Below are 144,179 nucleotides of genomic sequence, written 5' to 3' on the forward strand. Positions count from 1 at the left end.
CAGTCCACTTGATGCAACAGCTCTCCAGGTGTCATCACTCCTTTTTAGATGCAGACTAATGAGCAGATGTGATTTGATGCAGTGTTAGTTTTGGGGATGAAAATTTACAGGGTGATTCCATAATTTATTCCTCAGAATTGAGTGATTCCATATTTTTTTCCTCTGCTTGGTCTAAAAAAGTAACAGTTACTGACTGCCACAATCTTTTTTCTTGATTTCTTATAGTGTTTCTTAAAGCCAGATAGTTGCCATTTGAAATGACTTTAGTTTTGTGTCATGTCTGTGATCTTCTTTTTCTACAAAATGAAAACAACTGAATGAACATCCTCGGTGATTCCCTAATTTTGCCAGGGGTTGTAGAACTTACTAATTCATTATTTATATGGGAAAGGAACGTTTCTTAGGATTTCGGTGAAAACATACGTAGTAGTCTGCCATGCCCGAAAATTATGATTGTGCTATGTTGTAAACCACCACCAACTTCCTTTAATACAAGTTGTTGTTTCATCTTTAGACATAGTGCTGGAAGTTTGTCATCTCTCATCATCACCTGTAAAGATTGTAGAAAGCAGCTAAGCTCATGAATCAGACCCAGTCAAAAAGTTTGTCAGAAATCTTTACATTTTCTGTCATACTTTTGCTTTTGAGTAAATTTACTTTGCCAAATATACCAAATGCCAAGGTGACAGAACTATATACAAATATCTTTGTGAGGAGTAAAAACAGGTATTGGCTACTTGACAGTTAATTTGTGAGGTATTTGGAAGTCATTTGGGTGTAGGGGAGTTGTTCACTGAGAAAATGCTGTGATGTCCAACACAAATAATAGCAGTAGATTAACAAGTAATACAAACATTCAGTAATCCTTTATTAGCAAAAAGAAATTAAACTGTACAAATATGTGAATGGTGGATGCCTTTAATCAATGAGTGAGAAAATTTATGAAATAAAAACAGACCCATGAAATAAACTGAAATTTTGTCCAGTGGTGGGTTTCACATTATTCATTCAGGCATTTAGAAGTATTATGCTCCCAGCTGTTGTGATTTTATGAATTATTATAAGAACAGGCAAGGGCAGTACCGATGTGTACAAATATCCCAGGATTTACCTTAATCTGCACAGGGTCGTTACATTATGTCCTGCTCATTTTTGGACACGTGGACCAGGGACAGGGCTGTGACATTGTCCAAACTTTAATCTAAAGTTCTAGACATACATTTAGTTATTCCAGGTTAAACCAGAGGTCACACCTCTTTGAATATTATGTGTCCCCAACATACTTATCTGCTGTGGAAAGGCTTTAATGATTTCACTGTATACTGTTTTTTTTTAAATCCTCTTCCAGTTCTCTGAGTTAATGTACATGAGCAGGACTGCAACCTCACAGCTGTCATGTTTGTTTTGAGTTCACAAGAACAGCACAGAGAGGCTCAAAACTTGTAAACAGGCTTGTTTTGTTTCTAGTATTTCAGTGTCATACAAAGAAAAAGAAATTATTCTATGAAAAAAGTAATTAATGCAAATTGTAATGGCAGTGTGATGCTCTTAATAGCTCTTGAAAAATCATGATACTTCATGGGAACTGAAGTTCAAGGATTGTACTATAACTTGACAAATGTTTGTTCCCCTACTCCTCCCATGTCCTTTATCAGTTCTACCAAACTTGGTATTGTGAATGAAGGATGACTCAGAATTGCCCTTAAAGGGTTTGTTTTTATTTGGCAAATGTCAAGGTCATTGGGTTAAAACTTTAGATTATCTTTTTATTATTATTTAATTAATTTATGTTTTACTTTGATGCCTGCCAAATTTCCTGGAAATGCCAAGAGAGAGCAAATTTCCCAGAGGTCTAGATCATTGGGATAAAGGTCAAAATTTTTAGTTTTTCACTCTGATTTCATCCAAGCTTGGCCATACCTGGTTTGGCATACTTGGTTTTATAATTGCCCTGGTGAGAGCATATTTACCAAGGGCCCATTGGTGGTGAAAGGTCAAAATTTTAGCTTTTAAGACTGATAAGCACCAAACCTGGCATACATAAGGAGGTGGGTTTGGAATTCCCCAGCAAGTGTGGAAAAGGTCAGTCATTAGACTAGGTTCATAGCTGCCTGCCTGCTTGTTTGTTAGCCTTCTCATAGGTTATTTTGGTCATTTGTATCAGATTGGTATGTCAATGAAGATTGACCCCCACAATTGCCCTTAAAGAATTCAAAAGTTAAGGAATTTGATTTTCAACCAGCTTTTGACCAAATATAGTGCACACCTACATGGATTCCACAGTTTCCCTGACAAACCCAGCCACAGGTTAGTCATTTAGGTGAAAGTCATTGGTGTCAAATGTGAGATTGCCATAGATAGCCCTTACTGTTTTAATGCCCATATTTTAGGTAGTATTTTCAATTTATTAGATGGTGAAACTGCATTCAAGGATTTTTCAAATAGACCCTTCTGCAATCAAATTTCCAACTAAAGGCACCAGTACGCATTATGTTGTAGCTTAATAGCCTACCATGACCTTTGAATGAGTAATATTTCCTCAGTTTGAGTACCTAAAGCAGGGGTGGCCAAGTTCGGTCCTCGAGATCCACCTTCCTGACACTCTTAGTTGTCTCCCTGCTCCAACACACCTGAATCCAATGAAAGACTCGTTAGCAGACTTTTAACGAACTTTTCATTGGATTCAGAGTGTTGGAGCAGGGAGACAACTAAGAGTGTCAGGAAGGTGGCTCTCGAGGACTGAATCTGGCCACCCCTGACCTAAAGGATTTCCCTGACGTACTATCAGACAGGTTTTGAACATGTACAAAGCTTGCGTTTTACAAAGTTGGCCTGAACATTAATGAATGAATGAATGAGTTTTATTCAGCACACACATAAATAAAATACCAACATAAAAATCTCTTACTAACAAAACAAATTTAAAAAATAGAAGAAAATACAACAGTAACTCAAATGATTTCCCAATTGGTTGCGGCCGAAAGGACGTGGTCTGAAGCAAAAGCTTATCAACGCCCACCCCCTATACCAGTTACTATACACACTTAAATACTCAGAAGGTACCAATCAGAAAAATACCATAACTGAACAGAACAAAACAATCAATAATATGATGTGCAAATAAACAAAAAGAACCACAAAAACAGTTAGCCTAATATAGTGTACTACAGTAAGAAATGACGTTGTTTTTATAGTCTTTTGACACCTACCAATATACCAGAAGATTTGAAACTATCAGAACAATTATTCTAGATTCTAACACCTTTTACAGAAATACAATGACTTTTAACAGTAGTTTAAATGTTCCTTCTCTTGAATATCAGTGTTCCTCGCAAATGATAACTGCAGTAACTGAAAAATGTTTATTAAACATTCTTAAACAGTCCTGTATTTTTGAAAAATTTGCAAGAAGGCTTCTACTGTTAAAATGTATAATGGAGAAAGTCCCATTTGTAATAGAATAATCCTTCAATTGTTCTTCAGTAAAGTAGCTACACTGATGACTAATATTTTCAAGAAAAAAGCAGTCAGGATCAGTATTATTTTCAAAGTTGTGAAATCCATGTTCAGTATCTTCAAAATTTTAAAATTAAGCACTTGAGCAGGAATTTCATCATCAGATGAAGAAAAACGTCTATGGGATAAGACATTGATTTTATGTGAGGATGTCACCATTTTGTTTCCTTGTTTGCAATTTTCTTCAATTATACTTCTCCAGATACAGTGTTTTAGCTTCTTCTGGCGACTCATGTAGTTTAATATAGATTTTACAATTTGATGTCCATGTAGCCTGCATCTTGTTTTGCTTTTTCATAATTTGAGCCTGTCTTGCAAGATCTGCGTTTTTTTTGCTTAAATGTTTTTAATATACACATTTGTTCCTTTGAGTTTTTTTTGCTTTTAGAACAGCAGTCTTTTGTTTTCTATTTACAAACCTCAGGATTGTAATTTTTAATTAATTTTGACCTCTCCGGGGTAGAAGGTGATAGGTTTCAAGGTCTCTTGAATTTATTGATATCCCTTTTACATTCAAAAAAGAAATCACCTGCTCCTTCACAGATTGATTGTCCATCTCTGTGATTGATTACATTACATACAGCTGACAGGCTCAATAACAACAGAAATAACATGCATATCTCCACAAATTCCCAAAATATTGTATAGATAGGTTAGACCAGGGGTGGCAACGAGGGCCGAGACAGTGCAGGTTTTCCTTGCAACCAGTCACCTCAGAAGATGGGTTGCTGATGAGCTTCTCCCCTGCTGAGACACCTGATCTTTAATGAAATCACCTGCTGAGGTGATTAGTAGAAAGGAAAACCTGCAGTGTATCGGCCCTTCATGGCGCATGATTGCCCACCCCTGGGTTAGACCCTAGCCTATCAGTTGTCAACTTCCATGTGTAATTTATTCTCAGATATAGTTGATTGTGAGAGCACAAATATGTATATGTGAATTAAACTATTGCATGCAATGTGAGGTCCTTATAGAAATGTCACTGCTGCCCCTTTTTTGTGGAAAAATTACATGTTCTGGCTCTGCCTCAGACCAGGCCCAACGTTTTCATCAGTTTTGTTGGAAGTGTATTGAATAACAAAATTCTTATCTCACAATGCTTGAGCAAAAAAAAGCGGAAAGTAATTAATTCTGGCTTCCCTCCCCCCCCCCCTTTTTGGGGGGGGGGGTTCAGATCCACTTAACAGTTAGTTTTTATATTCTAGGCCACACCTGATCTAGTTTCATTGAAATCAATTCATTACTCTTTTGAGTAATTCTGCTTATAATCCAACAGCCAAGAAGCAGTAATTACGCTGGTTATAATATGGAAATGGAATTTACCAGATACTGCCAGTATACAGTGGACATCGCTGTACCAATATTTTATTTATTTATTGCGGAGGGGACGAGTGTTTATGCTGTGAAAATGTATAATTACCTATCCTTTAGCCCTCAACTCTGCTGCTGTGACAAAATCCAATAGCCTTTATTGTAATTGAGCTTTGTGATTCCTTGTGTAGGTTGTGTTCCATGATGTGGCGGCGCTCACACAGAAGCTGTTTCCTATTGTTGAGGCCATGCAGAAGCACTTCAGCGCTGGATCTGGGGCTTACTACAGTGATGCCATCTTCTTCTTATCTGTTGCCATGCATCACATCATGCCTGACAGTAAGACGTTCTCTTATATTTCTTTATCAGTGAATTGACTGATTTACTGCAATTATAATCCATTTTACTGGTCAGCGTGGTGGCCAAGTGGGGAGTGTGCTCGTTTCCTGTGCAGAAGGATCTCTGTTCAAGAGCACCCTTGCCCATTCTCAATGTAAATTGTGTCAGGAAGGGCATCCGATGTAAAACGTGCAGAGCCATATTAGATTTGTTGTGGCAACCCTGATGGAAAATGGAGAAGCTGAAAGAATTTAGTATAATCAGTTTTTGTAACTGCAGTGTCGGATTAAATAGACCACAACGGGTACTTGTTTTAATTAAAGGGGAACAAACGTTTTTTGAGAATTTGTGTATTCCTTGGTAAAAATTGTTATTCATACACTTGCAGAATGTTTGAGCGCAGTTTAGATAATATTATTTGAATCAAATTTGCTGCTAAATTGACATGTAAATCTCCATTGGATGAAGTCAGTGGAGGGCACTTCCAGTGACGTCACTGGTTGGGGTCTCCTCTGCTGGGGATGAGTGCAGTCAAGATCCAACATGGCGGGCAAGGCATCGCTGCACAAACACAAAGCGAAGGCAAGCGATTCTGAAGATGTGCTTTCACTTGTTGATCCCGAAGCCATGTTGTTGGTGCCCAAAGAGGTTATATATAAGAACTAGAATCCGCACTCGCTCTGAGCCATGTCCCGGCAAGGAGGCGTGGTTGCCATTTTAATTCGGGGCAGTTAACTGAGCTCGCTCATTGAAGTTCTGTTAGTCTCGTCAAGAAACAAGTGGAATGGAATATGCTGGAAAGCTGCGCATGTTGGCAAAGCCACAAACGGAGGAACAAGGGAGATAGTATTTCCTTCCATAAGTAAGTGGTTTTGGTTATTCTTGTCACTTTCTCCATGACATGTAGTAGATAAACAGGTGTATGTTCCCTGCTCGTGCCTGTGTCGTCTGAGGGCACGGACGAGGAACCAGAGCAGGTGGTCCCACCGATGTGCACACAGATCTCCACAGCTTATGTTTGCAGTTTCTCCAGGACTCAGGCGCTATGAGCGCCGTCCCAGCGCTGAGTCCTTGAACTCTAAGACGTAGACACACATTCAATCAATCAATCAATCAATCAATTTTTTTATATAGCGCCAAATCACAACAAACAGTTGCCCCAAGGCGCTTTATATTGTAAGGCAAGGCCATACAATAATTATGTAAAACCCCAACGGTCAAAACGACCCCCTGTGAGCAAGCACTTGGCTACAGTGGGAAGGAAAAACTCCCTTTTAACAGGAAGAAACCTCCAGCAGAACCAGGCTCAGGGAGGGGCAGTCTTCTGCTGGGACTGGTTGGGGCTGAGGGAGAAACCAGGAAAAAGACATGCTGTGGAGGGGAGCAGAGATCGATCACTAATGATTAAATGCAGAGTGGTGCATACAGAGCAAAAAGAGAAAGAAACTGCATCATGGGAACCCCCCAGTAGTCTACGTCTATAGCAGCATAACTAAGGGATGGTTCAGGGTCACCTGATCCAGCCCTAACTATAAGCTTTAGCAAAAAGGAAAGTTTTAAGCCTAATCTTAAAAGTAGAGAGGTCTGTCTCCCTGATCTGAATTGGGAGCTGGTTCCACAGGAGAGGAGCCTGAAAGCTGAAGGCTCTGCCTCCCATTCTACTCTTACAAACCCTAGGAACTACAAGTAAGCCTGCAGTCTGAGAGCGAAGCGCTCTATTGGGGTGATATGGTACTACGAGGTCCCTAAGATAAGATGGGACCTGATTATTCAAAACCTTATAAGTAAGAAGAAATTTTAAATTCGATTCTAGAATTAACAGGAAGCCAATGAAGAGAGGCCAATATGGGTGAGACATTGCTCCAGCTGTGGCTCCAGGCGCATTTCACTTAAAGAGTTGAGATTAGTGTTGGCTTTGGTTTTGTTTAGTTTTCGAGGAATTTACCATGATTAGCCTAACAGCATATGCTAATTGCTAACATATAGGTGCATATGTGCTGTCAGGCAATGTTTTATCTAATTCCCAGTAGTTAAATGTGTCTATCAACCACCAGTACCAGTGTACACAGGGGTATGTGCTGCGTCTGGAAATTTAGCAATTACCGAAAACTTGGATCACTTTAAGTCAGAACAACTCATGGCTCTGATAATGTGCGCAATGCTGTTAAATGCACCTACAGGATGCGCTTAATTTTTAGAGATAGCCTAGGTAAGCAACAGGAATAACAAAAACACCCACCTTCAGCAAAAGGGACGACAATCAAGGCTCTGTCCACGAAGACTGTGTTCGTCAGGTGCTGTGAAACTCCCACTGACTCAGGTTCAAGGAACTTTACAAAACAGACACGTGAGGTCACAGGCAAGGGAGAGTCACTGGAAGAAAATACAGACATGTTGTGCAAAGAATACAAGCAAGGATAGCCAGCATGCCCTGTTCAAAAACATATCAAATGATGACTGAAGCTGTGAACTGAAACAAAACTTGGCCTGATGAGTAAGTTCCAATATCCCACACTGAGCCATTCACTTACAGTATAATGTTTCCCTAATAAGCCTGGCAGCCCCGGTCGAGAGTATATAAATCCAAATAATGAATTTCAACACAGTTGCAGCATTGTGACTTGGCTTTCCCTCACACACAATGTTCTGTGGAATAACTCCTTTCTTGGACATGATTTGATACTGTAAATATAATTTTAATATAAGGGAGGTCAACTGATAGCAGCACAATGATGCCACATTATACAGCTGCTGCCCAATTCAATTAAAATCAGTCAGAGTTTTCCTAGAAGGCAGCAGAGGTACCAATCTGACATCTATTTGACAGATTTCCACTCCAACTGACATACAAGGGGCAACTGATAAGTTTTGAGCCTGATCCAGAAAAAGTAGGGTGCAGCTCTGCAACTTTTGCATTCCGAGAAACCAACATTTCTAAATACTGCACCCAGTGAGTCAAAACATCACACATTCATGAGAAATGGTTTCTCAGAATGCAAAATATGGAGAACCACGTCCTACTGTTTCCGGGTCAGGCTAAAAACTTCTCAATCACCTCTCATAACAAAAGTTGGACGTTAAGGCCCAATCATGACACCCACCCTTTGCCCTTTTCCTTCTGTGCAATATAAAGAACAAGGGTGAAATGGTAGGGTGAAGGGAGAGTATTAGGACTGGTCCTAAATCTCCACCTCACACCTCCCTCAAATACACTCAACAAAAATATAAACACTTTTGGTTTTGATCCCATTTTGTTTGAGATGAACTCAAAGATCTAAAACTTTTTCCACATACACAATATCACCATGTCCCTCAAATATTGTTCACAAACCAGGCTAAATCTGTGATAGTGAGCACTTCTCCTTTGCTGAGATAATCCATCCCACCTCACAGGTGTGCCATACCAAGATGCTGATTAGACACCATGATCAGTGCACAGGTGTGCCATAGACTGCCCACAATAAAAGGCCACTCTGAAAGGTGCAGTTTTATCACACAGCACAATGCCACAGATGTCGCAAGATTTGAGGGAGCGTGCAATTGGCATGCTGACAGCAGGAATGTCAACCAGAGCTGTTGCTCCTGTATTGAATGTTCATTTCTCTACCATAAGCCGTCTCCAAAGGCGTTTCAGAGAATTTGGCAGTACATCCAACCAGCCTCACAACCGCAGACCACGTGTAACCACACCAGCCCAGGACCTCCACATCCAGCATGTTCACCTCCAAGATTGTCTGAGACAAGCCACTCGGACAGCTGCTGAAACAATCGGTTTGCATAACCAAAGAATTTCTGCACAAACTGTCAGAAACCGTCTCAGGGAAGCTCATCTGCATGCTTGTCATCCTCATCGGGGTCTCGACCTGACTCCAGTTCGTCGTCGCAACTTCGCACAGCCATTGAAGAGGAGTGGACCAACATTCCACAGGCCACAATTGACAACCTGATCAACTCTATGCGAAGGAGATGTGTTGCACTGCATGAGGCAAATGGTGGTCACACCAGATACTGACTGGTATCCCCCCCCCAATAAATCAAAACTGCACCTTTCAGAGTGGCCTTTTATTGTGGACAGTCTAAGGCACACCTGTGCACTAATCATGGTGTCTAATCAGCATCTTGGTATGGCACACCTGTGAGGTGGGATGGATTATCTCAGCAAAGGAGAAGTGCTCACTATCACAGATTTAGACTGGTTTGTGAACAATATTTGAGGGAAATGGTGATATTGTGTATGTGGAAAAAGTTTTAGATCTTTGAGTTCATCTCATACAAAATGGGAGCAAAACCAAAAGTGTTGCGTTTCTATTTTTGTTGAGTATATATATTTTGCGCTGAAAACTTTTTTCCCATAAAATGCTCTTTCACCATGTGCACAATCCATTGGTGCCATTAAAACTCCTCAATGGCTCCAATTTCACACCAGACATCTGTGTTGTTGAAGGCAAACTTTAATTTAAAAAAGGTAGAAAGTTTTGATTCATGATGGTTTTGTCAAATAGGGGCATCTTAATTTAGCTGCTGTGCAGCACCAAGAAAATGGTACTACTTTGCTTTAATGTGCTTCACAGTTCTAGAGTCAAACTTTCAAGAAGAGTAGGTGCACATGCACTTTGAGACCTGCCAGTGATGACTGAGAGGATTCTGACCATAAACAGGACATTAAGTGTTGCCTCTTGAATCACAAGGTGCATTGTGTGAAGACACCTAAGGCACCCAGAAACTGACAAGTTAAAGTTAAGTGATGTGCTCATTCCTCACCACAGTCCTACAAAGCTTGAGCACAGGTTTAAAAAAAGAAAAAGAATGAATAGAAAAAAACAAAAGAAACCCTGCATTTTATCACTTGATGTTTTACCAATGAGTGGATATATCACAGTGATGCTAGGGATGCTGAAATTGAGTGATACTAGACACTTAGTTATTCTTTTAATATGCTCACAATTTTTTTTCTTCCTTTCTATGTGATATGCATAGGGTAAACACTACAACATTATATCAAAAGGAGATAACATAATAGTCGTTGAACAATCCAAGGTTTCTGTCCAGTGCCTACTGCAGCACAACACTGTCAAATGTACCAGTCTCCACCCTCATGCAATTTGGAACTGGGTGAAAACATCTAAACAAGTATCTTGAGTGCCAAGCTTGTCACCAACCAAATGGAATAAATTCTACAGAGTGGGAACCACATATTCAAGACAATTTGGGCATTCAGGGCACTAATGTGAGGACAAATGCATCTGAGGCATGCCCAAGTGCCCACTGCTATTTAAGTGATGGGAAAAGATCGGTGCTGGGCTCAAAGGGCTCAGATTCATAGTGTTCATTAGGCAGAAGCATATAGTCTGAACATATCAGTCAATAAGAATGGCACCTGCTCTTTCCTTTCAAGTGTAAGCTAGTAACTGCTCTTGTTGAAAATGTTTCAATAAAATTTTTAAAAATGAGAAAGGAAGACCCGATTTAATAGGGTGGGGAATTTAAGTCTGTGCATTTTATATATATATATTATATATATATATAATATATATATATATATATTAGGAGTGTAACGATACAGTGCGAATGAAGTGAATTGAGTGTTTTTTTTTAAGAGTATTTTGACACCATTAAGAGTAAACTAATCCATGAATGAAACCGTGATATCTTGAAGTAAAGAATATAGAAATCATAAAGGCCAGAATTATAGTACAGGTCAGAATCATTAGGTCACCACTAGTCTAGTGTGAGCGAATCGTATCGTGGAACGGATTAGCGAGGCCTTCTCGACACCACAGGCCTCAAAAAGAAGCCGACAGATCGGCAGATTTTAGTGTTCAAAATACTCACTCGGGTGGAAACAGTTTGAGCTCTTCAATGTTTCCCAGGAATCCAAACAGAGTTCTCATTTGGTCGGATGCTGTGCTCGGGGAGACATTTGTCACCTGAATGACGTGCGTTGTGGAACTCATTTTGAAGACTGCTAAGCTAGCTAGCTTACTGCTAGCACCGTGCGTGAATGTAAAACTGAAATGTCGAGCTGTTTAACGTTATGCGTTTTATTAAAAAAAAAACGGATTATAGCATTAGGCGAATATATAGCATTTTGTCCGCGTTAAAACAAAGCGGCGATTTTAATAGTGAAGATAACACTACCGCCATGAACAATGCCACCGTCAAAAACGTCGTGAGTCTTACATGCTGCATTCAGGTACTGTTGGTAAAATTCAACTTTACCACAGTCAGACCCACAGCCAGTCTTTTTTTGTTGTCTCTGCACAACACCGCGATGGAGTTGAAATACCGAGGTGTATTTGTAGTGTAGATATAAGCTTTAATTCAAGGTATTTAACAAAAATGTCGTTTTAATGATGTAGGAATTAGAGCAGTTTTATTCAGTCATTTGACAAACTAAATATAAAGATTATTGTTAATACAAGTCATGATTTTTACGGCCAGTTTCTTTAGACAAGGAATGGGTACATAAACATTTCTAAGTCACTGAATATGTCTTGGACTTCACAGTCAGTCACATTAAAAATACAAACTATGGTAATTCTGTCTGGGGTAGGGAGTTCTCAAAAACTGAGTCACGATTCAGGCGATACGGTGGATCAGTGGTTTTCACTGTTGCCTCACAGCAAGAAGGTCATGAGATCGCTTCCTGCCCTTCTGTGTGGAGTTTGCGTGTTCTGCTGTGTTAGCGTGGGTACTCCAGCTTCCTCCCACTTCCAAAGATATGCAGGCGAATTGGTGGCTACAAATTGACCCCGTGTGTATGTGTTTGTGTGAATATGTTTGTCTGTCCATATGCGGCCCTGTGACAGACTGGCATCCTGTCCTGGGTGTACCATGCTTGTGCCCTATGGCTGTGGGGACAGGCTCCCTGTGACCCTTGAATGAATGAGTGACCATGCAAGGTGATCACGATGGAAGCCACCAAGACACCCATCAAGGAGTTCTAAGCATTTGTGCCTGTGATTAGAGAATCTGTGCATTGTGCAAATTTGTCTCTTGCATCACCAGCACTGCAGCTTCATGGTGAAGTGACTCAAAGAAAGATTCTCTAAAAAAAGTCATTGTGAAAATTCAGCTCCAGCATTTTCAAAGGCAAATGGGATTTTATGTTTGATTGTGTTAAAGCCCTTACCCGTTGAGAAGGAGGAACAGGACTGAGCCTAGTGGGAAAAAAAATCTGATTTTTTTCTTTTCTTTCTCCTGCGTCCGATGTATCAAATTAGTATGCCCTATGAGTTCCCTGACTTTTGACTAGTTTTTCCTTAAAGCAATGAATGCATCATGGACGTCGATCGGAAACGGAATACGGCTGATTTTGAAGTGGGCGTGATCGAACATAGCTAGCATTGCTGTCATGTAATGCTATGTTTTTTTTGTGATACATGTCGATGCAAATACAGTAAATATTTTTCACCGCGACGAAGTTAATATAAATAAGTCACTAGTTTAAACAAACGATAGTCGGTATGTAATGTTGGAGGTCAGCTTAGCGACGTACGACTCGTAAAGCCGCAGGTAAGACTAACCAGCGGTTTTAGTAAAAGTATTTTTTGTGCAATAATGTGTAAAGAGCAGTTTGTACACGCTCCTCTTGACTTCTTATTTTGACCGTTTGAAGCCAGTGTCTATAAAAAGGGAGAGTGTATAAACTAAAATGACATTTGGATTGGTGCCACGTGTCAACCCACCACCTGCAACCTGTTAACACTGTAAATCCACAATTAGGCCTCATTAAAAAACAACATTAGTTTATCATCCCCGGCCGCATGCCGAAATCGGCCTGCATCAATTTTTTCTTTTTTATTATTTTTAATTGATGGCATTACAGCTGGTGCAGAATCGGCCACGTCCGCTAGGTGGCGAGTATACAAATAATGAATGTTTATGAGTTCAGTGGTACGAATATTTCATGACGTGAAAAGCTGGAACAAACCATTCAAGAGGTGAAGCCGAGTTGAATGGTATGTTCCAGCTTTCACCGAATTAATATTTGCTCCATTGAAAGAATGTAAAAACATTCATTAGTGTTTATATAATGGCTAAAATAGATCCTTGTCATTTGATATTTTATTAATTTATAAACAACAGAAAAGGGACTTACATTTGGTGTTCCACTGCTGCTAAAGTCCAAATTTTGACATGTAGTCCAGTGATGCTGTGCCTGACTTCAGCCTTCCATAAAAAAAAAAACTTTGTGTAGATCCCCAGTCCAGCCAAAAATCACATCAAGCTTTTCATCTGAACAGGTCTTCATACATCCAGACGCTTACAGCGGAGTGGATTTTGTGTGTCTGTGTGACAAGAATGAGCCGCGTCAGTTAGCTCAATCAAATCGTTGGCTCGGAGAGTCTTGTCCCCCGTGCGCAGCACATAACCGGTCAGCGGTTTGTGCTGCATGTACTACCAAAAAAAAAATTTGACTGTGTACATCCTCAGTGTAGGGAAATAATCACGTCAGAAATTAGTCCAGCTTTCATTCTACCTTCCGCTAACAGCCCTCCAGACAGTGCAGTGGATTTGTTTTGTGTGTGCATGTGGGTGGGTGTGCGCGCGAACGCATGTGCGCACACTTGTGTGGGTGTGTGTGCGTGAGCACTTGTGTGTGTGCAGAGTGCAATGGTACAAACATGGAACCAATTTGCACTCTAAATGGAACCAAACGGCACTCTAATGCAGTGTAACACAAAAATGGGACGAATAATCCATGTCATGTGACATACAAAGTAGTGATGGCAATTTCGAAGCCTCATGAACCAATGAGCCACTGCAACACAACTGGCTGAAAATCGACACACTGCTTCGCCGCGTTTGATACAGTTTGAAGGGTGACATCTGCTGGATTGCTTTGAGAATTACCTTGAGCGAGTGCCCTGACAAATGTTTGCATTAATTCATGACTGATGTGGTTTGTTCTTGAAAAATAATAATAATAAAAAAAATGTTGTATGTATTATTGTGTCTTTGTTAATGTATAATAGTCCCTACAGATGCACACATAATGGTTATGAAAGCCTTTATTGTAGACTATATGTAGATTTGTGGCATCATTCCTCAAACTATATTTGGATAAAATGTGATGGGAAACGTGAGAGAAGGCATGTCCTTCTGCAACTGGTGCTTATGTTGCTGTAATTTGTAAATTAGAATAGAGGGGATAGGAGACGGTGATTGTGCAACTTTCAACAATTTTTATTCAAAAAAAGAATAATTTCAACAGTGCTGGACTTTAATCGGCTCGTCTTCTGCCTCACCATCTCTCCACCTTTGGAGAAGACCCGCTCACAAGGCACTGATGTTGCTGGCATCGACAAATATTTTTGCCATTCTCTGTAAATTGGGATTGACTGCGACTTGTGTCACCCAGTATTTAAGCCGGTCTTCTCCTCTGGAGGTAGGCATATGTTGGGTCAAAGCTTTGTAGTAAAGCCCTGAAGGATTTGCTCTCCACTATTTTGAACGGTTATGCATCTTCCACAACATAGTCCACCAGTGCCTCATCCAAATCAACTTGTCTGCCTTTAATGGAAATACAGTACATGCTGAGCTATTTTTGTTTGAGTATGTTTTAATCTTAGATAAAGAATAAAATACAGGTTACATGGCCTGATTCCTGCTCCAGGAGCCAACAGAAGCAGCAGCCATTGATGTATCAGGATGTTTGGATCTCAGGTGTCGCACCATTGAAGACGTATTGTTACTGTACCTCATCTCTTGAGCACAAATCAAGCACTTGACCTTTTTGGGGCTTATTAGATCAAAGTGCTCCCAAGCAATTGATCATGCTCTTTTGGAACTGGCTCTTCCATGTCCCTTCCTCACCACTACTCACTCTCTCCACACACACACACTCACATTTCTCACACCTTTTCACTTCAACAAAATCACAGCTCTGTCACTCAGTCAGTCTCTGATCTACCTATAATATATAGTCTAACCTATGTTGATGTACTGTGTGAATAATGTTGTATATGAATGGATGCCTGTTGTGTATGGTGTGTCTGTCTATGTTAGATCCTATGTGTATGTAGCTAACCTATACTAAATGAACTCTAAAACTAGACCTAATATAAATTAATGCTTTCCTTGGCTCCGATTTCACGTGGCGCTAGCAATCTCCTCCTCTCACAAACCACGGTTTGAGCTGCGATTCAGATTCTCATTTAAATACTTGGCGGGTAATATTGACACGCCCAGATTATTCGAATTTTCCGCGATGCTCGACACGTGGTGTGACGTAACGAGGCCTCGCTTGCAGTTGTCACGTAATAGGGGCGTGCTCGAAACGCTGGCTCACTGACACTTCTGGTTCAAAGAGCTCGATGCTGTGTCGAGCAGACTGACTCGAGCTTAACATCACTAATACAAAGCACCAATCAAATGACAAGGATCCACTCAGCCGTTATATATTATGTTTAGCTGAAGGTGTATTGGAGACATGAATTGTTACAATTCTACATTACCTGTTCATTTCAGAAAAAGGATTGATCATTTCCATTTAAAAAAACAAAACAAAACATTGTTTTAAAAGGAGTAGACCTAACAGAAGTTTGTAGACCTTGTCCTTGTTTGTATGGCACATCCAGGAGTTTAAAAAAAAAAAAATCAAATCATGAAACACAGAATGCAGTAATACACTTAGATCTCGAATCCAGACAAATTGAAATCAATGACAAATACAGTGATTTTGGTTGAACCAAGTCTATCTAGGTATATGACAAAAAAATAAAGGAAATTGTAGCAGAAATGGTGTTGCAAAAGAGCATATAAAGGCCTTCAAAATGGTGTTTAAATATTTGTTCTGTGTCAAATATGAAAGAAAGTTATGAGCATTTGAAGGTGGAAAGATCTTGGTAATTGACAGTCTGTGTGCTTTTAAGGGACAAACCCCAGAAAGCTGTGACCAGTGTTTCATTGTTTACATTCCAAAATGATGGTACTCTGTCAAACCTAATTAAAAACCTGAATAGTTTGCTTCACTGATAACAGCTGACCAGAGAAAGTGGATCTTTAATACTGACCCACGCATGCACACTCATAAATGGGATCACTCAGACTGGGGGTGCGCTGAGACTGCGACTGACATCAGGACATTTACCGTTTGTATTGGTGGGCGGTATGTCTCATGGCCTATGTTCTCGGTCTATTTGTTAACTTCATGTATACTGTTCTTTTGCTTATCACACTACACAGACAAAACAGTTTTACTTTTACACATATCGTTTTATATACAATGCGGGCAGTCACCGTACATAAATGTCAATGCAACATTTTTCAACAAATCACATAACTTGACTGATTTACACTGAGGGAAACGACCCCCCCCCCAATCTGGGTGCAGGAGCTGATGGCAGGTGGAAGAGCCAGGCAGAGCGCTGTGTGTGTGTGATCAGCTTGCAAGCTGTTGTAGCAACTCTCTGTTTTAGCGAAGGCATCTTTCAATACAGCATCTAAAATCTGTCAGTTTTTTGAGTCTTCTGAGTTCACCTCTCCACAATAGGCCACACGTTAAACCGGGGAACCACCTTACAGTATGCTTATAGGATGAATGGCGCTGAAACGGAATGTTGATATTTTTGGAGAAACTTAAGATATAGTTATCTTTGCTAATTACATTCTGGACTAACCCACCATTCCAGCAGGTAGCGGTAAATCATCTTTGTATTAAAATCGTGAGTGCATGCATGCATTTTATTTAGCATGTTCAATGTAAGTACATACATAATTGTAAATACCTGGATGATGCAAGAGAGTGAAAACACTTATTTCCGTTGTGGTCCATTTAAAAATGAAATGGCAAAATAGAAGTATGATAAAATATAATGATGATGATGATGATATAATGTGTATATCATAACAAGAATCTAAACAACTTATACGTACATCAAGATAGTAAATAACCTTAAAAATTACGTAATTAACAGAAAATAAAAGGGTTGAGTTCTTCTACCAATTGTTGAGGTCTAAGGTTCTAAAAACATCCTGGGAGTCGCATGCCATTAGCAACTCATTATACAAGCTTTTGCTTAATTTATTACCACCCTTGAAAAATATCAGCTACCTATTTTATAAACACTACCCAATCTGGAGCCTGTGGATCCCCACAGGCAACACACTAATTAAAGCTGAAAACTGGACATGCAGCCCCACTAAAAATGCCTTAATGTCCATAACATAGTGACTTAAGTCAGAAATCACTATAATACACATCATAGATGATTTAAATTAATTGACATTTGGAGCTTTAACTAAATGTGCAGGGGAAACCATGCCATGGGCAGACTGTTCTGGAAGACTAAGTATTTCTGTTTGGAACGCTGGACTTAATAAATAAATGCTTGACCTCTCACCCCTTCGTAAATCCTCTCTGTTTGGGGAAATAATAATAAAAAAGAAATCTGCTAATTCACATTCTTAGTAATTCATATTTTCAATACCACATGCCCGTGGGGATCCATGGGTTCTAGATTGGATAGTGTTTATAAAATCGGTAGCTGATACTTTTAAGGGTGGTAATAATAATCATTTTAACTGAAAGTGTAGGAAATTAAAATGAGAGTTTTGTGAATAATTGTATTTATTATTTTGCACATTTAGTTGATGTCATGTTTTATAGAGGACAAGGTTGAGATATTTCCTTTGTTCAGAGCTTGTGTGGTTACCAGAGACTGATAAATGGTGGTATCAACATCCATGTTCACTGTGTATTATCTAATATCCCTAATATTTTTGGAAAAATTAGGGATATTAGGTAAAAAAACAACTTTCCATTTTGGGCCTTGTTCTGACTACAGAAACACTTCAGCAATATTTGTTCTGCACAAATTACAAACAAGGACAATGGGAATTACATTTATTTATTTATTTATTTACATTCCCAATATGACCACCATTTCTGGAAGTACTTCCAGTAGGGAAACATTGCAATTGACCAATCATACCATGTCTTTTTATATTGTAAGGACAATGATTCATGAAATTGTACAAATACTAGGAAAGCACTTGGACAGTCCATCACCACCAACACTCAGGTTTTATAAGGTTTAATTATTCAAAAGCATATTTCACTCTAGTGGACATTACTTGTATCTGCACAACCACAGGTTTCACCAACTGTATTACAACCCCAATTCCAATGAAGTTGGGACGTTGTGAAAAATGTAAATTAAAACAGAAAACAATGATTTGCAAATCCTCTTCAACCTACATTCAGTTGAATACACCAAAAAGACAAGATATTTAATGTTCAAACTGATAAACTTTATTACTTTTGTGCAAATATTGCTCATTTTGAAATGGATGCCTGCAACATGTTTCAAAAAAAGCTGGGACAGTGGTATGTTTACCACTGTGTTACATCACCTTTCCTTCTAACAACACCCAGTAAGTGTTTGGGAACTGAGGACACTAATTGTTGAAGTTTTGTAGGTGGAATTCTTTCCCATTCTTGCTTGATGTACATCTTCAGTTGTTCAACAGTTCGGGGTCTCCGTTGTCGAATTTTGCACTTCATAATGCTCCCACATTTTCAATGGGCGACAGGTCTGGACAGCAAGCAGGCCAGTCTCCGCACTCTCTTACTATGAAGCTATGCTGTTGTAACACATGCAGAATGTGGGTTAGCATTGTCTTGCATAATAAGCAGGGACGTCCCTGAAAAAGACGTTGCTTGGATGGCAGCATATGTTGCTCCAAAACCTGCATGTACCTTTCAGCATTGATGGTGCCATCACAGATGTGTAAGTTGCCCATGCCATGTGCACTACAGCACACTTTTCCACTTTGTGTCTGTCCATTTCAAATGAGCTCAGACCCAGAGAAGGCAGCGGCGTTTCTGGATGTTGTTGATGTATGGCTTTCACTTTGCATGGTAGAGATTTAACTTGTACTTGTAGATGTAGCGATGAACTGTGTTAACTGACAATGGTTTTCTGAAGTGCTCCTGAGCCCACGCAGTAAGATCCTTTACACAATGATGTCAATTTTTAATGCAGTGCCAGCAGAGGGATCAAAGGTCACGGGCATTCAATGTTGGTTTTCGGCCTTGCTGCTTATGTGTAGAAAGTTCTCCCAGATTCTCTGAATCTTCTGATTATATTATTGACTGTAGATGATGGAATCCCTAAATCCCTTGCAATTGAACGTTGAGAAACATTGTTCTTAAACTGTTGGACTGTTTTTTTTTTTTCACGCAGCTGTTCACAAAGTGGTGATCCTCATCCATCTTTGCTTGTAAACAGCTGAGCCTTTTGGGGATGCTCCTTTATACCCAATCATGACACTAACCTGTTTCCAATTAGGTGTTCTTTGAGCATTCATCAACCTTTCCAGTCTTTTGTTGCCCCGTCCCAACTTTTTTTGAAACGCGTTGCAGGCGTCTATTTTAAAATGAGCAAATATTTGCACAAAAACAACAAAGTTCATCAGTTTTAACATTAAATATCTTTTCTTTGTGGTGTAATCAATTGAATGTAGGTTGAAGAGGATTTTCAAATCATTGTATTCAGTTTTTATTTACATTTTACACAACGTTCCAACTTCATTGGAATAGGGGTTGTAGTTTCATTGAATGTCAACAAATATTCATGGCAATATGAAAAAGAAGGTTAAAAAAGGTCCAGAACCCACTCATATGTCCCGATCAACACCAAAATTTTATAATCAAAGATAGCAAGCTTTGTGCAGATTGGTTTAAAAATGTTTTTTTTTTTTTTATCCTCCTAACAGACAAGCAACCAGCAGTAGTAAAGGACCTGGTTCTGCTAAGGCCTGGAGTGAAAAAAATGTTCTTCTTTTTTTCTTACAGGAATATGTTGCTCACTTGTGGAAATATGATCGGAAATAACTGGAGGGACACAAATTGGTCAGTTATTCCTCATTTTTCATAACACTTACAAGGAGATATGGGCATGCTAAAAGCGCTTGTCAGGACCATGGGACGACTCAGTACATACAGGTTCTATCAGTTCGTGCTTCTCCTGGCTGCTGCACTTGCAGTTGTAGCTTTTTACTACTTTGGCTCAGAGAAGCAGAATTTTTCCAGCACCACTAAGCGGATCAAGCAGACTCATTCCAGCCACAACACCAACAGGAACGATGCGGACCTGACCATAGACACCAGGCTGCCGCACCCAGCTGGATCTGAGGAGAGGGGAGGAGAACAACGAGGTGTAGACAAGAGTGAGACTTTCATGTCTAGGGCTAGAGACAATCAAGTTACTGACCAAAAGTACCATGCACTCATGATGTTTACCAAGGTGGACAAGAGCCACAGCCTTCAGGACAAATTCAGGGTGGCCATGCTGTCTATGGTTAAGCACGGCCGCTTCCTGGAAGGAGAAGTGTTGGTCCTTCATTTTGTGAGTGATCAAGCCAGCCAGGAACTGGGGAGAGAGGATGCTGCAGGAATTTCTCCTTGATGCAACGTTTCATTACGAGGTACAGTAAGTAAAGAGTCACTGTGACATATCTCTTATCTGCTGATTCCAAGAAAAATTCAGTGTTGCAGTTTCATTTTTTTGTCAAACTCTATTTACATTGCATTAAAGTACTTTGATGTTGGAAGCATGCTGCTCATAAAAAACCTTAATTTATTACATAATGAATTGGACATTTGTAAAGCTAAGTGTTAAAAAGCACTGGTAAAAAGAGTTTAATTTGAAGCTTTTTGTATTTGTACACACAGTCTCATCTGTTGAAATGTTTGTAGCCTAATAGTTGCAGTTTTGTGGTTTTATTTGTGCAACAGTCGAGGTTTGTTATTTTGAGATTGAAAATTTGTGTGTGGTGATTCTTAATACCATGATTATATAACATAGGGTTGCAAAAGAACATCCCATAAACAAGTTCAGAGTGGGGAAGTATATTTTTTTAATTGATATTATACAGTTTTACCTGTATAAACACACCAACGTGGCAGAATTTGAGATATAGATTGGAGAGGTGATGGTCAAGTGTTAAAGTAGTGAGCTTGTGACCCTTGCACTTTTACACTTTTTTTTTTTTCTTTCTTTGTTTTATACAATGAGAATTGTCCAGTCTTTTGTAACACACGGGGGCAGTGTTTCCCTGCTAAATGAGCTCCTATCTGCACCGCTGCTATTACTTTTCTCTGTTCCTGCTGCCAAAGAGAGAGCCCCCTTTTTTATTTTGACCTATGTTTTCATCTTTGTTTTTGTTTGTCTGTTTGTGAGCAGCCTGTCACCCACAATCTTTCATATGTCGTTATGATTTTTATTTTTTACAGAGGAATCATATCCTGATAGGCAAGAACTGATTCACTTTTCAAGGTCAGAGTCAGGAAAAATCTTGGAAAATCCCTATCCTTTAACATTAAATGAATTTTCAAAAAGTCATAACTGTCAAAAAAAGAACAAATTGCTTCCATATTTGAGAGCCTTATGTAGGATGGTATCCTTTATCGATTGACAAAGTTTGATTCAGATTACAGATTTTATGGCTTTTGAAAACCCCTTTTAATGTGTATTTTACATTATATCTTAATCAAACATGTCCCAATCACGCTTACATTTGAATGTGAGGTGGGTTGTTTGATAATCATGGTACCTTAGTGGATCTTGATGAAGGTTGGTTTAATGACAAGGTGGAAATGACCAACAAACTTTAGTTTGCCACACATGGATAACTACTACTGGTCTATCAACAGCAATGGTCATTTAGTTTGATATCCCTTTTGTTTACCAGCAGAACTCTGATTATATCAGTTTTTGCCAAAATATCTGTCCTTTCATGATGTGTAATTTTGATGGGCTGCCAGAACTATTGTTTATTTAGTAGGTAACGACCTAAATGGACTAATTTCCCTATGAAAGCCTACTGTATAACATTCTAACTCTCAGGATCATTGCTCGATGGGGAAACAACTTGAAACAGGCATTCAAAAATAAAATGCCTTGTGTATGTCAAAAATGTCCTCTCTGGAAATAGAGTGCATCTCACACTCAAGCATCAGTGTTATGTGAATAATAACTTTTCGTTTGGAAGAAGTAATCACTATCTGTGATGCAACAAAAGATGTGTACCTAATTCACTCAGATGTCTTTAATGTTGGGGTGTAAAGGGCCTTTCACACCGCAAGCTTCATGAGCATCAAATAACACCTCCCTTTGCGTCAGACACAAAGGGAGACGTCCGACACAAACGTCACACTCTGGCTTTTCCAACGCCCTAAACAAACAGAGCAATCACCATCTTGGATTCGCGTCTGTCAGACCCACAAAAAGCTGAAAATAAACAGCAGTAGAAGGACTCATCCATCACCCTGCTGGGAGAAGCTCTTTTTTTTTTTTTTTTTTTTTTTTTTTTTTCGGAGTGCCGGCGAGCCAAGGAGGACTGGTTAGACGGTGGGTTTGATTGGACCGTGACACGGGCAGAGCCACATGGAGCACACGGGGTCCAGGCCACACTTCTGGGCAGAGCCAGACACTGCAGCCGGGGTGATGGAGCAAACCAACTCAATCTGAAATTCCTCATTTTTGGATATGTACAAATACCCAGTTTGATCAAAGGAGCTTAGTTCTGCAAATTTGTCTGAGGTAGGAATAATTTTTAAAAATAAAACATGATGTTACTGCACTGCTGAAGGTTTAATGCACAGTCAAGCTGTGTAAACGTTTTTAAGTTGTAAATGGATCGGTCTATTTTTATTTGTACCAATAAAGCTACAGCTTTTTCTAATTGTACTTCTGAGCCCACAAAAAACTCAACTTGTGACAGGGATCCCTGTCACAAGCAAACCTATGCAAGGTGAGTCTGAAGTCCAAGATTTAAGGAAAAATTCCATTCATATGATTATAACCACCTTAACGTAGTCCATGCATAGCTTATGTACAGCTAGCTCCACGTTAGTTACTGTGCTTTGTTTATTCAGTGATACAGACATTTTTATAATGTAGCAATGTATGTGTATACATGCTGGATGGATTTCAGAATGGCTATCGTATAGACTGTCATATATTTCCTGTGCATTTATGTGCATTTTCATACATTCGTACATTTTGATTAGGCTGAAAACTGAAGATTACCAATAAAGAGGGCACTTGTTTTCCCATCAGGCCTCTTTGTTAGATGTTGGTACCAGGTTTAATTTGAAGTTCCAATGAAGACCTTTCATTTCAGACCAACAAAACAAAAATCAAAAGATGCCCACATGCCAAAAAGGGGGCGCCAAAATGAACATATTTGGTAAAAAATAGCCGGACAAGGGTTAATTTTGGGCAAAATCTGAGGACATTGTGGTGGTGTTCTTTGCATCCCAAGGAAGCCTAACATTAGTACTGCCAACATGCCAAACGGCATTTTTTACATGACAAGGCAAATATGGTTAAATGCACATCAAAGTCAACACACTTTCTGAACTTTTTTTTTTTTCAAATTCCATTTTTTGGTAATTAATGGCGTGGCCCCAGGGGGTTAATTTCTTCAACTGTACATTTTACATAAACTTTAAGACAGAATAAACAAATTCTGAAAATATCAAGTTAATATCTTTTCTAGTTTTTGGTTTATGGCCAAGTAAACATGGTCACAAACGGAACACAGAGGGTTAACACGGACATGCCCCCTTTTTAAAACCTGCATAGAATCTAAACGAAACAAGATACTGAGCTGCCGCCAAGACAATTCTTCTTCTCTTAACATGGACTACAAAATATACCAAAACCAGGCAATTCTAAAACCATAAAACTGGAACCTTTGGTGATTTCATATGGAATGACCCTGTTTGAAGCATGTACCTGAAATCTTTGGAAGAGTTTCAGTTTGCTTCTCTCTCTCTCTCTCTCTGTTTACGGGTGAATTCTTATTTTCAAATAAATGCTAATCTTATGAGAGCTTTTCCGGATTTTCTATCCTCAGGTCTCAGTTGGGGTTTGTTCACCTTCATATCTTGGCAGTTTCCTGCCAGTAGATCAGGTTTTCCTGTTTACTTTGTTCTCCAGGTAGACCACGCTCAGACCCTTGTACATGGTCTGACTTCCACAACATAAACAAGGGTTGTTTTCGCATCTGAAATTTCATGTGAATTTCTATGATACCAGCTGCAATCGTACAAATAGGGGTCTGTTGTCTGACAAATATGATAAAGATGACCGGACAGACAGGTCTCATTCTGCAATTGATGGGTCACTGTAACTTGTAGAATCTGTACCTCCAGATCGGAATATGGATCAATGCATCATCATACTGGACTGATGAGTGGAACGCTACTGCATGGCAAATTAAAAAAAAAAAAACATCTTATAGCAGTGTTGTCTTGTGCTACATCCTGCAATCTGTGGTTAGTTTATAGAATGTAGTGTCTGGCAGCTGCATATGGATGCTAAGTTGTTCCATGTTTATTTCCAGTTTGTATTTAAAAAAATATTAACTTACTGTCTGCCCTGTTATTCAGCTTTGCATTGTGGAATTGGAATATGCTGTTTTGTGCTGTAATAAATTGTTAGATCCCTAAGACAAGACAAATGCTTATTGCTTTGTGTTCAACTACTATAAAGTAGCCTACATTTGTAAGGGAGACTGAAAATGAAGTACTATTGGCAGTAGTGGTGATGCGGGGGGGGGGGCTGAATCATGACGGTCCTGGTTGGTGGTAACAAATGTTTGGTCTTTTGTGATGAACGGTTGATATTGACAACTAGATGTCTCGCAACAAAATTGACTTATTAGCAGAAACCTAGTCATGCGTTGTAAAAGTTACCGTTTACTCCAACTTGATGTCTGCACACACAGACTTCAAGCTTTGGCTCTTTTGGTAATTCACATAGTGATGGAGGGAAATGAGTTTATAAGTCACATGATCAGAGTGTATTACATCTCATTGTCCTCTCACCAGGGATTTGAAGCATAAAATTGAGATACCAGCATGGAAAATAAGTCTGCTCTTCTGTGTTTTGTTAGTCATCCCCTCTTTCAAGCTTGCAGATCGGAGGGTTACGTAACTGAGGCCGTCTTATATCTCTGTTTGCTCAGTCTAACCCTTATTCCTGTTAGTTTTTCATCTTGGAGGTATGGAATATTCATTGTGCTAAAAATATAAATTGATCACTAAAAGACCAAATAAGTTACCTAACATGAAGAGGAATACATAAAAAAAAAAAAATTTAAATATGCTAATTTAAAGTCAAATAAATGTGGGTATTGTTGATTTATTTATTTTTTTTCTCATTCATTTGTTTGTTCACAGTCTTCAAAGACATTGTCAACTTTATATATAGGGCAGCATAGTGGTTGGTGTATTTGCTTTTAAAGCAAAAAGGTCCTGGTTCAAGCCCACCCGTGCCCATTCCTCATGTAATGTAGAGTTGTCAGGCAGGGAATCGCACATACAACCCCTGGCAAAAATTATGGAATCACCGGCTTCGGAGAAAAAAAGCAGATCACAGACATGACAAAAAACTAAAGTCATTTCAAATGGCAACTTTCTGGCTTTAAGAAACACTATAAGAAATCAGGAAAAAAAATTGTGGCAGTCAGTAATGGTTACTTTTTTAGACCAAGCAGAAGGAAAAAATTATGGAATCATGAAAAACAAAAGAACGCTCCAACACATCACTAGTCTTTTGTTGCACCACCTCTGGCTTTTATAACAGCTTGCAGTCTCTGAGGCATGGACTTAATGAGTGACAAACAGTACTCTTCATCAATCTGGCTCCAACTTTCTCTGATTGCTGTTGCCAGATCAGCTTTGCAGGTTGGAGCCTTGTCATGGACCATTTTCTTCAACTTCCACCAAAGATTTTCAATTGGATTAAGATCCGGACTATTTGCAGGCCATGACATTGACCCTAAGTTACTTTTTGCAAGGAATGTTTTCACAGTTTTTGCTCTACGGCAAGATGCATTATCATCTTGAAAAATGATTTCATCATCCACAAACATCCTTTCAATTGATGGGATAAGAAAAGTGTCCAAAATATCAACATAAACTTATGCATTTATTGATGATTGTAATGACAGCCATCTCCCCAGTGCCTTACCTGACATGCAGCCCCATATCATCAATGACTGTGGAAATTTACATGTTCTCTTCAGGCAGTCATCTTGTAATGACAGCCATCTCCCCAGTGCCTTTACCTGACATGCAGCCCCATATCATCAATGACTGTGGAAATTTACATGTTCTCTTCAGGCAGTCATCTTTATAAATCTCATTGGAACGGCACCAAACAAAAGTTCCAGCATCATCACCTTGCCCAATGCAGATTCGAGATTCATCACTGAATATGACTTTCATCCAGTCATCCACAGTCCATGATTGCTTTTCCTTAGCCCATTGTAACCTTGTTTTTTTTTCTGTTTAGGTGTTAATGATGGCTTTCGTTTAGCTTTTCTGTATGTAAATCCCATTTCCTTTAGGCGGTTTCTTACAGTTCGGTCACAGACGTTGACTCCAGTTTCCTCCCATTCATTCCTGATTTGTTTTGTTGTGCATTTCGATTTTTGAGACATATTGCTTTAGGTTTTGATGTCTTCCTTGGTCTACCAGTATGTTTGCCTTTAACAACCTTCCATGTTTGTATTTGGTCCAGAGTTTAGACACAGCTGACTGTGAACAACCAACATCTTTTGCAACATTGCGTGATGATTTACCCTCTTTTAAGAGTTTGATAGTCCTCTCCTTTGTTCAATTGACATCTCTCGTGTTGGAGCCACGATTCATGTCAGTCCACTTGATGCAACAGCTCTCCAAGGTGTCATCACTCCTTTTAGATGCAGACTAATGAGCAGATGTGATTGATGCAGGTGTTAGTTTTGGGGATGAAAATTTACAGGGTGATTCCATAATTTATTCCTCAGAATTGAGTGATGTCCATATTTTTTTCCTCTGCTTGGTCTAAAAAGTAACAGTTACTGACTGCCACAATCTTTTTTCTTGATTTCTTATAGTGTTTCTTAAAGCCAGATAGTTGCCATTTGAAATGACTTTAGTTTTGTGTCATGTCTGTGATCTTCTTTTTTCTACAAAATGAAACAACTGAATGAACATCCTCCGGTGATTCCATAATTTTTGCCAGGGGTTGTAGAACTTACTAATTTCATTATTTATATGGGAAAGGAAACGTTTCTTAGGATTTCGGTGAAAACATACGTAGTAGTCTGCCATGCCCGAAATTATGATTGTGCTATTGTTGTAAACCACCACCAACTTCCTTTAATAAAAGTTGTTGTTTCATCTTTAGACATAGTGCTTGGAAGTTTGTCATCTCTCATCATCACCTGTAAAGATTGTAGAAAGCAGCTAAGCTCATGAATCAGACCCAGTCAAAAAGTTTGTCAGAAATCTTTACATTTTTCTGTCATACTTTTGCTTTTGAGTAAAATTTACTTTGCCAAATATACCAAATGCCAAAGGTGACAGAACTATATACAAAATATCTTTGTGAGGAGTAAAACAGGTATTTGGCTACTTGACAGTTAATTTGTGAGGTATTTGGAAGTCATTTGGGTGTAGGGGAGTTGTTCACTGAGAAAATGCTGTGATGTCCAACACAAATAAATAGCAGTAGATTAACAAGTAATACAAACATTCAGTTAATCCTTTTATCAAAAAGAAATTAAACTGTACAAATATGTGAATGGTGGAATGCCTTAATCAATGAGTGAGAAAATTTATGAAATAAAAACAGACCCATGAAATAAACTGAAATTTGTCCAGTGTGGGTTCACATTATTCATCAGGCATTTAGAAGTATTATGCTCCCAGCTGTTGTGATTTATGAATTATTATAAGAACAGGCAAGGGCAGTACCGATGTGTACAAATATCCCAGGATTTACCTTAATCTGCACAGGGTCGTTACATTATGTCTGCTCATTTTTGGACACGTGGACCAGGGACAGGGCTGTGACATTGTCCAAACTTTAATCTAAAGTTCTAGGACATACATTTAGTTATTCCAGGTTAAACCAGAGGTCACACCTCTTTGAATATTATGTGTCCCCAACATACTTATCTGCTGTGGAAAGGCTTTAATGATTATCACTGTATACTGTTTTTTTTTAAATCCTCTTCCAGTTCTCTGAGTTAATGTACATGAGCAGGAACTGCAACCTCACAGCTGTCATGTTGTTTTGAGTTCACAAGAACAGCACAGAGAGGCTCAAAACTTGTAAACAGGCTTGTTTTGTTTCTAGTATTTCAGTGTCATACAAAGAAAAAGAAATTATTCTATGAAAAAAGTAATTAATGCAAATATGTTAATGGCAGTGTGAATGCTCTTAATAGCTCTTGAAAAATCATGATACTTCATGGAACTGAAGTTCAAGGATTGTACTATAACTTGACAAATGTTTGTTCCCCTACTCCTCCCATGTCCTTTATCCAGTTTCTACCAAACTTGGTATGTGAATGAAGGATGACTCAGAATTGCCCTTAAAGGGTTTGTTTTTATTTGGCAAATGTCAAGGTCATTGGGGTTAAAACTTTAGATTATCTTTTTATTATTATTTAATTAATTTATGTTTTACTTTGATGCCTGCCAAATTTCTGGAAATGCCCAAGAGAGAGCAAATTTCCCAGAGGTCTAGATCATTGGGATAAAAGGTCAAAATTTTTAGTTTTTCACTCTGATTTCATCCAAGCTTGGCATACATGGTTTGGCATACTTGGTTTTATAATTGCCCTGGTGAGAGCATATTTACCAAGGGGCCATTGTGGTGAAAGGTCAAAATTTTAGCTTTTAAGACTGATAAGCACCAAACCTGGCATACATAAGGAGGTGGGTTTTGGAATTCCCCAGCAAGTGTGGAAAAGGTCAGTCATTAGACTAGGTCATATCTGCCTGCCTGCTTGTTTGTTAGCCTTCTCATAGGTTATTTTGGTCATTTGTATCAGATTGGTATGTCAATGAAGATTGACCCCCACAATTGCCCTTAAAGAATTCAAAAGTTAAGGAATTTGATTTTCAACCAGCTTTTGACCAAATATAGTGCACACCTACATGGATTCCACAGTTTCCCTGACAAACCCAGCCACAGGTTAGTCATTTAGGTGAAAGTCATTGGTGTCAAATGTGAGATTGCCATAGATAGCCCTTACTGTTTTAATGCCCATATTTTAGGTAGTATTTTCAATTTATTAGATGGTGAAACTGCATTCAAGGATTTTTCAAATAGACCCTTCTGCAATCAAATTTCCAACTAAAGGCACCAGTACGCATTATGTTGTAGCTTAATAGCCTACCATGACCTTTGAATGAGTAATATTTCCTCAGTTTGAGTACCTAAAGCAGGGGTGGCCAAGTTCGGTCCTCGAGATCCACCTTCCTGACACTCTTAGTTGTCTCCCTGCTCCAACACACCTGAATCCAATGAAAGACTCGTTAGCAGACTTTTAATGAGCCTTTCATTGGATTCAGGTGTGTTGGAGCAGGGAGACAACTAAGAGTGTCAGGAAGGTGGCTCTCGAGGACCGAACCTGGCCACCCCTGACCTAAAGGATTTCCCTGACGTACTATCAGACAGGTTTTGAACATGTACAAAGCTTGCGTTTTACAAAGTTGGCCTGAACATTAATGAATGAATGAATGAGTTTTATTCAGCACACACATAAATAAAATACCAACATAAAAATCTCTTACTAACAAAACAAATTTAAAAAATAGAAGAAAATACAACAGTAACTCAAATGATTTCCCAATTGGTTGCGGCCGAAAGGACGTGGTCTGAAGCAAAAGCTTATCAACGCCCACCCCCTATACCAGTTACTATACACACTTAAATACTCAGAAGGTACCAATCAGAAAAATACCATAACTGAACAGAACAAAACAATCAATAATATGATGTGCAAATAAACAAAAAAGAACCACAAAAACAGTTAGCCTAATATAGTGTACTACAGTAAGAAATGACGTTGTTTTTATAGTCTTTGACACCTACCAATATACCAGAAGATTTGAAACTATCAGAACAATTATTCTAGATTCTAACACCTTTTACAGAAATACAATGACTTTTAACAGTAGTTTAAATGTTCCTTCTCTTGAATATCAGTGTTCCTCGCAAATGATAACTGCAGTAACTGAAAAATGTTTATTAAACATTCTTAAACAGTCCTGTATTTTTGAAAAATTTGCAAGAAGGCTTCTACTGTTAAAATGTATAATGGAGAAAGTCCCATTTGTAATAGAATAATCCTTCAATTGTTCTTCAGTAAAGTAGCTACACTGATGACTAATATTTTCAAGAAAAAAGCAGTCAGGATCAGTATTATTTTCAAAGTTGTGAAATCCATGTTCAGTATCTTCAAAATTTTAAAATTAAGCACTTGAGCAGGAATTTCATCATCAGATGAAGAAAAACGTCTATGGGATAAGACATTGATTTTATGTGAGGATGTCACCATTTTGTTTCCTTGTTTGCAATTTTCTTCAATTATACTTCTCCAGATACAGTGTTTTAGCTTCTTCTGGCGACTCATGTAGTTTAATATAGATTTTACAATTTGATGTCCATGTAGCCTGCATCTTGTTTTGCTTTTTCATAATTTGAGCCTGTCTTGCAAGATCTGCGTTTTTTTTTGCTTAAATGTTTTTAATATACACATTTGTTCCTTTGAGTTTTTTTTGCTTTTAGAACAGCAGTCTTTTGTTTTCTATTTACAAACCTCAGGATTGTAATTTTTAATTAATTTTGACCTCTCCGGGGTAGAAGGTGATAGGTTTCAAGGTCTCTTGAATTTATTGATATCCCTTTTACATTCAAAAAAGAAATCACCTGCTCCTTCACAGATTGATTGTCCATCTCTGTGATTGATTACATTACATACAGCTGACAGGCTCAATAACAACAGAAATAACATGCATATCTCCACAAATTCCCAAAATATTGTATAGATAGGTTAGACCAGGGGTGGGCAACGAGGGCCGAGACAGTGCAGGTTTTCCTTGCAACCAGTCACCTCAGAAGATGGGTTGCTGATGAGCTTCTCCCCTGCTGAGACACCTGATCTTTAATGAAATCACCTGCTGAGGTGATTAGTAGAAAGGAAAACCTGCAGTGTATCGGCCCTTCATGGCGCATGATTGCCCACCCCTGGGTTAGACCCTAGCCTATCAGTTGTCAACTTCCATGTGTAATTTATTCTCAGATATAGTTGATTGTGAGAGCACAAATATGTATATGTGAATTAAACTATTGCATGCAATGTGAGGTCCTTATAGAAATGTCACTGCTGCCCCTTTTTTGTGGAAAAATTACATGTTCTGGCTCTGCCTCAGACCAGGCCCAACGTTTTCATCAGTTTTGTTGGAAGTGTATTGAATAACAAATTCTTATCTCACAATGCTTGAGCAAAAAAAAGCGGAAAGTAATTAATTCTGGCTTCCCTCCCCCCCCCCCCTTTTTGGGGGGGGGGGTTCAGATCCACTTAACAGTTAGTTTTTATATTCTAGGCCACACCTGATCTAGTTTCATTGAAATCAATTCATTACTCTTTTGAGTAATTCTGCTTATAATCCAACAGCCAGAGAAGCAGTAATTACGCTGGTTATAATATGGAAATGGAATTTACCAGATACTGCCAGTATACAGTGGACATCGCTGTACCAATATTTTATTTATTTATTGCGGAGGGGACGAGTGTTTATGCTGTGAAAATGTATAATTACCTATCCTTTAGCCCTCAACTCTGCTGCTGTGACAAAATCCAATAGCCTTTATTGTAATTGAGCTTTGTGATTCTCTTGTGTAGGTTGTGTTCCATGATGTGGCGGCGCTCACACAGAAGCTGTTTCCTATTGTTGAGGCCATGCAGAAGCACTTCAGCGCTGGATCTGGGGCTTACTACAGTGATGCCATCTTCTTCTTATCTGTTGCCATGCATCACATCATGCCTGACAGTAAGACGTTCTCTTATATTTCTTTATCAGTGAATTGACTGATTTACTGCAATTATAATCCATTTTACTGGTCAGCGTGGTGGCCAAGTGGGGAGTGTGCTCGTTTCCTGTGCAGAAGGATCTCTGTTCAAGAGCACCCTTGCCCATTCTCAATGTAAATTGTGTCAGGAAGGGCATCCGATGTAAAACGTGCAGAGCCATATTAGATTTGTTGTGGCAACCCTGATGGAAAATGGAGAAGCTGAAAGAATTTAGTATAATCAGTTTTTGTAACTGCAGTGTCGGATTAAATAGACCACAACGGGTACTTGTTTTAATTAAAGGGGAACAAACGTTTTTTGAGAATTTGTGTATTCCTTGGTAAAAATTGTTATTCATACACTTGCAGAATGTTTGAGCGCAGTTTAGATAATATTATTTGAATCAAATTTGCTGCTAAATTGACATGTAAATCTCCATTGGATGAAGTCAGTGGAGGGCACTTCCAGTGACGTCACTGGTTGGGGTCTCCTCTGCTGGGGATGAGTGCAGTCAAGATCCAACATGGCGGGCAAGGCATCGCTGCACAAACACAAAGCGAAGGCAAGTGATTCTGAAGATGTGCTTTCACTTGTTGATCCCGAAGCCATGTTGTTGGTGCCCAAAGAGGTTATATATAAGAACTAGAATCCGCACTCGCTCTGAGCCATGTCCCGGCAAGGAGGCGTGGTTGCCATTTTAATTCGGGGCAGTTAACTGAGCTCGCTCATTGAAGTTCTGTTAGTCTCGTCAAGAAACAAGTGGAATATGCTGGAAAGCTGCGCATGTTGGCAAAGCCACAAACGGAGGAACAAGGGAGATAGTATTTCCTTCCATAAGTAAGTGGTTTTGGTTATTCTTGTCACTTTCTCCATGACATGTAGTAGATAAACAGGTGTATGTTCCCTGCTCGTGCCTGTGTCGTCTGAGGGCACGGACGAGGAACCAGAGCAGGTGGTCCCACCGATGTGCACACAGATCTCCACAGCTTATGTTTGCAGTTTCTCCAGGACTCAGGCGCTATGAGCGCCGTCCCAGCGCTGAGTCCTTGAACTCTAAGACGTAGACACACATTCAATCAATCAATCAATCAATCAATTTTTTTATATAGCGCCAAATCACAACAAACAGTTGCCCCAAGGCGCTTTATATTGTAAGGCAAGGCCATACAATAATTATGTAAAACCCCAACGGTCAAAACGACCCCCTGTGAGCAAGCACTTGGCTACAGTGGGAAGGAAAAACTCCCTTTTAACAGGAAGAAACCTCCAGCAGAACCAGGCTCAGGGAGGGGCAGTCTTCTGCTGGGACTGGTTGGGGCTGAGGGAGAGAACCAGGAAAAAGACATGCTGTGGAGGGGAGCAGAGATCGATCACTAATGATTAAATGCAGAGTGGTGCATACAGAGCAAAAAGAGAAAGAAACTGCATCATGGGAACCCCCCAGTAGTCTACGTCTATAGCAGCATAACTAAGGGATGGTTCAGGGTCACCTGATCCAGCCCTAACTATAAGCTTTAGCAAAAAGGAAAGTTTTAAGCCTAATCTTAAAAGTAGAGAGGGTGTCTGTCTCCCTGATCTGAATTGGGAGCTGGTTCCACAGGAGAGGAGCCTGAAAGCTGAAGGCTCTGCCTCCCATTCTACTCTTACAAACCCTAGGAACTACAAGTAAGCCTGCAGTCTGAGAGCGAAGCGCTCTATTGGGGTGATATGGTACTACGAGGTCCCTAAGATAAGATGGGACCTGATTATTCAAAACCTTATAAGTAAGAAGAAGAATTTTAAATTCGATTCTAGAATTAACAGGAAGCCAATGAAGAGAGGCCAATATGGGTGAGACATTGCTCCAGCTGTGGCTCCAGGCGCATTTCACTTAAAGAGTTGAGATTAGTGTTGGCTTTGGTTTTGTTTAGTTCCTCTTTCATCCCTTTTGCACTCTTGTTTGACAGGCTATTCGGTGATAAAGCTCTTTCGTCCACCTTTTCGCAACGAATTGTGAGTTTTTTACTTTTTTCCCTTCATTCAGGAATCGTCGTGTGCCATGTGATTGGGCCATTACACCCTTATCTAGTGGTCATATATAACCTCCTATGTTGGTGCCTCTGGCAGGGGATCTCAGAACAAGGCTCATCTTCCGCCCAACCAGTGACATCACCCGGCTGACCTGCCTAAATGGTGGCAGTCGGTCGACGTCAAAGCCTCTTAGACCACGACTAAAGGTTTTTGTAGATGTTTTATGGTCTTTAGTGGTTCTTGAACTATCAAAAGAACACATTTTTTATGTTTATTCATGTTATAAATAATCCGTGGGCATTTCTGTTCCCCTTTAAAGAGTTTATCTAAGTCTTCAAAAATATTTTCTTAATTACCAATGCAGATACTCTGGCCGTGGTCTTTTTATGCTTATATTTATGGATAATCTGTCTCTGGTAATTTTTTCTTTAACCCTACATGCAGTCAAGGTTGAAAGAATTTAATTTGTGGCACTGAAGAAAATACCTCATTAGGTTTGCAGGTATAGTACTCACAGTCTAATATGCTTGATATACATTTATCAATGGTTGAATTAACCCTCTGGGTTCTGAGGGCATTTTTTGGACAGTTCACTCGCCTGGCATAAATGTTTTATTATTGCTATTAACAGCTCTCCCTGCATCCCACAATCAAATTTTATGTCTCTTTTTTCAGGAAAACCTGTACTTTCAGAATGTATATGCTATAGTTGTGTTTTATAAGTGTAATAAAGGTTTACAATCAGAAATGAGAAAGGAAAAAGTAAAGTGGAAAATAATTTTCCACACACATTTATTCTAAACACACAGTAAACTATAATAAACAACTGTTTTGACACTTTATAAAGGTAATTTGGGCTCTTGTGTGAAAGATTGTACAACAAAAGGTTCAAACAATAAACACAAATGCACATTTTGAACAATATATACAAAATGGTCTATTTGTTTTGTTTATCTTCATCTCAAAGCAATTTCTGTCTGCTGTTACACAAAGGTCACATTACAAACTTCTACTTCGACTGTGTTTTGGAGTGTTCTGTCCTGCTCTGAAAGCAACTTTGACACTTTGGCCCATTTACACTCTGAGGAGCGGCCCCTCCCCCTCACTCCATTGATATGGTAAACAGTGCTTTATGCTGGAGCGAGAGAGCTTGCCACAGGCTTATTCAGTAACATTCACAGGTAATGAGTGGAGCATCTCTAAAGCCCCTTTCACACCGGGGGTGCTCCCAGTTGCTCCCAGTTGCACCGTGCGTCATTATGACAATGCACGTGGAAGCAACTCAGTGCCGAGACAATGCAGCTCGGCGCCACAACAGTGCAAGGGGCGCAAAGCAGGAAGCAAATCGGACGCCGAAAAATTAAACCTGTTTAATTTTTTTGGCGTCCTGTGCTCGACGCAGAAAGGAAGCGGTTACAGCACAAGTCGGGCAAAGAGGCGTAACTCGGGGAAAAGAGGCATTACTCGGCGTGACTCGGAAGCCACACCCTCACAAGATGACGTTACCGGACGCCAATTTATGAATCCTGCTGTGTTCCATTGTTCCCGCAGTATAAATCACGCAGGATTGTTTTTATACCATGTACTCAGTGCAGTAAAAAAAACCACAGAAAAAAGTGCTGATTGCAGCTCAGCTCTTTCTCTGTGTGGAGCTGTCTGGTGAAGAGACGCACTATGAGGCAGCAGCAGCTTCTTCTCTCACAAATGTATTTAAATAAAATCCATAAAAGTGCTGCTCACAGACTGATTGCCAGAGACAGGACATGTCAACATCAAGTACAACTCAATCAATCAATCAATCAACTTTTTTCTTGTATAGCGCCAAATCACAACAAACAGTTGCCCCAAGGCGCTCCACATTGCAAGGCAAGGCCATACAATAATTATGAAACACAGTCTACGTCTAAAGCAACATAACCAAGGGATGGTCCAGGGTCACCCGATCCAGCCCTAACTATAAGCCTTAGCGAAAAGGAAAGTTTTAAGCCTAATCTTAAAAGTAGAGAGGGTATCTGTCTCCCTGATCTGAATTGGGAGCTGGTTCCACAGGAGAGGAGCCTGAAAGCTGAAGGCTCTGCCTCCCATTCTACTCTTACAAACCCTAGGAACTACAAGTAAGCCCGCAGTCTGAGAGCGAAGCGCTCTAATGGGGTAATATGGTACTACGAGGTCCCTAAGATAAGATGGGACCTGATTATTCAAAACCTTATAAGTAAGAAGAAGAATTTTAAATTCTATTCTAGCATTAACAGGAAGCCAATGAAGGGAGGCCAACACGGGTGAGATATGCTCTCTCCTGCTAGTCCCCGTCAGTACTCTAGCTGCAGCATTCTGAACCAACTGAAGGCTTTTTAGGGAACTTTTAGGACAACCTGATAATAATGAATTACAATAGTCCAGCCTAGAGGAAACAAATGCATGAATTAGTTTTTCAGCATCACTCTGAGACAAGACCTTTCTAATTTTAGAGATATTGCGTAAATGCAAAAAGGCAGTCCTACATATTTGTTTAATATGCGCTTTGAATGACATATCCTGATCAAAAATAACTCCAAGATTTCTCACAGTATTACTAGAGATCAGGGAAATGCCATCCAGAGTAACGATCTGGTTAGACACCATGCTTCTAAGATTTGTGGGGCCAAGTACAATAACTTCAGTTTTATCTGAGTTTAAAAGCAGGAAATTAGAGGTCATCCATGTCTTTATGTCTGTAAGACAATCCTGCAGTTTAGCTAATTGGTGCGTATCCTCTGGCTTCATGGATAGATAAAGCTGGGTATCATCTGCGTAACAATGAACATTTAAGCAATACCGTCTAATAATACTGCCCAAGGGAAGCATGTATAAAGTGAATAAAATTGGTCCTAGCACAGAACCTTGTGGAACTCCATAATTAACTTTAGTCTGTGAAGAAGATTCTAATCTATTAGACAAATATGATTCAAACCACCGCAGCGCAATGCCTTTAATACCTATGGCATGCTCTAATCTCTGTAATAAAATTTTATGGTCAACAGTATCAAAAGCAGCACTGAGGTCCAACAGAACAAGCACAGAGATAAGTCCACTGTCCGAAGCCATAAGAAGATCATTTGTAACCTTCACTAATGCTGTTTCTGTACTATGATGAATTCTAAAACCTGACTGAAACTCTTCAAATAGACCATTCCTCTGCAGGTGATCAGTTAGCTGTTTTACAACTACCCTCTCAAGAATCTTTGAGAGAAAAGGAAGGTTGGAGATTGGCCTATAATTAGCTAAGATAGCTGGGTCAAGTGATGGCTTTTTAAGTAATGGTTTAATTACTGCCACCTTAAAGGCCTGTGGTACATAACCAACTAACAAAGATAGATTGATCATATTTAAGATTGAAGCATTAAATAATGGTAGGACTTCCTTGAGCAGCCTGGCAGGAATGGGGTCTAATAAGCATGTTGATGGTTTGGATGAAGTAACTAATGAAAATAACTCAGACAGAACAATCGGAGAGAAAGAGTCTAACCAAATACCGGCATCACTGAAAGCAGCCAAAGATAACGATACATCTTTGGGATGGTCAATTAGTGATGAGTAGAAAGATGTCCTAGCTTCATGAAGGGCTTTCTTATAGAGCAACAAACTCTTTTTCCAGGCTAAGTGAAGATCTTCTAAATTAGTGAGACGCCATTTCCTCTCCAACTTACGGGTTATCTGCTTTAAGCTACGAGTTTGTGAGTTATACCACGGAGTCAGACACTTCTGATTTAAAGCTCTCTTTTTCAGAGGAGCTACAGCATCCAAAGTTGTCTTCAATGAGGATGTAAAACTATTGACAAGATACTCTAACTCCCTTACAGAGTTTAGGTAGCTACTCTGCTCTGTGTTGGTATATGACATTAGAGAACATAAAGAAGGAATCATATCCTTAAACCTAGTTACAGCGCTTTCTGAAAGACTTCTAGTGTAATGAAACTTATTCCCCACTGCAGGGTAGTCCATCAGGGTAAATGTAAATGTTATTAAAAAATGATCAGACAAAAGGGAGTTTTCAGGGAATACTGTTAAGTCTTCTATTTCCATACCATAAGTCAGAACAAGATCTAAAATATGATTAAAGTGGTGGGTGGACTCATTTACTTTTTGAGCAAAGCCGATAGAGTCTAATAATAGATTAAATGCAGTGTTGAGGCTGTCATTCTCAGCATCTGTGTGGATGTTAAAATCGCCCACTATAATTATCTTATCTGAGCTAAGCACTAAGTCAGACAAAAGGTCTGAAAATTCACAGAGAAACTCACAGTAACGACCAGGTGGACGATAGATAATAACAAATAAAACTGGTTTTTGGGACTTCCAATTTGGATGGACAAGACTAAGAGACAAGCTTTCAAATGAATTAAAGCTCTGTCTAGGTTTTTGATTAATTAATAAGCTGGAATGGAAGATTGCTGCTAATCCTCCGCCCCGGCCCGTGCTACGAGCATTCTGACAGTTAGTGTGACTCGGGGGTGTTGACTCATTTAAACTAACATATTCATCCTGCTGTAACCAAGTTTCTGTTAGGCAGAATAAATCAATACGTTGATCAATTATTATATCATTTACCAACAGGGACTTAGAAGAAATAGACCTAATGTTTGATAGACCACATTTAACTGTTTTAGTCTGTGGTGCAATTGAAGGTGCTATATTATTTTTTCTTTTTGAATTTTTATGCTTAAATAGATTTTTGCTAGTTATTGGTGGTCTGGGAGCAGGCACCGTCTCTACGGGGATGGGGTAATAGGGGGATGGCAGGGGGAGAGAAGCTGCAGAGAGGTGTATAAGACCACAGCTCTGCCTCCTGGTCCCAACGCTAGACTGTCACAGTTTGGAGGATCCCAAAAAATTGGCCAGATTTCTAGAAATGAGAGCTGCTCCCTCTAAAGTGGGATGGATGCCGTCTCTCCTAACAAGACCAGGTTTTCCCCAGAAGCTTTGCCAATTATCAATGAAGCCCACCTCATTTTTTGGACACCACTCAGACAGCCAGCAATTCAAGGAGAACATGCGGCTAAACATGTCACTCCCGGTCTGATTGGGGAGGGGCCCAGAGAAAACAACAGAGTCCGACATTGTTTTTGCAAAGTTACACACCGATTCAATGTTAATTTTAGTGACCTCCGATTGGCGTAACCGAGTGTCATTACTGCCGACGTGAATTACAATCTTACCAAATTTACGCTTAGCCTTAGCCAGCAATTTCAAATGTCCTTCGATGTCGCCTGCTCTGGCCCCCGGAAGACAATTGACAATGGTTGCTGGTGTCGCTAACTTCACATTTCTCAAAACAGAGTCGCCAATAACCAGAGTTTGATCCTCGGCGAGTGTATCGTCGAGTGGGGAAAAACGGTTAGAGATGTGAACGGGTTGACGGTGTACACGGGGCTTCTGTTTAGGGCTACGCTTCCTCCTCACAGTCACCCAGTCAGCCTGCCTTCCCGACTGCACGGGGTCTGCCAGGGGGGAACTAACGGCGGCTAAGCTACCTTGGTCCGCACCGACTACAGGGGCCTGGCTAGCTGTAGAATTTTCCACGGTGCGGAGCTGAGCCTCCAATTCGCCCAGCCTAGCCTCCAAAGCTACGAATAAGCTGCACTTATTACATGTACCGTTGCTGCTAAAAGAGGCCGAGGAATAACTAAACATTTCACACCCAGAGCAGAAAAGTACGGGAGAGACAGGAGAAGCCGCCATGCTAAAACGGCTAAGAGCTAGTAGCTACGCTAAGCTAGCGGATTCCCAAACAGGGAATCCGACACTAGACAGGCTGTGGAGCAGCACAGGTAACGCACGACAACAGTGCTAAAATAAAATAAAAATCCACTAGACAGGCTGTGGAGCAGCACAGGTAACGCACGACAACAGTGCTAAAACAAAATAAAAATCCACTAGACAGGCTGTGGAGCAGCACAGGTAACGCACGACAACAGTGCTAAAATAAAATAAAAATCCACTAGACAGGCTGTGGAGCAGCACAGGTAACGCACGACAACAGTGCTAAAATAAAATAAAAATCCACTAGACAGGCTGTGGAGCAGCACAGGTAACGCACGACAACAGTGCTAAAAAATAAAATAAAAATAAAAATCCACTGGACAGGCTGTGGAGCAGCACAGGTAACGCACAACAACAGTGCTAAAAAATAAAATAAAAATAAAAATCCACTGGACAGGCTGTGGAGCAGCACAGGCAACGCACGACAACAGTGCTAAAACAAAATAAAAATCCACTAGACAGGCTGTGGAGCAGCACAGGTAACGCACGACAACAGTGCTAAAACAAAATAGAAATCCACTAGACAGGCTGTGGAGCAGCACAGGTAACGCCTAACTCCAGACATCTCCACATTTGCTCATGAATGGTTCGTTCGCGCGCATCTCACAGTCAAAGGAGGAAAGATAAACTATAACAGAACTCAGAGCGCAGCCCTGCAGCTCTGCACAAGAACAAATATAAAGTAGAAGAGAAGTCAGAGTGCACAGTCTGGCCTCCGCGCAGCTTTCCATGACAAAATCTCTTGTTAAAAGTGAAATCTGCCGGAAAATGGCTGATGTCCAGCTCTTGTGATAACCGGAGAAAGAGCACACGACGGTCTCGTATCCACAGAGCCATCAGCTTAGAAATGATCCAGTGGTTTGTGCCGCGACGTCGCAGCTCGGAGCGCGTCATCATGCCTCTTACATCAGTGGTGTCTGATCACTCACTTATTAAGTTTACAGTTTCGCTGCCGTGTTTAGTGGAACAACAACCTTATATATCATTACGGCGAGGCATCACCTCCTCAACTAAGACTGAACTCGAAGCTAGACTGCCTGATGTCTTAGCTTCACATTTGACAAATACCCAGTCAGTAGACAGACTTGTGGATAGTTTAAACTCAGTGCTCAAAACTACACTCGACATGATTGCACCACCAGTGTTAAAACCACGCTCCCCCAAATCACAGTCACCTTGGTTCAATGGTTATCTGCGTGACCTCAAGCATAAAGCAAGAGGTCTAGAATGGAAATGGCGTCGTTCAAAATTAAAAGTATTTCACCTTGCATGGCTTGATGCTATCTTAGACTATAAGCATGCATTATTGGCTACAAAGCGGATTTACTACTCTGATTTGATCAACAAAAACAAGCATAACTCAAAGTTCTTGTTCAACACGGTGGCAACACTTATGCATGGACAGCCACCTGTAGTTCGCTCTCGTTTTACAGCACAAGATTTCCTGGATTACTTTAAGAAAATAGCAGACATCAGGTTAAACATATCCCGGCATGCTTTAACCCAGCCACTACACCCTGCTATTGAGGTGGGCGCCACTACTGAGGTATTACCTAGATTTACAGAATTTGATAGTATCTCACTAGGCATGCTGACAAAACTCATAATGTCAACAAAAAGCACAACCTGTTTATTTGCTCCTATACCAACAAAACTGTTAAGGACCTGTGGCCCACTCTTGGGCCGACTGTGCTGGAAATTATTAATCTTTCTTTAACTTCTGGATCTGTTCCTAAATGTTTCAAATCTGCAGTGATTAAACCATTACTTAAGAAACCTAATCTTGACCCTAGTGTATTGACAAACTATCGGCCGATATCAAATCTGTCATTTTTCGCTAAAATTCTGGAAAAAGTGGTTTCACGGCAGCTCGTAGACTATCTAACTGAGAATAATCTCTTTAAGCCACTGCAGTCTGAAAATATTCCACAGAGACTGCTCTCACTAAGGTGGTGAATGATCTTCTGCTTACAATGGATTCGGACACCACTACGGTTCTGTTGCATTTGATACAGTGGATCATCATATTTTACTTGATAGGCTGGAAAATCATTTTGTGATTACTGGGAGTGCCCTTGCATGGCTGACGTCAAACTTGACCAGTTGTTGTCACTGTGTTTTGGACAGTAACACTACCTCTAACCTTAGTGACATGAAATTTGGGGTTCCACAGGGGTCTGTCTTAGGCCCCCTGCTTTTCTCCCTTTATATAGCACCCCTTGGGCACATATTGCGGTGTTTTGGGATTAACTTTCACTGCTATGCAGATGATACTCAGTTATACATGCCGATAACTGCTGGTAATCTCGTTCACATAAAATCCTTAGAAGATTGCCTTGCAGCGGTGAGAAGTTGGATGTCTAGAAACTTCGTACTTTTAAACTCTGATAAGACTGAAATGATGGTTCTTGATCCAGTGAGACATTGGCATCAATTTGACCAGTTAACGTTCAGCCTCGGCTCGTGTGTCATACATCACACTGACAAAGTGAGGAACCTTGTGGTAATTTTTGATCCTTCGTTGTCCTTTGGCCTTCACATTAGAAATATTACTAGGACTGCTTTCTTCCACCTGCGAAATATAGCGATGATTCGTCCCATCCTGTCTATGGCTGATGCTGAGACCCTGATCCATGCATTTATCTCTTCTAGATTGGACTACTGCAATGTTCTATTTTCTGGTTTACCGCAGTCTAGCATTAGGGGTCTCCAGTTGGTTCAAAATGCTGCAGCCAGACTTTTGACACGAAGCAGAAAGTTCGACCACATTGCACCCATTTTGGCATCCCTTCACTGCCTTCCTGTCCCAGTGAGATCAGATTTTAAGGTTCTGCTACTAACCTATAAAATTATACATGGACTGGCACCTCCCTACCTAGCTGACCTAATTAAAACTTACGTACCGGCCCGGGCTTTACGTTCTCAGGGTGCAGGACTACTTTGTGTCCCTAAGGTGAATAAGAAGTCTGTGGGTCACAGAGCTTTCTCTTATCGTGCCCCTGTTCTGTGGAATGATCTCCCTGCCTCAATAAAACAGTCAGATTCTGTGGAGATTTTCAAGTCCAGACTTAAGACACACTTATTTTCCCTTTCATATGGCTATCATACTGGTACAGTTTTGTTTTACGCTTTTTACTCTTTTAATTCATCTATTAGTAATTGGAGCGGGCTGCAGCCTCAACTTTACCTAAATTCTGGGTCTTTTAGTGAAGTTTAGGGCTAGTGGCCGGCAATCACCTTAGTATTTCTCTGTTTTTCTTGTTGTTTAATGCTGGCACATTATACAGTATTTTTTGTCTTTCTGATGCCTGATTCTGTTTTTTTCTCTCTGTTTAAGGTGCAGGTCCATCCAGAGATAGTTGTATTCATGTTGGCGATCCTCCTGTCCTGTGCGCCAATAGCATTTCTTGTATATTCGTCCGTGAATTGTTCTGTGAATTGTTCCGTAATTTGTTTGTAACATGACCCAAGCAGAGGGTCACCCCTTTGAGTCTGGTCTGCTTGAGGTTTCTTCCTCAGAGGGAGTTTTTCCTTACCACTGTTGCTCTGGGGGTTGGTAAGGTTAGACCTTACATGTGTGAAGCGCTTTGAGGCAACTCTGTTGTGATTTGGCGCTATATAAATGAAAATAAATTGAAAAAATTTAAATTGAAAAACAAAAATATAAACGCAACACTTTTGTTTTTGCTCCCATTTTTCATGAGCTGAAATCCAGTGGTGGGCACAGTTCCGCTAATTAGCGAAACTAACATTTTTGTTAGCGGATTAGCTTTTCAGCTAACTTGAAAACCATCAGTGGACCAATTAGCTTCCGCTAAATTTTGTTTCACTAACTTTTAGTCCATTAACGTTTTTTGCAGGCATAGTAAATAAAGCCGAATGGTCAACATAAAACTACACTGAACAAAAATAGAAACACAACACTTTTGTGTTTACTCCCATTTTTCATGAGCTGAAACCCAGTGTTGGGCACAGTTCCACTAATTAGCAAAGCTAACATTTTTGTTAGAGGATTAGCTTTTCAGCTAACTTGAAAACCATCAGTGGACCAATTAGCTTCTGCTGAACTTAGTTTCACTAACGTTTAGTCCACTAATGTTTTTTGCAGGCATAGTAAGTAAAACTGAATGGTCAAAAATGTTTATAAACCCTAAAATCACACTTTAGTTCCTGTCTGTTGTATGTTTTGCAGCAGTCAGGCAGCTCACTGCTGAGTTCAACCCATCCCAACAGAAGGGGCCTGGCTGCCCGACTGCTACAAAGACATTAAAACTGAGCATTAAAACTCAGAGATGCCAAAAGGCATTATGGGAAAATGAGCCTCCTCATCACTGGTTGGTTGGTTTATTTGTGAAAAACCAACACACATTACTGTAACGAGTGTGTTGGTTTTAACAAATAAATGTGTATTTGTAAATATGTCATTTGTTTTTCATTTGTTAAAACGGGCATTTGCAAAACTGAAAATTCTGAAAATTAATGCTCAAACCTTCAGAATTAGTGCATTAATTTAAAAGTAAAAGATATTTGTGATATTTTTACTTTTTAAAAATGACAGTTGACGTTGATATCAATAAACCGTCCAGAATTAGTTTGACTTTTAAATCAAACCATAAGTTAAACCTGCTTTGTTTTTTTTATGCCTTTTGCCACATATCTGGGGCAGTGTATGTTGAATGTAAATGACTGTTTCTTACAGCAGTGGGCAGGGCGCACAAAAACAAGCTCTGACTCACTGTTTGTGTTGAGTTTGTGATCACCTTTGATTCTACTCAGAAGCATTGGTGGTGCTTAACCCTCTGGGGTCCGAGGGCATTTTTTGGACAGTTCACATGCCTGGCATAAATGTTTTATTATTGCTGTTAACAGCTCTCCCTGCATCCCACAATCAAGTTTTATGTCTCTCTTTTTCAGGACAACCTGTGCTTTCAGAATATATGTTTTTGTTGTGTTTTATAAGTGTAATAAAGGTTTACAATCAAAAATAGGCAAGGAAAAAATAAAGTGAAAAATAATTTTCCACACATTTATTCAAAACACACAGCAAACTATAATAAACAACTGTTTTGACACTTTATAAAGGTAATTTGAGGTCTTGTGTGCAAGGCTGTACAACAAAAAGGTTCAAGCAATAAACACAAATGCACATTTTGAACAATATATACAAAATGGTCTATGCTTTGAGTGTCCAATTGGAATTGGTTCACCATCACATAGTTTTCCAAAATCCAATCGTAGGGCAGATTTACCTCACGTGAAAAGCCAAAGATCATTTTCAGGAGTGATATGTTACTAGTTGGCAGTTTGAATAGCTCCAATGAGTACATACTATTAGTACATACTCAGTGTGCCCTGCGCCATTACGCACAGCGATCAGTGAAAGCAGGAGCAGACGGAGAGCCTCTGATGACAATCTCACATGCTCAAACAGAGTGTGTAACTATCAGGATTGCTCCACTAGTTTGCATGTGAATGTTACTGGATAACTCTGTTGCTTTCTCTGCGTAAAGCACTGTTTACCATATCAATGGACAACAAAATGCATAGACCATTTTGTATATATTGTTTAAAATGTGCATTTGTGTGTATTGTTTGAACCTTTTTGTTGTACAGACTTTCACACAAGACCTCAAATTACCTTTATAAAGTGTCAAAACAGTTGTTTATTATAGTTTGCTGTGTGTTTTGAATAAATGTGTGTGGAAAATTATTTTTCGCTTTATTTTTTCCTTGCCTATTTTTGATTGTAAACCTTTATTATACTTATAAAACACAAAAAAACATATATATTCTGAAAGCACGGGTTGTCCTGAAAAAAAGAGACATAAAACTTGATTGTGGGATGCAGGGAGAGCTGTTAACAGCAATAATAAAACATTTATGCCAAGCGAGTGAACTGTCCAAAAAATGCCCTCAGAACCCAGAGGGTTAATAGTGCGTGTTGGTGCGTGATATTTGTGATTTCCGTGGAGCATGTTTTTGGCTGTCAAAAAATCATATGGTGCGTTTACACATAAGCAAGACGCGTTACCAATGTCATTTTTCTGTCATTCGTGACACATTCCTGACATTCTTAACGTGACTTAATGCATCTGAATAGGTTTCTTAATAGTGCGTGTTGGTGCGTGATATTCTTGATATTCGTGGAGCATGTTTTTGGCTGTCAAAAAATCTTCCACAAATGTCACACACCACCCTCATTTGGCCTCCTGTCGTGGAGGTCGCAACTGAGCATGTTGAGCCGTCTTGATGAGTAGTGATCCTTAATAGGAGTGACAACGTTCATAGTGGTTCCTGTGATGGTTCTTGGAGCTCAGACTGTCGCGCATTATTACGAAGTGACACGGAAACTGTCAAGTTTTGACACGACTTGTAACGCGGCGTCACATTTCACTGCGTGCCACGATGAATCAGTTTTCTGTCACGTGCACACAATTAAACCCGGCTCCACAGCGTTCAGTTTGATGCAGTATGCCGAAGAGGAACAGTGACACGAAGTGTCAAGTGTCGTTCTACAGTTCCTGCTGAAGCTCCTCAGGACGCTTCTGCAGGTGTTCTACCTGTGTAAACGCAGCATCAGAGAGGCTCTCATGGGCACCACAATCTTTGCGTCACATGACCGCGATAAATGCCAGTGAGTGGTGCGCTGTTCACTGTGTGGTTTTGCACACCAACTGGGATGGCGCTTACGAGGTTCTGCATACAAACCCCGTCTTGACTTGCATTTACCATAGGATTCATGGGGTGTTGCAGCAGAATTGATTTTGTTATCGGATACGAGCCTCGGTAAGCTTTCACTTGCAATGGTTATCTCATTTTCCGTGGGCGTGGCGTTTATGGGGTTTTGCGCCTGAACTCTTCATTTATATATACATGAATTATATTGATACTCTGATTTGTATAGAATTTCATTTTCTCTGATATATAACTTCTATCTGTTGTTATGTTTTATATAGAAATTTAATGTATTCATTAGTCAGCATTTTGTTTGTGTTCGCAGTTCAGCTGCTCCTGTTATTGTTCAGGGTCGCCACAGCGGATACAGCCAGATCCGCATTGTTATATGGTACATGTTTTATGCCGGATGCCCTTCCTGACCCAACCTGTTTCACCTGGAGAATCATAGTACCCGCTGGTGTTCCAAAGAGGTCTCCCATCCAAGTAATAACCAGATGCTGCACTGCTTAGCTTCTGAGATCTGATGGGATCAGGCTGACACAGAGCAGGCCAGCAGTCGGTGTTTTGTTTAAATATGTAAATAGTTATATATAGCCTAATCATATATTGTCTCTTCAAATTACTAAAATAGTTTACTTTACTGCCGCTATCTGCTTCTCTGTCATATATTAGTGTGTATATATGTGTACAATGTGTGTTTACAAAATGCCTGTCTATGGTCTGTATCAGAATATTCTATTACTGTTAATACCACTATGAATAAATAAATATGCCGGACCATTTGTCCTGTATCGTAGCTACATGTATGATATTTGCAGAAAAAACCCCACATGAAAATCAGTTTAGTGTTCAGAGAGTTACAATGGAATAAATCAATAGTACTCGAATAGCACTGAGTGGTCATATGACTGGTCCAAGATAGCGGCCCCACGGGTTGTCAGCGCCAATAGGCAGTAGCGGTCGATGCGGCATCTAGTCTTTATAATGCCTATGGTGCCCACCACTGCTTAAATCAAAGATCTAAAACATTTTCTATATACACAAAAGGCCTGTTTCTCTCAAATATCGTTTACAAATCTGTCAATCTGTTTGTGAGCCTTTTATTGTGACCAGCCTAAGGCACACCTGTGCAATTATCAAGCTGTCTAATCAGCATCTTGATAGGACACACCTGTGAGGTAGGATGGGTTATCTTGGCAAAGGAGAAGTGCTCACTAACACAGATTTATGAACAGTATATGAGAGAAATAGGCTCAGCAAATTGTTGCTGCAGTATTAAAATTGTGTGTATTCTTAATGGTTTGAGCCAACTGTGACTCATGATATATCTAGACAAGGGGAAGAAAATTTGATTTGAACAAATGCAGCAAATCTGAGATGTGATGATCTTAGTTCCAGTATGACCACCATAGTATTACTTTTATCTTAACGAGAAGGCCTATTCATTATGTGAGCATGAAGCAAATATGCTGTGTGTTTGTCACGCTCTACCTGACATGTGTTCAGTCAGGCCTGCTTGCACACAGCTGGAAAAGGCAGAACCAGTGGGTCTTGAAAAGTCACGTGGCAGGCTGAAGAGGCCCTAGTGAGATGAGGAAGGATGTGTTCTGTTCTCTTGCTGCCGCCCACAGTGCTGCCCTCTGTCTTTGCTTTGACCCGATGGCAGTGATATCCTCTGTTGGCCCCCAGTGTTAGATGTCTGCATGTGCTGCATGTGGCACCAAAGCCAGCGCACTTCAGGTTTTGAACCAAGACTTGTGACTTGTAAACGTGAGCCTTAGTCATGTTGTTGGAGTTGCGTGCATCAAACCGCTTTGACATTCCATACCACTTCTGTCAGTTTCTAAATGTGAATGAATCAAAATGTTTCAGTTTGAAGATGTCACTTGGATTGACTTGTTTTTGTCTTGTTTATAAGTGCATTGCCAGATCATCAAGGAAATTTCTAAGCATGTTGTCATAGTGATGTGTGATTTTTGCCTGACAGTCTTTTTTTTTTTTTTGCATTGTGTTTCTCTCTAAAGCAGTTTTCCATAATTGGATCCAGATGTGTACTCGCTGTTGGCTTCTCCCATTGCCTTCTTGTGATGTTTGTTTATGAACTTCACTGGTAAAGGCATCTTGACACTTGCACAAATTTGATCCCTGCACTGCCGCGCAATTCGTCATGCCAATGCGTCCTGCTTTGTCCTACTTGACGCCACGCAATATGAAATAAAGTCTGTGCCATATCATTTTGAAGCTGATGACACATTTGCTCTCACAATTTGAGTGATGGAACCATTCTCTCATCACACACAGAATCACAAATAAATTATCTACAGCTACAGGTTGTCTTGTGCACGTCGTGTGGTGAACGCATTTGGAATCTTGTCTAAGGTAATTATTTATAATATATAGGGATGGGTATCGGGAACGGGTTCTTTTCAGGTATCAATAAGAAATGATTCAATCCACTTACATCGATAGCTTTTTTGTTTAACAATTCCCTTATCGGTCCTTCAGAGTGGCCGTTGTTTTGAGGGTGTTTGTTAGGAAAAATGATCATTTGTCTGCATTGATTACAGACCCTGCAGCAGGTCTATAATCAGCCGTTTCTGCAGCTTTGCTTTGAACCTTGAACCAATGAAGCAGTGCTTCGATCTGCTGCTTCGTTGGTTCATTGTTTCGCTCCTCTTCAGAAGCGGCAACTCTGCTTCTTAACCCCTCTCAAAGCCATTAAAATGTCAATCGTGAGTCACTTTTGTGCAGATTAAAGTGACTAACTGGGACTCCTGTCTTGTTGCAAGAAAGAAACAAGAATCGTCCTCCGTTCCGTTGCTCCAAACGCTGCGCCACTCTCTGCTGAGTCAAGTCCGCTTGGAATTTATAACTTCAAAGCGAATCGCCATTTAAATTAAATTACTTCTGTTTCCAAACGTTGTAATACAAACGACAAACTGCAATTGATCAAAATATTTTTTCTTTCTTTCCAAAATGAGATGTCCTGCGCTGATGTGCAGCAGCCCAAGACTGTATGGCTGGAGACCTGCAGACTCCAGCAGCCAGCTGAGCTCAGGCCGCTGAAGAGGAGGTACTGCTGGCCCACCACTACAAGATGGCACCCTGCTTGAAGTGCGGGCTTCAAGCACGAGAGGGCGTCGGAGCGACCGGGAGTGACAGCTGTCACCCATCATCCGTACCAGCTGTCACTCATCCACTACTCATCACCACCACCATAAGGCCGGACTGCAACTCCACCTCCCCGCCGAGAAATCAGCTACCATTCAGGTAACGTCTCTGCTGAATCTTAATCGAGCATTAGTCTGATCTCTTTTGCAGCCGTTTTCCTGGGACGGATTCCTTGTCTGCTGTGTTGGCGTTTGGTGTGGACTGCGACGGCTTCGCCTCACACCCCAAACCAGATAAGTGGTTGTCTCAGGAGCTGCACGAGTGTGTGATTCGGAGGTGGAGGTTCTCCCTCCTAACTGAACACCGACTGTGGGATTACTGAGTGTGCAAACTCACACTCATCAGTACTGTTTCTGTTCTCTGCCAGCAGTACCGGGTCTGACTGCTGAAGACAGTGGCCACCTGGGGCGCAGGACTTGGCGGCTCCGGTGTTCTTCAGATCCGTTGGTGGTGGAAGCTGTGTGGGATCCGGCTCTTCTCTCGCCAGACATCTTCTATCTTCGAGCCTGCCCACACGTCACCTTGTGTATAATTGACATTCCACCATATTGTTATTGTCTGTACTTCGTTGTGCGATTCACAACATTAAATTGTTACTTTTTGGCTTATCCATTGTCCGTTCATTAACACCCCCTGTTGTGGGTCCGTGTCACGACACTTTCACAACAAGTACAGATGTATGAAGAGACAATCATGCCATTAATGTCTGGAAGGAAATGCTTTTGACAAAAACTACAGATTTTGGTTATTTCTATTTACTATGTCCAGAGATCAAGGATCCCCAATGTAGAGTTTATTTATGTCCAGAGTTTAAGGATCCAGTGACCAATTTCATATTTATTCACTTTAAGACTCAATAAATCATTGTTAACATAGAAAACCTGTAAAGCTTATTTGTAGTACACAGAAAATTCACAGGAGATATCCATAAGGGAATCGATAAGGAATCGGAATCAGAATCGCCTTCATTCTCATTGTAATTTGCACTGCAACGAGATTTGAGTGCAACTCCAAAAGGTGCTTTTCCGAGGTGTGAGTAATTGTTAGCCAAATAAAAGATAATAAAATTTAACAATAAATTATTCAAAGTATATGTACAACTAAATAAAATAAAATGTGGACCAAGTAAAATGTAAAACGAGAATTATATACAACTGCGGGATAATATTGCACGGGAAATATTGCACATGGTTTACAGATATTGCACAAGAAACTTGAAATGTGCAGATTAAAGTGGTTTGTTATTGTTCAGTGCAGTGATCGCTCTGGGGAGAAAGCTGTTCCTGAGTCTGTTTGTCCTGGTTTTGATTGACCTATACCGTCGGCCGGAGGGTAGTAGGTCAAACAGATGGTTGCTGGGATGGGATGTGTCTTTGCTGATGCTGGCAGCTCTGCTGAGGTAGTGAGAGCTGGCAACCAGTGATCCCCTGGGCCATTTTGATCACCCTCTGCAGCGCTGTCCTGTCTGCTACTGAGCACCCCCCGTACCACGCTGTGATGCAGTACATCAGGATGCTCTCAATGGTGGCTCTGTAGAACAACACCAGCAGCTTCTCCTCCAGATTGTTTCTCCTGAGCACCCTCAGGAAGTGGAGTCGCTGCTGGGCTTTCTTCACCACCACTGTGGTGTTGGCAGTCCAGGAGAGGCTGTCAGAGAGCTGCACTCCCAGGGACCTGATGGAGCTGACCCTTTCCACACAGTCACCATGGATGTAGAGTGGGGCTGGGTCCGCCCTGCCCTTCCCTTCAGATTGGGAGGCAGACAGGCTCTGATGAGCTGAGAGACCAGTCTTTCAAAGCACTTCATGACCACAGGTGTAAGTACAACAGGCCTGTAGTCATTTATGCTCTCCACTGCTGACTTCTTTGGGACTGGGATACGGTACGATACGATATACTTTATTGTCCCCAAAGGGAAATTTGTCTTGGACTCCAAGAGCTTTGCAAACATTCCTGTCTCAAAATCGATAAATACAACAACAAACAGTACACTACTTGCATGCCTATGGAACGTTCATCAGCATGTTGCACATTCCCATAATAGAATATACCATTAAAACAGCATAATAAGACAATAAAAAAAACAGATTAAAACAGATAATAATGATGGTGGAAGATTTGAGGCAGGGTGGAATGGTGGCCTGTGACAGGGACAGGTTAAAGATGCGGGTGAAAACTCCAGCAAGTTGGTCAGCGCACGCTTTGAATACCTTGCCAGGTACACCATCAGGGCCAGCCGCCTTCCTGGCGTTCACCGCCTTCAGCACACGTCTCACTTCATGTTTCTGAAGTATTAGTGTGCTAGTGCTGGAGGGTGATGGGTGTGGAGTTGCTGCGGGTCTGTTTGCTTCGAAGTGGGCAAAGAAGTGGTTCAGCTCCTCTGCCAGTGAGGCGTCAGACCAAGAATTTCCTGGGTTGCTGCTTCTGTAGTAGGTTATATAATTTATTCCCTGCCACATCCTTCTGGGGTCATTCACAGCGAAGTGGTCCTCTATCTTTTCCTTGTAGGCAGCCTTGGCCTCCCTGATGCCTCTTTTCAGGTCGGACCTGGCCGCGCTGTACAGGGCCCTGTCCCCTGATTTAAAGGCGGTGTTGCAGCTATCAGATCCATAAGCGGAATTGGTAATGGTATCAATATCGATTAAAATCTTATCAATACCCATATTCTTATGCAATAGATAATGTATCTGTAAAGTTATGTTTATTATAGATGTAACATGCCTTTTTGATCCAATTTCAGGTTCAGATGCGCTGTGCGCGATGACACGCATTGACACGCAGTGTTTTCTAATAGGTTGCACAATCCTCACGAGTAGTTCAAGCAAATAGCACAAAATTTATGTGTGCCAGCCAGAAATTTTTAATATTTCAAAATTTTCTTTGCGCACTGGCACGCAGCCACACACAGTTTACGAGGAGTTTATTCACTGGCACGCAAGATTGCGTTCCAGTATGGGGATCAAATTCGTGCAAGTGTCAAGGTGGCTTAAGCAGCAGTTGTGCAAGTCAGCACATGACTGCTGACTGTCCAAGCGCTCATCCATTTCTATTTCAGTAATGCATGGGCTGATAAAATAGACTGCATTTATATAGCACTTTTCTATCTATCTCAGAAGCTCAAAGTGCTTTACAGTAATACCTCACATTCCCCCATTCATACACACACTCACACACCAATGTCAGGGTGCTGCCATACAAGGCGCCCACTTCACACCGGGCATCCATCGTTTGAGCACATTCTGTGACTGTCTTAACAAGGTGAGGCATATCTTGGCCTAATTTACACCTGCATATGTGCTTTTTTTTCCATGCAGCTCCGTGGACCTGAAACGTTGTGGTAGAATCGGTGATGAAGTAAAAACAAATATGAAATACCCACCTGCAAAGAACAGCTGTGCTCTGGGATTAAAGCATTTCATGTAAAACACCTTTTAGCCTGGAAAATGGGAACTGTTTATAACATCAGACAGCTATATTTGTCAAAAGAAACAGCTGCAGGTATGTTGTAGGAGTGGACTCTTTTTTCCAACAAGGATATAGAATTTACTTTTGCAAGTAGATCAAAAATATGCCAGCAGTGACTGTTCAGCTTCTTAAATATTAAAGTTAGAGACATGCAAAAGTCCTATAAAAAGTCAGAGGAGGAATCATTTATCATGAGTACCAGCACACAAATATTTATCAAAGTTTTTTCCCATTCATATTGATTTGTGTATTAATAGATTAGTTTTCTGTGTGGTTTTATTACTAGACGACTGAACTTTCATGTCAGGTGACCATGTCACATGACCACCTAATTAGCTGTTACATATGAAACACCTTTTTACATTGTTGATTGATTCTCTGAAGACTGGTGAGTTGAAACACGTCTGTTATTAGATTAGATTTACTTATAAATCGGTGCACCTGTTTTTTTCTTTTGTAAGACTGATTTATTTATTTTTTACTTTCATTGATAACATACTTGAAGATCGCTGTTTTTATTTATTTATTTTTTTTAATTACCACTCACTTTTTTTGACCCGGTGTAGTGGTCCCAATTTTTTCGTCATTATTTTCACAAGCAGAAAGTTGTGTTGTCTCATGTTACGGCATCCAAGACACAATGGAAACAGTTTTGGCCAAGGGCGTAGGTTTGGTCTCAGCTTTGATAGGGACAATACCACCCCCCCGGCCCCCCTGCCTACCACCACCCCCTAACCCACTCATACCATTAGACGCACAAGTACAGCATAATACATAACATGATGACATAATGCTGAATAATTTAACACTTTATTTACATTATTAAGTGTGTAGGCAGACAAAGAAATAGCTTAAATAACAAACCCAAAATCACGAATCTATTCTATAGGCCTACACCTGAGAGAACAAGACAACAAAAAAAATACTTGTGGAGCTAACAAAAAAAAAAGTTTTTGCAACCAAGATGCATAATCTATTCTCTTCATCAATAATGCAGTTGTAGGTATCTGGCAACCTAATTTGCCAACAAAAAAAAGGGCTTTCCAATGATATATATGGTGTATTACGGTAAACGTAAGCCTGTGATGTCATAACGCAGAGGAAAAACACGGAAGTTTCACACTAGTGCGCCGCTGATTCTCATTACTGTAAGTTCTCATGTAAGCCCTCACGCTGAAAAATTTCAAGACTGACAGCAAACCAAGAACCCGTGCTTTCCAACAGTATGCTATATGTTGCATATATTACGGTAAAGTGCGTTCGGTGACTTTTGAAACGAGGGAAAAGTATGAAAAAGAGTGCAAAAGTGACAGAAAAGTACAGACAGCAAACATAAATGTAGTAATTTTTGAGGAAAAGGCAGGGTGTTAGTGTCATTTGTGAAGGTGTGCGTGCGTGTTTGTGTGGGTGTGCAGTTTATTTTAAGTGTGGCGCACAGCATTGTTCGCAACCCCTCCCCCCCGCCCTTCTTGTTTTTCTGCACCGGAGCAGTGTTGCCAGATATGAAATATGAAACTATCGTACCAAAACCTCAAAATTATCGTATTTTGGGAGAAATTATCGTACACAAACAAAATGCATACAACGTAGCTATTTTAGCGTTTTTTTTTTTTTAATTTACAAAGAATTTTATGTGACATTTTTAAACAGTAATTATAGTAATGGGGAAACTATGGCACAAAAAGAACGCAAATGCACAAGCAAATGCACTACCAGACTAGAAAGATTTTTTTTTCTGTGAAGGGACACAAACGTGTTAATTACCAGACTAGAAAGAGTCGAATTCAACCTCGAGGTCGCTGTCGTCATCCAATGCCACTTGTGCAGATTTTGTTGAACACAGAAAAAAATGTTGACACCTCCATAAGGAACTTTAACTTTTTTTTATTCTTCTTGTATATCTCTTTGCTCTTGTGTTTTGTTCGTTTGTTATTGCATTTGTTGAAATAAAGTTTCAAAAAAAAAAAAAGATGTTGGTTGGGGAATCTTCCTGTCACGGCAGAGATTGGATGGGAACTCATTACTTTGTATGGAGAGGGGGCGGGCTTTCAAATGACTGTCCCGGTCGCCCAAAGCCAGCATTTGATGCCGCCTGAGTGCAACACCTGCAAAATGATTCTTGGGTGTCAGAGAGAGATGCGTGTTTGGGCAACCAACTGAAATTATCGTACATATTGGATTTTTTCCCATTATTGATCGTACATTTATTGATCGTACATCGTACAGAGGGCAAAACTATCGTACAAATACGATAATTATCGTACATCTGGCAACACTGCACCGGAGCCACCCATCCTCTGCGCTCTGGACCTCCCACTTTACAAATTAAGCACTGCCTGCCACGAGATGCGCTTTGTTTACGTCCATGTGAGAAGAACGTGAGCTAATGAAATTGCAACATGGGTAACCCTGTCACTCTGGCACGTCGAAAACACAAAACGTGACGACTAAAATTATAGTATCGAGTTCGCAAAAAAATAGTGAATGATTTTGTTATATAAAAAAAATTCTAAATATTGGTAGGGACTATTTTGCCATCCCAAAATATTGGTTGTGACTTGTCCCTATGGTCCATATGCAAACCTACGCCCCTGGATGGCAATCACCCAGGCAGAGAACCAGTCCGTCTGCATTCTGAAAAGCATCCACCTACAGCAGGGGTGGCCAAGTTCGGTCCTCGAGGGCCACATTCCTGACACCCTTAGTTGTCTCCCTGCTCCAACACACCTGAATCCAAAGAAAGACTCGTTACCAGACTTTTAATGAGTCTTTCATTGGATTCAGGTGTGTTGGAGCAGGGAGACAACTAAGAGTGTCAGGAATGTGGCTCTCGAGGACCGAACTTGGCCACCCCTGACCTACAGTATTTGCTGTAGCCAGTTAAAACATGTGTGGCCTTGGTTTTTTCCAGTTCCTGGGGTCATCAACAATGGCCACCTGCTTACTTGATGAACACACATACTGCCTTTTAAAATATCAACACACACAGACTGACAAAAGGCTGTGCTCCCATGTATATCAGACATTATTCTTGGTGTATTGGCATCATATTGTGATCTGTGTTATCTCATAATTGTACTTTTACCATTTTTCCAAGCTGCTCTATCTCACCGGATTTGTTTGGTTAAATCCAAGGGACACCATATTGTGTACAGGCTATTTTTGAAGTGTTCTCGAGGAATAGCTGTGAAATTTACAGCCCATGATGACTGTAGCCACAAGGCTTCAAACAGCATTTCATTGTCTCACCATCAGTCTTCGAAGGGTCAGACATGAACCTGTTCACAGGAGCTCTGCCATATTTAATTATAATGTTCCTGAGAAATACTCTGGAAAAACGTTAGATGTTTTTTCCACCCTCTGCACTTCCCTGGAGATGTCATCAACCTGTTGTGACTTGACTGTCTTCCACAACATGTCATTTTCTACCTGGTAGGAATAACGTTGCTAATGTGGGAATTACTTTACTGAAGTGACACAGTGGTGCCTGAAATTAACCAGTAGTTGTCACACTTGTTATGGTCATGATTCGGTTCTGTATTGATCAACTTCTGGAGCTCAGGAGAAAAATTAGTTGCTGCATCAAGTGATCCTGCAAACTCGTGTTCATATTATTTTATCTGCTCTTACGTGACCTCTCACTAGTATGCTGATAGAGTAGGGCTAGGCTGATTAAAATGGAAGTGGAGAGGGTCTCACGGTCAGGGGTGCAATGATACTCTTGTTCCACGATTCGATACAAATCATGATGTACAATTACATCGCTGTTCATGCTAATTATGGAGAGCGATCTAGGTAATCTGTGGTTGATGCTTAACTTGAAAGAAGCAAATTATTCTGAAGTATAAATTGTAATCCTTGATGCTATATTTCCTATTTATATAGTTTATAAATTTATGGTTCTTCTGCAAGAGGTCATTATTTCTTCTGTGTAGTGGTTGCCTTTTCATAGTATGATTATACTCATTTAAAAAAACAAATCTATTTCATACAGGCTTCATGATACGATTATCAGGCACCCCGACTCACAATTCTGCAGTTCAAGCTTGCAGTCGAAAGAAGAAGCAGTCCATTTTCCTGAAATATTTGTCCCATTTGGGCTTAATAGAGACATAATTGTGGCCTCTTATTCATCAAAATTTTCCAACATTTTGGTTTTGTTGTTTCACCACACTATGGTCTGAATTTCACTACATTTTACAGCTCTCAATTATACTGCACCTGTGGTTGATGCAGGTATTGCAGTGTGATGCCACTGTTAATTTTGGAAGGTATATATTTAATTTTATTTAAAGAATGCTTGAATCCAAAGCGTGTGAGATCTCATGTAGTTATGTTCCCACAGTTAAATAGTTTTTTCTTTTATAATACAGCATCGATAACTAGTCATGTCAAACTAAGTGCCAACAATTTGCAATCCAAACAGCTGCGTAAATAATAAGGCATGAATACACAAATTTGGATTGTTAATGTCTGTGCCCGACACCCATGCACACAAATGTTGGACAATAGAGTAGGCCTGTCAAAAACAAATTTTTCTGGACATAAATTGCCTAAGACAATATTGCAATATTCTGTAAATCACAAAATTATTGTCACTGTTATTTTTAGACAATTTTATGCCACTTATGATATACCGTAATGATGCAACTACATCCTTTCAAACACTGGTTTTTCAGCTGTGTTGAATGGCTGCAACGCTTTAATTATAAAATCGTTACACTGTTTGTGCGCCATTTTATGCCATCTTGTTTATATTTGCATTGTCGGGCAAACGCATCCTTAATAGCAAACTGTCGGTGGTCTCTCCACTTCCATCTGCTGGTTTTATTCCTATTTGGGAAAACTGGATGGGATGGTGATGTTTAAGGTGCGTTTTCAGGCGTTGAGTTCTTGCTTCAGTGTGAAATGTTCCCACACCGGAGCTGTGGAATTAGGCTTTGAAACCAAGTTCCTGTACTTTCTGGCTTCAAAACCTTCTGCAGTTAACTTGGCTGGCTGTTTGCTGTGGCACGTTGTTCACTGTCTGTACACTGAAAAAAAAAAAAAAACAACCTAAAAAGTTGTGCAGGTTCAAATGCCTTCTCACCTCCTATCAGCTGATTAAGTTATTTGAACCTAAGTTAGATAAACTCTAACTTAAGTTCAAACAACGTAATTCATTCAGATGTTACCAACTGAAGTAATTCATTTAGGTTGGTTCAGCTATTCTCTTTTTTCAGTGTAGTTCCTCACACTCAGCCCGGGGTGTGTGTGTGTGTGTGTGTGTGTGTGTGTGTGTGTGTGTGTGTGTGTGTGTGTGTGTGTGTGTGTGTGTGTGTGTGTGTGTGTGTGAGGCGCTGCACACACAACGTGCTGAGCCCACAGCCCCCACCTCCTGCAGACGGCAGATTGAGAGGGACACAAATGGCATGACTCGCTGGATTGTTGACATCAAATGTGCATGTAAAGGGCGATATATTGAGGCGAGCAAGATGATCGTGTTCATCTTTTGAATCTAAATATATTGATTATCATTACAGGTCTACAATGAAGTCCAGACATGCAGGTCAGGTAATTTGGTGACTCTCATTTTCCTCTAAGTGTGCATGGGTGTGGATTTTGACACTTGAGGTGTATGCAGTGGTGGGCACAGCTAACCAACAAGTTAGCTTCGATAACCGTTAATCCGCTAACTGAAAAGTTAACTTTTATAAAGCTCAACTGATAAATCCTTTAAAAATTTAGCAGATGTTACAAATAAAAGCTAAACCGATAACTTTCGGTATTGACTTCAGTACACCAAAGAGTCAGCACTTCTGTCTCAGATCGGACTTCTCTCAGCAAAAGAGACCTGGTGATCAGAGAGAAAGGAGAGAGGAAAAAACAAATAAAAAATTCTCTTCACACCATACAGACCTTATAACCATAAGTCAAAACTGTCTGCCCGTGCAAGACTCCAAGTGCACAGGCAGACAGTTTTGACTTATGGTTATAATTTTAAACAAACTAATTTTGGATAAAGTTATTGAAATTAACATCACGTCTGTCATTTTACAAAGTGAAAATATCAGCTATATGTTTGTTTTAAAGTAATGCACTAATTTTGAAGGTTTTAGCATTTAGACACACATGCTGCATTGCATTATGGGTACATTAGTTTCCTGATGTCAGTGGTTGGCTGGTCGGTATAACACAGCTACTGAAACGTGTGGTGGGTTTTACAAATAAATCTGTATTTGTAAATTTGTAATATTTTTCATTTATAGTTAAAAAAAAAAAAAAAAAAAGGCAATTTGAAAACTGAAAATTCTGTTTAAGTCCATCACTTTTAGTGAATGTGTGGCTGCTCACACTGCCATCTACTGGCAGTGTTCATGGCAGTGTGTTTCAAATTGCCATTTTTTTTTTTTTTTTTTTTTTACAAATGAAAAAAAAACACTGGACTATATTTGTGACACATCATCTTGAGATATGTAAGAACACATGGTAAAAATATGAATATGATGTCAATTACTTTCATTGCCATCTAGGGTGCAGAAAATGAGTGTATATTTTGAAGATAGTTCAAAATCAGCCTATTTCCAACAACTGTAGATTTGGCTCCAAACAACCTGATTTATAATTTGACTGTATAGCTATGCTGTAACACATAAATCAGTGTGCAAAAATTTGACTTCTAAAACTAAATTTTGACACATTGATTTTTGAAGTCAGAAATATGACCAATATGTCTAATTTTGGACTTGCAACTGTCTTCAGGCCTTCATGAAAAGCAGATCACACTAGATAGACTAAAACGGACTCAATTTGCCCACTCTACACGAAATGGTAGCCCTAAATGAGCAGTTTCACATCTGTGAATTTTATAGCGAATGAGTTATTAATGTCTAAAGTTGGAAAAAAACACCTTTTTCACAAAATGTGAAAAATACACTAAAATTTGCTAGGGCTGTGAGGAAGCTTAGACTCAACACCATATTTGCCACACATCATCTTGTGATATGGAAGAACACATGGCAAAAATATGAATGTGATGCTCAGACACGCACATTGCCATCTGCGGTGCAGAAAATATTTTGAAGCTCGTTCGAAGTCAGCAGATTTCTAATGACTATAGATTTTGCTCCAAACAAACATTTATTTGATTTGACTGTACAGATATGCTGTAACACATCATAAATCATGGTGCAAAAAATTAGAATGACATAGCTAGTGTTTTTCTGTGATTTGTCAGAAATCAGAAATATGAAGGACATGTCAAATTTTGGGTTTGCTACCGTTTTGAAGCCTTTGTAGACCATACAGTATAGACCAAAACATACTCAATCTTCCCACTCTATGCCAAAAGGTAGCCCAGGGTGAGCAGTTTCACACTGTGAAGCTAACAGCAAGCTCGGTATTACCATCTAAAGTTGGTACAAGCACCATTTTTGCAAAATGTGAAAAATTCACCAACATTTCCTGGGGCTATAACTTCAAAACGTTTGAAGATACAGACCTAGCCTAATATTTGGCACTTCATCCTAAGTTTGGAATGTGAGAGACATATCAAATTGACAGAACAGGGCTGAGGAGTGACCTAGGAAATATTTTAAAACTGGGTGATTTGACATTTCCCCCTGAATAAATATGTCCTCTTTATTAAAATGAACTGTATTTTTGCAACATATTCCAAAAAAAAAAAAAAAAAACCTGCATTATGATGCTTGGATTTCCAGTAGAAACCAAATTGTCTGTTTTGTGAAATTTGAAAGGCACTATAGCTTTAAGGTCAAATTCTGAATAAATGTTTGTAAAATAATTGTGCATAAAGTTGAGCTGCTAAATCATAAAGTGCACATAGAGTTACTTTGAGTTAATACTCTGCAAATACAGTCTATCTTGTTTATGGTGGATAAAATCACAGGAGTATCCAGGATATTCAGGCCCTCATCTGTTCATTGTTCCAGCGTCCTGTGTTTTGCTTGTTGGCATAGTAATGAATGGATGGGAAACGCTCATGAATGATGTGCCATGGGCACAAAGCAATTATTGAACGTGTCAAAATTTAGGTTGCCGGTTTGTGTTGAAACAAGTGATAGAAAAAGAAAACTCAGGAAGACTGCAATGACCTGTTTTTTGTGCTTTCCAAACAAGGAAGCAGTGCATCACAATGCCTTCATGCATCAACAAAGAGGAGTTCAGGGGAACAGTCAGCGCTGTTTGTACTAACAGGGTTTAACTAGTGAGGGTACAACAGGAAGAGGGTCTTTAGCTGTCACCATACTGATTGATCTACTCTCTGCAGCTTTATGTTCAAGAATGCACTCAGGTTCTGCTTCTTTTGTCGGCGCTGATACAAAATAATGAGCACGTATTTCATATTTATTAGGAGAGAGCATATCTCACCCGTGTTGGCCTCTCTTCATTGGCTTCCTGTTAATTCTAGAATAGAATTTAAAATTCTTCTTCTTACTTATAAGGTTTTGAATAATCAGGTCCCATCTTATCTTAGGGACCTCGTAGTACCATATCACCCTAATAGAGCGCTTCGCTCTCAGACTGCAGGCTTACTTGTAGTTCCTAGGGTTTGTAAGAGTAGAATGGGAGGCAGAGCCTTCAGCTTTCAGGCTCCTCTCCTGTGGAACCAGCTCCCAATTCAGATCAGGGAGACAGATACCCTCTCTACTTTTAAGATTAGGCTTAAAACTTTCCTTTTCGCTAAGGCTTATAGTTAGGGCTGGATCGGGTGACCCTGGACTATCCCTTGGTTATGCTGCTTTAGACGTAGACTGTGGGGGGGTTCCCATGATGTACTGTTTCTTTCTCTTTTTGCTCTGTATGCATCACTCCGCATTTAATCATTAGTGATCGATCTCTGCCCCCCTCCACAGCATGTCTTTTTCCTGGTTCTTTCCCTCAGCCCCAACCAGTCTCAGCAGAAGACTGCCCCTCCCTGAGCCTGGTTCTGCTGGAGGTTTCTTCCTGTTAAGAGGGAGTTTTTCCTTCCCACTGTTGCCAAGTGCTTGCTCACAGGGGGTCGTTTTGACCGTTGGGGTTTTTCATAATTATTGTATGGCCTTGCCTTACAATATAAAGCGCCTTGGGGCAACTGTTTGTTGTGATTTGGCGCTATATAAAAAAAAAGTTGATTGATTGATTGATTGATTGATTCTTCCTGAGAGTGAGGTTGCTGCATAATATGCAGTGTCAAATATTTTATATGTACATCAAGTTCCAGTCATACATAGAGTTTCCCGTGTTCCTGTGTACAGCTTGGAAAACAAAAATGACATCGCTAACTGCTTCACAGTCCCATGTCCACACCACAGCTGTCCTGTTGCGATTGCTAAGCCGTCATCGCTTCCTCTTCAAGCCTTCATGGTCACACACTTGCAAAATTGGATAAAGTTGTTGGGCTTTCTGGTCAATGCATGTAAAAATAGGAGGACATTAAACACTGTAAACAATGGGACCAGAAAGCAATGAATTCTGGGTCAGTGTTTGCTGTATGTGGTAGGAAGAATTGGGGTGTCATTATATCACCAGGGCTCAGTTTCATAAAGCAGTGTAGTCTTTTAGTCTGTTAAACTTAGTCGACTACAGCTAGTCACCCAACATTATCCATCTAATCTCCGTTTCCCAAAACATGTAGATTAGCCATCTTACCTTGGTCGACGGGCATAATGGCCCCATGCATGCACTTGCCAAGAAACTTCTCCAGTGCACGACAGTTTTGTTTATTTTTGGGTTGGTTGTTGTCATGAACTATGTACAGTGGGGGTAAAAAAAAAAGTATTTAGTCAGTCCCTGATTGTGCAAGTTCTCCTACTTAGAAAGATGGGAGAGGTCTATTTTCATCATAGGTACACTTCAACTATGAGAGACAAAATGAGGAAAAAAAAATCCAGGAGATCACATTGTAAGATTTTTAAAGAATGTATTTGTAAATTATGGTGGAAAATAAGTATTTGGTCACCCACAAACAAGCAAGATTTCTGGCTCTCACAGACCTGTAACTTCTTCTTTAAGAAGCTCTTCTGTCCTCCACCTGTTACCTGTATTAATGGCACCTGTTGGAACTTGTTATCTGTATAAAAGACACCTGTCCACAACCTCAAACAGTCAGATTTTAAACTCGACCATGGCCAAGACCAAAGAGCTGTCGAAGGACACTAGGAAGAAAATTGTAGATGTGCACCAGGTTGGGAAGAGTAAATCTACAATAGTCAAGCAGGTTGGTGTGAATAAATCAACTGTGGGAGCAATTGTAAGAAAATGGAAGACATACAAGACCATTGATAATCTCCCTCAATCTGCGGCTCCACGCAAGATGTCATCCCGTGGGGTCAAAATGATCATGAGAATGGTGACCAAAACTCCCAGAACTACATGGAGGGACCTGAGGAATGACCTGCAGAGAGCTGGGACCAAAGCAACAAAGGCTACACACTACGCAGAGAGGGATTCAAACCCTGCAGTGCCAGGTGTGTCCCCCTGCTTAAGCCAGTATGTATCCAGGTCTGTCTGAAGTTTGCTAGAGAGCATATGGATGATCCAGAAGAGGATTGGGAGAATATCATGTGGTCAGATGAAATCAAAATAGAACTTTTTGGTAAAACTCAACTCATGTTTGGAGGAAGAAGAATGCTGAGTTGCAACACCATATCTACTGTGAAGCATGGGGGTGGAAACATCATGCTTTGGGGCTGTTTTTCTGCTAAGGGGACAGGACGACTCATCCATGTTAAGGGGAGAATGAATCATGCGAAGAATGATTCATTCTCCATGGTCATTCTTCATGGGAAGAATGAATCATTCATCAAGAATGAACCATGTATTGTGACATTTTAAGCCAAAACCTCCTTCCTTCAGTGAGAGCATTGAAGATGCAGCGTGACTGGGTCTTCCAGCATGACAATGATCCCAAACACACCGCTCAGACAACAAAGGCGTGGCTCCGTAAAAAGCATTTCAAGGTCCTGGAGTGGCCAAGCCAGTCTCCAAACGTCAACCCCATAGAAAATTTGTTGAGGGAATTGAAAGTCCGTGTTGCCCAGCGACAGCCCCAAAGCATCAGTGCTCTAGAGGAGATCTGCATGGAGGAATGGGCCAAAATACCAGCTACAGTGTGTGCAAACCTGGTGAAGACTTACAGGAAACGTTTGACCTCTGTCATTGCCAACAAAGATTATGTTACAAAGTATTGAGTTGAATTTTTGTTATTGACCAAATACTTAGTTTCCACCATAATTTACAAATAAATTCTTTAAAAATCCTACAATGTGATTTCCTGGAATTTTTTTCTCATTTTGTCTCTCATAGTTGAAGTGTACCTATGGTGAAAATTACAGACCTCTCTCACCTTTCTAAGTAGGAGAAGCTGCACAATCAGGGACTGACTAAATACTTTTTTACCCCACTGTAGCCTTTGTTTCGTTAACTGGCTTTATTAACATTTACGGACCCATACAAACTGCAGAATGATGTGCTTAGCTCTTAGTTTAGCAGTTCCACTCTTCAGTTTGTTCTTCTACACCTCTGTCAAGCCTTTTTGTGCACACAACCTTGTTCTGCGTAACAGCGGCGCCCGGTGGCTAATGTGAGAACTGTCACAAACACATAAGTCGTCTGCTGCAACCATGGACAAAAGAGGAGGAAGCTCTCCTTTTGAAGGAATACAAGCGACATAGAGGTGCTCTTGAGTGCTCCACCACGTACAACCCCTGGCAAAAATTATGGAATCACCGGCCTCGGAGGATGTTCATTCAGTTGTTTAATTTTGTAGAAAAGCAGATCACAGACATGACACAAAACTAAAGTCATTTCAAATGGCAACTTTCTGGCTTTAAGAAACACTATAAGAAATCAGGAAAAAAAATTGTGGCAGTCAGTAACGGTTACTTTTTTAGACCAAGCAGAGGGAAAAAAATATGGAATCACTCAATTCTAAGGAAAAAATTATGGAATCATGAAAAACAAAAGAACGCTCCAACACATCACTAGTATTTTGTTGCACCACCTCTGGCTTTTATAACAGCTTGCAGTCTCTGAGGCATGGACTTAATGAGTGACAAACAGTACTCTTCATCAATCTGGCTCCAACTTTCTCTGATTGCTGTTGCCAGATCAGCTTGCAGGTTGGAGCCTTGTCATGGACCATTTTCTTGAACTTCCACCAAAGATTTTCAATTGGATTAAGATCCGGACTATTTGCAGGCCATGACATTGACCCTATGTGTCTTTTTGCAAGGAACATTTTCACAGTTTTTGCTCTATGGCAAGATGCATTATCATCTTGGAAAATGATTTCATCATCCCCAAACATCCTTTCAATTGATGGGATAAGAAAAGTGTCCAAAATAGCAACCTAAACTTGTGCATTTATTGATGATGTAATGACAGCCATCTCCCCAGTGCCTTTACCTGACATGCAGCCCCATATCATCAGTGACTGTGGAAATTTACATGTTCTCTTCAGGCAGTCATCTTTATAAATCTCATTGGAACGGGACCAAACAAAAGTTCCAGCATCATCACCTTGCCCAATGCAGATTCGAGATTCATCACTGAATATGACTTTCATCAAGTCATCCACAGTCCACGATTGCTTTTCTTTAGCCCATTGTAACCTTGTTTTTTTCTGTTTAGGTGTTAATGATGGCTTTTGTTTAGCTTTCTGTATGTAAATCCCATTTGCTTTAGGCGGTTTCTTACAGTTTGGTCACAGACGTTGACTCCAGTTTCCTCCCATTTGTTCCTCATTTGTTTTGTTGTGCATTTTCGATTTTTGAGACATATTGCTTTAAGTTTTCTGTCTTGACGGACGCTTTGATGTCTTCCTTGGTCTACCAGTATGTTTGCCTTTAACGACCTTCCCATGTTGTTTGTATTTGGTCCAGAGTTTAGACACAGCTGACTGTGAACAACCAACATCTTTTGCAACATTGCGTGATGATTTACCCTCTTTTAAGAGTTTGGTTATCCTCTCCTTTGTTTCAATTGACATCTCTTGTGTTGGAGCCATGATTCATGTCAGTCCACTTGGTGCAACAGCTCTCCAAGGTGTGATCACTCCTTTTTAGATGCAGACTAATGAGCAGATCTGATTTGATGCAGGTGTTAGTTTTTGGGATGAAAATTTACAGGGTGATTCCATAATTTATTCCTCAGAATTGAGTGAGTCCATATTTTTTTCCCTCTGCTTGGTCTAAAAAAGTAACCATTACTGACTGCCACAATTTTTTTTTCCTTATCGTTATAGTTTCCCGTTTCTTATAGTGTTTCTTAAAGCCGGAAAGTTGCCATTTGAAATGACTTTAGTTTTGTGTCATGTCTGTGATCTGCTTTTTTTCTACAAAATTAAACAACTGAATGAACATCCTCCGAGGCCGCTGATTCCATAATTATTGCCAGGGGTTGTACATGATAGCCACCATTTTTTGAGGTAAGATACTGAAGGTTTGTCGACTAAAAGAAGATTAGCCTCTTCTGTACCAGCCTCAAAACCTGAGTCAGGTAACGCAAAACTTTAGCCGACTAAGCACTTTGTGCAGCAATTCACATCAAAAATTAGTCAACTTAGTGAGTTTATTCAACTAAATAAGATTAGACTGCTTTATGAAACAGGGCCCAGGTGTTATGAAGTGTTATGCTTCATTTGCCCTTTCTGGTGTTGAAATATAATAAAAAGTGAATTGCTTACTGTCAGTGCAGCATCTGTATGTGCACCACTTGTTTTCAAAGTACTTTCTTCTATACAGTCAGTCAATAACAACATTACAATATTTTGTGGCATCTTTGGGTTTTAGGAAATCGTTGCGTGGTAGGAAACAAAAGATATCTAAACTTTGGCCAACAGAAGTTTGTGCTGGCTGTTTTTCTCAAACTGATGAATAACACCCCCCACCCATCACCACCACCACACACACACACACACACACACACACACACACACACACCTTTGCCATGTTCCTGTCTCATAATTAATGTGCTCTTTGACTTATTTTCTTTCAGGTCTGACACGTATAGTGCAACTTGACTTGGACATGAAATATAGGACAAACATCAGGGATCTTTTCCAGGAATTTGACCACTTTCCTCCAGGTGTGGTAATCGGCATCACCAGAGAGATGCAGCCAGTTTACAGGTAAGCACTGCTGATTAGTCATGCTCTTTAGCAGTTTAGATTTAGTTAAAATAAAAATATGAATTCATTGTAATTATCAAATGTGCAAATGATTATAAAGCAAAATTACAAATTCATTACTTAGATATTATATATTACCTATTTCTAGCAAACTACCCACCCTATGGATGGGAACTTTACTAGGTGTAGATTGTGAATGCTGAAATCATATATCCTGGAACGGAATTGTCATCCTCATTTTGTCATTATCCTGTTATATGATAGTCATATGTCAATATGACAGTCATATGTCAAATATCGATAATATCGATACCAATGTTGGTATTGATAATGAGATATACTTTATGTACTTTATATACTTTAATAATTTTCTTTATATACTTTAATAATGATAGATACCGATGTAATGAGATTGCTACTTTAGTTTCAGTGTCTCTCATGTATGTACTGCCACATTCAGAAAAGTGCACTGAGGGGGAGAAATACATTTTTGTAATTTGTCCTGAACACATATTCTACTTGAAATTCTGTTTGTTTTGTAACATTTGTTGTGGAGTGGTAATATTGTACACTTTTTTAGGAAAAAATCCAGAAAAGAAGTGCAATGAAGGGACAAATTTTATTAATTTTTTGTCTTTTAGTTTCTGAACTCTCTGAAAGAAAGAATTTAATTTCTTCGCAAATGATAATTTTGTTCACTTTGTTTACTTAAGAAAAAATCCAGACATGACAAATTATGGCGAAAATAGTTTTGTTACTGTTCTATTGTTTCTGAACAAAAACCTTTATTATGGTAATAAAGTATTTATTTACCTATACACTTTGCACTATACACTAATTAATAATCTAAGGGGGGGGGGGGGGGGGGGGACTTAAAAGGTCATGAAAATTCATTCAGATTTAGCGATTTGACGATGCATCCACTTTAATTATTAAACTGACTGTGGGTAATTTATGTTCTTCTGGAGAGGTGATGGTCTAGTGGTTAAGCGTTGGGCTTGAGAGCAGAGGAGCCTCGGTTCAAATCCCAGCCTGACAAGGTCCTTAATCCCCTCGTTGCTCCCGGTGTATAGTGAGCGCCTTGTATGGCAGCACCCTCACATCGGGGTGAATGTGAGGCAATATTTGTAAAGCGCTTTGAGCATCTGATGCAGATGGAAAAGCACTATATAAATGCAGTCCATTTACCATTTAGTTTTTAGTAATGCTCAATGTACCTTCATGCTGACCGTGGCTGACACTGTCTGGGTTGACGGCTGCGTTTACTGACAGGGTGAGAACAGCAAGTACAAGTCGATTGAACAGCAGCCAGAAAATGGTTGGCGTAGCCACAAACTGAGGAACAAGGGAGACAATATTTCCTTCCATAAGTAAGTGGTTTTGGTTATTCTTGTTACTTTGTCTGTGACATTTGGTTGATTAAAAGGTGCATGTTTCCTGCCGTGCCTGTGCCGTCTGAGGACACGGACCATTAACTTATTAACTTCACTTATGTCGAGTTGATATTTTCTCCTGCTAGACCGATGTCTAGTTAGAATACTTGTCGTTAGTGATTAAAATTGTTCAACAAGACCGACTTTTTTTTTTATAACAAGCCATTGCTCACAGATTATAATGACCCGCAGTGTGGTGCTCACAGTCCCACCCACACAGAGATGTGCATCCACACCACTGACTTCATGAATGAAACTTGGCCAATAAAGGATAACTGTGTAAAAATACAACCCCAATTCCAATGAAGTTAGGACGTTGTGTGAAATGTAAATAAAAACACAATACAATGATTTGCAAATCCTTTTCAACCTATATTCAATTGAATACACTGCAAATACAAGATATTTAATGTTCAAACTGATGAACCTTTTGTTTTTGTGCAAATATTTGCTCATTTTGAAATGGATGCCTGCAACACATTTCAAAAAAGCTGTGACAGGGCAACAAAAGACAGAAAGTTGATGAATGCTCAAAGAACACCACCTGTTTGGAACATTTCACAGGTGAACAGGTTAATTGGAAACAGGTGAGTGTCATGATTGGGTATAAAAGGGGCACCCGAAAAGGCTCAGTCATTCAGAAGCAAAGACGGGGTGAGGATCACCACTTTGTGAACAACTGTGTGAAAAAATAGTCCAACAGTTTAAGAACAATGTTTCTCAATGTTCAATTGCAAGGAATTTAGGGATTCCATCACCTACAGTCCATAATATAATCAGAAGTTTCAGAGAATCTGGGGAACTTTCTACACATAGACGGCAAGGCCAAAAACCAACAATGGATGCCCATGACCTTCGATCCCTCAGGCAGCACTGCATTAACAACCAATATCATTGTGTAAAGGATCTTACCGCGTTGGCTCAGGAACACTTCAGAAAACCATTGTCGGTTAACACAGTTCGTCACTACATTTACAAGTGCAAGTTAAAACTCTACCATGCAAAGCAAAAGCCATACATCAACAACATCCGGAAATGCCGCTGCCTACTCTGGGCCCGAGCTTATTTGAAATGAACAGATGCAAGTGGAAAAGTGTGCTGTGGTCTGGTGAGTCCACATTTCAAATTATTTTTGGAAATCATGGACATTGTGTCCTCTGGACAAAAGAGGAAAAAGACCATCCAGATTGTTACCAGTGCAAAGTTCAAAAGCCAGCATCTGTGATGGTATGGGGGTGTGTTAGTGCCCATGGCAAGGGCAACTTACACATCTGTGATGGCACCATCAATGCTGAAAGGTACATCCAGGTTTTGGAGCAGCACATGCTGCCATCCAAACAATGTCTTTTTCAGGGACGTCCCTGCTTATTTCAGAAAGACATTCTGCACGTGTTACAACAGCGTGGTTTTGTACTAAGAGTGCGGGTACTAGACTGGCCTGCCTGCAGTCCAGACCTGACGCCCATTGAAAATGGTGGAACATTTTAAAGCGCAAAATATGACAATGGAAACCTCGGACTGTTGAACAACTGAAGTCGTACAACAAGCAAGAATGGGAAAGAATTCCACCTGCAAAGCTTCAACAATTAGTGTCCTCAGTTCCCAAATGTTTGAGTGTTGTTAGAAGGAAAGGTGATGTAACACAGTGGTAAACATACCACTCTCCCAGCTTTTTTCAAACGTGTTGCAGGCATCTATTTCAAAATGAGCAAATATTTGCACATATACAATAAAGTTTATCAGTTTGAACATTAAATATTTTTTTTTCTTTGTGGTGTATTCAATTGAATATAGGTTGAAAAGAATTTGCAAGTCATTGTATTCTGTTTTTATTTACATTTACACAACATCCCAACTTCATTGGAATTGGGGTTGTATTTATATATATATATATATATATAGAGAGAGAGAGAGAGAGAGAGAGAGAGAGAGAGAGAGAGAGAGAGAGAGAGAGAGAGAGAGAGAGAGAGAGAGATGGTTTTAGGAGCTTAACAGCGCAGATCCATGTAACTTTCAACACTAATATTTCAGAATGTGTGTGTATTCGAGTAAGTTTAATACTTTCCTGACATAATTTAATGTTAATTAATTTTACAGGCTCGATATCCATGTCAGAATGGCATTTTAATAATGCATTTTGCAAGTGGTTTTCTGTTTAGTCGCGAATCCCCATTGAAAATGCATTATATCTGGGAACGTCATCAATATTTTGCCCGGTTAGGAGGTGTCATGTCGCTGTCCAGGAAGGGACGTTCGCGTTTCGTGGGCAGCATTGGGAGTGCGGACTCTAGTTCTCATTGCACTTGTAAGGACGTGGGAGGTGATGGTCTTGGGGAGGTGATGGTCTAGTGGTTAAGGTGTTGGGCTTGAGACCAGAAGATCATCGGTTCAAATCCCCACCTGATTGGAAAAGCACTAAGGGCCCTTGGGCAAGGTCTTTAATCCCCTAGTTGCTCCCGGTGTCAAGTGAGCGCCTTGTATGGCAGCACCCTGACATCGGGGTGAATGTGAGGCATAATTGTAAAGAGTTTTGAGCGTCTGATGCAGATGGAAAAGCGCTATATAAATGTAGTCCATTTTACTTGTACTTGTGTATTTATCTAGTGTAAACACCATGTGTATGTATTTGTGTATGTGGTGTATTTATTGGTAGTGTGATCATCATAGGGTGTCTGGGTGGTCACTCACTGTATGTTTTTAAATGAGCCTCCCAGGGATGCAAAATGAATTTCAGTTTTAAACTGACAAATAAAGTATATACAGTGGGGAAAATAAGTATTTGACCCCCTGTCAGTTTTGCAGGTTTTCCCACCTCCAAAGAATGGAGAGGTCTGTAATTTCTATCGTAGGTACACTTCAACTTTGAGAGATGAGATGTACTTTATTGATCTCACAGTGGAGAAATTATGTTTACACTCCAATTACCTCAGACAGCAATTAGTCCACAATTATTACTTGTTTAATGTAATAATGGCACACATCAGAATTAAAGACAGCACATACACATTTGACATTGTTTATGTGCACTAAGTTTGAAGAAGTCCGTTATCCGAATTGAAGCAAGTGGGTGAAGGTCACGCAGCAAACCTGAGATGTACCACCGTCAGCTTGGGGGGACCAGCTGCAGCTAAAACTGCACCGCCCCCGCAGAAGGGGAAAGGAGTGACGTGGGCAGAAGCCGGAGTGGGGGGTAGGAGGGGAGTGGGGGGAGGGAATGGAGCATGCTTCAGTCCTATGAAAACAGTTTGTCTTTGTGAGTTGAGATAAGAAACAGCCAAATGTTCCCCAGGCCAAAGACATTCCTCTGGAGGAAAACAGTTGGGCAATTTGTCCTTCAGGCTTGATAAGTCTGCAGTGTTGTGGTTTGAGCAGTGAAAAACACTTTTAACAGTTCCACTTGAACAACCAAATCCCAATTACGAATTAAAAATATTCCCAATTATGAATTAAGAATATTCACCAGCCTCCGAAATCTTCAACTTCAACTGCAAGGCACGCATCTGCTCCAAGATGTCATCCAATTTGTGTCTGAGTTCAAGAGTCATCGCAGTCTGAGAATGCACTGCCTTGCCAACCTTGTTAATCATGACGGACAAGCGAGGGGTTCCTGATGCCGCCGTCTTGCCAATTTTCCGGTAGATCAGGGCAGCACATAAGCCAGAAAGTACCAGCCCTGTTACCATAAGATCAAAAATGACTAAATCCTCAACGTCGTCAATGGAGAAAGGCGCCAAGCATGCAATACACCAAGACCCCCAGGAGTCGAGAACATAGCCCGCAAGATATGTTCCATCTGGGCAGGTAGGGTGCCCCAGTCCTGACCTTCTTGTAGAAAAGATGGTGTCAGTAGCGCTCAGAGACCAGCTGATCAGTTCCATGGTTAATCCAATAGTAGTCCAGTAGATTCAGTATCCACAGGAATTCACAGTCTGGTGAAGTAGGGACTTGAAGGTTAAAGCAGAGATAAGGCAGAGGTGAGGAGATGCAACCGCCATCGTCAGAGTCCCAAGCTAATAGAGAGACAGAATCTAAAAAAAATCCAGAAAATCACATTGTATGATTTTTAAATAATTGCATTTTATTGCATAAAATAAGTATTTGACCCCCTAGAAAAACAGAGCTTAACAATTGGTACAGAAACATTTGTCTGCTACCTTGAAATGCTTCTTATGGAGCCCCTCCTTAGTTGCCCTGGCTGTGTGTTTGGGGTCATTGTCATGCTGGAAGATCCAGCCATGACCCATCTTCAGTGCTCTTACTGAGCAGTCGTCCTGTCCCCTTTGCAGAAGAGCACCCCCAGAGTATGATGTTGGTTTTCTTGGGGTTGTTCTCATCCTCTAAACATAGTAAGTGGAGTTGATTCTCCCATGCCTCCTCTAGATCATCCAGATGGTCACTGGTGAACTTCAAACGGGCCTGGACATGTGCTGGCTTGAGCAGGGGGACCTTGCTGCCCTGCAGGATTTTAAACCATGACAGCATCATGTGTTACTAATGTAATCTTTGTGACTGTGGTCCCAGCTCTCTTCAGGTCATTGACCAGGTCCTCCTGTGTAGTTCTGAGCTTTCTCAGAATCATCCTTACCCCACAAAGTGAGATCTTGCATGGAATCCCAGACCGAGGGATATTGACAGTCATCTTGTGTTTCTTCCACTTTCTAATATATAATCATAACAGTTGTTGTCTTCTACCAAGCTGCTTGCCTGTTGTCCTGTACCCAGCCTTGTGCAGGTCTACAGTTTTGTCCCTGGTGTCCTTAGACACCTCTTTGGTCTTGGCTATGGTGAACAGGTTGGAGTGTGATTGATTGTGTGAACAGGTGTCTTTTATACAGGTAACAAGTTCAAACAGGTGCAGTTAATACAAGTAAAGAGTGCAGAATAAGAGGGCTTCTTAAAGAAAAATTAACAGGTCTGTGTGAGCCAGAATTCTTGCTGGTTGGTCGGGGGTTAAATACTTATTTTATGCAGTAAAATACAAATTAATTATTTAAATATCATACAGTGTGATTTTCTGGATTTTTTTTTTTTTTTTAGATTCTGTCTCTCACAGTTGAAGTGTACCTACAATAAAAATTACAGACCTCTCCATTCTTTGTAGGTGGGAATCAATAAAATGCACCTGTGTTCTTCATCCATAACAGACGCCTGCCCATACCATAACCCCACCGCCACCATGGGCCACTCGATCCACAACATTGACATCAGAAAACCGCTCACCCACACGATGCCACACACGCTGTCTGCCATCTGCCCTGGACAGTGTGAACCGGGATTCATCCGTGAAGAGAACACCTCTCCAACGTGCCAAATGCCAGCGAATGTGAGCATTTGCCCACTCAAGTCAGTTACGATGACGAACTGGAGTCAGGTCGAGACCCCGATGAGGACGACGAGCATGCAGATGAGCTTCCCTGAGACGGTTTCTGACAGTTTGTGCAGAAATTCTTTGGTTATGCAAACCGATTGTTTCAGCAGCTGTCCGAGTGGCTGGTCTCAGACGATCTTGGAGGTGAACATGCTGGATGTGGAGGTCCTGGGCTAGTGTGGTTACACGTGGTCTGCGGTTGTGAGGCTGGTTGGATGTACTGCCAAATTCTCTGAAACGCCGTTGGAGACGGCTTATGGTAGAGAAATGACCATTCAATACACGAGCAACAGCTCTGGTTGACATTGCTGCTGTCAGCATGCCAATTGCACGCTCCCTCAAATCTTGCGACATCTGTGGCATTGTGCTGTGTGATAAAACTGCACCTTCAGAGTGGCCTTTTATTGTGGGCAGTCTAAGGCACACCTGTGCCCTAATCATGGTGTCTAATCAGCATCTTGATATGGCACACCTGTGAGGTGGGATGGATTATCTCAGCAAAGGATAAGTGCTCACTATCACAGATTGACTGACTGGTTTGTGAACAATATTTGAGGGAAATGGTGATATTGTGTATGTGGAAAAAGTTTTAGATCTTTGAGTTCATCTCATACAAAATGGGAGCAAAACCAAAAGTGTTGCGTTTATATTTTTGTTGAGTGTATAATTACACTATATACTTACATTGAACTTATTAAATAAAGTCACTCACGCAAGCTTTTAATATGTAGATGATTTACTGCCCTCTGCTGGAATGGCATGAGTCCCCAGAATGAAATTAGCAACATCCATCATTCAGTGTTGTTAGCTAATATTCATAGTTTCTCCAAAAATATTAGTCCTATCAGCGTTCCATTTTGGCGGCGTTCATCCTTGAATCAAAATACATAAACGTACCAAACCAGCAAATGTCAACTCTCCCCAGATTCTTCGTGATCAAAGCCAAATGCACGCACACACACACACACACACACACACACACAGAGAGAGGCCACTTGGCTATTACAATGTAGATGTGACTTGGTCTTAGTCCTTTGGTTTTATATTGTACTATATTTTTCTAAAGTTTGCTCTGAGATGTGGACTCTGGAGTATTTTATGCTTTCAGTGGTTACACTTTAAATTTAACATTTGCTTTGAGGCATGAAGTGCTTCTCAGCCACTTTCACCCTCCTGCAGAGGCACTCTGATGTTTTCTAATTTGTACAGTGAGGTAAATAGGCTTTTGATCCACTGTCAATTTTGCAGGTTTTCTCACCTGCAAAGAATGGAGAGGTCTGTAATTTTTTTTTATCATAGGTGCATTTCAAATGTGAGAGACAGAATCTAAAAAGAAAATTCAGAAAATCACATTGTATGATTTTTAAATAATTAATTTGCATTTTATTGGATGAAATAAGTATTTGATCACCTACCAACCACCAAGAATACTGGCTCTCACAGACCTGTTAGTTTTTTCTTTAAGAAGCTCTCCTATTCTGCACTATTTACCTTTGAATTTGGTACCTGTATAAAAGACATCTGTCCACACACTCAGTCAATCACACTCCAACCTATCCACCATGGACAAGACAAAAGAGCTGTCTAAGGACACCAGGGATAAAATTGTAGACCTGTACAAGGCTAGGATGGGCTACAGGACAGTAGGCAAACAGCTTGGTGAGAAGGCAACAACTGGTGGTGTAATTATTACAAAATTAAAGAAACACAAGATGGCTGTCAATCTTCCTCAGTCTGGGGCTCCATGGCCAGTCTCCAGACCTGAACTCAATAAAAAATCTTTGGAGGGAGCTGAAACTCCAAACCTGAAAGATTTGGAGAAGATCTGTATGGAGGAGTGGACCAAAATCCCTGCTGCAGTCTGTGCAAACTTGGTCAAGAACTACAGGAAATGTCTGACCTCTGTAATTGCAAACAAAGGTTTCTGTACCACATATTAAGGTCTGTTTTTCTATTGTATCAAATACTTATTTCATGCAATAAAATACAAATTAATTATTTAAAAATGGATTAATGGGATTATTAACCATCAGATGACAATGTAAAACCTTTTAAATGATTCTAAAGTCAGTTTTAAGCAGAAACGAGGCGACGCTTTGAAATGACCAATGTGCAGACCAACGCATCAGCTAGCAACTCATGTAGCTGTCGCGCTCTGATCTATTCCTCTGTCTTTTATGATGAAATAATGCAGAATTTGTGTGGAAATTATTGTTGTACAAAAGCTTGAGATATCTGTCGCAGAGATAGATGATGACTGGAGTGCAGTTTGAAGCAGAAACGAGGTGATAATCTGTGAACCGTGGCTAATGACCCATGCGCATTGAAGACAGGGTGGACCCATTTTTAGGTGGGACCATTCGATCTGGGACACCGGTAGGTGCCATCAGGTGTGTTCTGTCACAAACATTTTCCACAAAGTTCTTCAGGGACATTAACCTTACTTTGACCTTTTGAACAATTCTACAGGAACAGAATTGCATTGACTGCAAAATCTGGCCATATTTTAGCTTACCATTAAAAATGTGCTGTGGTTGTAATTCTGTTACTGCTTAATTGCCCTTTTGCAACCAAGGCAGAAGGGGCTCGCCTTCATCAATCATTGTTTTTCTGATTTTCTAATGCCTATATAGGTTTTTCATTCTTAGCAGTCCAGTCTGCTTTCTTCTTTTTGTGTTTTGTGGAATTTTTGTTAAGAAAGGGATAGATCATATTTTTAATACATGATTTTTTTTTATTTTTAAATACACACACACACACACACACACAAAGATTTCAGATACACTTTGACATGATGGAGATTCGAGCCTGGATTTAATCTGTTGTTTTGTAACCTAATCCTACTCAACCCATCTCTGCCAGGAAGCTATGCAACTGGTGATGCAACAGGCCAACAGTGCACTACAGTGTTTCCCCTACAGTAATACAGTAATAATATAAAAAATAATGCAGACGATGTAACAAAAAATGATGGCAAGTATACATTAATTTGACTTTGAGATATATATGCGCGTGTGTGTGTGTGTGTGTGTGTGTGTGTGTGTGTGTGTGTGTGTGTGTGTGTGTGTATGTGTGTGTGTGTGTGTATATATATGTGTGTATATGTATATATGTTTTTCCTGTGCCGCCGCACTGCGTCGGCTGCGTCCCGACGCGCGGACCCGTCCACACGTGTTTCATTAAAAAATCTCCTTTAACAGTGGAATATCCGGATAAAATGCTGAAACCGACTTCTTCTGAAACTTCTCTGTTCTCTCACGACGTCCTGGATCAATAGAGCCTGAAATGTGGAGGTTTTCAGCTTTTAACAGGCTGATGACGGCGCCTGAGAGCGCTGCGCGACGTCTCGCACCGTGGGAAGTCCTTAAAGCGACAGTATCACCTCAAAATCTCTCATCAGCCGTTAAAATTTTCACTGAAAACCAGCTTAATTTTTCGAACCGTGTCCACTTCGATGTGTCTCACAGGTTTAGAAAAAATTTTGATCAAACAAAGCGCCAGTCTCTCAGCAACTTCTCAGACAAAGGAATTCTGACGAGGGGCTGGACGACTCCTCCCACAAGGAGTGCCCACAGGCGAATGACGTCACCGACACGCTTGGAAAAACTCATGCATGCGCACGAGGGTTCAAGCATGTCTGACGTAAAAACATATGAATGAAATCCATGTAGTTTTTGAAAAAAATAAAAAGGACCTATACTTTATGGACAGACCTCGTATATATATGTATGTGTATATGTATATATATGTGTGTGTGTGTGTATGTACACACACACAGTGGGGTAAAAAAAGTTTTTAGTCAGCCCCTGATTGTGCAAGTTCTCCTACTTAGAAAGATGAAATAGGTCTATAATTTTCATCATAGGTACACTTAAACTATGAGAGACAAAATGAGAAAAAAAAAATCCAGGAAATCACATTGTAGGATTTTTAAAGAATTTATTTGTAAATTATGGTGGAAAATAAGTATTTGGTTAATAATAGAAGTTCAACTCATTACTTTGTAACATAATCTTTGTTGGCAATGTCCGAGGTCAAACATTTCCTGTATGTCTTCACCAGGTTTGCACACACTGTAACTGATATTTTGGCCCATTCCTCCATGCAGATCTCCTCTAGAACAGTGATCTTTTGGGGCTGTCACTGAGCAACATAGACTTTCAACTTCCTCAACAAATTTTCTATAGGGTTGAGGTCTGGAGACTGGCTTGGCCACTCCAGGACCTTGAAATGATTTTTTTCGGAGCCACTCCTTCGTTGCCCGAGCGGTGTGTTTGGGATCATTGTCATGCTGGAAGACCCTGCCACGTTGCATCTTCAATGCTCTCACTGATGGAAGGAGGTTTTGGCTTAAAATCTCATGATACATGGCCACGTTCATTCTCCCCTTAATACAGATCAGTCGTCTTGTCCCCTTTGCAGAAAAACAGCCCCAAAACATGATGTTTCCACCCCCATGCTTCACAGTAGATATGTTGTTCTTGGAAAGCAGCTCAGCATTCTTCTTCCTCCAAACATGTGTTGAGTTTTTACCAGAAAGTTCTATTTTGGTTTCATCTGAGCACATGACATTCTCCCAATCCTCTTCTGGATCATCCATATGCTCTCTGGCAAACTTCAGACAGGCCTGGACATGTACTGGCTTAAGCACGGGGACACGCCTGGCACTGCAGGATTTGAGTCCCTCTCTGCGTTGTGTGTAGCTTTTGTTGCTTTGGTCCCAGCTCTCTGCAGGTCATTCATCAGGTCCCTCTATGTAGTTCTGGGATTTTTCTTTACTGTTCTCATGATCATTTTGACCCCACGGGATGACATCTTTCGTGGAGCCCCAGATCGAGGGAGATTATCAATGGTCTTGTAAGCCTTCCATTTTCTTACAATTGCTCCCACAGTTGATTTATTCACACCAACCTGCTTGACTTTTGTAGACTCACTCTTCCCAGCCTGGTGCAAGTCTACAATTTTCTTCCTAGTGTCCTTCAACAGCTCTTTGGTCTTGGCCATGCTTGAGTTTGGAGGCTGACTGTTTGAAGCTGTGGACAGGTGTCTTTTATACAGATAACGAATTCCAACAGATGCCATTAATACAGGTAACAGGTGGAGGACAGAAGAGCTTCTTAAAGAAGAAGTTACAGGTCTGTGAGAGCCAGAAATATTGCTTGTTTGTGGGTGACCAAATACTTATTTTCCACCATGGTTTACAATTAAATTCTTTAAAAATCCTACAATGTAATTTTCTGGATTTTTTTTTTTTCTTTTTTTTTCCTCATTTTGTCTCTGATAGTTGAAGTGTACCTATGATGAAAATTACAGACCTCTTTCATCTTTAAGTAGGAGAACTTGCACAATCAGGGGCTGACTAAAACCTTCTTTACCCCACTGTATGTGTGTGTGTGTGTGTGTGTGTATATATATATATATATATATATATATATATATATATATATATATATATAAAATCATTCACTGTATGCCCCCCCCCCCCCCCCCCCCCCCCCCGTTACTTAAAGGGGCAAAATTTAGGAATTTTTCACATACACATAGCTGAATTTTCATTTTGATGTCTCAAAAAAATTTAATGTGTAAAAGCTAGAAAGTGCGCAAATGTTTTCGTGTAACTATACATTCTCTATAGTGCCAAACTACTCTGAAAAGGACCAGACACTTCTTTTGTGTACCCATCAGCTTTCAGGGAGCAGGCTGTTTCTTGTCCTGAATTAAATAGAGGACACATTTAGTTGAGATAGCAGGGCAGAGTGTTCCTGCCATTTGCTAATGCTTTCCATTCTTTTGTGAGTGGCACAGACACTTCACTTGAAGGAATGGCAGTGAAAATTAGAGGCAGGAGACGATGAAACTGTGAACTGGCAGACCAGAAGGAGCGACACTTGTAGTGTATCTGTCTGGTTTAATAGACTGTGTTGAGTTTTCAGCAACAGAAGAACAGAAAATTGCCATTCTGATAGGGAAAAGTGCTGCATTTGTTCTCAAGTACTTGTATCATGCAACTTCACAAAGGCAGAAATAGCCATGTTAAGCAATTTAATGACAATAAGAATGTCACCACAGGGAAAAGAGAGGGTGGTTGATCAGGCTGCTTTGTGAGTCATCCTGAAAACTCAGCAGGAATCACATTATGTTGCTGGACATCATAACCATCTATAGAACAGAGTACAGTCAGAATCTCTGACATTTTCACATTGAATTTTGAGGTTAGTTGGGAATGTGTTCAGGCCTCTGTTCACTGATTGACTGGATGCTGGATAAGGTCATGGAGTCCAGTGATTCTTGGAGCATTCATGGATGAGGAAAGTTTCACTGGCCTTCAATTTTTAGATGATGCTGTGATATTTGTTGTATTTATGGATGACCAGCCTACAGTTGTGGGGAGCTGGAGGGAGGAGTAACTCTCTAAATTTTTCCTGGAGACCAAGATCCAGGTTTTGAATTACTTCCTGTATTCGGCCACCAGCAGTGTTTGTGTATGTGGTGGAAGTGTCCACCTTGTTGAGAGTTCCACTTTGTAATGAAATTTGTTGAAATTAATTTATTTCGTTTACATATCACCCAATAAGTCTAACCTTATCAGCCCCGAGAGCAAACACAGGTGACAGTTGTAAGGAAAAACGCTTCAGATGATATTGAGGAAGAAACCTCAAGCAGACCAGACTCAGATGGGTGACCCACTGCTTAGGCCATTATAACAATTACAAAGTTTTACAAAGATGAAGAAACAGAAAGCAGGAAATCAAACAGCATAACATAGCAAAAGAAAAGAAGATGAATTTGATGAGAAGTTCACACAGGTGTTTGCAGCACAAGCAGGGGTCATCCAGCATTCCTCATGCCGTCGGTGGGCCTGTTCCTGCGACAATGTCCATTCCAAATGCAGACTGCAGTGTGCAGCACCAGCTTCTGGCCTGGCATCTCACAGTCAGTCTGGCCCACTGCAGGTTGTAGCAGTCATTCCTGCAATCCTATGTAGCATTATCAGTACCTCGGGCAGAGAGAAAAAGAGCAGAATCTGTCAGCTAGAACAACTACACATAAGTTATAATTCATTGGCAGTAAATCAACAGGAAAGCAGAAAAATTGCTAAGGTGATCGCCAGCCGCGAGCCCTAAGCTTCACTAAGAGTCCCCGAATTTAGATGAAATTGAGGCAGAGACCTGTTCCATTGCTAATAAAATGGCTTTAAAAGGTTAGGAAGCATATTCCATACAATGCCAGTATGCTAACCGTACGAGAGGGAGAATAAATGTGTTGGAAGTCTAAACTTGAAAGTCTCTACAGAATCTGACTGTTTTATCTCTGTAGGGAGATCATTCCACAAAACAGGAGCATAAGAGAAGGCTCTGTGGCCCGCAGACTTTTTATTCACCCTAGGGACACAAAGTAGTCCTGCACCCTGAGAATGCAGAGCATGGGCCGGTATGTAGGGTTAGATTAGTTCAGTTAAGTAGGAAGGTGCTAGTCTGTGAATAATGTTATAAGTTAATAGCAGAACCTTAAATCTGATCTCACAGGGACAGGAAGCCAGTGAAGAGATGCCAAAATGGGTGAAATGTGGTCAAACCTTCTGCTTCCTGTCAAGAATCTGGCAGCAACATCTTGGACCAATGGGAGACCCCTAATGCTGGACTGTGGTAAACCAGAAAGTAGAACATTGCAGTAGCCCAATCTAGAAGAAACAAATGCATGAATCAGGGTCTCATATTTCACAGGTGGAAGAAAGCAGTCCTCGTAATATCTCTAATCTGTAGGTCAAAGGACAATGTAGGATCAAAAATTACCCCAAGCTTAATTTATGAAGTCCAAAAACACCTGGAAAGAGTCCACGAGTCATGAGATTCCTGGACAGATGGTGACGCTGATACCTTTGCAGGTTGATGAAGCCACAAGTCTTCACAGTCCTGGTGCTCCAGGTCTTAGTGTATGGTTGAGACCTGGACATGAACCATGGATCCAGAATGACTGGACATCTTAATTTTTAGGTACCTCTAGAGAATCTTAGGGTACTGTTAGAATGATTTTGCTTCAAATGACCAAGAGTCATACATGTATTACAACAGCTATGTAGCACATTTTAGTGAGCATGATCCAGTTCATAGGTTTCTCTGGACTGAGGACTTCGGCTATTGGAAAAAGCAGGAAATGACCTCTTAATCATCTTGCTGCAGCAGACAGACGACTACTCTCTAGTAGAACAAGCCATAGTTGATCCATGATCTGTATGGACTGCTCCCCAGATCATTATATAATAATAATCATTATTCTGCTGAGCAGAATAATGATCTCATCCATGACTAAAAACTGTATCTGAATCTTGAGTTTTGTGATCTGTTGCACTGCTGCTACTTTAGAAAAATACTTTAAAGTTAAACTGCTCATCTGCCTGGATGGTTGTTTGTCAGATAGGACTAAAGCAATTGTGTTTGGGGAAGGATGGAGAACTCTCAACCATATTGTTTTTGTGTCGTGTCCCCCCCCGCCTTGGCAATTGACAAACTCTCTGGAATTAATACATTTCTGATGAGCAAATTAAATAGAAGTGATTTTATTATGGTTGAAGCTTTATTATAGATGTGAATTTCACACAACATAAATTAAAAAAAATAAAGAGAACAAACACATCCATAAGACCCCCCTTTTTCCCAAAAGCTTTCTTGGGGGGGAGGTGAGCACTGAGGAGGTATTTTGGACCTCGTTCCGCTCGGCGATATGACACCCTTTTCCGCATCTTGTAGATTTCACGCTGGCCGACCTCCAGAAACTCATTTCAGGTCTGTTGTGTTAAGGTGCCTCTGTCTGTTGCGTGTGCTGTCTGCCCACTTGTTGAAAATCAAATTATCAAATGTACTTTATTGACCATAAACTATTTATTTAATCTCTACCCACTTGGTTTTTGCTGTACAACTTATGAATTGATGAACTGGCACGTTGTTTCAGCTTTACACTGGTTCCATAGTTGCAACCAAAGTTGTTCAGGTTTCTCTAGTGCTTAATTTTGAGGTGCAAAAAGAACACACAGGTATTTTATATCAAAGGGATGACATAGGTGTTTTAGTAACTGTAAGCACATGTCGTTCTGAAGAAAACAGTCTCAGCTAAATAGTTCCTGATGTTGTGTAAGAACACCAGGCATATTTTCATTCTTATGTCATGACACTCCTGTATTTTAATGTTTTAAAGAAAACATAATGGAAGAAAATGCATGATTATCAACCTTTACTGTATATTTATAAAAAAAAATCTGAAATATAGCGCCAAAATGTACAGAATGACCACAATTTATGATGAAGCAAATGCCCTTAAACTTAATATATTGTGCCATAAACGGAAAAATATAAAAGGCAGTGTAAATAATTCCTTTCTGTTGCTGAACATGTTTCAGGGTACGTTTTAAGAGAGATTAATGCTCCTCGGGGGTTTGGGGTCCTTGCACACCAAAGCAGTGTGTATTTACGTGCAGAGCTGCTGGAGAATTGCACAATGTAACAGATGACATCCATCTGAGAGAACTGCTCTGCTCCCAAAAGATTTAATCAAGCCAGAATCAAATGCTTTCAATATTTTCCCATGTGTTCATTTGCATCACAGCGATTGACAGGAAGCAGCTGCTTGTAAATCTTTGACAGTGTGTAGACACGGCTCACAGGAATACTAATGATCTATGAAGAATCACAACTTGGAAGCTTGAAAGGTGTGTATTTTGTAGCCTCCTGCCCCACAGAAGGTGGCAGCTGTGGTTTGAAAGCACGAAACGTAAAATATTTGGGGAAAATTTGAAAATTTCTACTGCGGCTTATTAATTGTTTAAAGATGTCACAAACAGTCATTGTGTTTCCAGGAAAAGAAACAAAATGTACATAGTTGTTTTGGCATCAGATGTTTTTTTGTTTTTTTTCTTTGAACAGACTTTTCTATCAACGACTCACATATCAGTTATTCATCTGCCTGCTGATCAAACTCAAACTAATTCTGATATACAGGGCAACCTTTATAACTCGGCAATTGACACCTTTAAGGACCTTTTTTGCTGTGCTGGTGACATCATGTAGCTTGTACAGCAACAGTGTAGATGGCAATGTGCCAGAGCTGGCGTCGGGGTGAATTCCACAGCAAAACTCTGCTATGGATAAGCTAAATCTGAGCCCACCCTCGCCCATGCAGTTCAGTGGAAATACTGCTGATAAATGGAAACATTTCAAGCAAAGATTTTAATTATATCTGGCTGCCAATGGAGCGGGAGGAAGAGATGAGAAGGTGCAAGCCCAAATCTTACTTCATGTGATAGGGGAAAATGCACTGGACATTTTTAACAGCTTCCAGATTGAGCCAGAAAATCTCAGAGGAACCTCGGTTCAAATCCTAGCCTGACTGGAAAATCACCAAGGGCCCTTGGGCAAGGTCCTTAATCCCCGAGTTGCTCCCAGTGTGTAGTGGGCGCCTTGTATGGCAGCACCCTCACATCGGGGTGAATGTGAGGCATTAGTGTGTAAAGTGATTTGACCGTCTGATGCAGATGGAAAAGCGCTATATAAATGCAGTCCATTTACCATTTAGACGTATTAGATGTAGATGTGATTTCTTTTTCTTTTTTCTTTTTTTTTTAATAAATTTGCAAACATTTCCAAAAAACTTTTTTCATGTTGTCATTATGGGGTGTTGTGAGTAGAATTTTGAGGGGAAAAAAATTATTTTACTCCATTTTGGAATAAGGCTGTAACATAACAAAATGTAGAAAAAGTGAAGCGCTGTGTGAATAGTTTCTGGATGCAGTGTAATAATCCTACAGCAAGAAACTGCAGCTCACATCAAGCTACTACAAAGCCAGTTGATGATGTCATGTAGCATACTGATAGGCTTATGGAGCGCTTTTGTACTCTTTGGAAGGTGACAGCTGTTTTTGATACGGGCCATGCGGGCCATCACCCTGGGCGGCATTTATGGAGGAGCAGCACCATGGGGACGAGCACTTTAAAAACATTTTTAAAATAATAATAATCTCCACCGCAAATGGTTTCTTGTCACTATGTAGAATTGGCAAATTGGCACCCCCTGCAGGCAGCTACAGGCACCCCTGCTTGCTGAAGCAGTGAGATGGTGAAAGAAAGGGGAGGCGCACACTGCATGCGGAGGATAGTTCATATCTGGGTTTCTCTAATGGGAGGGGGAGAGGTGATTCGTGGCCTAAAAAGTCAGTTACACCTCGACTTTCTTCCAAATAAAGCACATCTCATTCATGAAATTCTAAATACAGGTTTATAATTCCTGCACATTTTTCTGAATTGTGTGACATGTCCTGCCGCACACGGAGAGGATTCAGCTATGGAGAGACGCTCTCCTCCCATCTGCTCCGCTTTGGCACCGTCCACTTAGGACGCAGCGCAGAACCAGAACTGCAGATAGACAGGGTGTAAGAACAGGTTTGAATCTGCCCACTTGTGGGGAAAAAAGTTTGCAGAAAGGACAGCCTGCCTATTTGTAAAGACTTATGTTGTGTTCACATTACAAGCTGAAGTGACTGAATCTGATCCTTTTTTCTGTACCTGCAAGAGTGTGTGTTTTTACAATAAGTTTCCAGCAGCTGGCAACTCTGTTGTCATGTACACTGACAAAATAATAATAATAACAATGATAATGAAATTTAAAATTAGGCTTATCATCATAATTAACTGATTTATTTAATGGAGAAAAAGAATCATTTGATTTAATTGGTATGGGGATGCTAGTAACATTTCAGTTTAGATTTTTGTTTGATCCACAGATAAAGACCAAAAATTGGGAGAAAAAAAGGCAAAGACTGCATGATCAAATTTCTGTCAAAGCTATAACATTTGCAGATTAGTTAATGCTAAGTATTTACACATTTAGCCTAATATGTACAAACATGAAGCTAAATGTTAACACAAAGATGCACCTTAATAAAAGAGCTAATTGTTCCTTCTTGAAAGACAGATTAATTGTCTGTTTGTTCAAACTTGCAATTCATAGATGTTTTGTTTTGGAGTAATATTGTAGCCTGCCGGCTTTTGGTGTCAATTTCAATTGCAATTTTAGGGGCACTTCTAAAATATTAATAATATAATAATAAAAAATGGCTGTTTGTGCAAAATTTTGTCTTTTTTTTTAAGGTGGGGGGGGGGTACTCGGACAGTGTGTCACCCAAGGAGTAATTCAGTGTAGAACCGCCACTGAGTGACAGCTTGGACGGAAAACTTAAACACTGCTGGTCATGTGAAGGCAGAGTAATGACCTACTGTATATAACTTTTTGCACAGGCACGATTAGAACACACACAGTTTTGCCCATAGAAGTTAAATTGCTAAAGATTTTCAATAAATTCTATGCACAATGACAGACTATATCATAATTCATTGTTAGTTTATTTATAGGAATTTACAGAGCAAGAGCAGTATATGTGAGATTTTACCTTGTATGTCATATTTGGAACAATATGGTAATCATCTGTGTGTTTCAGATGTGGAATGATTGACTTCTATCAGATTATTTCCCATTACCTCTAAGTGCCAGGCGTGCTGGATCCTGGTGCATTGCGCTTTAGATGACAGACTCAACTGAGAGGTTTTCTGTCAAGGAAACTGATCTGCTCACAACACCCACTGGATCATTTATGGGAGCAGCCACCACAGCTCCTCAAGTTGTGTGCACAAATGAGTGCACTTGCTATGTGCATAATGTGGATGCTAGTCATGAAAATGAAATGAAACTAATAATCACACTTGCACTGTGCTGATGTAACAATCCCTTTGAATGTGTGGTGACCTGTTCAAGCCATGTTGTGCTCCATCACCCTCTGTGTGCTCATAGGTTCCCAACCCATGCATGAAATCACACTAATTTGTTAATGTCATTAACATCCAGGTTACATTATTTACTATTTCACAGCCTAGAACTCACAGCGGCCTTTATGAAGTTAAACCTTGCACAGCTGAAAAGCTTGTCTGATCTGGAGACGTTGAATATTAGCAAACATACAACATTTCTAAATTTCTTAGTTTAGTGTTCAACATTTTGGGGTTTGTGTGTTTTGGCAAATCATGGTGCTGAGTTAGCATAATCGTCTGCCACTCCTGGACTGGTTCTCTTCAAGCCTCTGGCACTCCCAGTATCACAGACCGAATGGTCCACCCCTAAAAATTGGTCCACTGCGCATGCGTCATTTTGGAGCTCAGCAGCTCGTCTGAGACAGAGTCTCTTCACCCAAAGCGATCAAATGGATTAATGGGATTATTAAGCATCAGATGATAAAGGTAAAACCTCTTCAATCATTCTAAAGTCAGTTTTAAGCAGAAATGAGGCAATACGCGGTGACGCTTTGGAAAGACCAATGCGCAGTGAGCACGTCAGCTAGAAGCTTGTGTAGCTGCGGCGGTCTGATCACTTCATCCATCTTTTTTTGATGAAATAATGCTGAATTTATGTGCAGATGATTGTTGTACAAAACTTCAGATATCTGTAACTGAGGTACAGTAGTGTACAGAATAATAGTAGTGCTATGTGACTAAAAAGATTAATCCAGGTTTTGAGTATATTTCTTATTGTTACATGGGAAACAAGGTACCAGTAGATTCAGTAGTTTCTCACAAATCCAACAAGACCAAGCATTCATGATATGCACACTCTTAAGGCTATGAAATTGGGCTGTTAGTAAAAAAAAAAAAAGTAGAAAAGGGGGTTTTCACAATAATAGTAGCATCTGCTGTTGACACTACAAACTCAAAACTACTATGTTCAAACTGCTTTTTTAGCAATCCTGTGAATCACTAAACTAGTATTTAGTTGTATAACCACAGTTTTTCATGATTTCTTCACATCTGCGAGGCATTAACTTTGTTGGTTTGGAACCAAGATTTTGTTCGCTTAATAGTGTGCTTGGGGTTATTGTCTTGTTGAAACACCCATTTCAAGGGCATGTCCTCTTCAGCATAAGGCAACATGACCTCTTCAGTATTTTGACATATCCAAACTGATCCATGGTACCTGGTATGCGATATATAGGCCCAACACCGTAGTAGGAGAAACATGCCCATATCATGATGCTTGCCCCACCATGCTTCACTGTCTTCACTGTGAACTGTGGCTTGAATTGAGAGTTTGGGGGTCATCTCACAAACTGTCTGCGGCCCTTGGACCCAAAAAGAACAATTTTACTCTCATCAGTCCACAAAATATTCCTCCATTTCTCTTTAGGTCAGTTGATGTGTTCTTTGGCAAATTGTAACCTCTTCTGCACATGTCTTTTATTTAACAGAGGGACTTTGCAGGGGGTTCTTGCAAATAAATTAGCTTCACACAGGCGTCTTCTAACTGTCACAGCACTTACAGGTAACTCCAGACTGTCTTTGATCATCCTGGAGCTGATCAATGGGTGAGCCTTTGCCATTCTGGTTATTCTTCTATCTTTTAATGGTTGTTTTCCATTTTCTTCTACACGTCTCTGTTTTTATTGTCTATTTTAAAGCATTGGAGATCATTGTAGATGAACAGCCTATAATTTTTTGCACCTGCGTATAAGTTTTCCCCTCTCCAATCAACTTTTTAATCAAACTACGCTGTTCTTCTGAACAATGTCTTGAACGTCCCATTTTTCTCAGGCTTTCAAAGAGAAAAGCATGTTCAACAGGTGCTGGCTTCATCCTTAAATAGGGGACACCTGATTCACACCTGTTTGTTCCATAAAATTGACGAACTCACTGACTGAATGCCACACTACTATTATTGTGAACACCCCCTTTTCTACTTTTTTTTTTAATAATAGCCCGATTTCATAGCCTTAAGAGTGTGCATATCATGAATGCTTGGTCTTGTTGGATTTGTGAGAATCTACTGGTACCTTGTTTCCCATGTAACAGTAAGAAATATACTCAAAACCAGGATTAATCTTTTTAGTCACATAGCACTACTATTATTCTGAACACTACTGATGATGACTGGAGTGCAGTTTGAAGCAGAAACAAGGTGATAATCGGTGAAACGTGGCTAATGACGCATGCGCAGTGAAGGCAGGGCGGACAGATTTTTAGGGGGTCTGCGACACCAGGCTGCTTCTCTTCAAGCCACTGGCACTCCTCGAGTGGTTGTGTTTTGGATACAATCCTGCTTGTTCAGCAAATTTAGAAGAGTGGGACGAGAAACCCTAACATTGTTGAATGTCACTCAGTAAAGATTAGAATGAAATGCACTTTGTACAGGTAGAAAGTGTGAAATTGGGTTCTTGCTTGTCTGTATTGTGTGTTTTATGAATAGTTTGTGGTGTTTTCTTGGCTTCATCATGAAAAACACTTTTCCATAATTTTCTTTGGGTCCAATTTCATGCTTTTACAAGTCTGGGTTTGTGAAACTAAATATTTTGGTATTTCTGTGTGGCTAACCGACTATAGCTAACACTGCTGTGTCCGTCTTAATTAACAGACACGCATTCTGGCAGTATCGTAAGGAGAATCCCAACACCAGAGTAGGAGAACCGCCTCCTGATGGCCTACCAGGCTTCAACAGTGGTGTGATGTTACTGGACCTGGGGGCAATGAGGGCCTCGACTCTCTACAACCAGCTGCTGGAACCTAGCAGCGTAGCCAAGCTAGCCGACTACTATCACTTCAGGGGCCACCTGGGTGACCAGGACTTCTTTACCATGATTGGCATGGAGCATCCTGAACTGTTTTACACCTTGGCCTGTGGCTGGAATCGCCAGCTGTGCACCTGGTGGAGAGACCATGGATATGGAGATATTTTTCAACTGTATTACCGATGTGATGGACCAATATATATCTACCACGGTAACTGTAACACATCTATACCAGATGATTGAGTTGTGACCTGAATGATGTCAGTATTATAAAGCTGAGTTGATTAATAGAATTATGATTCTTCTTTGTCTTTGATAAGGAGAATTCACTGTCTGCAGCCGCTGAATCTGTCTCCTGCTGGTCAGGAGATAGTCGAGTACAGTCCTCATTTTCATCTTGAAATAACACATCATCCAGTGTCAGTGTTGAGTGACCTACAGTGTAAATGTTTCTACCTCTGTCTGTTCAGAGTTGCAGAAATATTTTTTTATCCTAGTGGTAGGGACCAATAGCACCAATTTTGTTACTGGTCCTCCTGATCCAAGTTGGTGGCCCCAGGTATTTGGAAGCTCAGAGCCTCTGACAGCAAGCCTCAGTGTAGCATTAATCATAATATAATGCGCATGTATTCAATCAATATTGTATTATTAAATCTATAGCATCATAGAACATATTCATTTTGTGTTGAATGTATGTAAAGTAATAAACATTTGCTTACATGATCCTCTGCTTTCATGTGAATGTACTGTGCACTTTATACTTCGCTTTGTAATTCTGCCCTTGTGTTCTTCCTACGCAGAAAAAACAGCTGTGTAGACTCTATAATATTTTTTTTTATGATTGCTGAAGAAAATCATTTTAAAAATTCACATCACATTCAGATTTTGTAGTGAATTACAATAGTTGATCAAAGTTAACTTATGTGTGCCATGTATGGGAATGCAGTGTTGCTATGGTAACTCTTCCTGAGGCTATCTGGACCAGCTCTGCTGTGCTACTCTTTCTGTGCGCTCCTGTTAAAGATCTTCTATTTAAGCTAACGTATGGACACCACATACTTTTACACGATTCTCCTTGGTCCTTGGTGTGACTGAGTGGCTCAGCACAGGTCTTCTTAATCTGCAAACAGCGACTCAGTTATTTGAGGAGCAAGATTGAAAAAAAAAAAAAAAAAGCCAGCCTTGTTGAAGACTTTAAATCACAAGACCGACAAGATTTTTAACTATCATCGGTCTAGCAGGGGAAAATATCCACTGGTCCGTATCCTCGGACCAGTGGATTTTTCTACCCCTGCTGTTTCTTGTAAGGATTGCAGAAAATGTAATGAGATGATTTTTATGAAACATAATCTATGGTTGTCCTAAGATGAACAAGTTGAATAAATTTTAAGTGATCCTGATGCAGAACCCATAACTACCATATTTTTCTGGAGTCTAAGTTGCACCTGTCCAAAACAACAACGAAAGTCTCTTGAAGAGGAAAAAAAATAACCGTATAATTCACACCAGAGTATAAGTCACAGTTTTGTTCTATATGTGGACCCTTTTAAACAGTTTTCTTGAGAGTGAGTTTGACAATGGACAGGATATCAGTACCGCATGTGCACGCTACATCTGCTGTTACTTACAATAAGGACTTTTTTTTTTTTCTTTATGCAAAAATAAGCAAGATTGACAATTCAAGAACTTCGTATGGACACATTGACCATATGTTGTCACATTGTTTGTATTTCCTAGTGATTGATGTAAATTAAATCCAAAACACATTCAGTGATGAAAATGTTCATATAGCATCCCCTGAGTTTTCTAAAGAAAACTGCCTGGAAAAATTATGATTTGTATTAAAAATAATCATCTTCAGTTTCTCCAGTTACTTAACTACTCCTAAAATGAAATGACTACAGTTCTCACCTTTTAATAGTTTTCTTGAGAGTGTGTGTTTTTTTTTTTAAGATTCTGTCTCTCACAAGTTGAAGTGTACCTATGATAAAAATTACAGACCTCTCCATTCTTTGTACAGTAGTGTTCAGAATAATAATAGTGCTATGTGACTAAAAACATTAATCCAGGTTTTGAGTATATTTATTATTGTTACATGGGAAACAAGGTACCAGTAGAGTCTCACAAATCCAACAAGACCAAGCATTCATGATATGCACACTCTTAAGGCTATGAAATTGGTCTATTGGTTAAAAAAAAAAAGTAGAAAAGAGGATGTTCACAATAATGGTAGTGTGGCATTCAGTCAGTGAGTTTGTCAATTTTGTGGAACAAACAGGTGTGAATAAGGTGTCCCCTATTTAAGGATGAAGCCAGCACCTGTTGAACATGCTTTTCTCTTTGAAAGCCTGAGGAAAATGGGACGTTCAAGACATTGTTCAGAAGAACAGAGTAGTTTGATTAAAAAGTTGGAGAGGGGAAAACTTATACGCAGGTGCAAAAAAATTATAAGCTGTTCATCTACAATGATCTCCAAAGCTTTAAAATGGACAAAAAAAAAAACAGACGCATGGAAGAAAATGGAAAACAACCATCAAAATGGATAGAAGAATAACCAGAATGGCAAAGGCTCACCCATTGATCAGCTCCAGCATGATCAGAGAGAGTCTGGAGTTGCCTGTAAGTGCTGTGACAGTTAGAAGATGCCTGTGTGAAGCTAATTTATTTGCAAGAATCCCCCGCAAAGTCCCTCTGTTAAATAAAAGACGTGCAGAAGAGGTTACAATTTGCCAAAGAACACATCAACTGGCCTAAAGAGAAATGGAGGAATATTTTGTGGACTGATGAGAGTAAAATTGTTCTTATTGGTGTCCAAGGGTCGCAGACAGTTTGTGAGACGACCCCCAAACTCTCAATTCAAGCCACAGTTCACAGTGAAGACAGTGAATGACATGACATGATATGGGCATGTTTCTCCTACTATGGTGTTGGGCCTATCACATACCAGGTATCATGGATCAGTTTGGATATGTCAAAATACTTGAAGAGGTCATGTTGCCTTATGCTGAAGAGGACATGCCCTTGAAATTGGTGTTTCAACAAGACAATGACCCCAAGCACACTAGTAAACAAGCAAAATCTTGGTTCCAAACCAACAAAATTAATGCTTCGCAGATGTGAAGAAATCATGAAAAACTGTGGTTATACAACTAAATACTAGTTCAGTGATTCGCAGGCTTGCTAAAAAAGCAGTTTGAACATAATAGTTTTGAGTTTGTAGCATCAACAGCAGATGCTACTATTATTGTGAACACTCCCTTTTCTACTTTTTTTTTTGCTAATAGCCCAATTTCATAGCCTTAAGAGTGTACATATCATGAATGCTTGGTCTTGTTGGATTTGTGAGAATCTACTGAATCTACTGGTACCTTGTTTCCCATGTAACAATAAGAAATATACTCAAAACCTTGATTAATCTTTTTAGTCACACAGCACTATTATTCTGAACACTTCTGTAGGTGAGAAAACTTAGAAAATCAATAGTGGATCAAATGCTTATTTGCTTCACTGTATGAGTCCCACTGTTGACAGTGCATGTCAGAGCACAAACCAAGCATGAAGTCAAAGGAATTGTCTAGACCTCCGAGACAGGATTGTCTTGAGGCACAAATCTGGGGAAGGGTACAGCAATATTTCTGCTACTTTGAAGGTCGCAATGATCACATGGGCCTCCTCCATCCGTAAATGGAAGAAGATCAGATCCACCAGAACTCTTCCTGTAAAATCGACAGCGGATCGTCTTCAGTTTGACCAATTACGTATCAGTTATGAAAAGGAAATAGCTGGATTTTTTTGAAGTCAGGTCTCTTTGATTGATCCATTGGTACTGCTGGAATAACTGTGTCAGGCGAATGGTTAATTCGGGAGATTCGGATGAGAAGTTTCACTTGAATTATCAGGGATTACCAGTTGCAGCATTTTGGACATATGACACGTTTCTCTGGGTGTGATCCATCACACAGGTGCCTCAGTGGCTGCAGAAGGTGAAAAGGACTCTGACGTTTCAGCTGGCTGCAACAGATACATGGATACTTTTGGAAGGTGAAGATAGACTGATTGTCTGCCTGGGTGATTACCCATCCAGGCCCCAGGGCAATTTTCTCTGGTGTGGTGGATGCGTGGAGTATGTATAACAATGGCCGTAATTCCTAAGTGGTTCCTGGATATTGTTAAACCCTGTTAATTAAAGATGAAAGTCTACCTACACTACAAGCACAACTTGTGGTGGTGTACAGAGACACAAAAAATGGTCATTGTCCAAATACTTATTGACCTGGCCGCATTTCCGATCGTATTCATTTACTTGCCCATCTCTAAAGTAAAGGCTAATCTTGCAAAGTTGGGTTAGTTTTAACAGCTGGTGGCTACATCATGTTGGGTCACATAGGCACAAGGCAAAATAAAAACACATTGTCCCTGTCAAAAATCATTACAAAATGAGGGGAAGTGCAAAAGAGTGTTCTTTCTGAGAGTGGAGGGGTGTTTAGGGGAGATGATAGTTAACACTGATGGCTGCTGTTCCCACCCTGAATTTGCAGTTCAGCAGAGGTGAAACACTTACCCACGACAGCAAAACACATTTCAGACCAGGAACGTGATTGACCCACTTCTGACTGAGTTGTTGCCTTTTGTTCGGGCTCAAACAAACACCACATCAGTGGCAGTAACGCTGTTAACACACAGTTCCCCACACACTGAAACCTAAGTTGGTAAATTCCTCACAGTATCAAAGGTGTTCAGAACAGGTGCTAAAGACAGCTGAGCCTGTATTCATAAAGCATCCTAAGGCTAAAAGTAGCTCTTAGCGATGTCATTTTAAGAAAAATCTTAGAATTCCTTGAATTCTAAGACATTTCTTAGAATTCTCCCTTGGAAGATAAAGGTTATTCACAAAGCTCACAAAGTATCTTAAGCCCTGGTCACACCGAATAATGAACAATGAGTAATGAGCCACGTAGCATGTTTTTTTTTTTTTTTTGGTACAAGTCGAGTTATTCACAAGTGTTGGAGAATAGTGGGTCTTAGGGGCAGAATATTCAGCTAACGAGGCTCATCTCTGAGCTCTAATTTCAAGAAGTTCAAAATTGAGCAAAAACAGTGTGGTACAGCTTGTGTATGGGGTACTATAAGGACAAATGAGGATGTTAGAGGCATGTTAGTGGTGTGTATGAGGCTGTTAGAAGCCCATTATTTGAGTACTTGGCAGCTATGATGACAGCACAGGCTATTTTGGCTCTGCACTCTTGCGCACTTTGTCGAGACAGTCCCACCTGCTTTTTTACAAGCTGGAAGCCATGCTTTGTGCGCTGGACACTGCGTATCTAAAATAATTATTTCATGGCAGATTAATCATTTTCTCTCAGTTTGGCTGTTGAAAACACCTCTAATCGCTTCCGGAATCACTGTTTCAGCTGCCACTTTTTTTCTCTCTCGTTCCTGCACTTCATGAGGTGGAGAACATATTTGGAGCAGCCAAAAAGGTAATTTTTTGTAATGTTTATATAATAATGGCTTGGTAAAACAGTTGCATGTTCATTCCATCTTATGAGCAGCTGTGAAAGTATGTTTATGATACATTTAACATCTCATTATAATTGTTCAGATGAGCTGTGCTTTGATGCAGTGCGCTGACACAATCACTCGCACTAATGTGGCTCATTATTCGAATAATCACTGAAATTTCTGACAAATCCATCGAGGGAGATTATCAATGGTCTTGTATGTCTTCCATTTTCTTACAGTTGATTTATTCACACCAACCTGCTTGACTATTGTATATTCACTCTTCCCAGTCTGGTGCACAAATACAATTGTCTTCCTGGTGTCCTTCGACAGCTCTTTGGTCTTGGCCATGGTTGAGTTTGGAGTCTGACTGTTTGAGGCTGTGGACAGGTGTTTTTTATACAGATAATGAGTTCCAACAGATTCCATTAATACAGGTAACAGGTGGAGGACAGAAGAGCTTCTTAAAGAAGTTGTTACAGGTGTGTGAGAGCCAGAAATCTTGTTTGTTTGTGGGTGACCAAATACTTATTTTCCACCATAATTTACAAATAAATTCTTTAAAAACCTACAATGTGATTTCCAGGATTTTTTTTTCTCATTTTGTCTCTCATAGTTGAAGTGTACTTATGATGAAAATTACAGACCTCTCTCATCTTTCTAAGTAGGAGAAGTTGCACAATCAGGAGCTGACTAAATACTTTTTTACCCCACTGTACCTGTTTGAGAAGAGCTTTGCTTGTGTGCTGCAATCTCCCCTCTTGCTTTGAATTCCAGCACATTTGTTGGGCAATATACTCCCAAGTCTGCATCTTCCCTTGTGTCATGATCCCGGGACCCAATTTCCCTATTAAAACTATTGTATTCTCCTCCACGAGCCATGTCAACAACATGCACTGCTCTTTTTTCCCATTTAGTTCGTTGTTCTGGTCATTCTGCCAAATCAAACCATTTTTTATAAGGACGCCACCAACTGCAGGAATTGCTGACAGCTGAGTTTGCATCCACCATTAATATTAAATACATTAAGTAGTAAAATTACCAGCATGGAGAGTAAACATAATAAGCTAATCAATATAATACTCGGCATGTGAACAAGGTATGTTCAAACATTTTGAAGCTGTGTAACAATTCATTTAATTTCCCTGAGTTTCATTATCATGTCATTAAATTATTTTCACGATTACACATTTCTTAATACAGTTCAGGCGATAAGATCAATTGATTTACTGTCCATTCATAACTAGGAGTGCATTTGTTTTGTTTTTTTCTCCTCCCTTTTTTGTGACAACCAATCACTGCTCTTAGAAGACTGCATCATACCTAGCAACAGGGTCAACCCCACCTCCTCACAGAGATAAATGTTTCTGTCCACTCCTTGGTCAGAATTGCTCTCAGAAACTTCCTGGATTAGGCTAAGATTCCTTGCTAGGAATCTTTAGGCTATGTTGCGAGCTCTCTGAGTGGACTCTGAGAATCTTTGTGAATATGGGCCCTGATGTACAGATTTTTTTTCAGTTCTGCTAAAGTGTCATTCTGTAGTGTTTTCTGAACAGTTTTCTCATGCTTTCATTCATTCAAGAACTTTCGTGAGGTCCATCTCAAACACTCAAACAGCACCTTGCATGTACAGTCGTGCACTCTGGTCTGAACACTCTTCACACATAGCGGATATAACAAAGTTTTATACGATGGAATATTCACATTCATATTGATCCATCTGTCAGCACAGTTCTGTTACCAGCTGGTTCCTCCCTCAGTGCAGATGCTTTTATTCACCCACAATCCTTTGGTTTGTACCACAGCGCTGTGCACCTGGTGCATTCTGGGTTTGAGGGAATGACAGGTGGCTCTGATTGGTCAAATTAATGTTGGGACCACAGAACTGAACTGAAACACTTTGATTAATTGATTGTCCTTTGGTTAATTGACCAGTAAATCATAAATTTTACCAAAAATTTTCAACCTTGCATTCAAATATTTTGTCATGAAAGTATTTATTTTACACAGTCTTAAAAATGAAGAAAATTTAAAAAGGTTACTCTGAAATTTAATATTGTTGGCTGCAGATGTAGGTAAAATAGCGCTACAAATATTTACTTATCTAATAGTCTACCATTGTTGTACTCGTACCATTCATATTAAAATCAAGATGATTTTGCTTCAGGTATGTCATATTGCACTTTTGCACAGACAGAAGCACATCTTGACCTATTTTCCCAAAGGGTGCACAAAGTTCATGTTTTAATAGTGTGAATGACATGAAAAAACCTACGTCATGACCTGGATAGATTTGGGCAGTGCGTCACAAACCCCAGGGAGCACGGCATGTCACAATGAGCAAACAGCATGATATATGAGCAGACGGTCTCAAGAGCTGGACCAAGATGTATCACAGCTTTATTGAGGAGAGATGGATTCTTAAAGCTTTCTGGGAGGGATCAATGGTGAAATCTGCTTGACCAACATAATATATGGTTCTATCCTGCTGAAATGAGGTCTCTGTGCTGCCCTACTTCAAAGTCGAAGGGGAGAAATGCCCACGTTAATGTTTAATCTTCAAACCAGCTGTAAGGTCGGATTTAATATCTGAGGCGGAGAACTTTTCTGAAGGAGTTTGATTACACTCTCTTGGAGCTCACTTTCTTCTTTTTTTTAAAATGACATATGATATACAGTGCATCTGGAAAGTAGTCACAGCGCTTCACTTTTCCCTCAAAATTAAACACACAATACCCCATAATGACAACATGTAAAAAGGTTTTTGAAATTTTTGCTAATTTATTAAAAATAAAAAACTAAGAAATCACATGTACATAAGTATTCACACCCTTTGTTGCAATTACAACCTCAAGTCTTCTTGAATATGATGTCACAATCTTGTTTTCTGGTTGACATGCATCAGGGAGAACTGGGGGACTTCCTATTTCAATCACTGATCCACAATCACTTAATTATTCATGCACTCTATTTCACTGGCACTCCATTCTTTACCTCCTGGTCATCTTTTAAACAACCAGTTAATGTAGACTGAACAAAAATATAAATGTAACACTTTTGTTTTTGAACTCAAAGATCTAAAACATTTTCTATATACACAAAAGACCAATTTTTCCCAAATATTGTTCACAAATCTGTCTAAATCTGTGTTAGTGAGCACTTCTCCTTTGCCGAGATAATCCATCCCACCTCACAGGTGTGGCATATCAAGATGCTGACAAGACAGCATGGTTATTGCACAGGTGTGCCTTAGGCTGGCCACAATAAAAGGTCACTCTAAAATGTGCAGTTTTCAATCAATCAATCAATTTTATTTATATAGCACCAAATCACAACAAACAGTTGCCCCAAGGTGCTTTATATTGTAAGGCAAAGCCATACAATAATTACGGAAAAACCCCAATGGTCAAAACGACCCCCTGTGAGCAAGCACTTGGCGACAGTGGGAAGGAAAAACTCCCTTTTAACAGGAAGAAACCTCCAGCAGAACCAGGCTCAGGGAGGGGCAGTCTTCTGCTGGGACTGGTTGGGGCTGAGGGAGAGAACCGGGAAAAAAGACATGCTGTGGAGGGGAGCAGAGATCAATCACTAATGATTAAATGCAGAGTGGTGCATACAGAGCAAAAAGAGAAAGAAACACTCAGTGCATCATGGGAACTCCCCAGCAGTCTAAGTCTATAGCAGCTTAACTAAGGGATGGTTCAGGGTCACCTATAAGCTTTAGCAAAAAGGAAAGTTTTAAGCCTAATCTTAAAAGTAGAGAGGGTGTCTCTCTCCCTGATCCGAATTGGGAGCTGGTTCCACAGGAGAGGAGCCTGAAAGCTGAAGGCTCTGCCTCCCATTCTACTCTTACAAACCCTAGGAACTACAAGTAAGCCTGCAGTCTGACAGCGAAGCGCTCTATTGGGGTGATATGGTACTAAGAGGTCCCTAAGATTAGATGGGACCTGATTATTCAAAACCTTATAAGTAAGAAGAAGAATTTTAAATTCTATTCTAGAATTAACAGGAAGCCAATGAAGAGAGGCCAATATGGGTGAGATATGCTCTCTCCTTCTAGTCCCTGTCAGTACTCTACAACCCCTGGCAAAAATTATGGAATCACCAGCCTCAGAGGATGTTCATTCAGTTGTTTAATTTTGTAGAAAAAAAGCAGATCACAGACATGACACAAAACTAAAGTCATTTCAAATGGCAACTTTCTGGCTTTAAGAAACACTATAAGAAATCAAGAAAAAAAGATTGTGGCAGTCAGTAACGGTTACTTTTTTAGACCAAGCAGAGGAAAAACATATGGAATCACTCAATTCTGAGGAATAAATTATGGAATCACCCTGTAAATTTTCATCCCCAAAACTAACACCTGCATCAAATCAGATCTGCTCTTTAGTCTGCATCTAAAAAGGAGTGATCACACCTTGGAGAGCTGTTGCACCAAGTGGACTGACATGAATCATGGCTCCAACACGAGAGATGTCAATTGAAACAAAGGAGAGGATTATCAAACTCTTAAAAGAGGGTAAATCATCACGCAATGTTGCAAAAGATGTTGGTTGTTCAGTCAGCTGTGTCTAAACTCTGGACCAAATACAAACAACATGGGAAGGTTGTTAAAGGCAAACATACTGGTAGACCAAGGAAGACATCAAAGCGTCAAGACAGAAAACTTAAGCAATATGTCTCAAAAATCGAAAAATGCACAACAAAACAAATGAGGAACGAATAGGAGGAAACTGGAGTCAACGTCTGTGACGAACTGTAAGAAACCGCCTAAAGGAAATGGGATTTACATACAGAAAAGCTAAACGAAAGCCATCATTAACACCTAAACAGAAAAAAACAAGGTTACAATGGGCTAAGGAAAAGCAATCGTGGACTGTGGATGACTGGATGAAAGTCATATTCAATGATGAATCTCGAATCTGCATTGGGCAAGGTGATGATGCTGGAACTTTTTTTTGGTGCCGTTCCAATGGGATTTATAAAGATGACTGCCTGAAGAGAACATGTAAATTTCCACAGTCATTGATGATATGGGGCTGCATGTCAGGTAAAGGCACTGGGGAGATGGCTGTCATTACATCATCAATAAATGCACAAGTTTACGTTGATATTTTGGACAATTGAAAGGATGTTTGGGGATGATGAAATCATTTTTCAAGATGATAATGCATCTTGCCATAGAGCAAAAACTGTGAAAACATTCCTTGCAAAAAGACACATAGGGTCAATGTCATGGCATAGGGTCAATATCAACGAGCAGATGTGATTTGATGCAGGTGTTAGTTTTGGGGATGAAAATTTACAGGGTGATTCCATAATTATTTCCTCAGAATTGAGTGATTCCATATTTTTTTCCTCTGCTTGGTCTAAAAAGTAACAGTTACTGACTGCCACAATCTTTTTTCTTGATTTCTTATAGTGTTTCTTAAAGCCAGAAAGTTGCCATTTGAAATGACTTTAGTTTTGTGTCATGTCTGTGATCTGCTTTTTTTCTACAAAATGAAACAACTGAATGAACATCCTCTGAGGCCGGTGATTCCATAATTTTTGCCAGGGGTTGTATTTGTTTAATATGCGCATTGAATGACATATCCTGATCAAAAATGACTCCAAGATTTCTCACAGTATTACTAGAGGTCAGGGTAATGCCATCCAGAGTAAGGATCTGGTTAGACACCATGTTTCTAAGATTTGTGGGGCCAAGTACAATAACTTCAGTTTTATCTGAGTTTAAAAGCAGGAAATTAGAGGTCATCCATGTCTTTATGTCTGTAAGACAATCCTGCAGTTTAACTAATTGGTGTGTGTCCTCTGGCTTCATGGATAGATAAAGCTGGGTATCATCTGAGTAACAATGAAAATTTAAGCAATGCTGTCTAATAATACTGCCTAAGGGAAGCATGTATAAAGTGAATAAAATTGGTCCTAGCACAGAACCTTGTGGAACTCCATAATTAACCTTAGTCTGTGAAGAAGACTCCCCATTTACATGAACAAATTGTAATCTATTAGATAAATATGATTCAAACCACCGCAGCGCAGTGCCTTTAATACCTATGGCATGCTCTAATCTCTGTAATAAAATTTTATGGTCAACAGTATCAAAAGCAGCACTGAGGTCTAACAGAACAAGCACAGAGATGAGTCCACTGCCATAAGAAGATCATTTGTAACCTTCACTAATGCTGTTTCTGTACTATGATGAATTCTAAACCCTGACTGAAACTCTTCAAATAGACCATTCCTCTGCAGATGATCAGTTAGCTGTTTTACACCTACCCTTTCAAGAATTTTTGAGAGAAAAGGAAGGTTGGAGATTGACCTATAATTAGCTAAGATAGCTGGGTCAAATGATGGCTTTTTAAGTAATGGTTTAATTACTGCCACCTTAAAAGCCTGTGGTACATAGCCAACTAATAAAGATAGATTGATCATATTTAAGATCGAAGCATTAATTAATGGTAGGGCTTCTTTGAGCAGCCTGGTAGGAATGGGGTCTAATAGACATGTTGATGGTTTGGAGGAAGTAACTAATGAAAATAACTCAGACAGAACAATCGGAGAGAAAGAGTCTAACCAAATACCGGCATCACTGAAAGCAGCCAAAGAGAACGATATGTCTTTGGGATGGTTATGAGTAATTTTTTCTCTAACAGTTAAAATTTTATTACCAAAGAAAGTCATGAAGTCATTACTAGTTAAAGTTAAAGGAATATTCGGCTCAATAGAGCTCTGACTCTTTGTCAGCCTGGCTACAGTGCCGAAAAGAAACCTGGGGTTGTTCTTATTTTCTTCAATTAGTGATGAGTAGTAAGATGTCCTAGCTTTACGGAGGGCTTTTTTTATAGAGCAACAGACTCTTTTTCCAGGCTAAGTGAAGATCTTCTAAATTAGTGAGACACCATTTCCTCTCCAACTTACGGGTTATCTGCTTTAAGCTGCGAGTTTGTGAGTTATACCACGGAGTCAGGCACTTCTGATTTAAGGATCTCTTTTTCAGAGGAGCTACCACATCCAAAGTTGTCCTCAATGAGGATATAAAACTGTTGATGAGATAATCTATCTCACTCACAGAGTTTAGGTAGCTACTCTGCCCTGTGTTGGTATATGGCATTGAAGAACATAAAGAAGGAATCATATCCTTAAACGTAGTTACAGCGCTTTCTGAAAGACTTCTTGTTGTGTGGGCCGCTGAAGAGGAGGTACTGCTGGCCCACCACCACCAGAGGGCGCCCTGCCTGGAGTGCGGGCTCCAGGCACCAGAGGGCGCCGCCGCCTCACGGGAGCAGCCTCGGTGACAGCTGTCACCCATCACCTGAGACAGCTGACGGCAATCATCAGTGGGGTATATCAGCAGGATGGCATCTCCACCTCATTGCCGAGATATCGTTTTTACCGGAGAGGTAACGTATTGACGCTAACAGAGTGTATCTTTTTTGGATTGAGCTAGTTATTTGGATTACTGTTCCAACGAGAGGTGGAGGTAACTTTCCTGCTGTTCGGAGTCCTGGGTGCAAACGCGCCCCCATCTGACTGTACTTTGTTTCCTCGCCAGCAGTACCAGGTCCGACACGCGGAGGCAGTGGCCACCTGGGAGTTCGGGACTTGGCGGTTCCGGTATTCCCGGGGTCCTGTGGCGGAGGAAGCCGTGTGGTTCCGGTCTTACCTTGGAGAGGCGTCTCCTATCTTCGAGCCTGCCCACACGACACTTTTGTGAATTGACTGTTGTCCATTTCTGTGATTGGTTGTATTTGTTGTGCACATTCACAACAGTAAAACGTTGTTATTTGACTTACTCCATTGTCCGTTCATTTGCGCCCCCTGTTGTGGGTCCGTGTTCCTACACTTTCCCAACAGGATATCTCGGACAGCGTCATGGATCCCGAGGGGCGTCAACCGGCTGTTGAACGGCCAATGGAAGAACAAGGCACACAGGCGTCCGCAGGAGGGGTAACCGGTGAGTTGCAGCGGATCCTCACCGCTTTCACGACTCGGTTAGATTTGATGACCGAGCAGAACGTCCTCCTGAACCGCAGGGTGGAGGCTCTCGCCGCGCAGGTGGAAGCGCGCCCTCCGGGTGCCGCTGCGGCTCTCCCTCCCGTAGAACCTGTGCGTAACAACGACGTTCCACTGGTTGTCCAACGACCCCTCCCACCTTCCCCTGAAGCATACATAAGCCCCCCAGAGCCGTACGGAGGCTGTGTGGAGACGTGCGCGGATTTTCTTATGCAGTGTTCGCTCGTCTTCGCACAGCGTCCCGTCATGTACGCGACTGACGCTAGCAAAGTAGCTTATGTGATAAATCTGCTTCGTGGTGAGGCACGCGCTTGGGCTACAGCACTCTGGGAGCAAAGTTCACGGCTCCTTCTGACATATGATGGGTTTGTGAGGGAGCTCAGAACGGTGTTCGATCACCCTAATAGAGGAGAGACCGCTTCAGCCGTGCTGCTGTCAATGAGACAGGGGCGCCGGAGCGCAGCTGCCTATGCAGTCGACTTCCGCATCGCGGCTGCGAGGTCCGGCTGGAATAGCGCTGCCCTCCGCGCCGCCTTCGTAAACGGACTGTCATTGGTCCTCAAGGAGCACCTGGTGGCTAAGGACGAACCGCGGGATTTAGATGGGCTTATCGATCTTGTTATACGTTTAGACAATCGGTTAAATGAGCGCCGTCGGGAACGAGACGAAGGGCGTGGCCAGGCACGCGTCGTCCCTCTCCCTTCCGGTTCCGACCGCGTTCCGCCCTCCCCACGCTCCATGGCCCCTGCGCTCCGTGCGGTTACAGCCCCCCCTGCTGACGAAGCTATGGACACGAGTAGGGCAACATTTAGGGCACCGGTCACACAAAGGAGGCTGGCCTGCGGGGCGTGTTTTGTTTGTGGCTCGATTGAGCATCAAGTAAGGGACTGCCCCGAGCGGTTAAACACCAACGCCCGCCCCTAGAAACTGGGCTAGGGGTGGGCCGAGACGTTCACGTGGGACCCACCCACATCGCCACACGACTCCCAGTTACAATCCTTTATGAGGATTTAACCCTGAAGGCCCCAGCACTGGTGGACACGGGCTCAGAAGGGAATTTGCTAGATAGCAAATGGGCTAGGGAGATAGGGCTCCCTCTGGTGGCGCTTACCTCGCCTGTGCAGGTACGGGCGCTAGATGGCTCCCTACTCCCTCCAATCACTCACAAGACACCAATCAATCAATCAATCAATCAAATTTTTTTTATATAGCGCCAAATCACAACAAACAGTTGCCCCAAGGCGCTTTATATTGTAAGGCAAGGCCATACAATAATGATGTAAAACCCCAATGGTCAAAACGACCCCCTGTGAGCAAGCACTTGGCTACAGTGGGAAGGAAAAACTCCCTTTTAACAGGAATTAACCTCCAGCAGAACCAGGCTCAGGGAGGGGCAGTCTTCTGCTGGGACTGGTTGGGGCTGAGGGAGAGAACCAGGAAAAGGACATGCTGTGGAGGGGAGCAGAGATCGATCACTAATGATTAAATGCAGAGTGGTGCATACAGAGCAAAAAGAGAAAGAAACAGTGCATCATGGGAACCCCCCAGCAGTCTACGTCTATAGCAGCATAACTAAGGGATGGTTCAGGGTCACCTGATCCAGCCCTAACTATAAGCTTTAGCAAAAAGGAAAGTTTTAAGCCTAATCTTAAAAGTAGAGAGGGTGTCTGTCTCCCTGATCTGAATTGGGAGCTGGTTCCACAGGAGAGGAGCCTGAAAGCTGAAGGCTCTGCCTCCCATTCTACTCTTACAAACCCTAGGAACTACAAGTAAGCCTGCAGTCTGAGAGCGAAGCACTCTATTGGGGTGATATGGTACTACGAGGTCCCTAAGATAAGATGGGACCTGATTATTCAAAACCTTATAAGTAAGAAGAAGAATTTTAAATTCTATTCTAGAATTAACAGGAAGCCAATGAAGAGAGGCCAATATGGGTGAGATATGCTCTCTCCTTCTAGTCCCCGTCAGTACTCTAGCTGCAGCATTTTGAATTAACTGAAGGCTTTTTAGGGAACTTTTAGGACAACCTGATAATAATGAATTACAATAGTCCAGCCTTGAGGAAATAAATGCATGAATTAGTTTTTCAGCATCACTCTGAGACAAGACCTTTCTGATTTTAGAGATATTGCGTAAATGCAAAAAAGCAGTCCTACATATTTGTTTAATATGCGCTTTGAATGACATATCCTGATCAAAAATGACTCCAAGATTTCTCACAGTATTACTAGAGGTCAGGGTAATGCCATCCAGAGTAAGGATCTGGTTAGACACCATGTTTCTAAGATTTGTGGGGCCAAGTACAATAACTTCAGTTTTATCTGAGTTTAAAAGCAGGAAATTAGAGGTCATCCATGTCTTTATGTCTGTAAGACAATCCTGCAGTTTAGCTAATTGGTGTGTGTCCTCTGGCTTCATGGATAGATAAAGCTGGGTATCATCTGCATAACAATGAAAATTTAAGCAATACCGTCTAATAATACTGCCTAAGGGAAGCATATATAAAGTGAATAAAATTGGTCCTAGCACAGAACCTTGTGGAACTCCATAATTAACTTTAGTCTGTGAAGAAGATTCCCCATTTACATGAACAAATTGTAATCTATTAGACAAATATGATTCAAACCACCGCAGCGCAGTGCCTTTAATACCTATGGCATGCTCTAATCTCTGTAATAAAATTTTATGGTCAACAGTATCAAAAGCAGCACTGAGGTCCAACAGAACAAGCACAGAGATGAGTCCACTGTCCGAGGCCATAAGAAGATCATTTGTAACCTTCACTAATGCTGTTTCTGTACTATGATGAATTCTAAAACCTGACTGAAACTCTTCAAATAGACCATTCCTCTGCAGATGATCAGTTAGCTGTTTTACAACTACCCTTTCAAGAATTTTTGAGAGAAAAGGAAGGTTGGAGATTGGCCTATAATTAGCTAAGATAGCTGGGTCAAGTGATGGCTTTTTAAGTAATGGTTTAATTACTGCCACCTTAAAAGCCTGTGGTACATAGCCAACTAACAAAGATAGATTGATCATATTTAAGATCGAAGCATTAAATAATGGTAGGGCTTCCTTGAGCAGCCTGGTAGGAATGGGGTCTAATAGACATGTTGATGGTTTGGATGAAGTAACTAATGAAAATAACTCAGACAGAACAATCGGAGAGAAAGAGTCTAACCAAATACCGGCATCACTGAAAGCAGCCAAAGATAACGATACATCTTTGGGATGGTTATGAGTAATTTTTTCTCTAATAGTTAAAATTTTGTTAGCAAAGAAAGTCATGAAGTCATTACTAGTTAAAGTTAATGGAATACTCAGCTCAATAGAGCTCTGACTCTTTGTCAGCCTGGCTACAGTGCTGAAAAGAAACCTGGGGTTGTTCTTATTTTCTTCAATTAGTGATGAGTAGAAAGATGTCCTAGCTTTACGGAGGGCTTTTTTATAGAGCAACAGACTCTTTTTCCAGGCTAAGTGAAGATCTTCTAAATTAGTGAGACGCCATTTCCTCTCCAACTTACGGGTTATCTGCTTTAAGCTACGAGTTTGAGAGTTATACCATGGAGTCAGACACTTCTGATTTAAAGCTCTCTTTTCAGAGGAGCTACAGCATCCAAAGTTGTCTTCAATGAGGATGTAAAACTATTGACGAGATACTCTATCTCCCTTACAGAGTTTAGGTAGCTACTCTGCACTGTGTTGTTATATGGCATTAGAGAACATAAAGAAGGAATCATATCCTTAAACCTAGTTACAGCGCTTTCTGAAAGACTTCTAGTGTAATGAAACTTATTCCCTACTGCTGGGTAGTCCATCAGAGTAAATGTAAATGTTATTAAGAAATGATCAGACAGAAGGGAGTTTTCAGGGAATACTGTTAAGTCTTCTATTTCCATACCATAAGTCAGAACAAGATCTAAGATATGATTAAAGTGGTGGGTGGACTCATTTACTTTTTGAGCAAAGCCAATAGAGTCTAATAATAGATTAAATGCAGTGTTGAGGCTGTCATTCTCAGCATCTGTGTGGATGTTAAAATCGCCCACTATAATTATCTTATCTGAGCTAAGCACTAAGTCAGACAAAAGGTCTGAAAATTCACAGAGAAACTCACAGTAACGACCAGGTGGACGATAGATAATAACAAATAAAACTGGTTTTTGGGACTTCCAATTTGGATGGACAAGACTAAGAGACAAGCTTTCAAATGAATTAAAGCTCTGTCTGGGTTTTTGATTAATTAATAAGCTGGAATGGAAGATTGCTGCTAATCCACCGCCCCGGCCCGTGCTACGAGCATTCTGACAGTTAGTGTGACTCTGGGGTGTTGACTCATTTAAACTAACATATTCATCCTGCTGTAACCAGGTTTCTGTTAGGCAGAATAAATCAATATGTTGATCAATTATTATATCATTTACCAACAGGGACTTAGAAGAGAGAGACCTAATGTTTAATAGACCACATTTAACTGTTCCCCGACACCACCAGTAACTCTGGTGGTGTCGGGGAATCACCGGGAGGAAATCGAGTTTTTCGTGACTCCGGCCACCTCCCGTGTGATTTTAGGTTTTCCCTGGATGTTGAAACACAATCCCCGGATCGATTGGCCGTCCGGGGTAGTGGTTCAGTGGAGCGAGACCTGCCATCGGGTATGTTTAGGTTCCTCGGTTCCTCCCGGTTCCCAGGCCAGGGAGGAGGTCAGAGCCCCGCCCAATCTAGGGACGGTGCCGGTGCAGTACCATGACCTTGCGGAGGTGTTCAGCAAGGATCTGGCACTCACCCTTCCCCCGCACCGCCCGTATGATTGTGCCATTGATTTGGTTCCAGGCGTTGAGTTCCCGTCCAGTAGGCTGTACAACCTCTCACGACCTGAACGCGAATCAATGGAGACCTACATCCGGGACTCTTTGGCTGCCGGGTTGATCCGGAATTCCACCTCCCCGATGGGTGCGGGTTTCTTTTTTGTGGGGAAAAAGGATGGCGGATTACGTCCATGCATCGATTACAGGGGGCTGAACGAAATCACGGTTCGTAACCGATACCCCTTACCCTTGTTGGATTCGGTGTTCACGCCCCTGCATGGAGCCAAGATATTCACCAAGCTTGATCTTAGGAATGCGTATCACCTGGTTCGGATCCGGAAGGGAGACGAGTGGAAGACGGCATTTAACACCCCGTTAGGTCATTTTGAGTACCTGGTCATGCCGTTCGGTCTTACAAATGCTCCCGCGACGTTCCAAGCATTGGTTAATGATGTCTTGCGGGACTTCCTGCACCGATTCGTCTTCGTGTATTTAGACGACATACTCATCTTTTCTCCGGATCCTGAGACCCATGTCCGACATGTACGTCAGGTCCTGCAGCGGTTATTGGAGAACCGGCTGTTTGTTAAGGGCGAGAAGTGTGAGTTTCACCGCACCTCTTTGTCCTTCCTGGGGTTCATCATCTCCCCCAACTCCGTCGCTCCTGATCCGACCAAGGTTGCGGCGGTGAGAGACTGGCCCCAACCCACAAGCCGTAGGAAGCTGCAACAGTTCCTCGGCTTTGCGAATTTCTACAGGAGGTTCATTAAGGGCTACAGTCAGGTTGTTAGCCCCCTGACATCCCTGACCTCACCAAAAGTCCCCTTCACCTGGTCGGATCGTTGTGATGCCGCGTTCAAGGAGTTGAAACGGCGCTTCTCGTCTGCACCCGTTCTGGTGCAGCCCGATCCTAGTCGCCAGTTAGTGGTTGAAGTGGACGCCTCGGACTCAGGGATAGGAGCTGTGCTGTCCCAGAGTGGGAAGACCGATAAGGTCCTTCACCCGTGTGCCTATTTTTCCCGCAGGTTGACCCCGGCTGAACGGAACTATGACGTCGGCAACCGAGAACTCCTTGCGGTGAAAGAGGCTCTTGAAGAGTGGAGACATCTGTTGGAGGGAACGTCCGTGCCATTCACGGTTTTCACTGACCACCGGAACCTGGAATATATCAGGACCGCCAAGCGGCTGAATCACAGGCAAGCCCGCTGGTCACTGTTCTTCGGCCGTTTTGACTTCCGCATCACCTACCGGCCCGGGACCAAGAACCAGAAATCGGATGCCTTGTCCCGGGTACACGAAGACGAGGTCAAAACGGAGTTGTCGGATCCACCGGAACCCATCATCCCGGAGTCCACTATCGTGGCCACCCTCACCTGGGACGTAGAGAGAACCGTCCGGGAGGCCCTGGCACGAAGCCCGGACCCCGGGACTGGACCAAAGAACAGACTTTATGTCCCACCAGAGGCAAGGGCTGCAGTCCTGGACTTCTGTCACGGCTCTAAGCTCTCCTGTCATCCAGGGGTGCGAAGAACCGTGGCAGTTGTCCGGCAGCGCTTCTGGTGGGCGTCCCTGGAGGCCGACGTCCGGGACTATATCCAGGCCTGTACCACCTGCGCCAGGGGCAAGGCCGACCATCGCAAGGCTCCGGGACTGCTACAGCCGCTGCCCGTGCCTCATCGCCCCTGGTCCCACATCGGCCTGGATTTTGTCACGGGCCTCCCGCCGTCCCAGGGAAACACCGTCATCCTCACGATAGTGGACCGATTCTCCAAGGCGGCCCACTTCGTGGCCCTCCCGAAGCTCCCAACGGCCCAGGAGACAGCGGACCTCCTGGTCCACCACGTCGTCCGCCTGCATGGAATACCATCAGACATCGTCTCCGATCGCGGTCCCCAGTTCTCCTCGCATGTCTGGAGGAGCTTTTGCCGGGAACTGGGGGCCACGGTCAGTCTCTCATCCGGGTATCACCCCCAGACCAACGGGCAAGCAGAGCGGGCCAATCAAGAAATGGAGCAAACGCTACGTTGTGTGACAGCCGCGCACCCGGCGGCCTGGAGTACTCATCTGGCCTGGATCGAGTACGCCCACAACAGTCAAGTGTCATCAGCCACCGGCCTCTCCCCCTTTGAGGTGTGTTTGGGGTATCAGCCCCCATTATTCCCGGTGGTTGAGGGAGAGGTCGGTGTGCCCTCGGCCCAGGCCCACCTGCGGAAGTGCCGTCGGGTGTGGCGTGCCGCCCGTTCTGCTTTGTTGAGGGCCCGGATGAGGGCGAAGACCCATGCAGACCGGCGGCGGACCCCGGCCCCTACGTATCGCCCCGGGCAGGAAGTGTGGTTGTCCACCAAGGACATTCCACTGCAAGTGGCCTCCCCAAAACTGCAAGACAGGTACATAGGTCCGTTTAAGATTCTCAAGGTCATCAATCCCGCCGCAGTGAGGCTTCGGCTTCCAGCCTCACTGCGGATCCATCCAGTATTCCATGTGTCAAAAATCAAGCCCCATCACACCTCGCCCCTCTGTACACCCGGTCCGGCGCCACCTCCTGCCCGGATCATCGATGGCGAGCCGGCTTGGACAGTGCGCCGGTTGTTGGACGTCCGACGGATGGGCCGGGGCTTTCAATATCTGGTGGACTGGGAGGGGTACGGCCCTGAAGAACGCTCCTGGGTGAAGAGGAGCTTCATCCTGGACCCGGCCCTCCTGGCCGACTTCTACCGTCGCCACCCGGACAAGCCCGGTCGGGCGCCAGGAGGCGCCCGTTGAGGGGGGGGTCCTGTTGTGTGGGCCGCTGAAGAGGAGGTACTGCTGGCCCACCACCACCAGAGGGCGCCCTGCCTGGAGTGCGGGCTTCAGGCACCAGAGGGCGCCGCCGCCTCACGGGAGCAGCCTCGGTGACAGCTGTCACCCATCACCTGAGACAGCTGACGGCAATCATCAGTGGGGTATATCAGCAGGATGGCATCTCCACCTCATTGCCGAGATATCGTTTTTACCGGAGAGGTAACGTATTGACGCTAACAGAGTGTATCTTTTTTGGATTGAGCTAGTTATTTGGATTACTGTTCCAACGAGAGGTGGAGGTAACTTTCCTGCTGTTCGGAGTCCTGGGTGCAAACGCGCCCCCATCTGACTGTACTTTGTTTCCTCGCCAGCAGTACCAGGTCCGACACGCGGAGGCAGTGGCCACCTGGGAGTTCGGGACTTGGCGGTTCCGGTATTCCCGGGGTCCTGTGGCGGAGGAAGCCGTGTGGTTCCGGTCTTACCTTGGAGAGGCGTCTCCTATCTTCGAGCCTACCCACACGACACTTTTGTGAATTGACTGTTGTCCATTTCTGTGATTGGTTGTATTCGTTGTGCACATTCACAACAGTAAAACGTTGTTATTTGACTTACTCCATTGTCCGTTCATTTGCGCCCCCTGTTGTGGGTCCGTGTTCCTACACTTTCCCAACACTTCTACTGTAATGAAACTTATTCCCCACTGCTGGGTAGTCCATCAGAGTAAATGTAAATGTTATTAAGAAATGATCAGACAGAAGGGGGTTTTCAGGGAATACTGTTAAGTCTTCAATTTCCATACCATAAGTCAGAACAAGATCTAAGGTATGAATAAAGTGGTGGGTGGACTCATTTACATTTTGAGCAAAGCCAATCGAGTCTAACAATAGATTAAATGCAGTGTTGAGGCTGTCATTCTCAGCATCTGTGTGGATGTTAAAATCGCCCTCTATAATTATCTTATCTGAGCTAAGCACTAAGTCAGACAAAAGGTCCGAAAATTCACAGAGAAACTCACAGTAACGACCAGGAGGACGATAGATAACAACAAATAAAACTGTTTTTTGGGACTTCCAATTTGGATGGACAAGACTAAGAGTCAAGCTTTCAAATGAATTAAAGCTCTGTCTGGGTTTTTGATTAATTAATAAGCTGGAGTGGAAGATTGAGGCTAATCCTCCGCCTCAGCCCGTGCTACGAGCATTCTGGCAGTTAGTGTGACTCGGGGGTGTTGACTCATTTAAACTAACATATTCATCCTGCTGTAACCAGGTTTCTGTAAGGCAGAATAAATCAATATGTTGATCAATTATTATCTCATTTACTAACAGGGACTTAGAAGAGAGAGATCTAATGTTTAATAGACCACATTTAACTGTTTTAGTCTGTGGTGCAGTTGAAGGTGCTATATTATTTTTTCTTTTTGAATTTTTATGCTTAAATAGATTTTTACTGGTTGTTGGTGGTCTGGGAGCAGGCACCGTCTCTACGGGGATGGGATAATGAGGGGATGGCAGGGGGAGAGAAGCTGCAGAGAGGTGAGTAAGACTACAACTCTGCTTCCTGGTCCCAACCCTGGATAGTCACGGTTTGGAGGATTTAAGAAAATTGGCCAGATTTCTAGAAATGAGAGCTGCTCCATCCAAAGTGGGATGGATGCCGTCTCTCCTAACAAGACCAGGTTTTCCCCAGAAGCTTTGCCAATTATCTATGAAGCCCACCTCATTTTTTGGACACCACTCAGACAGCCAGCAATTCAGGGAGAACATGCGGCTAAACATGTCACTCCCAGTCCGATTGGGGAGGGGCCCAGAGAAAACTACAGAGTCTGACATTGTTTTTGCAAAGTTACACACCGATTCAATGTTAATTTTAGTGACCTCCGATTGGCGTAACCGGGTGTCATTACTGCCGACGTGAATTACAATCTTACCAAATTTACACTTAGCCTTAGCCAGCAGTTTCAAATTTCCTTCAATGTCGCCTGCTCTGGCCCCCGGAAGACAATTGACTATGGTTGCTGGTGTCGCTAACTTCACATTTCTCAAAACAGAGTCGCCAATAATCAGAGTTTGTTCCTCGGCGGGTGTGTCGCCGAGTGGGAAAAAACGGTTAGAGATGTGAACGGGTTGGCGGTGTACACGGGGCTTCTGTTTAGGACTACGCTTCCTCCTACGTTTTATCACACAGCACAATACCACAGATGTTGCAAGTTTTCAGAGAGCGTGCAGTTGGCATGCTGACTGCAGGAATGTCCACCAGAGCTATTTCCCGTGAATTGAATGTACATTTCTCTACTATAAGCCATCTCCAAAGGTGTTTCATAGAATTTGGCAGTACATCCAACCAGATTCAGAATCGCAGACCACGTGTAACCACACCAGCCCAGAACCTCCACATTTCAATTTCAATTTATTTTCATTTATACAGTTGCCTCAACATGCTTCACACAAGTAAAGCCTTGGTCCCACTTAATAATAAGCCATGAATAAAGAGCCATGCATGGGTGTGTAGTGATTATTCAAAGAATGACCCACGTTTTCATCTATCACGTATCCACTACTAAGGCGCCTCTATGTGTCTCTTTGTTCCCCAAATGTACCACGTAGCAGCCTCTAGTGAGCCATGACTGACTAGTCATTAGAGCTTCGAATGGCTCGTGTCAGCCACGCTAAGCCACATAGAGCCACATATGAGCCATGCCGTGCCGTGTAGCGCGACATCGGTGCACAAACGCACATTTGGTCCTACCCTCCGCCCCTCCCACACTTGTTTCCTCATGGAACAGGAAAGAGAGGGAAAAAAGTACCCAGATGAAACAGTCTTCTGTGATTCCAGAAGCGGTGCTTTCAGCAACCAAGGTTTGGCAGGAAATGATTAATCCGCTACAAAATAATTATTTTACATACAGCATCTGGAGCACAGAGCAGGTGGAACTGTGTGCGCAAGAGGGCAGCAGCTCCAAAAATAGCCTCTCAGGTCCTGCCTAGCTGCCAGGTGCTGGGATAATGGGCTTTTAGCAGACTCGTAAGCACCACGCACATGCTTGAAAGTGCCACGCTCAGAGATGAGGCTTGTTAACCAAAGATAATGCCTCGAAGAGCCACTCAGAGCCACCATTCTCCCATAATAGTTGAATAAACCCTCTCGTAGGAAAAAAAAAACATGCTGCGTGGCTCATTATTCATCCTTCATTATTTGGTGGGACTAGGGCTTAAGGTCTAATCTTACCAACCCCCAGAGCAAGCACACAGGTGACAGTGGTAAGGAAAAACCCCCTTTGATGATTTGAGGAAGAAACCTCAAGCAGACCAGACTCAAAGGGGTGACCCTCTGCTTGTGCCATGCTACCGGCACAATTTACGAAACAATTCACAAAACAAATATACAGGAAATGTTACCGGTGCACAGGACAGGAGGGTTACAGAAACAGACACTACTCCTATCTCTGGATGGAGCTGCACCTCAAACAGAGAGAAAAAACAGAATCAGGCATCAGAAAGACAACAAATGCAGTATAATTTGTCAGCATTAAACAACAACAAAAACAGAAGAAATACTAAGGTGATCGCCGGCCACTAGCCCTAAGCTTCACTAAAAGACCCAGAATTTAGATAAAGTTGAGGCCGCGGCACGCTCCGTTTCCTAATGAAATTAATTTAAAAGAGTAAAAAGCATAGTAACATATTATGCCAGTATGCTAGCCATACGAAATGGAAATTAAGTGCGTCTTAAGTCTGGACTTGAAAGTCTCTACAGAATCTGACTGTTTTATTGATGCAGGGAGATCATTCCACAGAACAGGGGCATGATAAGAGAAAGCTCTGTGACCCACAGACTTTTTATTCACCCTAGGGACACAAAGTAGCCCTGCACCCTGAGAACGCAGAGTCCGGGCCTGTACATACGGTTAGATTAGGTCAGCTAAGTAGGGAGGTGCCAGTCCGTGAACTATTTTAGTAGCAGAACCTTAAAATCTGATCTCACTGGGACAGGAAGCCAGTGAAGAGATGCCAAAATGGGTGTAATGTGGTTGTACTTTCTGCTTTGTGTCAAAAATCTGGCATCAGCATTTTGAACCAATTGGAGACCCCAAATGTTGGACTGCGGTAAACCAGAAAATAGAACATTGCAGTAGTCCAATCTAGAAGAGACAAATGCATGAATCAGGGTCTCAGCATGTGATAGACAGGATGGAACCACAAATTTCATGTCACTAAGGTTAGAGGTAGTGTTATTGTACAAAACACAATGAGAATGACTGGTCAAGTATGACGTCAACCATGCAAGGGCACTCGCAGTAATCCCAAAATGATTCTCCAGCCTATCGAGTAGAATATGATGATCCACGGTATCAAATGCAGCACTAAGATCTAACAGCACCAGAACTGTAGTGGTGTCTGAATCCATTGCAAGCAGAAGATCATTCACCACTTTAGTGAGAGCTGTCTCTGTGGAATGATATGTTCTAAATGCAGACTGCAGTGGCTCAGAAAGATTATTCTCAGTAAGGTGGTCCACGAGCTGCAGTGAAACCACCTTTTCCAGAATTTTAGAGCAAAATGATAGATTTGATAGTGACCTATATTGTTTCAATACACTAGGGTCAAGATTAGATCACATCCAGCATGTTCACCTCCAAGGTCATCTGAGACCAGCCACTCGGGCAGCTGCTGCAGCAATCAGTTTGCAGAACCAAAGAATTTCTGCATAAACTGTCAGAAACTGTCTCAGGGAAGCTCATCTGCATGCTCGTCATCCTCATCGGGGTCTTGATCTGGCTGCAGTTCGTCATTGCAACCGACTTGAGTGGGCAAATGCTTGCATTCGATGGTGTCTGCACATTGGAGAGGTATTCTCTTCATGGATGAATCCTTGTTTTCCAGGGCAGATGGCAGACAGCATATGTGGCGTCCTGTGGGTGAGTGGTTTGCGGATGTCAACATTGTGGATCGAGTGGCCCGTGGTGGCGGTGGGTTTATTGTATGGGTAGGTGTATGTTTTGGACAACGAACGCAGGTGCATTTTATTGATGGCATTTTGAGTGCATAGAGATACCGTGACGAGGTCCTGAGGCCCATTGTTGTGCCATTCGTCCACGACCATCACCTCATGTTGCAGCATGATAATGCACGGTCCCATGTTGCAAGGATCTGTACACAATTCCTGGAAGATGAAAACATCCCAGTTCTTGAATGGCCAGTATACCGGATATGTCACCCTTTGAGCATATTTTGGATGCTCTGGATCAGTGTATATGACTGCATGTTCCAGTTCCTGCCAATATCCAGCAACTTCACACAGCCATTGAAGAGGCGTGGACCAACATTCCACAGGCCACAATCAACAACCTGATCAACTCTATGAGAAGATGTGCTGCATTGCGTGAGGCAAATGGTGGTCACACCAGATACTGACTGGTTGTCTGACCCTCTTCCCAGACTCTCCCAAAAGAGCAAAACTGCACATTTCAGAGTGGCCTTTTACTGTGGCCAGCCTAAGGCACACCTGTGCAATAATCATGCTGTCCAATCGGCATCTCGAAATGTCACACCTGTGAGGTGGGATGGATTATCTTGACAAAGGAGAAGTGCTCATTAACATAGATTTAGACAGATTTGTGAGGAATATTTAAGAGAAATAGGTATTTTGTGTACTGTATATAGAAAATTATTTAGATCTTTGAGTTCAGCTCATGAAAAATGGGAGAAAAAACAAAAGTTTTGTGTTTCTATTTTTGTTCATTGTAGTTAAAAACAAGCATGTACAAGTGGGTCTTGAGCTTCTCTTTAAAAGTTCCAACAGAGTCCCCAGAAAGTTCAGTGTAATTTGTATTGGGTATCTGATACATTTCAAAGTAATCTGACCCAAGCAATAGTGCAATACACACAAGCAGGATCTCATAGGACGTGCCATTAGTCAGAAGAACTTCTGAAATCTCGAATGAGTAGTGAAACACCTCCAAGACTAAATTCAGTTTCCTTTGAACTCCTTCCTGACTTTGTGCGTGCGTGCATGCATTTTTTTCGACTTCCACATAGCTTCTGGCAACATCTTGAGACGTGAGATCTAGTTGTAGGTGCTCTGTGGGACTGTGTGCATACTTTATTAACGGTATAGGATGGTATTAATTATTTGCAGCTTCCATGTGCTGAAACTGATTCCATCATGTTCTGTCTGACCATCTGTCTACCTCCTTGACACACATGGATGAGGATAAAGGTTGCCGCCTTCGTGTGGTGATGATGCAGTGATTCATTTGTCCATTCTGTTGCCTTTGATCCAGACCAGATTTAAAACACAGACGAGCTCCCTGCAGACCACATAAGTGGGTCAGTGTGCCACAATACATGCAGCTGGGTCTCAGTAGTGAAGCTCCAGTAGTCATTAAGAACCACTCAGGTTACAGCCCAATGTGACAGATCATGGCTCCTCTCACATCATCAAGACAGTCATATAAGAGGCTCGCAGGTCAGTGTATATTTGTAAGAAATCTCATCATTTAGTGACATTAGTGGCACTATTAGTGGACTCTATGGGACGTTCATCAACTCCCACTCCGCTAATTACCTGCAGCATAAATGATCTTATTTACGTGTGTGAGTAAAATTTGGTGGCCACAGTACACTCCTGGCACAACATGTGCACAATGGATATGAAGGTGAAGGTGAAGTGATATTATTAAGCACACACACTCAGCTGGTGGATTAGAGAAGACAATCACAAGGTCGTCCCATTCATGCCTTTTGCACTCTTTTAAAAGCTTCACTCAGATTAGATGGAGATGAAGGGGAAAAGCTCCTAAAAATGATCAAGTAAAAACCTCACACTCATAATATTAAAGGTACTCTAAATAGAATATTAAACATTAATATATCTCAGCAGTGACATTCATGTCTCTGGGTCTGCTGCCTTTGACATTAAGAGAGTCCTGGGATGACCTCATGGAGTCATGTGGTCGCTGGACAGATGTGTTTGGTAACGCTGATATCTTTGCAGGAGAATTAAAGTTCAAGTCTTTTCCGTGCTGGTACTAGCTGTAGATCTATGGTTGTGAAACTTGGATCAGCAAACTAAAACAATGCTTAGATGTCTTTGGTGCTCGGTGTGTTCTGAGGAACTTTGGATACTGCTTGAATGACTTTATGTCAAAGAAAGAGTTACTTATGAAGACTCAGATGAAGCATATTACTTGCATTGTGATGGAATGTCAACTACGGCATTTTGGTCATGTGTTGCCTTTCTTGGGGGATGATCCAACGTGAGAGTGCTTCAGTGTTGAGGAACCCAGCACCTGGAGAAAGCCAAGAGGACATCCACATTTCAGCTGGCTACAACAGACAGACGTAGTGCAGCAGAATATTTACAGAGGAATCGTGATACAAGCACCAAATTTGGCAAAAGTACACCTTAGATCAGGGGTGGGCAATCATGTGCCATAAAGGGCTGAGACATTGCAGCTTTTCCTTGCTACCACTCACCTTCGCAGGTGATTTCATTAATGTTCAGGTGTCTCAGCAGGTGATTTCATTGATGACCAGGTGTTTATGTGCAGGGGAGAAGCTCATCAGCAACCCACCAGGTGAGGTGATTGGTTGCAAGGAAAACCTGCAGTGTCTCGGCCCTCGTTGCCCACCCCTGCCTTAGATATTACTCTTTTTTCAATAGGCGGCCACATAGGGGTCAACTGAAGAATTACATAGGGGTCAAAATATAAAAATGCCTCAGTCATATTGAAAATTATACCACATTATTTGTCTGATTGTAAAGATTCCAAAAAGGTATAGTTTGGACTATCTATGACTGAATTCTATAGAGTTATGGGGTAAAAACAACAAGAATGGTGACAAAATTCAGTTTAAGTTTGTACAGGGGTCAAAAGTTAGAGTTGCTCCAATTTTGTTCAAAGGTGATGAAAATTATTGGTTGAGTTAACAGGGCTTCAAAAAGGAATAGTTTGCACCATGTATCATGCTTAGTTATCACATTATGGGGTAACATATGTAACATGTCATAGAATTCAGTGGATGTCAACATTATTTGACCTTAACTTTTGAGACCAAGCATTCAACACAGTCAAAACTATTCCATTTATTAATCTAAGCAGCTCAATCAACAATTTGCACCATTTTTTACTAAAATTGGAGCAACTTTAACTTTTGACCCCTCTACAAACTGAAATTGACCTTTGTCACCATTCTTAAGGTTTTTACCACATAACTCCATAACATTCAGTCATAGATAGTCCAAACTATACCTTTTTGTAATCTTTATGATCAGACAAATGATGTGGTATAGCTTTCAATATGACTGGAGCATTTTTATATTTTAACCGCTGTGTAATTCTTCAATTGACCACTACGTGGCTGCCTATTGAAAATTCAAGTGGCCGTCAGGTTTTTTCAACAGAGCAATGTCTAAGGAGAATTTGTGCTGGATTTGGTGCTTGTATCACCATGTGAAGTATTGTTTCAGTTATTTGCTGCACTAACTGTAACTTTTGAGAGGTAGGGGTGGGCTGGTTGTGTGCCTGTGTGTTTGACATCCAGGTCCCAGGATGGTTCTATCATGCGGCATGTGTGGTTGGTAGCCACACCTGACCTGAATGATATAAGGCAGCCAACAACTATCTTCTATGTCAAAATTTTGTGACGTAATACCATCCTGAGCAGGGACAACACTCCCTCTGTGGACTGTTATCTGAGCTTGTCAGTCTTTTTTTTTCTGTTTATTTTTAAAACTTTTCTGGTTTGGTTGCATGTGTATGTACGTGGCTAAAAAAATATCATTTGTTTTCAGAAATAAAATTGGCAGCTGTGATTGACAGAATAATTCTGTGAAAGAAAGAAAGAAATAAAATAAAATAAATAAAAATACAGCAAAACTAAGTGGCAGTGGTGCTCTCCAAGTGGGTAAGTGTGCTTGTTTCAAGAGCGGAAGGTTATCTCAGCTCAAGACCACTGTTGTCCGTTCTCCATGTAATGTGGAGTCACATCAGGAACGGTATCCAGTGATGTGCCAGTTCAATATGCATTTCCACCTTGGATCTGCTGTGGTGGTGCTGAGTGAAAAACAAGGGACAAGTCAAAGGGACTAACCAAAAAAAAATCCAGAAAAGAAGTGCAATGATGAGGGGAGAAATTTTATTAAATTTTTGTCTTTTATTTCTGATATTTCTGATAAAAAAGAAAAGAATTTAATTTGTTCTCAAATATCCAGACATGATAATGTATGGTGAAAATTGTTTTGTTACTGTTCTGTTGTTTCTGAACAAAAACTTTTATTATGATAATAAAGCAACAAAGTATCAGGAGGGTCTTCAGTTTGGTGGGCTCAGGGTCTCATCACTGCTGTTTGCAGATGATGTGGTCCTGTTGGCTTCATCTGCCTGTGACCTCCAGCACTCGCTGGGTTGGTTCTCAACTGTGTGTGAAGCGGCTGAGATGAAGATCAGCACTTCTAAATCTGAAACTATGGTTCTCAGCAGAAATCCAAAGGACTGCCTGTAAGAAAGGAGGTCTTGCCCCAAATGAAGGAGTTCATGTACTTCGGGGTCTTGTTCACGAGTGCGAGGACAATGGAGCGTGTGTTGGGGTTCCGCCCATTGTCCCGTTTAGCCGTGTTTTTGAGTTTGTAGGTTATTGGGATTTTTATTCCATCTTTATTTTCTGTTCTTGAGCGAGTGGGTGTGGGTCCTGTCTGTAACTGATGTGAATTAACCTGTGTCATGCATGTATCCTGGCATCCTGCACCTGCATGTGTGTGTGTGACTGATGTGAATGGACCTGTGTCATGTGAGTGTGTGTGTCCTGCTGTCCTGCACCTGTGAGCATGTTCTGGCGTCCTGCACCTGGGAGCGTGTGTGCGACTGAGTTGTCGTGTCATTTCTCCAGCGTGTGTGCGTGCGTGTCTGGCTTTCAACTCCTGCATATGTGGGGCTGGTGTGATCTCTGCCCCTCACCTCTGGTTTTGCCTTTCCCCGCTGTCAGATGTTCCACCTCTTGTGTGTAGTTTGTTGATTTCACTCTGATCTGTTTTATAATTTCATGTCTGTGATTTAAATTTATCATTCAATCATTTTTTTGTACTATGTCCGGATATTCTGGATTGTTGTTGGTCTTTATTTTTGCCCTGATTGTTATTTAGGGTTGATCACTGTTATTGCTTTTTTCTGATTTGTTTTTATTCTGCTGCACTTACCTCATAGTCGTTCTTTATTTTCGTGTGGTTGTTTTTCTCTTGTTGATTATGTTTTATTTATTTCCCACTCACCTGTGATTGTCCATTATTTTTCTGATCTCCATCTTTGTCCTTCCAGTTCTGACACTCTTTTACCACCTAATGTCCCGCACGTGCGGTTTTTGTTTACGCACCTATCTCATTAGTAGTCTTGGTGTTTAAGCACCCTGATTCAGTTGCTCGGTGGTGGCTCATTAGTCGTCTTTGCTCGACAGTGTGCGGTGGTCATCCTGTCAGCCCCACCTTTCGCGTTGTGATTATTCTTATTATTTTCTGGACATTCCTTTTGTTCCTCCGGCTCTCCATGTTTTGTTAATCTCTCTCCTGTTTACTGAATTTTTGCCTTTATGGAAGTATTTTTTGGGATTCCTTTTTGTGCTCATTTTCTGTTGTACATTTTATCACTGGACTTAACTATTAAGACATCTGAATCATTATCATATCCTTTGGAGTGCTTCTGTTTGCATTTTTGGGTTCAATATACAACCACCCGTAACAGAGTGAGATTAGCCGGAGAATCAGCACAGCAGGGGTGGTGTTGCATTCAATCTACTGTACTGTTGTGACAAAAGAGAGCTGAGCCAAAAGGCAAAGCTCTTGATCTACTGGTCAACCTTCGGTCCTACTCTATGGTCATGAGGGTTGGGTCATGACCAAAAGAACTAGATTGTGGGTGCAGGTGGCTGAAATGGGTTCCTCAGGAGGGTGGCTGGTGTCTTCCTTAGAGATAAGGTGAGAAGCTCAGTCATCCATGAAGAGCTCGGAGTAGAGCCGCTGCTCCTTCACATTGAAAGTAAAAACCACCTCATCACGGCGTTGCTGTGCACCATGCGGCACCGCCACGACGCGCGAAGCCTCCGCTCCTCTTTCCATGACAAAATTCCTGTAACAGTGGAATGTGCCATTCATTTCCAAACTGGACGCTGTGTTTTATCCAGGACGTCGTCTCACTAGCACAGGAATTGTGAAAAGATGTGGACATCAGCACTTTTTCGGCACATTGAGACAGACGTGCGGAGGAATTCCGCGCATCGCGGCGGTGCCGCATGGCGCACAGCAACGCCGTGATGAAGCCTCACGGGACATGTTCTGGCATGTCCAGGCTCATCCACAATTTCTCGGATAATCACTCGATGGAAAAACCACCGACAGCTGTCTGAACGCCATCTCAAAGCCGTCCTGTGAGACCAAAACGGAGGTGGTTTTGTCTCGCTCCAGTAGCGAATCCATCGTGACGCGCAAAGCCTCCACTTGGCTTTCCATGACAAAATCTCTTGTTAAAAGTGAAATCTGCCGGCAAATGGTTGATGTCCAGCTCTTGTGATAACCAGAGAAATGGCACACGATGGTCATGGATCCAGACAGCCATCCGTTTAGAAATGAATTGGTCGTTCAGCCTGTCGATGGCGGCTTCGGAGTGCGGCGCGCCCCACAGCCACTGGGGGCCATCCTTAAAGCAACATTAACACTCCTTATTCTCTACAAAGCCCGTAACATTTTCACCAAAAGCCAGATAAATTTTTCTAATGGTTTCCAGCTGCCAGTCTCTAACAGTTTCTGAAAAAATTCTGATGGAAAAAAAGCCCAAATCATTCCGCCATTTCCTGACAATGAAAATCCGACGAGGGGGCTGGACCACTCCTCACTCAAAGCCTGCTCACAGGCGAATGACGCAACCGACAGGCATGGAAAAACTCACGCATGCGCACGAGGGTTCAAGCTTGTCTGACGCAATCACACGTGATTCAAATCCATATGGTTTTTGAAAAAATAATAAGGTCGGATACTTTTCTAATAGACCTTGTATTATTGGCTCTGACTGGAGAGACTGTGCACATCAGTTTAAGAAAGCCATTGTTATTATATGCGAAAATTTAATTAACACTCATTATTTCTATTACTGACTGATTTAATTGAACATCAAGAGAAAGTCAGTGACAGGCCATTGCCATAGCAACAAGCAAACAACCTTAACTTCTGAAGAACCTCTTTCATATTATGCAGAGCATCTTTATAAGTCACTGCCAAACGAGACCTTCTGAGAGTTCACGCCTCTGTCCTCATTTCTTCACCCAGATGGTGAGCGGCCACACTCCATGTTTCTGCCAAAGCAGCTGGTGACTCAGCGGTATTCCTGACAGAGAAGTCAAACACTCCCGGCTGAAGCACTTCTCACACTGACATCACCCCCACATCTATTTTCATCTCAAGTTCATTATACAGTGAACGCCAGCGTGGTGGTGTTAGTGACGGGCTGACAGGATGGTCCGTAGGTTTGAGCCTGTAGAAATGAAAGACTGACTTTGTTCTTTAATGGGAAAATTACAGCTGACACACAATAAAAGACTTGTGTTATCTAGACCACAGATGTCAACATCTGCAATGACCACATGTTAAGTTTCAGACTGTGCAAAATATTCTGCCTGTCTACATGCATCATTCTGTGGATGGCAGAACATATCAAATAAACCGTGCATTATACGGCTTTTTTCTACCTGTTGTATAATCTATAGGATTTTGGTGTCAAATTATTCCCAACATATATAACCATTGTCCTTATATCACTATGTCTTCATTTCTTGTGCCATGATTGATCATGACAATACAAAACAAGCTAATGATAAGGAACATAATTCAGCACACAGTGTATCCGGAAAGTATGAACAGCACTTCACTTTTTCCACATTTTTTTATGTTACAGCCTGATCCCGAAATGGATGAAATTCATTTCCCCCCCTCAAAACTGTACACATAATACACCATAATGACAATGTGAAAAAAGTTTTTTTTTCTTCAAAAAACTAAGACATCATATGTACATTAGATAGATAGATAGATGGATAGATAGATAGATAGATAGATAGATAGATAGATAGATAGATAGATAGATAGATAGATAGATAGATAGATACAGTGAGGAAAATAAGAATTTGAACACCCTGCGATTTTGCAAGTTCTCCCACTTAGAAATCATGGAGGGGTCTGAAATTTTCGTCTTAGGTGCATGGCCACTGTGAGAGACATGATCTAAAAAAAAAAGAAAAAAAAAAGAAAAAAATCCGGAAATCACAATGTATGATTTTTTTTAAATAATTTATTTGTATGTTACTGCTGCAAATAAGTATTTGAACACCTGCCAATCAGCAAGAATTCTGGCTCACACAGACCTGTTAATTTTTCTTTAAGAAGCCCTCTTATTCTGCACTCTTTACCTGTATTAATTTCACCTGTTTGAACTTGTTACCTGTATAAAAGACACCAGTTCACACACTCAGTCAATCACACTCCAACCTGTCCACCATAGCCAAGACCAAAGAGCTGTCTAAGGACACCAGGGACAAAATTGTAGACCTGCACAACGCTGGGATGGACTACAGGACAACAGGCAAGCAGCTTGGTAGAAGTGAAAGAAACACAAGATGACTGTCAATCTCCCTCAGTCTGGGATTCCATGCAAGATCTCACATTGTGGGGTAAGGATAATTCTGAGAAAGCTCAGAACTACACAGGAGGACCTGGTCAATGACCTGAAGAGAGCTGGGACCACAGTCACAAAGATTACATTAGTAACACATGATGCTGTCATGGTTTAAAATCCTGCAGGGCAGCAAGGTCCCCCTGCTCAAGCCAGCACATGTCCAGGCCCATTTGAAGTTCACCAGTGACCATCTGGATGATCCAGAGGAGGCATGGGAGAAGGTCATGTGGTCAGATGAATCAGAATAGAGCTTTTTGGAATCAACTCCACTTACCATGTTTAGAGGATGAGAACAACCCCATCCCAACCATGAAGCATGGGGGTGGAAACATCATACTCAGGGGGTGCTCTTCTGCAAAGGGGACAGGACGACTGCACCGTATTGAAGGGAGGATGGATGGGGTCATGTATTGCGAGGTTTTGGCAAACAACCTCCTTCCCTCAGTAAGAGCATTGAAGATGGGTCATGGCTGGGTCTTCCAGCATGACAATGACCCGAAACACACAGCCAGGGCAACTAAGGAGGGGCTCCGTAAGAAGCATTTCAAGGTCCTGGAGTGGCCTGGCCAGTCTCCAGACCTGAACTCAATAGAAAATCTTTGGAGGGAGCTGAAACTCCAAACCTGAAAGATTTGGAGAAAATCTGTATGAAGGAGTGGACCAAAATCCCTGCTGCAGTGTGTGCAAACCTGGTGAAAAACTACAGGAAATGTTTGACCTCTGTAATTGCAAACAAAGGCTACTGTACCAAATATTAACATTGATTTTCACAGGTGTTGAAATACTTATTTGCAACAGTAACATACAAATAAATTATTTAAAAAATCATACATTGTGATTTATGGATTTTTTTTTTTAGATTATGTCTCTCACAGTGGACATGCACCTAAGATGAAAATTTCAGACCCCTCCATGATTTCTAATTGGGAGAACTTGCAAAATCGCAGGGTGTTCAAATACTTACATTCCTCACTATAAACTTTATTAATACCCGAAGGGAAATTTCAACTGTCATAGCAGCCAGATACCTCAGAAAGATATTCAATTTATCTTATTTATATAACACCAAATCAAAACAAAGCTGCCTCAAGGCTCTTCATACAAATAAGGTCTAACCTTACCAACAGCTAGAGCAAGCACACAGGTGACAGTGGTAAGGAAAAACTCCCTCTGATTATACTGAGGAAGAAACCTCAAACAGACCAGACTCAAAGGGGTGACCCACTGCTTTGGCCATACTAACCGTTACAAGGTTTTACAAAGTTTTACAAAGCTGAAGAAACAGAAAATAGAACAACAATATGATAATATAAAGAAGAAGAGAAGTCCACACAGGTGTCAACACCACAGGCAGGGGTCATCCACGCCGTCAGTGGGACTGTCCCCAATCATATCAAATGCAGATTGCAGCATGCAGCACCCGCCTCTGGCTGTCCACCTCACAGTCCATGCGGGCCCTTCAGTTTGGATCCGTCCATCTTTTGTTCCTTAGACAGAGAGAAAAAGAGCAGAATGAGTCAGCCGGAAAAAAAAAACTGCACCTAAGGTACAATTCATCAGCAGTAAATCAACAGAAAAACAGAAATTACTAAGGTGATCGTCTCCATGACCCACTGATGTGCAGCGCCTGTGATCGCAGTGTAACGTCCAGAATGCGCATGATATCACATATCCATTGTCAGTCCACTTCATGTGTCAGAGGATGTATCGCCACGCACATTGGACACAGTGATACAGGTACAATATCTATGCCATAAGTGGGGATGTCATTTTACCTGTAATCTCAAGCCTGTTATGGATGTGACAGCCCATTCAGCCATGCGCAATGCAGCGTGGTTCTGAGATGCACTGACTGGCTGTGACACAAGGTGTATTTGGTGTGACTGCGCCATGTTCACGTCTAGTGCACATAATGATTGCGTGCCACAGACTTTGCACATTACAATATTTCCTTTGTGCGCATCAAACAGGATGCACGGGGTCCAGCTCATCTGGGGCACAATCGGACATGCTGGCAGGATTTGGCATACCTGATCCATATCAAGGTTCCCTCGAACGCGATTGCATTCAGACAGCTGTCTGAATTAAATCGCATTTGCAATCGGCGTTCCACATCTCCCTAGTTCGATTGCAGCCCTTGTCAGTGGTGTGCGTGTGACCACATTCGTGCTGAGTGTGTGATTGTGGCCAACTGTGTGGAATGCACCCATGAATGCTGTCTGAGGTTTTTGGATGCAGCTCGACTTCGCCTGACTGTTGTTCGAGTATCCATTCGTGTGGCAATTGGGGTTAATTCGTGCTCTAGTATAACGGGGAGGACAGTTGAGACATTCAGCCAGGAGTTGATGTGCTAGAACAATTCATACAGCCCCTCGAACGCAGTCGGAATGCTTTGAATTGTGTATGATATGCCATAAGAGTGGCTCGACCACCATTTGAACAAAGCACTTGACCAAATAGGCTTGACGTTACTGACATGGAAAGTTGGGTGGATGCGCATGGGCCAAGGGAGACGGAGACGGACCGAAACAGGATTAATGACCTTGGAGACCGGAAAGGGACCGACAAACCTGGAAGCCAATTTCCTAGGTACGCCCCGAAGTGACAAATGCCGCGTAGAGAGCCATACCTGCTGCCCTGGGATGTAGGATGGGGCAGCGGTCCTCTTACGGTCAGCGGCCACCTTATAAGTTCCCAAGGAACGTGACAAAAAAGTCCATGCATGCTCCCAGGTTCGCCGGCAATGAAGGATCAAACTGAGAGCTGAGGACACTGAGGAGTTAAGGTTGACTGAGGGAAAAAGCGCAGGCTGGTGACCAAAAACCACATGGAAGGGGGAATAACCGGTGGAAGTCGAGGGTAAACTATTATGGGCAAGTTTGACCCAAGGAAGTTGGTCCGACCAGGAGGCAGGGTGCCATGACGCAAGCAACCGCAGGCCTTTCTCCAAGTCCTGATTTATCCGTTCTGCCTGCCCATTGGCCTGTGGATGGTAACCCAAGGTCAAACTGGATGTGACCCCGAGGAGACGGCAAAACTCACGCCAGAAATGGGATACAAACTGCGGGCCCCGGTCGGAGACTATATCCTGAGGCAAGCCGTGTAGTTTAAAGACCTCGTTTAACATGACCATTGCTGTTTCCCTTGCTGACGGTAGTTTCCTTAAAGGAATAAAATGAACCATCTTTGAGAGTCGATCGACCACAGTTAATACCACAGTGTGTCCCTTGGAGGGCGGGAAGCCGGTCACAAAGTCCATGGCAATATGAGACCACGGGCGAGACGGAAGTGGCAATGGTAACAAGGACCCTGCAGGTGGGTGGTTAGAGGACTTATGCATAGCGCATACCTGGCAGGCGGATACATATTCAGAGACGTCCTTAACTAGGCCTGGCCACCAAAATCTTTGCTGCACTACAAACAAGGTTTTTTTAATTCCGGGATGACAGAACATCCGACAGTTGTGACACCAGCGGATCGTCTCACTCGTGAGGTTAGGAGGAACAAAAAGTTTTCCCACGGACACCCACCAGGAACTGGCGCATCCTGGCGCATCCCCAACTCAATGTCCCAAATTAAAGCAGACACAAAACACGAAGCAGGTAAAATCGTTCCTGGATCAACGGGCGTATCTACCGGATCTCCCAGTCGAGATAAGGCGTCTGGTTTTCCATTTTTAGTGCCCGGGTGGTAGGACAGAGTGAAATTGAAACGACTAAAAAATATTGCCCATCGGGCCTGATGGGTATTGAGCCATTTAGCAGTGCGGAGGTATTCAGGGTTTTTGTGATCAGTGTAAACGATGAACGGGAATTGTGCCTCCTCCAGCCAGTGCCGCCACTCCTCCAAAGCCACTTTAACCGCTAACAGCTCGCGGTCACCAGTGCCATAATTGCGTTCTGTTGGGGTCAGTTTCTTTGACAAAAAGCCACATGGGTGCAGCCTGTTGTCAGTGGGGTTCCTCTGGGACAGAACAGCGCCCACTCCTACATTGGAGGCATCAACTTCCACATTGAACTGCCGTGCGGGGTCAGGGAGGAGCAGCACGGGGGCCACGGTGAAGCGATTTTTTAGGACTCGGAACGCCTCATCACATTCCGGCGACCAGACAAACGGGCGGAGGGACGAGGTGATAGGGTGCAGGGGAGCAGCAACTGTACTGAATCCTCAAATAAATTTGCGATAAAAATGAGCAAAACCTAAAAAACGCTGCACCTCCTTACGGGAGGTGTGAACCGCCCATTCTTGCACTGCCGCCACCTTTGCGGGATCCATCTTAATCTCCCCTGCGGAAATTACAAAACCTAAAAAGGAGACCATGGATTTATGAAACTTGCATTTTTCTGCTTTCACAAACAGCCCATTTTGCAATAACATTTGTAACACTTGGTGAACATGGCGGGTATGAGTGGTCAGATTGGGTGAAAAAATAAGGATATCATCCAGGTAGACAAAAACAAACTTATTCAGGAAGTCTCGTAGCACATCATTAACCAAGTTTTGGAAAACTGCGGGCACGTTCGTGAGTCCAAATGGCATCACAAGATATTCATAGTGACCGGATGGTGTGTTAAAGGCCGTCTTCCATTCATCACCTTGTTTTATTCTTACCAAATGATATGCATTCCGCAAGTCGAGCTTAGTAAAAACTTTGGCTCCTTCCAACAACTCAAATGCGGAAGAGATTAACAATTTTTTACTGTGACCTCATTCAAACCACGGCAATCGATGCAGCGACAGAGTGTTTTTTCCTTCTTTTCAACAAAGAAGAAACCCGCCCCTGCCGGAGACAAAGATGAGCATATTAACCCAGCCGCTAAGGACTCCTGTATGTACTCATTCATAGCGCAGCGTTCTGGTGCGGCTAGGGAAAATAGCTTTCCTCGTGGTGGAGTCGCCCCAGGGAGAAGCTCAATGGCACAGTCATAACTGCGGTGCAGTGGTAATGATTTAGCTTTTGCTTTGCTAAAAACAGCTGTGAGATCATGGTAGCACTCGAGGACCCCAGTAAGATCCGGGTTGATTCCCTGCGAAATACAGACAGTTTTTGGCAAACATACATTGATACATGATGGGCTCCAAGAAATAATCTCGCCTTTAACCCAATCAAAGTTAGGTCCATGGCGTTGTAGCCAGGGGTGCCCCAGAATGATTGGGTGAGTCATATTATCTATTACATGAAAGCTAATTGATTCAGAGTGAGAGTGGGAAATTAGCATTTTGACAGACTGAGTGCGGTGCGTGATTTGACCAAGAACGTGACCATCCACGGCACGTACCACCAGGGGGCAAGGGAGCATAAATGTCTTAAGGTGAAGGAGCCTGGCAAGAGAGGACAAGATCAAATTGGCATCAGAAACAGAATCTACAAAAGCAGATATGTCTATGGCGGAATGGTCAGATGTTAATTTGGCTGGGATTATATTTTGAGTAGAAACAGAGAAGATGGAATTAAGACTCACCCGTACCTCAGATCTTGGCCGCACGGTGGCACCCCTGGCTTGACAATTGGAAATCAAGTGTCCAGAATGTCCACAGTAAAAGCAGAGGCCATCTTCACGGCTGCGCTGTCACTCCATTTGTGACAGGTGCATTCTCCCCAGCTGCATTGGCTCCTCTGAACTGTGTGGAGGGGTGTCAGGCCGAGTGTGAGTGGAGTAGGAGGAGAAACGGGCTGGAGGCGTGTCCGTCCGTGGTCGGGATTGCGGTTTGTTCATCATGGGCGGTCCTGCAGACGGCGGTCAGTACGAATGGCCAGCACTATTAATTTATCCAGATCATCCGGCAAGTCGGTGGCTATTAATTGATCCTGGATGTCAGCAGACAGACCCTGGAAAAAAAACATCGAGGAGGGCCGCCGGGTTCCATTCACTCTTGGCTGCGAGAATGCGAAAGTCAATCGCATAGTCTGTTACCCGGCGGCTGCCCTGCCTCAGCCTCATGAGGGAGCGCGCTGCCTCGCGTCCCGGAGCTGTGTGCTCGAAAACTTGTTGGAGAGCCATGGTAAATGCCGACAGAGAAGCACAGGCGGGAGATTGTCTACTCCACTCCGCTGTTGCCCAGGCAGCCGCTCGACCAGAAAAGTGAGTGATCATATACGCGATCTTTGTTCTGTCTGTCGAGAACATGGGTGACATCAGCTTGAAGTGGAGCTCACACTGTGTAATAAACGGTCTGACTTCGGCAGTTTCTCCATAGAAATGTTCCGGTTGCGACAGTTGATTACAGACCACTGGGGCTGATGCGGGAACCGGTGCAGGCGTCGGTGCGGCTACTAACGGCCCCGGTGGAGGTGGGCTGGAGACCCCGGTGGCTGCGTCTGACGAAGCCTGAGGACTGAGTTGCGCCAGAAGCTGACTCATCTGCGCGCTGACTGTGGACATGAATGTGCCCTGGCGTTTAGCAAGTTCGCTAAACCCAGAACTCAGCTTAGCGAGCTGGTCTTCCTGCTGCGCGAGTTGCTGGCTGTGGTGTTGCACTGCCAGCTGAAAGGGGTCTGAGCCTGCTGTGTCCATCGTTGGCCAGATTGATCTGACAGGTGGTTCAGTTAGGACATAAATGCAAGACTCACAAACACAGCTCTGGTTGACAAACTTTAGTGGTGTGACAAGCAGTGGACGGTACATGGGTAGGCAGTCCAAAAAAACACAGCAGCAGTATTATTATCATCAGGCTTAATTGTGGTCGGAACAAACAAAGGAGGTCGAATACACAATGAGGCAAGCAGGACTATGGAACACAAATGAGAGCTGGAAAGAAGGCACAGGGCACATCAATCTGGCGAAAAAACAAAGCAGAGTGAGCAGTATATATACACCCCAGTGATGAGCTGAAAATTGAGAACAGGTGAGCGTGGAAAGCACCAGAAAGGGGGGCGTGACCAGGGAGAGAGACAGACACGCCCACCACCAAGAAAGGCAGAAAGACCCGAACAGAAAAGAATCCAACAGGAAAATAAACAAAGGGAAGACAACCAGCAGACAAAAACGGATCACAACCAAGAAATAAAAGCGGATCAAACACACCCCCTGACATTTAGAACATATCATTCCACTGAGACAGCTCTCACTAAAGTGGTAAATGATCTTCAATTTCAATTTCAATTTATTTTCATTTATATAGCACCAAATCCCAACAGAGTTGCCTCAAGGCGCTTCACACAATTAAGGTGTTCTGCTTGGAATGGACTCAGACGCTGCTACGATTTTGGTGCTGTTAGAGCTTAGCGCTGCGGTTGATACGTAGGATCATTGTATTCTACTTGATAGGCTGGAGAATCATTTTGGGATTACTGGGAATGTCCTTGCATGGTTGACATCTTACCTAACCAGTCACTCTCATTGTGTCTTGTTCAACAACACTACCTCTAACCTTGGTGACATGAAACATGGGGTTCCACGGGGGTCTATCTTAGGCCCCTTGCTTTTCTTCCTTTATATAGCACCCCTCTGGCACATACTGCAGGGTAATTGGATTACTTTTCATTGCTACACTGATGACACTCAGTTGTACATGCTGATAGCTGCTGGTAATCTTGTACACATAAAGTCCTTAGAGGATTGCTTTGCATCAGTGAAAAACTGGATGTCTAACAGTTTCTCACTTCTAAACTCCGCCAAAACCGAAATGATGGTTCTTGGTCGAGCAACACATCGGCATCAAACAAAACGTGCACAGTCCCACATGGCAATTATGGGGTGTTGTGAGTAGAATTTTGAGGGGAAAAATGTATTAACTCCATTTTTGAATAAGCCTGTAACATAACAAAATGTGGAAAACGTGACGCATTGTGAATACTTTCCGGATGCACGGTATCTGTTTTTCTTCATGTTGCCCTTTGTGAGGTCTGACCAACTGAATATTAGTGACTGGACATAAAGGCCACGACTGACATCATAGGAGTTATAAAGATGACACAGAGAGAGAGAGAGAGAGAGAGGAAGAGGAGAGAGAGAGAGAGAGGAGAGAGAGAGAGAGAGAGAGAGAGAGGAGAGAGAGAGAGAGAGAGAGAGAGGTGAAATGACAAAGGAACAGGAGGAAATTGCGCAGGAGAGCGCAGCAGATTAAATGCTGGCATGTGGTCACACTGAAGGTCAACAAAAGCTGCCAGTGTGGGATTCACGCACAGTCTGGTGAAAATGTACAAAACAAATGAATCTTTCCTCCCAGGTAGAATGTTTTTATCGGCACAGTGTCAGCCTCGATGAGTTTGACCCACATCCCGAACAACAAACAGGTGCTCCCGCTGCTCCAGACTCACTGCTTGTCCTCTCTTTGTGTTACTTTCTTCACAGACAGGTGAGCCTGCTGAGGGAAAAGGGGACGACTCCTCAGCCAAAGCTACTTCAGCGAGCAGCGGGGTGCCAGGCAAACAGCAACGCTGTTTAAAACGCTCCGTCATTTTTACCAAAGCACTTCACTCAGCTAATGTTATTGTTTCGTATGGGATAAAACTGTTGATTAAATCAGCTGTATTAGAGTTTCTGTTAAAATGCAGCTTCCTGTCACCAGCACAAGTCATCGCTGCCTGTTCAAATTCTCAAACTCGACCAGGTTTTATTCCCACAGGGGATTTTTTTTTTTTTAATTGTTACACCTTCAGTTTGTTTTTACACAGATTGTATATATGCTGGACAAACTCTCAGTGACTTCACCCCTCATTTTTCTGGATAGCAGGTTTGAAGCTCAAATGGGGTGATTCTAGATGTCTCCATTTATGGGTTGGGTGCCTAACTCCCGGTCAAACCATAAATGTGTAAAGAGTTGGCGCATAGGCAAAACTGTCATGACCTGGTCTGGATGAATGAAGCCAGAACACACCCAACTATCTCATTCATAGATAGATAGATAGATAGATAGATAGATAGATAGATAGATAGATAGATAGATAGATAGATAGATAGATAGATAGATAGATAGATAGATAGATAGATAGATAGATAGATAGATAGATAGATAGATAGATAGATAGATAGATAGATAGATAGCTTTATTTATCATTGTCATGACAACAACGAGATTTGCACACTCACATACCACAGACAAACCGCAATTAATCCACAGTTATTACTTGTTCACCGTAATAATGGCACACATCAGAAATTCAGACAACACATATACATTTGACATTGTTATGTGCACTAAAAGTTGAACAGTCCGTTTTCCCAATTGAGGCGATGTGGTGTGTTACAGCCGCTGCAACCTTGAGTCGCGCCGCCAGTCAGCCAGCTTGGGAAAGTGACGTTGACGGCGCTGGAGAGGGGAGGTGTTGATCAGGGAAGGGAGGGGGTAGGGGGAAGGGAGTGGAACCATGCTTCAGAAATCTGTCCGTTACCATGGATATTGTCTATGTGGGTTGAGATATGAAGAGCCGAATATCTCACCAAGGCCACATTCCTCAGGAGTGGGCAAAAAAACAGTGGGCAATTTGACGTTGATTATGGCTTACAGCAGTGAAAAACACTTTTCAAAGCTTCACTCGAAACCAAAACCAATTGTGAATTAGGAATATTCCCAATTATGAATTAAGAATATTCGCCGGCCTCCGAAACCTTCAGCTTCAACTGTAAGGCACGCATCAGCTCCAGGGTGTCATCTACTTTGCGTCTGAGTTCACTAGTCATCGCAGTCTGAGAATGCACTGCCTTGCCAACCTCGTTAATCATGACGGCCAAGCGAGGGCCTGTGGTTCTTGATGCCGCCGTCTTGCCAAATTTCTGGTAGATCAGGGCAGCACATAAGCCAAAAAGTGCCAGCCCCACTACCATGAGACCAAAGATGAATAAATCCTCGACGTCCTCCACGGAGAAAGGCACCAAGCATGCAACACGGCAAGACCCCCAGGAGTCGAGGACATAGTCAGGCAGGTAGGATCCCCCGGTCCAGACCTTCTTGTAGAAAAAAATGGTGTCAGTAGCGTTCAGAGACCAGTTGATGAATTCCATGGTTAATCCAATAGTAGTCCAATAGATCCAGAATCCAATATAGTTTTGAGGAATTCACCGTCTGGTGAGTAGGGACTTGATGGTTAAAGGCAGAGGCAGAGCGATAAGGGAGAGAGGAGGAGATGCGACCGCCCTCATCGGAGTCCCAAGCTGTTATCAAGCTAACTAAGGTAAACAGCCCAGGTCTTCTGGATTTGAATGATTCTTTAATGCACATATTTTATAGACTTGGTTGTATTTCTTTTAACGGTGGCTTGAGTGTGGGTATTGAAAACTAGAGGAAAACAAGCACATTGTGTCTATAACTGTGGCCTTATCAGTGTAGCTAACGACATTGCTAATTAATGCAAACATTCCTAACCTACCAAAAAAAAAGAAAAAAAAAAAAAGAAAAGAAAAAAAAAAGCTCACAATTTCACTCAACAGAAGTACTGGAGTGCATACTTCATACATCGTCCATTAGTACAACTAACCTCACAGGAAGCCAAAGCCATGTTAGCTCTGATATTTGCAATAACATGTTGAAAAATACAGCCACGTTTGAATCCACAGCAGCTAGCAGCTGTCATGATCCAGCCCTTTAGGGCCATCTGTCATTAGTATGGATCTGTATCCACATTTGTATTCTATGCCTTCTGTGTTTCATCCATGTTTCATATTATCATTAGTTTTGTTTCTGTTAACCTTGTATTTGTTCACTCTTGGTCACTTGGTCATTCCAGTCTTAGTTTGATTCTGTTTATTTCATTTTTGTATTATGCTTTAGTCACAGATATTGGTTATTATTTATCTTCAAGTGTTTCTTCTGATTATGTTCTGTTCACTTGTTGCTCATCAGTTAGTTCTTTTTATTTATTGCACTATTCTGTAGTCACCAGTTTTGTTTATCTGCTGTTCTCATTTCTGTTCTTTTCTCTTGTACTTTTATATTGGGTTTTTGCTTTCTGTTAATTAGTCAGTTACTGTTTAGTTTTGCTTCAGTATTGACTTTCTGATCAGTTCTCACAGTTTTTTCTTTTGTACTTATTTGTATCTTGGTTTGCTTTTAGTTCCCATTATTCTTCTGTCCTGGTCCCCTAGTATCATATTCTGTTTTTGCTTTCTCATGTCATCCTCATTTGTTTATGTTCACTCCACTTCCTGCACCCGCTTCGTGTCTTTGTCTCCCACACTTTGATTCTGTCTGTTTTGCATTGTCATTCACTCCCACTCTTGCACCTGCTCACGCATCTTTGTATCTGACTTCACTCCACTTTGTGCACTCCCTTCCCCATTATCTTGCCCATGCTTAATCTTTGTTCACTAGTCACAGGCTGTTCCAGAACTTTCACTGACACCTGCTTCTTTTTCCACTAATTACACCACCAATTATTTAAGCCCTCATAGTCTCACAGCTCACTGCCCGATTGTTGAATGTATTTCACTTTCCAGCCATTTCTCGTCTTGTTTAGCCTTTGTATCAGCCTGTCAGTACTTGACCTTGTTTTGCGCTTGACCTCGTACTTGTCTTTGCCTCTGAATACCACCATGCCGTGTTTTTTGACCTCAGCCTGTTTTTTGGACCAAGCCTCAGCCACACGTCTATCTGTACCTTTGCCTTCGCTGCTGGACCACCTGTGTACCGAATCCCTGTCTGTTTTACGATTAAACCTAATTCTAACAGCACCTGCAGTGAGAGTTTGCATTTGTGTCCTGCTCTGTTTGTGCCATGCCTGACAGCAGCCTCTGGATGTTTAGGCTCTGTATGTACAATTGTAAATAAATAATGTTTTTCAGTATGAATAAGTACTGATAAATGATTAGTAAACTATGAGTTACTCCCACTACACTAGTTTACTACGTACAGACATCAAGGTTGCTACGTGACAGGGAGTAGTCTAGGAAAAGCTAATGACAGTCATACACTCTATGGGTTAGATCGACCATTTCATTTCAGAAAGGGTTGTTCCGGCCTCTGCTGTTTCTGACGTCCTGAAGCCTAAAGGTTTTGTGGGACACAGGACATAGAAGGGTGCCAACCCTGAATTGAGAAACAGCCTAGCTGTTATGCAAAGTGACCACATTGTAATTATTCATACCTTATATGGATGAGTTTTATTAAAATTCACCCCCTGTTCAGTTGTCATGAATGGTGAAACTAGCTATAGAGATAAAAACATTTTTTTTTGTACCAGGCATTAAAGTACGGTTCTTTGGTGACCCCCTTTTTTCTACCACAGCAGATCTGCAAGTTTCATCCCAGATGCCTTTCTTAGTGAAACTTCACATTACATTGAGGATGGGCACTGGCTGTCTTGATCTGGCAACCTTCTGCTCTGGAAACAAGCACACTAACTGCGTGACCACAAAATCACCAGTTGCTCTATTTACATCTTCTATAAATGTGGAGATTTTAAAATGAGCTATGGGGAGTGACTTGCTTTTGGTGACCATTTAAGGAATTGCAGTTTCTGCACATCCATGTTGGCTTCATTTTTAAGCACTGGAAGTTGCTGCTTATTTTACTCATTATAAAAGGAAGGTGCCTACACAAGAAGTAAACCTCCCACATAATTCCTCTAAGGCAATTTGCTATTGCATTGTGATAAAGCTACATGTCATGTGGGCCTATGTACTTGTCTGGGATTTTGTATTAGTTTATGTTCATGTTTGGATGTTTGTATTGCTTTGTGTTCAGGTTTGGGTTTTGTGTTGTTTTTGTCTTCTGGTTACTGCACTCTCTTGTCTTGTACCTGGGGCTGGGTCTGGGTGTGTCTTTTCCCATCTGTTTGCCACACCTCGTGCCTGATTGTTCTCTAACACCTGTTCCTAATTCTCCCCTCATTACCTGCTTTATTTAAGTCCTTTGTTTTTCCTCCTGTCTTTGCCAGTTTGTTGTACCTTGTGTCATCACTACCAGCCTTTTCACAGTCCTCGTCTTTTGTTATTCCCACGCCGTGTCTTTTGAACCCTTTGTCTGTTTTTGACCTTGTGTTTGTCTGATAGATTGGACACCACTGTTGATTCTTACCTGCCTTCCTGCCAGTTTACCAAGTAAAACTTTTTACTCACTCCATGCCTGTGAATGAATCTTGCATTCGTGTCCAGTCTTTTTGAGTCCATGTTCATGAGACTGCATTGGAATCTATGAGAGATGGGAGGTGACACAAAAATATATAATATAATTATTTCTAAAATAACCTGTCATCTATTTTCTAATTTTGTCAGACACTATACTGGATATTGGCGAATGTGCATGTATGCATATTCTCACAAAATTACAACCCCTGGCAAAAATTATGGAATCACCGGCCTCGGAGGATGTTCATTCAGTTGTTTAATTTTGTAGAAAAAAAGCAGATCACAGACATGACACAAAACTAAAGTCATTTCAAATGGCAACTTTCTGGCTTTAAGAAACACTAAAAGAAATCAGGAAAAAAAAATTGTGGCAGTCAGTAACGGTTACTTTTTTAGACCAAGCAGAGGGAAAAAAATATGGAATCACTCAATTCTGAGGAAAAATTATGGAATCATGAAAGACAAAAGAACGCTCCAACACATCACTAGTATTTTGTTGCACCACCTCTGGCTTTTATAACAGCTTGCAGTCTCTGAGGCATGGACTTAATGAGTGACAAACAGTACTCTTCATCAATCTGGCTCCAGCTTTCTCTGATTGCTGTTGCCAGATCAGCTTTGCAGGTTGGAGCCTTGTCATGGACCATTTTCTTCAACTTCCACCAAAGATTTTCAATTGGATTAAGATCCGGACTATTTGCAGGCCATGACATTGACCCTATGTGTCTTTTTGCAAGGAATGTTTTCACAGTTTTTGCTCTATGACAAGATGCATTATCATCTTGAAAAATGATTTAATCATCCACAAACATCCTTTCAATTGATGGGATAAGAAAAGTGTCCAAAATATCAACGTAAACTTGTGCATTTATTGATGATGTAATGACAGCCATCTCCCCATTGCCTTTACCTGACATGCAGCCCATATCATCAATGATTGTGGAAATTTACATGTTCTCTTCAGGCAGTCATCTTTATAAATCTCATTGGAACGGCACCAAACAAAAGTTCCAGCATCATCACCTTGCCCAAGGCAGATTTGAGATTCATCACTGAATATGACTTTCATCCAGTCATCCATAGTCCACGATTGCTTTTCCTTAGCCCATTGTAACCTTGTTTTTTTTCTGTTTAGGTGTTAATGATGGCTTTTGTTTAGCTTTCTGTATGTAAATCCCATTTCCTTTAGGCGGTTTCTTACAGTTTGGTCACAGACGTTGACTCCAGTTTCCTTCCATTCGTTCCTCATTTGTTTTGTTGTGCATTTTCGATTTTTGAGACATATTGTTTTAAGTTTTCTGTCTTGACGCTTTGATGTCTTCCTTGGTCTACCAGTATGTTTGCGTTTAACAACCTTCCCATGTTGTTTGTATTTGGTCCAGAGTTTAGACACAGCTGACTGTGAACAACCAACATCTTTTGCAACATTGCGTGATGATTTACCCTCTTTTAAGAGTTTGATAATCCTCTCCTTTGTTTCAATTGACATCTCTCGTGTTGGAGCCATGATTCATGTCAGTCCACTTGGTGCAACAGCTCTCCAAGGTGTGATCACTCCTTTTTAGATGCAGACTAACAAGCAGATCTGATTTGGTGCAGGTGTTAGTTTTGGGGATGAAAATTTACAGGGTGAGTCCATATTTTTTTCCCTCTTCTTAGTCTAAAAAGTAACCATTACTGACTGCCACAATTTTTTTTTTTCTGATTTCTTATAGTGTTTCTTAAAGCCAGAAAGTTGCCATTTGAAATGACTTTAGTTTTGTGTCATGTCTGTGATCTGCTTTTTTTCTACAAAATTAAACAACTGAATGAACATCCTCCGAGGCCGGTGATTCCATAATTTTTGCCAGGGGTTGTACCAATGGTTACTACCCACTGTGCATAAGGGGTGTTTGGTAGCCACTGTTTTTGGAACTGCAAACGGAAGCTGCTGTGCTTCCACTTAACTGCATTATGTAATGGCCATGGTTCCTTATTTATGGTCATCACTGCAGGGGCACTTTGATTTCTCAGTGCCAGTTGGAACAGAGTTGTTTCCATTCCAGTGCATGCTGGTTCTAATGATTGGCTGACAGGCCTCTGACAACAACATGACATCTTTCCTATACCTGACTGAACAAACATGCCATCCAGTGGACTGTAAGTGATTGTAGGTTTTCTGCCAAGAAGCTATAGTTTGTTGCCATTTTTTTTTTTTTTTTTTGTCTGTCAGATAGTTAGTTAATTATGTAGTTCCTCATCTGATTAAGTATTGGATCAACCCTGGATTAAGTGGCAGAGCTTGCTTTTGATCTTGATCTGTTTGCTCCTGAGCCTGTCTTTGATCCTCAATCCTTTAATCTTTTAACCAGGATTGCTGGAGTTGGGCACTGCTCTTGTGGTGACCTGTAACAGGTGTCCATGTCTGTTTGTTTGTAGCTTATATTGTCCGTGTTCTTATTTTTAAACTATCAAGTTTTCATCAGTTTGTGTACGGGTGTTCTGCCGTGCCTATCAAGCCTAACAATGGAGATATTTCCTTCCTACTCCTGGCAAACGTGCTGAACATCCCATAGGGTTTGTTTGTCAAGCCCAGTAGGATCCAATATACAAGGGGCTTTCTCCTGGGATTTAAATCAAGCAATTGCGTGGTGGTCCTAGACACAATCCGGCTATTAAGTCATGGGGTCTTCCCTTACCAGTGATACGGCTTGCTAATGTTCAGTCCTTAAAGAATAAGAATGATGACCTGCAAACGTGTGTCACCTCTATGCGTGAGTTCAGGGACGCTTGCGTGATGGCTTTCACCAAGACGTGACTGACAGACATGGACCTGGATCCTACCGTGAACATTGATGGTTTTGGGGTTCCAACCCGTTTGGACTGTGACGGGGAAGCGGCACGGAGGGGGTGTCTGCCTATACATCCATCCTAAGTGGTGCAATGGTGCCACTGTGAGCGAACAGATTTGCTTGTGACAAGAGTGCATATGCTGAAATTAGGAAGGTTGTGAGAACTGAATTTGCAAAGCCTAAACTTCAGTATAAGAGTAAAATTGAGTCCAAATTCAGTGAATCTGATCTCAGATCTGTGTGGGATAGTAAGAAACTAATAGGCCTACATGAAGGCTTACATGCTTTTATATGAGCTTTTCTAAAAATGATTTTAGTGCTAGAATCAGTCACGAGTGAGAATTTGGTCAGTGACTCCACTGTTTTTGATGTCTCTTGAGGTTAAATCATTATTTAAACAAGGCAAAGCCCTGGCCCTGACAACATCAGTGGTCAAGTCTTTAAGTCTTGTGGTGGTCAGTTATGTGAGATCTTCAAAGTGATCTTCACTCAGTCACTTCAGACACAAACAGTGCCAAAGATTTGGAAGCACTCTACAATCATTCCTGTGGCTAAGAATAAGAACCCTAAGGTCTTAAATGACTTTCGACCTGTAGCTCTCACCTTGTTGATGTTGAAGTCCTTTGAGAGGTTAGTTAAGCAGGAGTTACTGAAGCAGGAACAGTTGGATCACTTCCAGTTTGCTTATAGGACTAACAGAGTTGTTGTGGATGAAAAACTTACATTGTTATAATTCCTTTATCAACATCTGAAAACCTCAAAAACTCAGGGTAGGCTTCTTTTTATTGACTTCTCTTCAGTGTTTAATACTATTCAGCCCTATTTGTTGTCTGAGAAACATCAGGCTCTTTTGAACCTAAACCCTAACTTAATTGGCTGGATACTGAATTTTCTGTCCCATAGGTTGCAGTGTGATTGGGTTAATGATGTTTTATCCTCAAAAGCCTTTTCTTCCACAGGCTCTCCACAGGGATGTGTTCTTTCACCATTGCTTTTATTTTATGCACTAATGGCTGTAGGAGTAAATATGAGAATAGGCACTGTGTGAAATTTGCAGATGACACTGTTATAGTGAGCCGTCTGAATAATGATGAGGAGAGGTGTGGCCCTGTAGTTGATGATTTCATTGCTTTGTGTGAAAACTTTTATCTGTCCATCAATGTTTCTAAGGGCCCGGTCCCACTGGGAAGAGGATTAATTGCGCATGAACTGAGTACACAAAGGTTGCTGTCATCCGCAACAAAATTGGCCAAAAATGACAAATGTCCCAGTATGAATTACGGATATATTAATAATGTATAGCAAATATATGATGAACAATCGCGGTTATATAACGCATGTAGTGAGGAAACGGATCCTGCACATTGCGATTATCACGGCAGTATTACGGGTGTATTATGAATGCATCGCGCACGTGTTGCGCGTGCACAGCATCTGCATTGAGGTCATAAAAGAAGCGCACTCGGGCCTTTCGGCATCACTATTCACACCAACAATACAGCATCTGGAGCAATAGCTGGACTGTTTTGACTCAATAGCTTTTGTTCATGTTGTGAACAGTTAACCCTTGCATTACAAGTTTGATGAAGCCGCTCGGGGTGTGAGATGGTGTTTTTTTTGTTGTTGTTTTTTTGAGAGTATCAGAGAAAACAGAGACTTCAGTGTGAGTTGCGGCTGTAACAACAACTCTTCCTTTTGTTTGTTTTAAATAAAAGTCCTGAAGGAGACCCGAGATCCACGGCTGACTTTTCTGCAGCTGGGGATTTACAGTATGTTGTTGTATTGCAGCAGCTATTATGTCTTTGGGGATCTACACAGCTGGACTGGCACTGGCTGGCAGGTATGTCCATTTATGCCTCATATAGTACTTTGGCTTTACGTGACGTGTTTGTTATGCATTCACAGATTGTCCGCAAATCAGCTACAAAGCAGACGTAATCCAAACGCTTTATCTGTGGCCAATCTGTATGCATTCACTACAACTTATTTTAGTTTGTGATGTGGACATGATAGGCATGCTATATATCTGTTTTACACACTGTCCCAGTCCGCTGCCAAGCCACAAATCCCCGTCAGTTCCGGATATCAGCAGTTAACAGCAGATATACAGCACATAGATTGAATATGTATTGAGTATGTATTGTGTATATATTGAGTATGTATTGAGTATGTAAGGCAGATGTCATCCGCAGCCAAAATTTTGTGCAGCTCAAAAATCTTGGCAACGGAAGAACGTGCCTCTGCAGATAATTGCGGACATGTGCAGGTGTTGGCTGACTCATACAAGCATGTTTCATGGATATTGTGGATGTTTAGCGAATATGAACCAATTTTGTGCGCAATTCATATGCAAATCTTCCTAAACGCCAGTGGGACCGGGCCCTAAGACAAAGAATATGATCACTGATTTCAGAAGATTCCAATTTTAATTTATTTTCATTTATATAGCGCCAAATCACGAGTTGCCTCAAGGCGCTTCACACAAGTAAGGTCTAACCTTACTAACCCCCAGAGCAGCAGTGGTAAGGAGAAACTCCCTCTGAGGAAGAAACCTCAAGCAGACCAGACTCAAAGGGGTGACCCTCTGCTTGGGCCATGCTACAAACATAAATTACAGAAGATCACAGCACCATTTTTCACAAACTCTTCAGAACATGAATATTGATACAGTAGATGAGTACAAATATTTAGGAACCATCATTGACAGCAAATTATCTTTTCAGAGCAACACATGCTGTCTGTAAAAAGGCCCAACCGAGACTTTTCTTTGTGAGGAAGATGAAATCATTCAGCGTGTGCAGGACTGTGTTGACTCTGTTTTATCAGTGTTTTATTGAATCAGTCCTGACATTGTGTATGGTGGTGTGGTACGATGATCTTCCAATGAGCTCCAAGCGTAAGCTGGCCAACGTCTAAGGTGGTTAGGGTACAGCTACCACAGCTGCAACATATATATGATAAATGGCTCAGGGATAAGACTAACCATATTTTGAACTGCCCTGAGTACCCACTTTTTGGGGAGTTTAACTTGCTCCCCTCTGGTATGTCAAGAACTAGATGTGCCAGGGATTCTTCCATTCCTGTGACTATTAGGAACCAGTGTTGCAGACCGAACGGTCCGCCCCTAAAAATTGGTCTGCCCTGCCTCCACTGCGCATATGTCATTTCGGAGCTCTGAGACAGAGTCTCTTCACCCAAAGCGATCAAATGGATTAATGTGATTATTAACCATAAGATGACAAGGTAAAACCTCTTAAATCATTCTAAAGTCAGTTTTACACAGAAACTAGGTCATTTTAAGCAGAAACGAGGCAATACTTGGTGACGCTTTGAAATGACTGACACGCAGTGAACACATCAGCTAGCAGCTTGTGTAGCTGCTGTGCTCTGATCACTTCATCTGTCTTTTATGATGAAATAAATCTGAATTGATGTGGAAATGATTGTTGTACAAAAGCTTCAGATATCTGTTGTTGAGACAGATGATGACTGGAGTGCAATTTGAAGCAAAAACAATGTGATAATCGTTGAAATGCAGCTAATGACGCATGCACAATGAAAGCAGGGTGGATAGATTTTTTTAGGGGGGACCGTTCAGTCTGTGACACCGGAATTCATTGGACTGACATCCCTTAGATCTTTTTATACAGTACGAGGTCTGTTAGAAAACTATCCAATCTTTTTATTTTTTGCAAAAAGTATATGGATTTGAATCATGTGCACTTGCATCAGCCAAGCTTGAACCTTCGTGCGCATGCGTGAGTTTTTTCACACATGTCGGTTGCGTCATTCGCCTGTGAGCACGCTTTGTTGAGCAGTGGTCCATCCCCATCGTCGGATTTTCATTGTGA

General features: G+C 41.5%; 1 protein-coding gene, 1 long non-coding RNA gene and 1 pseudogene across 2 annotated transcripts; 2 read left to right on the forward strand and 1 right to left on the reverse strand.

The window, feature by feature from the left end:
- The window catches only part of LOC117518102, a 19,581-nt pseudogene extending 14,377 nt beyond the window's left edge, over positions 1–5,204 (forward strand).
- Positions 5,205–7,458: 2,254 nt separating this feature from the next.
- Positions 7,459–11,363, reverse strand: LOC117518728. Its single transcript, XR_004563055.1, has 2 exons — positions 10,999–11,363; positions 7,459–7,539 (listed from the first exon to the last, which is right to left on the reverse strand). It is a non-coding gene; the product is annotated as an uncharacterized LOC117518728 (long non-coding RNA).
- An 8,591-nt stretch (positions 11,364–19,954) lies between these two features.
- Positions 19,955–89,962, forward strand: LOC117518727 (xyloside xylosyltransferase 1-like). Its single transcript, XM_034179949.1, is given in 5 exon segments — positions 19,955–20,549; positions 20,551–20,601; positions 31,876–32,023; positions 67,144–67,276; positions 89,516–89,962. Coding segments are annotated over 5 exon segments (1,212 nt in total). The 5' UTR covers positions 19,955–20,066; the 3' UTR covers positions 89,913–89,962.
- Positions 89,963–144,179: the final 54,217 nt, after the last annotated feature.

Source organism: Thalassophryne amazonica, chromosome 10, assembly GCF_902500255.1.
Source record: "Thalassophryne amazonica chromosome 10, fThaAma1.1, whole genome shotgun sequence".
In the NCBI taxonomy this organism is placed as follows: Eukaryota; Metazoa; Chordata; class Actinopteri; order Batrachoidiformes; family Batrachoididae; genus Thalassophryne; species Thalassophryne amazonica.